At 41.3% G+C, this 120,759-nt stretch overlaps 2 protein-coding genes across 7 annotated transcripts; both read right to left on the reverse strand.

The window, feature by feature from the left end:
- Positions 1 to 1,931: 1,931 nt before the first annotated feature.
- cgnl1 (cingulin like 1) lies at positions 1,932 to 36,689 on the reverse strand. Of its 2 annotated transcripts, none has more exons than XM_088992541.1 (19): positions 36,600 to 36,689; positions 32,326 to 33,950; positions 31,522 to 31,616; positions 29,481 to 29,583; positions 28,873 to 28,974; positions 28,349 to 28,485; positions 27,653 to 27,791; positions 25,795 to 26,007; positions 15,967 to 16,173; positions 15,787 to 15,891; positions 15,556 to 15,708; positions 14,535 to 14,705; positions 12,569 to 12,730; positions 12,239 to 12,328; positions 7,910 to 7,993; positions 7,607 to 7,731; positions 6,393 to 6,501; positions 6,152 to 6,315; positions 1,932 to 2,856 (listed from the first exon to the last, which is right to left on the reverse strand). In XM_088992541.1, exons 2-19 carry the CDS (start codon positions 33,895 to 33,897, stop codon positions 2,700 to 2,702), a joined length of 3,888 nt encoding a protein of 1,295 aa, XP_088848667.1. In that variant the 5' UTR covers positions 33,898 to 33,950; positions 36,600 to 36,689; the 3' UTR covers positions 1,932 to 2,699. The 2 variants fall into 2 exon arrangements, with proteins under 2 accessions (XP_088848667.1, XP_088848666.1); XM_088992540.1 differs by having other exon boundaries at positions 36,476 to 36,615.
- A 2,562-nt stretch (positions 36,690 to 39,251) lies between these two features.
- On the reverse strand, positions 39,252 to 119,045 carry tcf12 (transcription factor 12). 5 transcript variants are annotated; one of them, XM_088992543.1, is made up of 21 exons: positions 118,295 to 119,045; positions 115,611 to 115,699; positions 115,418 to 115,490; positions 111,689 to 111,762; positions 103,947 to 104,049; positions 86,492 to 86,550; positions 85,154 to 85,286; positions 83,766 to 83,818; positions 63,930 to 64,029; positions 63,547 to 63,686; positions 62,941 to 63,082; positions 62,771 to 62,841; positions 61,225 to 61,369; positions 52,804 to 52,877; positions 51,459 to 51,530; positions 50,884 to 51,072; positions 48,119 to 48,227; positions 47,879 to 48,032; positions 45,559 to 45,788; positions 44,531 to 44,684; positions 39,252 to 44,437 (listed from the first exon to the last, which is right to left on the reverse strand). In XM_088992543.1, exons 2-20 carry the CDS (start codon positions 115,680 to 115,682, stop codon positions 44,542 to 44,544), a joined length of 2,136 nt encoding a protein of 711 aa, XP_088848669.1. In that variant the 5' UTR covers positions 115,683 to 115,699; positions 118,295 to 119,045; the 3' UTR covers positions 39,252 to 44,437; positions 44,531 to 44,541. The 5 variants fall into 5 exon arrangements, with proteins under 5 accessions (XP_088848669.1, XP_088848670.1, XP_088848668.1 ...); XM_088992544.1 differs by having other exon boundaries at positions 39,252 to 43,131; positions 118,295 to 119,041; XM_088992542.1 differs by having other exon boundaries at positions 39,252 to 43,266; positions 118,295 to 119,040.
- Positions 119,046 to 120,759: the final 1,714 nt, after the last annotated feature.

Raw genomic sequence — 120,759 nt, forward strand, 5'->3', positions numbered from 1 at the left:
CTCTTCAGAACTACGTATTTGAATTATATTCATAACTGGATGTGTAACAAGAAAGCATATTCTCCAAATCTGAAGCCATTGTTTTGATTCACTAGCAATGCAAGACGTATTGGCGTGACGTCACGAACTGGGGGCGGGACTTTCTGAAAATGCGCAATTCGCAGCTCAATTTTTTGCAGATCTTGGACACTTTGTCATTTTTATTGGTGTTTTGCATTTGACTAAAAATATCATACTGCGTGTTTTGGGTATTTTAGATGCTATAAAACGTTTTTCTGATGTCAGTTAGGAAACAAAAAAGTGACGTCGGTTGTCCTTGAAGTATAACGTTTTTATGTTGTTTTTTTAACAGTTTGCTTGCAAGCGTCTATTTAGGTGGCATGTGCACAATACTATCTACCTTATTTTGGTAACATTGACCATTAGCCTCAATGAACCTAACTTGCACAATTTAACAAGCATATACAGTTTATCGACGAAAAGGTTTCTTCAGCCGTCATCTGTACTTCTTTGAAGGTGTCGGACGTTTCGCTTCTGATCCAAGAAACTTCGTCAGAAAACTAGTCTTACTAGTAGTTTAGGCCCTATATAATATCAGAACCCTCCAGCATAGGGCTAAACTAATACCAACAAGCGTTGAAGGTAGAGAAAAGGAGTCAAAACATATACGTATTATATTATATTAATTATATTATTATTCACACAAGGGGGCAATGTGCTCACTGGCCACAAGAGAGCAGCATAGCGCCGCAATTACTGAGTGATATCTGCTTAGCTCCAAAAGGGCCTGCAGAACGGGTATTGTATTCAACTCCAATGATAGCAAATAAATGCTAAATATCCTTGTTCTGTTAGCCATTTGATGTTTTGTTTGATTTTCTTGATATAGTCTTTGCATTCACGAGTCTGACATTTGGTCAGTAGGATATAATTGAAACTTGTAATGTGGTTGTAATGTGGTTTCGAGTAGCGTCTCCATGTCATTCGCGAGTGCAAATTGTCTTATTCGTTAACCGAGAACACCGGCGAGAGCATACCAGCACACGATATCAAAGATATGGTATAAATAAACAAATATCATTCCACACTCATTTGTTGGCCGAGTCAACGCGTCTTAAGGGATTTAAGGAAGCACTTGTCGGAATCTCAAGAATGATCACCTTGTTATGGTGCTTTTTTTTTGCCGGCACGTTAACCCACTCCATTTGACTAGTCGCCCCCAAAGGTCAATTTGTCTGTATCTCGCACAATGGCAATCACCAAAGGCCCCTTTAAAAAGGGGCCACATCTTTTCACTTAAATCTACTTGGAAGAATCAATTGTCTTTTTTGTGGCTTTTGTGGCAGAAAATGATTTTAATGGTCACTTTTTATGAGGACGACAAAGTTCAATTCACAAACAATGACCTCAAAACCCAACTGACGAGACTCATCCACACAATATATTTTCCTCAAATTGCCGATTGGAACCCTACCCCTGGTCTAACTGAAGGGAAGAAAATCATTATTTCAGTATCAGTCTTGAGTATGAGAGTATTTTCAGGTGTGGCCCAATTTTAGAAGAAATTTTGGATGTGCTGTATAATGCACATACAGCACATTTGACAATAAAGCTATACACACTCCACTATATTTGCAAAATGTCTTTTCGGTGGTGCGAGGGTACGCTCGGTTTTGTGCATCAGTCGTATGAATGTTTCACTCGAGCACAAGAGCATTTCAGTCGTGTTTTGAGTGTAACACAGGTGTGCAAAAATGTCTCAGTTGCGTGCTTAACTAAAACGAAAGTGTGAAAGCTTTCCAGTTGTGCATGGAAAAAAAATAGTACAGTATTGTGTACTTTCTACAGAAGCATTTCAGTAGTGTGTGAGCACATGTCCTCTGTCGTATATTTTGTCTTGTATTAAAGTTTGGTATAATAGGAGAACATGGTGAGATAAGTCGGAAGTAAGTTTATTGAAGTCACAGCGTAATAGTAGCGAGAGGTAGTGGCAGGAATTAGCATTTGATCCATTTTGGATTCTATTGCTCAATTAGAAGAAGTGCAAGTAATTACAGTGATGCAACACTTTTGATTGTCAGTTTATCACATTCCATCAGGAAAATTTAGTTAATACATGATACACAAACAAACAAACCAGGGTGATAAAAAAAGTAAAGCACGGTTAATGATTTGTTCTTTCAACTTAAAGGCAGTTAAAGTACATTATTGTGTCATCGGAGTAAATAAAGACTGACTTGAGTAGAAGTATTGAGACTGGTATAAAAACAAAATTTGAAAAAACATCTGTGTACAAAGTCCCTCATTAATTGTTCCCTAAAAACTCTCTCAAAGCCAGGATTCTTTTGTTCACATCGACAAGAATAAATAAAAAAACATCCTTGCCCAATAAAAACACATTTTATTTAAATGAGTGGTGTATTAAAAAAACGTTTGAGATAGGTTATAAAAATAGAGGGAATGTCATGCAGAGGCAGTCATGTGCAGTGCGTTCAAGTTGGCTATTGGCATTCTGGGCACACTTGATTGTGGAAAATACAAGCCAACTAAAACATATTTACACATTTCTTTTCTTCTAATGACCCCGGAGCTGCTCTAATACTGAAGATATTCAATGATATCCTGCTGCCGGATGGAAGTCATTTCAGCGCAGTGATTTGGTCAAAGCATTGTTCGTTTTTTTGTTGTTTTATTTTTGTCTACAAGCTGAAAGTGGACAGGAGGTTCTCCTGACTGGACGAGCGCTTGTAGCTGGAAGTGGAGCTGAAGTACGTCTCCCCGTCCGTACTGATATCGTCGTCGTCGTCGTCATCGTCGTCCAGTTTGTTGAGTAGCGGTGCAGATGCGCTCTTACGTCTGCGATGGAAAAACCCATTCAGTGTGCAAATGGTTGTGCTCGGGGGCCACATTTAGATTTTATAACAGAAGGATGAGCGTTAGCGTTAGCAGGGGAAGTTTTAATCAGTTTTAAATCATTTTTATTTTTAAATGTTATTTAAAGGACAACCGACATCACTTTTTTGTTTCCTAACTGACGTCAGAAAAACGTTTTAGAGCATCTAAAATACCCAAAACACGCAGTATGATATTTTTAGTCAAATGCAAAACACCAATAAAAATGACTTAAAGTGTGCTGAAACTGCAAAAAATTGAAACCGGAAGTGGCCAGTTTCAGAAGGTCCCGCCCCCTGGTGTCACTCAAGACAAGAGTCTTGCCTTGCTCGAGAATCAAAACAATGGCTTCAGATTCGGAGAAGATGCTTTCTTGTTACTCATCCAGTTATGAATATGATTCAAATAGTTCTGAAGAGGAACGAATACATGTTTGCAATTGATTAAAGAATTTATTTCGTGTCATTTTGAGGCATCAGGGGGGGGGGGGGGGGGGGTGTCGGACCCAAAACAGGCACAAGATGGCAACAAAGCTCCATGTGGAAATTGGCTCAACATTTTTGTCACAACAAACAAGTATTCACCATCGCGTTATTTGTGTTTTCCTTCTAATTTCGCCATCAACACGGATCAACACGAAGTTTTCAGACCAAACAAAGTACAGTGATACCTCGGTTTTCGACTATACTCCATTTCAGAAACCTGTTCGAAAACCGATTTGTTCAAAAACCGAAATAGCACTTTCCATTAAAATCAATGTAACAAATCTTAATCCGTTCAAAGTCTAGAAAACAACTTTTTAACTATTTCATCGCATAAACCGGATAAAAACTTAATAGAGCAGGTCATGTGTAAAATTCTATAAAAACAAACTTATTTACACCAATTTTTAACATCAACATCTGTACATAGAAATCTCTCTATCTTTCTGCCACAGGGCGTGTTCGCACCTATCCCAGCTGTCTTTGGGCAAACACAGGGCACACTAACTTTTCAAACCATTCTCTGCTTGCTTTAAAATCATACTATTCAGGAGATCTTAACCAAATATGTCAGCATTTTCGCAAAAATAAAACAACAACAATATTAATGCGTCGGTCACAGTGAGACAATGAGGAAGACGTGACATATAAGGAAGTGACGTGTAAGGAAGTGACGTGTAAGGAAGCAGAGGGTAGTCGAGTGATACATTCAGATGCACTCAGTTTGGTTGAGAACCAAATTTTGGTTGTATACTGGGGCATAAAAAATATCACATTTTTGGTTGAAAACCGAATGGGTTGAGAACCGAGACGTTCGAAAACTGAGGTTTGACTGTACCACAAAATGCATTGACGTGATAAAAGGACTGCTACAATGTGTCCTTTCTCGGTCAGGGGCGTTCCTTCAGTGATGTGACGTGAGGACTCGTCACCAACTCAAAAACAAGACTTCCTAAGTCTTCAGTGCCAGTCTTAAAACGTAAAATATAGCTATATGCGGTGGAATATTTGAAAAATACACTCAGTAGAAGTCATTTGAAGCGATTTTACAAATTATGGACACAACTTGTCCGGAGGCGTCGGTTGTCCTTTAAGATTCATACATTTTTATTTGATAAATCTTCACAATGAGTTTTTTATTCTGTTTCTAATAATGAATTTATATGATGAATTTATGTAATGAATAATATTCTGTTTAACTAACCCATTATTTAAAGGACAACAGACACCTTCGGGCAAGTTGTGTCCATAATTTGTAAAATCACATCAAATGACTTCTACTGAGCGCATTTTACAAAGATTGCACGGCATATCGCTATATTTTATGTTTTAAGACTCGCGCTGAATAATCAGGAAGTCTTTTTTTCGAGTTGATGACTATTCCTGATGTGACGTCACGTTTGGAACGCCCCTGGCGGAGAAAGCGACACACAATGCATTTTGGGTACTTTGTTTGGTCTGGAAACATCGTGTTGAAATTAGAAGGAAAACTACATAAATAACACGATGGTGAATCATTGTGTGTTGCAGCCAATTGCGTTAACACGCATAAAGAATGTGTAAGTTTACACAAATTCCCAGCGAACAAATCAGCCATTTCCAACGGAGCTTGTACGTCATCTTGTGCATTTTATCTACATTGGAGTCCAGACGGCTCGAATTGATACGGAAGGACTTCTTTAATCGATTGCAAACATTTATGCTTTCCTCTTCAGAACTATTTGAATTATATTCATAACTGGATGAGTAACAAGAAAGCATCTTCTCCGAATCTGAACTCTCTGAAGCCATTGTTTTGATTCTGGAGCAAGGCAGTGTGTGACCAATAGTGACGTCACGAACAAGGGGGCGGGACTTTATGAATCTGCCCAGTACCGAGCTCATTTTGTGGCAGTTTTTGGACACAAGTCATTTTTATTGGTGTTTTGCATTTGACTACTGTGTTTTGGGTATTTTAGATGCTATAAAACGTTTTTCTGATGTCAGTTAGGAGACAAATAAAATGGTGTTGGTTGTCTTTTTGGGATGGGGTGTTTTTTTGGGAGGGCTGGCTAGAACAGATTAATGCTGTTTCCATTAATGTGAACACAGAAAGATGACTTAGGTAGTGACAAATGTTTTCAGTTACAAGAATGCTAACTGCCTCAATCATGTCAGGGCACCACCGTATGTAAACGTGTGAATATACAAATATGGAAAATCATTTATCATTTTAGGCCTGCATTTGGACATTTTAACTATTTTACTTACAGTATTTTCCGGTGTATAAGGAGCACCGGAGTGTAAGGCGCACCCCTAATGAATGGTCTATTTTCAAACTTTTTCCATACATATGGCACACCGGAGTACAAGGCACCTTTAATGAATGACAAAAGTTTTCCAAATATAATATATATACAGTGCTACAGGCGCTACAGTAGAGGCTGGAGTCTTCTACAGGTGAAAATGGAGTCAGTTGCTGCAGAAAGTAGTTGTGAGACCTGTTGTGGCTCAATATTACTTCACATATAAGGCATACCTACATATAAGGCACAGGGGTATCTTTTGAAGAAAATCAAGGCTTTTGGGTGCGCCTTATACACCGGAAAATACGGGACTTTTGTTGCTTTAGATATTAAAGCTGTGTGTTATCTAAACGGGGAAGCATTTTACACTGATATAAGCAATTGTCTTGCCATTGTTCCAATATGACTCCTGTAAATGCTTATTTACAATTACCAACAGCACTAAAGCATCCAAATTCGCTGACTGCGTTGTTTTATGCTGCTTTTCTTTACCTCATTTCGCTGCGTAGAGTCTTTAGCTGACTCTGAAGCTGCTCGTTTGTTTCTTGTTGCTCATCCAAGTCTCTCTGCAGTTTCTTTTTGCTGTGCTCCAGTCTGTCAATCTCCTCCTCAGCCTCGTCCATCTGCCTCTTCAGGGCCTTCAGGCGTAGATTCAACTACAGGCACACATAGCCTCAGGTCATAAGAGTGTTGGGTTTTGTCGGACTCAAGAGGGTGAGTGGGTTTCACCTACTTGGTCCTTTTGGTCCTGCATGGTGTGGTGTTCTTCCTCCACTTGCATCATCACCTCTTTAACTTTCCTCTCCAGCCTGCGGTTGGAGAGCTGCAGGTTGGCTCGTTCCCTGAAGGACATGAGTGACATTTTAAGATCCAACTACATGTTCTTTTCATTATCTAGAAAGATATTTCAAGTATGAAATAGAAAATAATAAAGCCTTCGTTTAAGAAGAACACGAAGAAGAAACTAAAAAGTATCCTGCTACCACATTGAAAGAACGGAGAGGTCAGACTGTGCGGTTGCCTTTTCCAGTTGAGGCTTCTGGCCAAACGGCACTTTCACGTGTACAGAGAAAATTGATCTTTTAGCTCATTCGCTCGCAGATGTTTATAAAACAAAGTTACCTCAATCCCTCAACTAACGCCAGAGATACATTCTGACGGGGGACCAACCTCTCTTTTGTGATGTCACAAAAGCGCAAAGAAAAAGACCCGGAGAGAAGAGCTTGACCAACTCCTTGACATGCCGCAGAAGCGAACCTTGATTTGTAAAATACATATCACCATCTGGAGAACACACCTTTATACAAAACACAATGTTGGGTACGACGTGTTGGTTCATTTATTTTTATTTCTTGCCAGTTCCTTATTCCTCACCCGGACGGACGGACCTGTGTGAGGAATAATATTCTCGCAGGCCATCATGAATGATATTACGACAGCTGAAACTGTTATAATGTGTATATACATATACATACATACACATACATATTTACATTATTTATACACATTTGGTGACCTGTTTCATGTGATGTATGCATTAAGTTTGGCTGCTTGCACGTCTTGAAGGTAGAAAACTCCCGCTTGTGAGTCATAATAGTCTCGTGCTATAGATTGTCAGAATACAAAGAGTACTGGTAAACCCCCCTTTCAGAAAAAAAACATCAGGAGTCGAAAAAAAATTCTGCCGCTTATGATCAAGTGCAGCACAAATCACTTTCTTTTTGAAAATTTAGTGGCAGAGGCTTCCATTTATTTATGGTAACCATTTATCTGCCGACACTACGAAAAATGCAGTGCTGACTCGAGTTAAACTTCTGTGGCATTTTTACATGCTGTTCGTTATTCACTCCATGAACTTTGTCCTAACTTTCAGATTTTGAAACAACATTTCTACCTCCATCCCTTTAATCAGCTCTTCTTCACTCCAGCTTCGTACTTCGACCTCACCTCTCCTCTCCCTCCAGACGCTCCTCCAGCTCATGAATGCGATCCTCCAGCTGCGTAACCTGACCCACTTTGCTGAACTTCTGCGAGCCCTCCAGATCGGCCAGTTTGTTCTTTAAGTCTTTGCTCTGCGAAGGCCACACAGAGGAACATGAGATCATATGCTTGCGCTCTCTCACAGGAAACCGTCGTGGGAGTTGATTTCATTTTAGAATGAACAAGATGAATGAAGAGAAACCTTATGGCGGATGTGGTGGTATAGTGCATGCTTGGAGCGGACTTCGTTTAGCACAGGAGGGTGTGTACCTGTCTCTCCAGAGCCAACTTGTCACACTCGGCGTCCTGCCGGCCAGCCCTCTCCTGCATGAGTTCATTCCTCATCTGGTCCACCTGTCAAACCCAGACACGGTCATGGCTTCGCGATGACCGCGACAGACTTTCTGCACAAACCCAATTTTGCACTCTGTACACATCGAAGAGTGCGAAAACAACAGAGGCTTTGTCGTTCAAGCGACGAGCCCCTGTGGTTGAATTGGTGCGCTGGATTGTCTGGTTAAGCAGCATTGTAACTTCTGAGGAAGTTTTCAATGTCATGTCTCGGTGACGCAATTGTGTTGAAGACAACATGAGTGGCGCTGAAATCAGGACGGATTGAATGAATACAGTTCAATCAATCAATTCAATCTTTGCCCATTCTCTTTGCTGAAGAATAGCTACATATATTTTAGTCCATATATTTAAAGGACAACACCTTTTATGAAATGTTGTTGGCATTTAAAGGACAATGTCTTAAAGGACCGATGTCTCCGGACAAGATGTGTCCATAATTTGTCAAGTGGCTTCAAATGACTTCTACTGAGCGTATTTTAAAAAGATTCCACCGCATATAGCTACATTTTACGTTTTAAGACTCGCGCTGAATATTCAGGAAGTCTTGTTTTTGAGTTGGTGACGAGTCCGTACGTGACGTCACTGAAGGAACGCCCCCTGACCGAAAAAAAAAAAGACACATTGTAGCAGTCCTTCCATCACGTCAATGTATTTTGCTGTATTGTTTGGTCTGTAAACCTTGTGTTGCACCCAAAAGCCGCCAGAAGAGGGCGTCCAAGCTCCATGGAAGGAATTTATCAGCCTGTGGAAACGAGGTGGCCGCAGGAGGTCGCCATTTTGTGCCTCTTTTCTGGTGATCGTTTCTCCCCAATGTTGCCTCAAAATCGCATGGAATAAATTATTTAATCGATTGCAAACATGTATGCTTTCCTCTTCAGAACTATTTGAATCATATTCATAACTGGAGGTGTAACAAGAAAGCATATTCTCCGAATCTGAAGTCATTGGTTTGATTCTGCAGCAATGCAAGATGTTTTGGCGTGACGTCACGAACTGGGGGCAGGACTTTCTGAAAATGCCCAATTCGCAGCTCATTTTTTTGCAGATTTTGGACACTTTAAGTCATTTTTATTGGTGTTTTGCATTTGAATAAAAATATCATACTGCGTGTTTTGGGTATTTTAGATGCTATAAAACGTTTTTCTGATGTCAGTTAAGAAACAAAAAAGTGATGTCGGTTGTCCGTTAAAAATTATTGTAATGATCATGTAACATTTGACGAGTGCTATTTGGACTTCATCTTTGTATTTTTATATGCCAGGTTGTTATTGGATGTGAACACACTGTAATCCATTTATCCATGTTTTTTCTCTTAATCCCAGACCCGCCATCTATAGCAAAGACCTTTTAAGAATCCCCACCCCCCACCCCAATCAATCATTATACCTCCTGCACATATCTACACTGCTTTTATTTAACTCATTCACTGCCATTCCTGAATTTATTTAGAAATTGAAAACCATGACGTGGGGCGCCATTCGCGAATTTGTTCGGGTTTTGGTTTTTCTTGCGGGTTGCAGATAAAGCGCTGGTTAGACCTATCGCAATGTTTTTCTCTTGCACGGGGTGGCAGCATTTACCTTTTGTCCATGTCAGCACGTTGTTACAGCTTCAGCTGTTGTTAAAGCGTGATAAAAATCAATATGTATATACTGTATTGTAGTTTGTATAGCTGCCCCCATTTCAAGCTCAGATAACTCCAGACCCATAGAATTTAGGAATTAACTATTTTTTCTGATGAAAGAGGAGAGTCTAAGGTTTCTTACACTGCATGGAATGTTTATGTAGTCGTAAAACTCAATATTCTTTGGTTCCTGCAATTTGAGTGAAAATGACAAAAACCCTGGCACTGGAGTGGACACATTTTTGCATATCGTCTGGCAGTGAATGAGTTAAATTGTGATACGTATGAAACGCATATCCCCATGGTACATTTTTCTATTTTGAATTGTGATAAATATTTGACATTGTTTTACTATAAAGCATGTCATTTATGTTTTATGTTTAGTTGGAATATAAACTTCTAGCATTGGCATTAAACAGCCTCATTGTTAAAAGTATATTCATTATCTGCCAACTGTTGTTTGCAGTGAAGTGAGTTGAGTTACCAAATAAATGTAATTCATTCCTGGGTCCTTAATCCTGCATCTTTTTCACCTCTTCCTGCTGCAACACACCCGATTGAAATGATAAACTCGAGGAACATAATTGACCACGAAGCACAAATGTTGTCGTTTGTGCCGATGATTTAAAGACAAGCACATTTCTTGGAAAAAAACCTTCCTGAATTAAAAGTCCGGTTTCCCCACACGGGATCCCCATGAGGACGATGCAACATGTTCAGCGAGCAAAGTTCAAAACAGTGTGAGGATGAAAACGAATCAATCTGGCCGTAACCCTTTTTTTTCTGTGGCGGGAGGAAAGAATTGGCAATATTTTATGCCAATTAGTAGGTGACAGTGAGCCACGGTGATGAGCAATGGTTCCTATAAAGCGCCGCACCCAGCGCAGTGCTTGAGGGAGCTGAATCAGCAGACTGGAACATGCGGTGAAACGAATCAGCTTTGTGAGAGACGGCGGGAGAGGAGAAGGGGAGATTACTCTCATTTAGAGAGGAGAGGAGCACCTGGTGCCAGAGGAGACGCAGGTGTTCCTCCTGCTGCCTCCGTAGCCATACACGCCCCCACACAGCATGACACGGCCACTGTGAATGGAAGTGTGTGAGTTTGTATTCCAGATGCTTGACATTCAGCATAAGGTACCCATACTAGTGAACAAGGGTTCTCTCATACACATCCTTCGGGGTATTTGCCATACCCACAGCAGAGGAGGAGGCAGAATCCTGTCTGCCCCACCACACGCTTTATCTGCGGTTTTACATGAGAAGCAAAACTAATTAAATAGCACACAAATGTTGACCACATTTGCCTGACGGTGGTACAATTTACATGACAAGTGTCTGAACACATTGCATCGGTTAAGATTAGGTTACGGTTACGAAGGCACTAGCTAATAGACTTATATGTTTTGCTACAATAATTTTAACAATAGATGGCATTCTTGCAGTGTGCTATTTATGGTTTTATATGGCATTGCTTAAATCGAGGTGAGGCTCAGGCTAATAATTGGACAACTAGACTTCACTGGTGAGTCCAAAAGTGGACATCTCATTGACTTGTACGACTAATTAATTTAGAATGTTATGACTAGTATTAGCAACTTGTCACCTTGGACACAGTCTTGCCTGACTTGTAACATTTAGTTGTTCTACTACAATGCCATGAGCTGGATAGGGATACTACATATCGAAACTTAATTCATTCCTGGTCCACTATTCACATTTCAATGCCATTTGTTCAAAATAACCTTATCCTATCAGTGCGTTGACTTGTATGACTAATGCCCTGGTAAATAAACCTAAAATTTATAAAGATCTTGAAAAATTTTCCGGCCGTAGTGTTTATGGTCGTGCAGGCGCAGTCACGCAATCAAACAGAGTGAGCACTCAACCTCTGGAACTGAAAGCTCAAGTGTTGCCGTGACAACCCAACTGACCTAAAGCCACTTCTTTGTCTGTGCCAAGATTTTTTTGTTCCGCTTTGAGTTTAAGGAGATTTGAAGTCTCCCTTAGATTACACAAGAACTTGGCAAAAATTCACGCAAACATGAGTTAATAACTTGGGAATCATTAGCTAGAATTCACTACCTAACTGCTGATTGCTGTGAGGTGAGTCCAGTTCAGGGCCGCCATACAGTTGGAATTTCTGCTAAGCAAAACAAAAATCCGGCCTATTAATTATTATTTATTACAAAGTAGTAAGCATAAATGTATGAGAATCCAAATGATTCCCAGGACCAAACGTAACAGTAATAACTTGCAAGTGAACTCAGCAACCTGAACCCTGCCTGCATATTTTGACTTTCATGCTCCTGACTGGCAAACTGCCAATCTCACACATGACACTGGACCATCGCACAATGCAACAACCTGAAGTTACCCTCTCAGTGTCGATGTAACCAAAACACTGCTCAACATGTCGCTGTCATTGACATATTAATGGTCGAAGGATGAGATGTTAGTGAGAGTGGGCGAGGTGAGGGTGACATCTGGATCTCATTTACAGGTTTAGATGGAACAGAGACGCAGCTGTGACCTGACATGTGACCCGACATGGGCACGGACAGCAGGCCACTCACCCAGGTGAGTGCCGATAATGAATATGTTCAATGGGGCCGTGTGTGTACCTGCTCTCTTCCTCGGTCCAGCCTGTCCATCAGCTGGTCTCCATTCTGACGCTCCTCATCCAAGTCCAACTCCAGCTGAGCAATCCTATCCTGAGGAACAACACATCCACTTAATATTAAACAACGTACAGCAGCTCACAAAAGTTAAGAGATGCCATTGTTAATGTTTTCTTGTACAAAGACTACAAATGTAGAGCTATTTCTTTAGTGTCATCCAGAGAAAATACTTAATATTAATATTAATACACCAAAATGCCAGAGGCACACTGACTTTTGCAAGACACTTCTTGTTTGTATAAATTTGTGATCAAATGATCTGGCGTACTGTACCTCCATGAGTTTGAACTGTCGAACCCGATCATCTTTAGTGTGGGTGTAGGTCTGTACCACCGCCTCCAGTTCGTTAACCTTTTTCTCCAACTTCTTCTCGCTCAGCACAGCCTTGTCTCGCTCTTGCTCACACCGATGCAGATCCTCCTCTCGGTGTATCAGCTACAAGAGAAGACAAAAAAAATAGAACAAAATAAAGATTGTAGTCCTTTGAATCTGAGTGTAAATATTGAGATGTTGCCAAGATGAAATGCAAAATAAATGCATGAATGCAGGCCGATACCCTTGGTTTATGTACAGTACATCACAGCATAGCAAAATTGAGGAGGAAGTCATAATATCCTGAGAAGACAATTGAAAAAGTATGCCTCTAATTTGTAACTAATATTGTATTTGTCAAGTTCACATGGGTGGAGACTGTTGGGGCATCGCAGAGCAGCTGGAATAGCAAACTCAGGAGATCTCGAGGAAGCAGGATGTGAATCCAGCCGGCACAGCTTTCTCAACAATGATATCACAACCTCTGAAGTTCTCCCCCTACTTCCTGCACAGCAGCTGGAGAATCACACATCAGTGGGAATGGGGGAAGAGAAAAAGGAAAGACCTGGATGCTGACCTCGCCCACGAGGGGCAACCACATCAATGAGGTTCTGACTAACACGCTCGTCTCTATCCCCCATGTGGGGGAGGCAAGATGCTTTTCAAACTAATCATCGGATTGCTCTCAGTGTAGATATTCATAAACTTTCCCTGCTGTTAAAGAAAAATGCTATTCATCAGTTGTCAATTTGACCAGTCTAATATGGAGCACCAAAATGATTTGATGACCGATTCAATTTCTGGTATATATATGCTTGGGGACCGGAAAGCCATTTGTGTTTCCAAGCGGAATTGGGGTGTTCTTAGTGACACGGCGTAACTCAGTCAGTGAACACATAACAGACCGTTGCTTTCTGTTCTCTTTTTTTTTTATAATGAACTAACTTAACAATAATTCTGTACATTCAAAGCAACTGAATATTAACATACACTGATAAAAGTGTGGAATGGCAGCTCATGAAACAGAATACTAACTTAATTCATGGTACAAACCATATAATGCAAGACCCTTAATTAAAAAATGCAAAAATAAACAGATACAAAAACTACTATTATGATGGGGGAACTACAACTGAGTAAAAAACAGACATATAATTCCTGACAACCTTTATGAAATGTTAGCATGCTGGCAAGTCTCAACTGTTCCTTCAATGTTGGTATAAGACAATTCAGCGCAGTTGTACTTCTAGTGAGTACACTGAATTTGACTTACTCGCTTGTACTACGATATAAATGTTCCACTGAAGGATATTAACGTCTTTTTAAGCCTCCGGTCGTTGTCAATTGTATTCCACCCCCTTTATAATAGTATGCATGTGGTGGTAATGTCCATTCTAAAGTGATGAGCAGCTACCAGAAAAACTGAAGGGGAACAATTAGTCTTCATTGTTGTCCACCCAAAAGTTTTCACAATGATAAATAACTGCTATCAGAGCCACTCCTGTTTGACCAGTCAAACTGGTCAAAAAAATGACTTCAATGTCAGCGGGACTGAGCTGAGCAACATAATTACAATCTTGGAACAGCCTGGTCATTGTAAATATATGTTCATAATGGTTACATTGTAATGTAAATATTTGATTAATACTTAGCAGAATAGAAGGCCAGCGCTCTGGTTCACCGCAATTATTCTCATTTTTCTGCACCGAACAAAGGCATTCTGAACGTTCCCCCATGTGTGACAAGGGTGAATTTGTCACGTGCAAACAGTGCATTGTGATAAAGGGTGCTAAGTTATGGTACATGAAGCACAAAATGATTGATGGTGAGTATTGGTTTAGAAGAGTTACAACAATGGCTCATATGCTGTTCAGCATGGGAGCACAGCTTAACAATGGCCACGATTTAACAATAAACCACAGCTTACTTCCTCTTGCAGCGTTTGCGCAGCCATCAGGTACTTGTCAAGCTCCTGTCCCCGCTCCTTAAGAAGCTTCTGCAGCTCCGTTAATTCCTGGCGGTTCTTTTCCTTGTAAATGTCGATCTGCTCCTGCAGCTCCCGTGTTGACAACTGGGATGCATCCACAATGTCGTTTATCTAAAGGCACCGGGGGCAGATAGCAGGTTACGGTAAGTGTACATGTAAAAGGTTCTGTGCATTTATGGTTCATAATTTAAAATATGGACATGTACTTTTTCTACCGTGTATTAAACGTTCAAAACGACTACCCTTCTGCCTGATGTCATCTCTTAACATATTTCAGAATGGGATGTTCTGGGACGTGGTATGTGACTGAGTAGACAAATGAGTAGGGAACAATGAGTACCAACTGCATCTAATTAGTGAAAGGAACAAAGGCTGAAAGCACACAAATAGAAATAACGTACATGAAGTTACACGACATTCCCGTTATACTGCAGCAGCTACCTTCTGTCAACCAATCAACATCCTTACACAACGCATAACGCAAATCCAAACACTTTAAATTTTCAACCAGTTGCGTCATCCAGGATTCGATGACCTGAAATAACCAATATGTGTTTTCTAGAACATGAAAATGGTATTGTGAAAATCTGTAGTGTTTGTTTTAAAAGATGCGAGACTGTTCCAATAAATGTGCTTAAACATGCTTTTCACCATTGCAGTTTTTCATATTTTTGGTCAGGCAGAGTGGCTAAAACGCTTTATAATTTTACTTTTCAAAAATGTAGTTACGCCGAGGCCAAAGCAAGGTATTAAACAAAGTAGGATCCATTTTTGAGGTCATAGCAGTAATATTTGATTGACAGTTGAGCAGCGACTTGCTTTAACATTCTATTGCTATAAAACTGAGTCCATGTACATTTTCAATGACTATCTTCAAACATGGATGTTGAGAAAAAAATATGTCCCCAAACTCACTTTACAGAGTCTTATCACTAACTAAAACGGATGAAAACGCCGGAACCTCTTTCTGAAGTTTCTCCACCGTTCGGTCCAGCAGACGCCTCTCATCCTCAATATCGTTCTTCATAGTCTTGAACTGCTCCTTCTGAAGCTTCTCTTCTTGTAGACTCTCCTCCAACTCCTTGTGTTCACTGTTCAACTTGGAAAAGTTCCTCTAGCAAATAATAGAAATACGCCAAATAAACAGAAGGTCAGGCTTGCCTTGGAGCAAAGAACGGTGAGAGTTGCTCACCTGGACATCTTCAAGTCGTGATGTCAATGCTCTGTTTGCGCGAGACATCTCCTCCTCTTGTTCCTTAATTTCATTTAAAGACTCCTCCAGATGCTTTTTCTCTTTCTGTGGAAATCAAATTCAAACATGTTATGAAGCTCTAAAGCTCACAGCCAACACGGGCCAATGTTTCCACGTCACCTCCATTCGTGCGACTCGGTCTCCTAGCCTGCTTTCCTGCAGCTTGGCGTCATCGATGATGCGGTTGAGTTTGGCCACTTCGTTTTCCAGCTCTTGCGCACGCTTGCGCAGGCGTTCCGTCTCATGGCTCAGACGTCCCGCTTGGCTCTCCAGCGCGCCCTTCGCCGCCTCCACTTCAGCTTTCTCTTGGACGACGGCTGTGCTGCTCTGGAGGTGACAAGACAGACAAGTGACTTTAGCACAGGCGAGGCTCACAAGAAGTAAATGTGAGAAATGAAATTTGAGACTCCTTGAAATGTTCTGTCGATATCACATGTGGGATGAATGTATTTGTACACGAAGCTCAGGTTTCCTGATGTGTCACATCATTAAGTGGTTGTGAAAGTTACACTGTACCTCAGTATTTTCTTCACATACAGTATTTGCTCCTTATTTTAGCATTTATTTTTCTCATGAGATTCTCCTTTGATATCTTCATTTTTACACAGATCGATAGGTTCTATTCATTTGTTAATTAAAATGTATTTACGTTTGTGTAAGCTCTCAGTCATACAGGAGTGGTCCATCGATGAAAAGGTTTCTGTAGCCATCATCTGTAATTCTTTGAAGGTTTGAAGCGATCGGACGTTTTTCTCATCCAAGAAGCTTCGTCAGCCCTATACGATAGGTCCCTCCTCTAAGGTTGGGGGGAGCAGAGGACTATTCCCTGAGGCTACACTAATGACTTGAAGTAATCAGTGTAGCCTCAGGGAATTACTTGAAGTAATCAGTGCAGCCTCAGGGAATAGTCCTCTGCCATATATAGGGCCAGAGCTACCAGCAACATTTTAGTTTGCTGATGAAGCCTCTTCGATGAGAAGCGAAACGTATGACACCTTCAAAGAAGTACAGATGACGGCTGCAGAAATAATCATAATAATAATAATAATATATTTAATTTATAAGCGCCCTTCAAAACCTTTTCATTGTTAAAATGTCTTTGGTTCCCCCTCTCATGACTGATGACATGACTTAGAAAGAAGTCAATCGAAACGCAACAAGAGTTAACCGGAGGTGAGATCTCTCAGCCGCTTTCGATCAACCAATCAAATGAAATCATTTACACAAGCCATTATATGTCACTGGATTCAACAAATGAACAAAGAAGCATGGGGTAAACATTTTTTTGTCAGGAATAAGTGAAGTTAGATAATTTCAAACCATACATACTGAAAAGGTTTCTTCAGCCGTCATCTGTACAAATTTGAAGGTTTCGGACGTTTCGCCTCCTATCCAAGAGGCTTCGTCAGCGAACTAAAGTCTGACTGGTCGTATCGGCCCTATTTATATATCCCTAATGTCCAGCCATGGCGGCGCTGGACACAGCTATGATAGGTCCCTACTCTCAGGTTGGGGGGAGCAGAGGACCACTCCCTGTGGCCCCACTGATTGTTCCTACATTCCTGACTAACGCCTGTGTCCGGCGCCGAAACCTTCAAATTTGTACAGATGACGGCTGAAGAAACCTTCTCATCGATGGACCACTCCTGTACGACTGAGAGCTTACACATACATACTGAAATAATAAATATAATTATAGGTGTAAATTAATCCACTAGAACTACTGGAGACAGTAGAAGGGGTGGTTGTTTATTTTTTCCTCCTTTTTTAAAGTAACTGCACCCAGATTGCAAGAACTTTGTGTGTGCACGCGCACCTGTGTGTATGTTTCTGGAGTATTTATAAGACAGAGTTCAGCTGAAGGTATTTCATATTTTACAAAGCAAATAGATATCAGTGGGTTGGTGGCTACCTCAATCTACAAAAGCAGCAATCGCACTTGACAGCCATTTTCTTCCCATTAGCCATAAGTAATTTTCTATGAATAATTGGTAATTTGTCCCAATGTTAAACTGAGTATTTTTGTGTGAATATAAAGAGGCTGTTGAAGTGAAAAAGTAATTGAAAAGTTATTTGGTACTTTAATACTCAGTGTTTGGTGTCCATGTAACAATCATGACATTCTCCAACAATCATCTGCTAACATAGCCACATCGCAGGTTTGATTGCAAGGATATTTAACTTTTAACTGGTTTTGCACAATTCCCATTTTGGGCTCACGGGTAACACTCCAGAACCATGATTTTTTTAAAGAACAATTGAAACCCTCTTAGTAGCCATGCAATGGAACACACTACCGTACATAAAATAGGAGTGGCAGGTGGAAATAAGTTGACAAGAGTTGACTGACAACAGCAGCGCATGTACAAAGATCACATGGGTAGACCAATTGAGCAGTTTCAGCCAAGTTAACAGCTTTGTGAGATAGAAGGCTGAGTGAGGTTTGATCGGAAGTAAAACCTGGTGTCACTTAAGTTGGAATGTCATGAAACAGGTTTGGGAGCCCTCTATTTATCTCAGCTCAGCGCCCTCATGCATACACGGGCTCTGCTAACCATCATGGTAGATATATCACAACAGAACAAAGAGGTACATGCAAGTTAATGTGTACTGTATATGTACAGTGTATGCCTGAGGATTTATGTTCTGTCACAGTGTTTATGATGTATGCAGATGTAGCTACATGTACTCTGTGTGAACTTAGGAAACAAGGTCGCTCAGTGGTGATGCGGGAGTAATTTTGTCGATGTGAGATCATCAACTGCAATGATCTAACATTTATGTCAAATCTCCTTGAGGCCTGAAACGCTATGTATGACTGCTTGTTGACAAAATTATGATCTCCACTCCTTGTAATAATGCCTTGCATGTCATTGCCTGTATGCATGCAATTGTAGAAGCATGCAAAGTCACATGATTGACGTCTTTGTTGGTTACACTTGAACAATAACATCCAATGAATGGTATCTAAACGTTTGTTCTTAAAGGAGGAATGAGAATGTGTTGTATTCGTTCAAGAACTTTTTAATTATCGTGTCAGATTGCTGTGGTGTAAAAGTGCACGGCATCAGATTCTTCCTATTAGGTTAGTTACGTTATTTTATGGTAAAGTTCACAAAATTAGGTATTCTGGCAAAATGTCTTGGGTTTCAATCGAGGGAGTGAATACATTAAAGGCTTGTGATGATCAGCGGATCGGAAAATTGAGATGGAGGGGGAGTGGGGTGCCATGCATGGACGGAGTAGTAAGAAGTAACATATAAATACGTCAAGAATCATATCATCATATGCCCGCCGACACATGCTGCATTTTTATGTCACTTCCCTTCAGAATCAATCAGAATCTGATTGAGCCTCTGAAGAAGGATCAGACTTGTCTGCATTGTAAATCATTTAAAATCTTTACAGCAGGTGGCAGCGAGAAGAAAGGATCAAACAGGATCATGCTCAAGAACAATTAGAAGTAGAGGTTCCATCTCCACCTTGCATCAACAATTATGTGCCATTGCATCCTCAGCGTCGATGAATATTCATGAGAAAATGTTTGGTCCCAAAACGTCTCTGATTGGGAACATTGCTATTGTATCAAACAGTAGCCACTGTAAAGTACATTTTTAGCAGCTGTTTCTGTTGAAACCTGAATCTTAAATCTTCAGCTATTAATATTCCAAGTTGAAAGGCCCCATTCTTCACGCTGCCATCACATGTGAATAGACACGTTTCTTCCGTAAGAAGACAAGATGACACACATGCACGTACCTTCCAGCTTTACGGGCCAGTCTGGCCAGTTTTCCGAGTCACTGCGTATCTTCACTGGCGACGTGCTTTTTCAGAGCTCACTTCATGTAAATTTTGTCTTGGAAATCAGTCCAAATATTTAGTGTGGAAGAGATGTGCAAATGTTCAAACAGTTTTTGCATAATGTTTTAGGATTGAGGCTAATGATGAGGAATTGATTCCATGTGAGGAACAAATCAATGAATCTGTCAAATGTTTATGCTGTTGTAATACAACCTGGTTGGGCTAAATGCAATCCTTCTAATAATATCCAAGTTCCACCATCAGTGTACCCTTGTGCACTGTGCCACCACTTCACTGACCCAATTCCCACACTGTGTTGAATCCACCAACCAGTGACCTGTTAAGTGACAGGTCCTGTACCCACATTCACTAATAGGCTGCAAGATGAGACCCATGTTTAAAATTCAAATGGGATGCAATCCAATGGCAGCATTAAAAATTAAATCTTTTCAAAGATAAAAGCTCCGTCGGGGCTGACAGTCAGGGAGATATTAATTGAAAAATTATGCTTGTGATCATTGTCTGAATTTACTTTGACGATAAAGAGTTAATCATTGAACACACACATACCTCAAGGTGACTCTGCTGAGGGATTACTAGTACAAAATAAACGTCACAATTTAGGATGCATTGTAACCCTTCAAATACAATTCATAAAGTAGCCATGAAAACAAATACAAATGCTCCCAATGTATGTATATAGTGTCGTGACATGATGAGTCTCCACCAACTACTGCTCTCCTTGATTCGCTTGGGAAGTGTTGTGTATTCAAAGTGTTTGTATTACGTTGCACATTAACTGAGTATGTGCATGTTTTGGGCACTGTACTAAACGTTGTGAGCCATTCAATAATGTGGCTATTCCCACCAATTTAATGTCCGGCATTACAATGAACATTATGACAAACTTTTCATTCATGGGGCTTTTGATTCCACTGCTTTTGTTCAATTCGCCAACAGGCTACTTCTAGTATTCTCATGTCCTGTCAGTGATCAGCAAGAGTGACGTTGACAGCTGAACAGGAAGCTCCCAAATGCCCGATTTCCAGTGGGGCCAGCTACAACAACATGAAAAATGATTACAATTACAACTGCCATAAGAAAGCGCATACATAAATAAAACAATTAATCTTCTGCTGTCAAGCTCTGAGGCGACAGTTATTGTAGTTCTTGCACACCTATTTCCGCACTTTCAACTTCCATTTACAAATTTTCACCACTTGCCGCCATTTTGGTTTGTAAGGACAGACAACAGAGTGACTCATGTTAATTGGAGAACTGGCTATCATCAACTAGATCACATTGCATTTTATACCCGTTGGCAACTGGTGATAGATATTTAATGTTGAGCATATAAAAGGTCATTAGAAAATCAGTTAAATGTATTTTAGAGCGCACCAAAAATAGTATGATTGGGAAATTGAGAGGCAGCTGGATGAGGGTTGTGGCCGATAACAGCTTCCTGGAAGAATACTGATTTTGTATTTGTGCGTTTGGCTGTTTTTACCAAACAGCTGAAAGCACATCTGCGACAATGGATTTCCATGGCAACGTGCCAGCGCATTTACAGTATGGTAGCGTTTCTAAAACCCAAATGTTGGCTTACAACACAAAGCAAAAAACACAAACAAAAAAAAGACCAAGTGACACCCTTTAACTTGAAAATTCCTAAAAAATAGAAGCGATAAATTAAATTGTTTTTGTTCTGAGGACAGGAGCACAAGAATAAGGGAAAATATCCTCGCCAGAGGCTCGTCTCATGTATCAGATCTTCAAATGGCTGTGCAAAAAAAAATATCTGGGCTCCACATTTTCTGATGGCCGTCGAACTATTTTAAGTTTTAAACATCAGCAGGGCATACAGGACAGCTTTTGAAAGATGTAAATATTCCCGCGGGTAAAATATCTCATTTCCTCATATCGCTGTCAACAAGCAGACATTCTGTCCACGGTTTCCTCCCGACTGCACTCTACCGCCACCTGCTTATTAATCAGCTCTGAAAGCAAAGCGAGTAGCGGCAGCACTATCATCAAACACACAGACACATGCCGGTTGTTTTTGAGGGAAGGCTCTTCTCTAGGCTGAGAAAGTTTGATGATCAGACAGGGAAAGTTCAGTTCACACCCTTCAAAAGTTGACTCATGAGGTGGGTGAAGATACCGGCAAGGACACAAGTGGCTGTGAAATGATCTGCATTCACAGAGCTACATAAAAATCTACAAACTCACGTTCAAATATGAGTGAATCAGTGATAAACAATAATGAAAAAATGAGAAATAATTTGAATGTTTTCATCATTAAGGTGACCAACACCATGTACAGGTTAATTTTTTTAACAGCATTTCGAGGAGTGAAGTGCCTGTGCTCAAGATTAACGATTTCATAAAAACATTCTCTTAAAATGGAAGTCAGCAATAGGTCGTCCTTGTAAAATCTGTCACAATTCAACAGATTTGCTTTTCATCATTAATGATAAACCGTGAGCATTTTTTTTTACTTTGCTAACATTTTCTGTGGATAACGTTTACACCAGCAAGACAGTTAAATATGTTACTACATATCATCTCTAAATTTATTCTGGCCTCTCACAAGGTGTCCAACATTGCCAGAGTGGAAAAATGACTTGGTGAATTGAGCAACGCACAGCACATCCACCAACGCATTGCAATAAAAACAACTGCAACTCTGTATCGATTTGTAAAACCTTGTGCTGTTTTTTAATGCAACCACAACCAAGGTCATGACTGTCAAGAAAGAAGCAGATTATCACAAATATAGCAAACAGTGAAATCAACCCGCCCCGTTCAGTCAATTTGGCAACGGGGATCCTCCCATCACATATTGTAAAACACGAAAGACCGACATGACAACTATGACTCGGTACCGTAGCATGGTTCCTTTAGCTTAAAGCGTGACCCCAAATGTTGCTGACTGATCAACAAAGAATCATCTCATCTCATTTTCCGTACCGCTTATTCCTCATTAGGGTCGCGGGGGTTGCTGGAGCCTATCTCAGCTGTCTTCGGGCAATCGGACAATTTGGAATGGTCAATGTGCCTGCCATGCATGTTTTTGGAGTGTGGGAGGAAACCGGAGGACCCGGAGAAAACCCACGCGGGTCCGGGGAGAACATGCAAACTCCACACAGGGAGGCCGGACCGGGACGCGAACCGGCGATCTCTGCACTGTGAAGCCAGTGTGCTAACCACTCGACTACCAGGCCGCAAAGAATCATCACTTCTGGAAAGTGATGGAAAGAAACCAACCGAGAATCTCTCTTTACTGTAAGATACTTATCAAGAGGAAATTACGAAATGCTGACTCGCTTATCTGTTTATTTTTCGCAAACCTAGATGAATTTGGAAAAAAAGCAGATCCAGGTTTATTCTTCCAAACTGAACAATGCAAAAATGAGTTTAAAATGAGTCTAAAGAACAAGAGGAGGAAAATGTCATAATTAATTAGGCCAGCTTTTGTTGACTACAGTTGAGATCCATTAAAAGCCCAAACAAACTGTTGGACCCTACTGAGACAAGATGAAATAGAATGATCCCTAATATCTGAGAAGGTGCCACAAGTCAGGGTGGGTGCACTGCCTGTAACACAGGCTGAGTTGAATGAATAGTCTGCAGGATGTGCATTCTCCATGATGACCCCCGACATTCCTGGAAGCAAACCAGGCTCTCGCTTGCTGCACCTCACCCGTCCACATTGCTTGCATACCAGAGCATGCTGACACCGAAAGATCCCATTCCAAAAGTACACATGTTTTCAATTACAGAGTGTCAAGAGCTGAGGCGGGTCTCCTGAAATCAAGTTCCGATTCATTTAAGGGAGGTTTGGTGACAGTTTTGTAACTTTGATCAAATTCCACACATTTCTGCTGATTGGGAACACAATGCGCCTTTTCAAGTAAAGACAGAAAACAGACCCCTCTCCTCCTTTCAGTCCCCTCTCTCCAGCACACTGACCCACTTATTGAGACAGTCCCAACCCCCGCTGATATTATTGTGTGAAACAAACTCATCATTCGTTTTCTCTAGAGGGGTTCACAGTTGCCCCCACTCTTTGAGGCCGAAGAAAGAAGCGCAAACGCAAGAGTGGATGGTCATTAGATAGCGATGGTTAGCCACTACAATTGCCTTGGATACACACAAAAGAGGAGGCGGTTCCCACTCATCCCATAAACACAAGAGTTATGATATGCATGAGTGATGCTTCCTTTAACTTTGTTCATCTTAATGTAAACTAATGATCATAATATCTTGAATGTTCAACACAATCTGTTGAAGGACCTCCAATTTGCTCAGATTTCTCAACAGGAATTAACGGACAATGAATTCATATGTTGCAGGGCCAAAGTATCAGAAAAAATTAACAAAGGAGTGTAAAATCAATAACCACTAATAATGTGCTCGAACAATCATAACTTGAAGGATGATTAAATGAATATTGTTGAATGAATAAAATGTCCATGATGTCATTTTGCACGCTGTCACATTTTTGCTATTTTCAAGTACAGTGTCCACTTACCATGATTTTTTTCATAAAAATGTGTGGGAGTTTGACCAAGATGTATTTCTCAGATCATAACATCTACCTCATACTTACTTTTAATGGAAAATACCCTCCATCCCTGGTGAAATTGGCATGTCTCGAAGGCAGCGTAAGGTAATATTGACTCATTTAAATGTTGGCCAGAATGCGCAAGCTGCGGAGAGGACAATACGGCCAGCACGCAAATGGAAAGCCCCGAATGAGCAAGGATGCAGTTCAAACCTAAAAGCAAAGCAAACAATGACTTTATCGTCCAAAATGTTTATAAAACCCGTTAGGATAGATCTCTGATGACAAACTCCTCTGGGAGCTGGGACGCAGGGTACCTCTGTACAACAAAGGAATTGTCCACACCGGTCACTCTGCTATCGCTGTGCCCCCCAACCCCCACCACAACCCTGCAGGAAGTCGAACACAAGGACAATTTCCACCCTTTGAGATAAACAGGACACACACTAAGCGTATTGAGACGCAATAAAAACAATGTTGCCTTTACACTTATCCAAAACTGCACAATGTAAAGTTGCTCGCCTTTACACTTATCCACAACTTGACTAAAACTGTGCACAATGTAAATTTTCTCACAATCATTTATTTTTTCAAGGATAATAATTGTTTTATCAGTTGTAACGTCATCATTTTAAGCCACCAAAATACGCTCATAACGGGGGAGGTATGAAAGAGCAATTGAGATAACTGTGGCATCTCTAATCATTTCAACAACATTGACACATTGCAGGGCTGGGAACTCCCTCAATTCTCAAGTCATTTACTCGAAATTCATGATCAAACAATGTTTCTAAATAAAAATAACACCTTTGTAGAGAAACACTGGACGGAGTTAAGTTTGAAAAATGTTGGGAATGTAATTCTAACTGTCATTGTGTTTGAGGTTCAACTGTTGGACTTGTGCAAGTGCATGTGTGAGAACTGAGGCAAAGTACAATGTGTGCAACATCGGCTGTTTAACAAAAGAAAACCTTTTATCGTCCTCAACATCATCAAAGGAGCATTTGTTTGTAGTCTATACTGAGCCACTCCCTTTTGCACACTACAGACCCAAAACCACTGTTTGTTTTTATTTTTTTGCTGATCAGGGTTTCTTAGCAAGCTGATAAAAATAACATGGAAGGGATAAAAACTGTTCAAATAAAGCCGCCTGTTTTCATTCTCTTAAACAGTAATGGGCCAAAACCATTTAAAGTTGAGGTCAAGTTGGATTTAAATTAAATCTGCGTAATTAAGGGAGCTGACGTTTTGCCTTGTAATGCCGATTTTGCCGGGGCCGAGGTTTGTAACATCACGGTTAACCTTGTATTCTGGGTTTGGTCATGTGATGACAGCAAGCTGAGCCCTTCGGCACTCTGATGTCATCTTAAGTACACAGCAAGTGGCAGTGCAAGGCAAAAAGGCAACAGGCACAGGATGGCCATGGATCACATGTTGAGTTCATTATTAACTTTTTTTTTTCTACATGCTCTTGCAAGTGTTTTCAAACCTCTGACAGGAAACTTATTGCTTAACTTTGTGACAAAAGAACTCGTTTTAGAATAGTAGATTGTGGTGAGTGAGAGAGAAAGATGATTTACCTGCTTGGCCTCCTCCAAAGAGCTGTGAAGCCGACTCATCTCCTTCTCATACTTCTCCTTCATCTTGTCCATCTCCCGATCGTGAACAGCCACTTCCTCTTTCAGGGCTCCTTTCAGAGCTGTGAGCTCCCTTTCCCGTTTCCTCAGAACGTCTTCCTGCTCCTCCTTGGTCACTAGTACTTTCTGCAAATCCAACTTTAGTTGGATTATGTCCTAGAGAAGAATTGTTTGGACTGGTGTTAATATGTTGGCTTTGGCAATACCAGAAAACGATAATTGACGTGCTTTTAAAGTGAAACAGGGTGCTTCCTTTCACTACTTGTTTACACTGGAAGCTTTTTGATCATTTTTATGATATCCTTGATTTAGATCTTAGGTCTATCTAATAATATGTGCTTTGTCTTCATTCATAAGGCAATTCAGCACATGAGTTGAACAATTAGGCTACACGAGTAGCATTACAGTGACTTCGATAGTTTTTTCTTGTCAATAACACGATCGGATTGGATTTGCCTTTATTAGTCACAGCAGCAAAGTGATGAAAGGAATTAAAATAGAAAAACAAAATACATGAGCTGCTGGAAAGGCAGCCACTCTCGCGGCGCCGTCTTGAAGTCAAAAGAACAAAAAAAAAAATGAATAAATAAGACAAAACAAAGACACAGTCATTCATCTTAAGCACTTTCCATTGTACTGTATCCATTCCACACGACGCACAACACAAAGTGACAAAAGAAAACACAAAACAAGACAAAAACAACAACAAAAGCAAGGCTCATCAGAGCACTTGCTGACGGCTGCCTACTCGGGCGCAATCTTGGACTCCTTTTTACTATCTACTATGGTAAAAGATTTCGACTCGTTAGGAGGAAAACTACATGGTATCAGCGAGGTGAAACTGTGCATGTGTTGACATCTGTGCAATTCAATTATAATTAACTAGAAAATGCTATTAAACTTAACTAGAAATCTACCGGGCAGCACAACTCAGATTACTCGGCCCAACTAGTTGGCATGTGTCCTACAAGAATAGCACTTAGTTTTAGGACATGGAGTTGAAGCTGGATATTGTGCTTTGAAAATGGAGGAGCAGCTGCAAGCCAGCAATGTCGCTGGTGTCTGGAAGGTACCTGGGTGTTACATTCAACAATAAACTGGACTGGACTACAAACACGGATGCCCTAATCAAAAAGGGACAGAGTCACCTCTTCCTACTCAGGAAACTGAGGTCTTTTGGGGTTCAGGGGTCACTCCTAAAGACGTTTTATGACTGTGGTGGCGTCAGCCATCCACTACGGAATTGTCTGCTGGTCAGGCAGCATCACCACCCGGGACAGGAAAAGACTGGAGCGCCTTGTCAAGAGGGCCAGTTCTGTCCTGGGCTGCTCGCTGGACTTTCTGGTGGAGGTGGGCAACAGACGGACACTAGCTAAACTCAAAGCTATGACGGACAGCCCCTCCCACCCCCTCCTGCCCACCCTGACAGCACTGGGTAGCTCCTTCAGCCAGAGACTATTACACCCGCACTGCAAGAAGGAGAGGTACCGCCGCTCGTTCCTACCGACTGCTGTCAGGCTTCGCAATTCTCAAAAAAAAAACCTGGACACTTGTAAATATGGGTTGATGCAATATATCAATATGCCTTTCTTGATACTTGCACTATGTACAGTCTCTATAAAACGGTTTTGCACGTTTACAGTATACTGTTGACATTTTTTATTTTGCTATGCTTAGAATATCTTGTTTCTATCCTTTCACCCCCCCCCCCCATCTCCTTTCAAATTGCTGCTGTGGACTACAAATTTCCCCATTGTGGGATAAATAAAGGTTTTCTGATTCTGACTTCTGTATGCCCTACCACCAGGATGGCGTCTCTCTCGCCGTCAGCAGCAGTCAACTTGGCCGAGTCCAACTCGTCGTGCATTTCCGAAAGCTGGTCCTGCAGGTCTCGGATCTCTGTCTGGTATTGCTCTCTCTCCATCTTCACCTGGAACAACCTGACACGCCACATAACATGTCACAATACACAATAGCATGCCGGTACTCCACATGCACAGAGACCTGTGTAACAGTTCATTCGTACCAATTGTAAATGGGATAGCTATTGACACACGTCACCTGGAAAGCAAAAATACGACTGAGCATTTTGGTGATACTAGTAAGATCTAGCAGTGTCACACTTGCGGACTAGTTAGACTTAGTGGTGTTATTAGAGCAGCACATTAGTTTAAAATCAGAAAAATGTGGCACAAGTCAAGGAAAAAAAAACATTCATACAAGTTGTTCTAGTAGTTCTAAATTGTTTTGAGAGTGAAGCCAAAGCTATGTTCGAGTAGGTAGACCCTTGGTTTGGATATCAACGATCTTGAATAAGTACTGAAACAGTTTGCCGGGAGATTTACGACATGTTCCAATGCAGCCAATACAAAAAAAAAAAAAAAAAAAAAAAAACTCAAACTCAAACAAGGTATTTCACCCGTTTTTCTATTATTTATGTTTATGTGCTTATTTTACAATTAACAAAGGTCTTGATCTAATTTCTTTGAGATCTTACTCTTCAAGTGTGTTCTGGAGTTCAGTCTCGGTTTTGGCCAGTTTTTCCTTCAACCGTTTGCACTCTTCTGCAGTTCGGTCTAGTTCTGGCTGCAGCTCCTTCAAGCTTGATGCTGCCATGCTGTCTGCCTTATCGGTCTGATAAGAAAACATACAGACAGACAAATTGGAAATCGAATATGTGGAACTGTAATCACAGTAACATCATTTTTGATCAATCCTGTTTCATGGGTTTGTTTTTTAAAAAATAATGTTGAATCATAATTCAAAAGCAATGTCTTATTTTCATTGATTTCATTAACTATTTGTCAATGTGTCACTATTTCCTTAAGTTGTTTCTGTGAGCACTCTTTTTTATTCATTAACAAAGGGAGATAAACAATTTTGTTCGGACCTCAATATAAAGTGGCTCCAACAGCTTATTGTAGGCTTTCAATGGAGACGCTCGAAAGTGAGTTTCTGATGCAAGGCCAATCTAATGTTATCTGACCCGCAAAATTTGAAATACAAATGTATTTTTGTTACCATTCTTTGTTCTTGAATTTGTTGTTTCAGTTCATCCATTCTTTTCTCCAATGCAGCGTTTTGCTCCTGCAGGGCTTTCGTCTGAGCAGACAGACCGATGGACTGACAGAGAACACAAAGTACAATAAATTATTTACCTTCAGAATAGTTTCAGTTAGAGTGAAATGTATCATGTTAGCATGGACATTTCATTGTATTTCAGAAAGCTTTTCTCATGAAACAAAAGGGTCAGTTCCTCGACCCCCCCAAAATAAATATTAAAAAAAAAATGAAAAAAAAATCTGCAAATAAGTGAACACGCAGATGCTAAACCATGAAAATGTGGTTCATTGTATGGGTGTCAATACAGCAATTGGTGCTATACAATGCTATACAGCAATTACAAAAACATTCGCCTAATAGTTGTATTAAGTTCATCCTGTCTACTTGATATCTAATTTAAAACAACAACGACACACTGTCTGTAAGATAAGAATCTGTTTTAAATTAATTACAAAAACAGATTCTAAAAATGTCTCACTTTGGCTGAACAATGAAAACGGGGTTCATTGTGTGAGTGTCAATATGATATACACCAATTAGAAAAACAGATTCTAAAAGTGTCTTACTTTGTCATCAGGAGGGCCTGATGTGGCTCGAGACTTCAACGTCTGAATCTTTTCAAAGACCAGGTTCACCTTTCTCTTGGTCGTTTCATCATTATCAGCACTTCTGTAGACAAAGACACACAGATCAGTCAGCAAAGCTTTTAATCTGCCACCTCAGTGCACAAACACCCTTCTTTTAGCTTGAGAGGCTATATTCACACAGAAATAATTTATTTGATTTTTTTTTTGCCCATATGTGATTCTTTAACGGCAGCGGTAACGGGTTGATTCGGATTATTTTCAAATCCGTCCTGGATGTGGTTTTAGAACAGATATATATCCAGTTTTCTGTCAATGTAACCTTTGTCTATCGTGCAAGTCGCATGTATCCATCCAACTTGTAAAGTCTCAAAATCCCGATATACACTCTGCGCAGGTGAGGGAGATATACACTTAATAACCTGCAGTTATTTCATAACAGTGTAGACTTTCGCTGAGACTATTTTAATCCCAGTTGAAAAATGAAAGCATAACATGAAAATTTGTGATGATTTGTACTGTAGTACAAATCCCTACTGAAGCTGCTGCCCCCGCGACCCGACCCCGGATAAGCGGCAGAAGATGGATGGATGGATGGATGTACTGTAGTAGTAATGCAGCAATGCAGACGGTTTATTTTACGCGGCAATGTCGTGACATCATCTTTCAGTTATATCTATGAAATGAGGGGAGTTAAAGTTGTGCATGTATTGTTTTTATCCACTGCAGACACTCTGTCATTTTCAGATTTAGCCTCGACCGTTTTGATGATTGAGTGTTTCGGTGAATCACTGCAACTCGAAAAAAAGGGTCAATGTTGTGCAAGAGTCGTTAATTTTGTGGCTCCTCCCTGCAGGTCACACCAAATATGATGTGTTAAACATGAAACTCCTTCATGACACATTGCAAGAGAAGGTCTTTTCCTGGAATCTTGATTGTTTGGTCATGATTACAGAAACCGGCGAGCTATATCATCTTTTGTGTCTTCCTAACTGATAATTTCAGTGGATAAAACAGTTTTATATCATCCTTTGTGTCTTTCTAACTGATAATTTCAGTGGAAAAAGTGTTCTTTGGCACAGACTTTAGAAGGATCAACCCCCACCCTGGAAGTCAGTGAAATGAAAAGCATCAGTATTAATAAATAAGAAGTCGCACAGCTTTCTAATGACAACAGTGATGTATTATTTATTTAAATTCAGTCAGTGACACAGAAACATTCTCTCAACCTATGTTCTCCTCCCACACATGACTTCGATTATACATCCACATGTCCTGTTGGCGCATGTCTGTCTTTGCAGCCTTGAGAATGTAGCTCAGTACTATCCCAGCACTTCCATCTGGGTTTCCTTTCCTTTGTCCTTCTCTGACTCCTGACCTGTATACCCGCCACACCCAAACAGTTTCCTGTCTTTTTTCTAAACGACCACTTGCTGTGCCAACCACTGCAAAAAAAAATCGAGAGAAATGTGGCTCAAATCTGAACACTTGTGTCTTTCATTTACTGCCTCTTCCAGCAAATACGGGAAATCGATCATCACCACATTGATTGAACTGCAAAGACTTTCCATATTACTCTCCTTTGACTCAATTTGACCCTGATCCTAGATGCTTTCTTCTCTTGGCAGCCGATACGTGTCTGATTACAAAAACAAACACAACGGTTAAGCCCTTGATTTACACTGTAGCTGAGAAAAAACACTGAAGTAGGGTGAGATTGTGAAGAAAAAAATAATATGCACACAGCTGAATCGCCTGGCTGGGAGGGAGAAAAGAACACATTCCTTCTCTTTTATCATAAACAGTCCAACTTTGATGAAAAAAAATCCTTGAACCACCACTGAACAACTTTTCCCAACACGATGCATGACTTCAAATGAGCTATTTGTGAAATGCAGGAACAATGGTCCAAGTTTGTGGTTCAAATTATAGCCACTAGATTCAAACTCGTATGTTTCTATAGTATCATCGACCCATGAAAATAGGAAGCCAAGCAGAACGAGGTCAAGCTGTAATAACTCACCCGTCCTTTAGGTAATTGAACAAAATTTGCTTTGCTGTCTCTTCGTGTGTTTGTTGTGAAAGCTCTTGCTGACCTTTAAGAAGATCTGGGGTTGCCTGAATGGGACAGGAAATGAGAAAATGATCTGAATGTGGTAACAGAGACAGATTTACTACAACAAGCCTGAATCTAAACTTGGTGTCAAATTGTATTCCTGTGTATCAATGAAATTGCGCGCCACCTTTTATTCGAGCAGTGTCTGAGATAAGACAAATTGTCCCATGTCATTTTTCTGTCCTCAAGTTAAAAGGGTTCATATTACCTTGAAGTATGCGAAGCTTTATTAAAGCTTTCGTGCAATAAAATCAGAGATATTTCAAAATAAATGACTCTTCTGTGAAGACAATTGCTGAAAAACATGCAAAGCTTGAGAACCATGTTGTCCTGAATTGTGGAGCTAACTTTATTTCATTGTTTCAGAATTTCTGATTGTTGGAAGTAGTGTTAAAATGGTGCCCAATCGCACATTTAAGGTCAGGCATGAGACCTGTTTTCAACACTATGCAAGATTTTTTCTTCATTTTGAAGTATCATTTTTTATGCTCTCTGATTTCTTCATCATTCAAATTGGGCAGGGCTATTTGTGGTCGGTCACATTTAGAAGGTATAATTGTTCTCATTTTACAGTTTCCACCTCACAAAAATGAGTTGTTTTTTTTTCAATACATCACAGCTTATTGTAACAAGGTACTATTTCTATCCAAGTGAACTGGTGCAACAGGTAACATTTAATATTATGGTGATGTATTATGTACTGGATATTACCTGTACATCGGTGTCTGAGCTGGCTTTTTTGCCAACAATTGTAGACTTGGATAAAGATGCTGACAGCTTGCTTGCAGAATATGCTGTGTCCACTGAGTCTTTATTCTTGAGTGTTACAACTGCAGAATGGGACTGGGTCTTTTGGTATCCCTGGATGTAGCCGATACATGTGGACAAGGTGCTCTGGGGAGATCCAGGGGCACTAGTGCTACATGATGGTGACTTGGAATTGAGCATGAACCATGGCTCCTGATTCCCAGCTGTCCTGTGCAACCGGAGTTGCGAGGGCCGAAGGACGTGTTCCATTGATGCACCGTGACGACGGCTCGATTCATCAAGGGGCCTCAATCCTTCCACTCGGCCGAAGGCGCTATCCACGCTGTGAGAGCGTTTCCTGTCCTCAGGATTGATCCGGTTTCTTCGCCCAGCCCTGCCACGTCGATGGTGGCTGCCATCTTTGCCGTCAAACTTTTCAATCAGCTCATCGACACCGGGAATAGGGCCCGTGTCAATGTCCCTGCCCGAACCAGGGACGAAAGGGATGTAGCGCCGGTTCTCGTGACGGTTAATGGTGTCAGCGTAAAGCGCATCGATATTTTCATCCGCATAGACCTTGGAGGTCGAGGATGATGAGGAGTGGCGGGAGCGGGACGACAACTGAAGAACAGGTCCGCTGGAGTCGGACCTCCTCAACGGAAGGACATCTGGCTCACGGTGTTTGCGATCAAGGCTCGAGTTGGCACTGTTCACTGAAGTGGGAGACTTGCACTTGGTTTTGTTCTGCTCACATATGGAACTGGACACAGTGGATGCTTGGGTATGGCTTTTGTGCGTTGGCTTGGACTGAGGTGGATTCTGCTTGCTGAGAGAAGGCTTGGACTGCGGCTGAGCCACTTGTGGCTTGGTCTGTGGCCCAGAATGCAGAGCCGGACCCAAAGACTGGGGAGGTAATTTGGGTTTTTGGTACGATGCCTCAGTCAAGCGCGTAGATACAAGTTGACTTTTGTTCAATTGTGTAGGAGCTTTGTTCTGATCTTGGCTAGAAGACATGCTGTGGGATAGTGTTGATACAGTGGATTTGGACTGAGTTCCGGTCTCAGCAACAGAGAGGGGCCTTGAAGGTAGACTCTGAAAGTTCAAAGAATTGGTCTCTGGATCATAGGGCTGCAGTATCTCGGGATGCCTCTGGAAGTTCAAAAGGCTTTGAGCTTTCCTTGCTTGTGTATCTGCAAAGCCGTTCTGAGAGGTTGCGTACTGCATCATCTTCTGAGACCTGTACTCGCCAAAGGGGCTCCTGGGCCCACTCTCCTTATCGCCTCGAAAATCATACTCATGGTAGTTATCAATAAAAGAGCCCTCTGTTTCAATGTAGCCATTGCTATCGGCATCAAAGGACTGAGGAACATTGTCCTGGTTGTTCAGAACTACGTAGGGATGACCATCGATCCCTTGGACTCGAATGCTCAGACCATATGTACCACAATTGCTGTGGGGCCTCGAGGAGCGTGATGTTTGGGTGTAGCCTCGCTGTGGTCCACTAGTAGGAATGTCAGTCACTCTGTAGGACTCCATCAGGAATGCAGAAGGAAAATAAATCCCTGTCCCTGGATGAGGTGCCCTTTTTCCTGGAAGAATCAGAGAGGGTCTATTAATCGGAAATGAGAAACTGTATAATTACATTTTTTTTCTTGCCCTACAGTCAGACAATCATAGAGCATGAATACCGCGCTGTAATCAATCATTGATAATTTCATTCAGGGGTGAAAAGAACATATATTATACTGGCCAATAACACACTGACATTAGTCTAAGTGTATGGACAGTAAAATGAGACTGCAAAAAAAGGAACAGTAAATGTATACATGCTTTCACAAGTCATTTACAATAAGCAGCATGTTTTTCAAACATTAGCAAATGGGCATCAAAACAAGTAATAAATAAAAGTGTGTACAAACACAAAAGGATGTTACTCAGAAATATTTATACTGGCCAAGACAGAAAGAGACAAAGCCATCAGCAGGCACCATATGTTGCTGTCGACAATGGGCTTTCAGCAAGTTCCTGTTTGCCTTGCTGATAGTCTCTAATTTACCAGATGCAACAATATAAAGACAAACTGAGATGGGCTTGGAAGAGGGCTCTGATAAGGATGACAACAAAGATCAAGGCAGGGTACATCACGCTATGGGTTTAACAGGCCATTACAGACAAATGGCTGACACCCCGATGAATATAAACGTACATAGTTGAGGATATAGGAATATGTTTATGGTAATGCTAAATATATACAGCACAGGTCAAGAACCACACTCCTAATACATAATATGTATGTAAGAAAACCAAGTGAACTCCACACAAAGAAGCACTTGGTGACAGAAGCAAAGAAAAATGTCCTCGAAGGAGGATTTGTGGGGCAACCATCTCCCATAAATGGTGGATTTAAGAAACATTGAATCAATAGAGGAACAGAGGATAGCTATGGAGAGAAAAGATAGAGGTATTGAACAGCAAAGAATGGAATGAGAGAACAATGACTACAAAACTGTTGTATCACCAGCAGTACTACTTCCATGATTACAATTGGAACAATAATAATGTTCCGCCCCTGACATGAAAGGCAGATATTCACGATAGTAACAGAAGAGTTCATTTCAGTCCAAGGACTGTGCAACCATTTTCTTGTCGTTGTATTTTCCCATTAGCACTGTGGAACGTGGTTAGCACTGACTCAATTGATGAGGGCTGGGATTCCAATTACAGCCTTCCAATTTGGAGTTTACATTTCTTAAAATGTAATCCATTCATCAATTTTCCCATCCACTTCTCCTCACAAGGGCCTAGGGCACAGGTGTCAAAGTCAAGGCCCGGAGGCCAAATCCGGCCCGTCACATCATTTTTTTCAGCCCGCGAAAAAAAAAAAAATCAAACTTGTGAAATTCCATGATACTTGCTAAAATCCTAACCCAAATTTCATATTTTTGGATGTAAATCACAATAACAGTCATTATTCTTGACTTTTGATTTGAAAGTTAGTTATTCATTAAACATTCTAATGGCTTCCTCAAATTTATAACAGCCCTCGAGAGGAAACCATAACTACAATGTGGCCCACAGCAAAAAATGACTTTGACACCACTGGCCGAGGGGGATTCTCCAATGTTGGTCAAACTGCTGGAGTTGCACCAATTAATTCAATTTGAACATTTTGGTGTTTGAACGTGCATTGTTTCAAGTGTCCATTTTTGGAGTGGAAATGGAGGTTAAAGAAAATTTGAGTGGTTTACAATTTAAAGTTTAAGTGGATTGTGCTTAGAGAGTGTACAAAAGGTAAATTTGTTTTTTTACCAAATTAAAATAGATAAAATTAATGTTTAGGTGTATTTTTTCTGTCATGAGAAAAGCGAACCAACACCCCTCCAGAATGTTTTTACAAGCCGTCATCCTGCCTTCACCACAGGGCCTAGGTTGGAATGTTAAATCGCCGCTTTTGATCTTACAGAGCACGTTTTCACCTCACCACGGGAACTACTTTTCAAGTGTGAGGACATCTGACCATGCTGATAACCTGGCCAAGCCCACGAGAGGAAAACAAAAGCATTTGAATGGGTGGCATTTGTAGAAAAACGTCAAGATAAACTCGAGTTAAATCATTTAAGCAGGGATTTACACTCTGGGAAAATATGAAAAACTTACATAACGTCATTGAGAATTGCCTATTTGCAGAGGTGGGAAACGTACTCGCACTGTTTACATCAACTTAAATACGTGGGCTGCAGTACCAAAGTATCTGTACTTTGTTTGTCCCCAACACCGACGACTATTGAAGCCTCCGCAAGTATCAAAAGTCATAAAAGTAGCTCTATCAATTCAACCCAATCAGTATAATTATGAGAAAATGGGCTAGCTAAGAACAATTCCTTTTTCAACTGACGCACTTTAAGCTCAGTCACATCGCTACTCGGTGCAACAGGTGGTTTCAAAGCACTTTAGCAATAAACTGCAATGTAGCCTGTTTAAAACACGACATAAACGCCCGAAACAGTGTCAAAAGTGGACATGGGTGCTGTAATTGTCTTTGATTGCCACTTGTTGAGTTTGGTCGCTCACGACAAACACGCACGAACATCACTGGAAAGCGTTCGCTACTCACCACTAGCAGTCGTCCTCTTTGCCTGTCGTTTTTAGAACCACAAAATATCTTTATTGAATATGAAAGCAGCAAGCAAAGTAACCGTTTCGCGCTTTATCAACTTAATTAGCGCAGCACGACTCACATAGGGCGACAGTTTGAAGAGGAGGAGGACGTTCGCAGCCCCGACTCTGGTTCCGGCTCGCCCCGCCTGCTGAAACCAGCGCACCGACCCGCCCACCAGGATACCCCGAAGCAGGCCGGTGGTACACGAGCACCACCACGAAGTGGACCAGCTCGGACAGTTAAAAGCACACCAAATGCTTTACTTGACAGTCGCAAATGGAAACTGAAATCACAAGTGGATTGACCTATTTCCCCCAATCAACAACAGTTCCCACGAAAATATTTACGTTTCAGTTTAGGTTTTAAAGACGAGTAGAGTGAGTTTAAATTGTGCAAATTAAATCGATGAAATCCATCCTCCGTACTTCTTAAAGTAGGGTCTGCAAGTCTTTAAATTCGACAGCGCCATCTTGTGGGTTATAAAGTAACCTGATGAATGCGATACAAAACGAAATAATAGCAGTACAAATTAGTTTTTTTGGGGGGGCGGCGACGGGGGTAAAAGTCAAATTGGGGGTCAGATAAACGTTTGGTTAAGTCATGTCAATTAAACCTTGGAATACGCAGTACTTTTCGCGATACACACCAGTATGTATGTATGTATGTATGTATGTATGTATGTATGTATTTATTTATTTATTTATTTATTTATTTATTTATTTATTTATTTATTTATTGCGTGAAATTTTCTTTAGTGTGAAAATATTTTACAGTTTTTGAAGTGCTTTTTTGGTAAGTATAAGGTTTGTGTTTGTTGTGTTTTTCATATACGTGTGCGTGTGTGTGTGTGTTTCGTGTTATTATGAGAGACTAAGAGAAAGAAAAAGAGAGATAGAGACAGGTTATTCATGGATGTTTTTTTGAGTACTGTATTCGTAAGATGTAGATGTATGGGGGAGGAGCTGTTCCGAGATGCGAGAGGTTTATTTAAATAAAGAGTTTTTTAATCAGTCTCACGTGAGAGTATTTTTTATGGTGTGAGAGCAGTTTTTTTGTGAGTCATGAGAGTCTTTATTGCATGGTGTGAGATGTTTTTGTGTGTATAAGAGCTGTTTTGGTGGGATTGAGTCTATCGGTTTCAGTGAGAATTGGTGTGTGTGTGTGTGACAGGGAGAGAGAGCTAAAAGTGTGAGTTTCTGGGTGTATGTCAGAGGTTTTGGTTAATACAAAGTCAATTGCACTGTGTGAAAGGAAATAAAAGAATGACTTACTTAATACTCAATAACCCCTGAGATTTAAGTCATGAAATGGAACAAAATAGCAGTAATGGAACCGAGTGCATTCCCTGAAGCAAACTCCTTGGACTGTTAAGGAGGACACTAGCCAAGGCCTTTTTGGCCTGGCAGTCAAGACAGGAAGTCAGCCTGCAGACACGGTGGTCCTGCTCCAAAAAAAAGCTCCACAGCTCCAACACTTTCACTTGTTCCCCCAGAAGAATTGAAACGTAATGACAGTGATTTACGTGACCCCAGGTCAGCGTTTCGAAAAGCGGATGTGGGCTGGCAGATCTCGAAGGACGCAAGAGGTGTACACATCTGGAATGTGATCATTCCACCCAGATGAACTGCAAACATGATTTAGTGGTTTAGTTTTTGGAGCGCTGAGACACGTTTTACCAGCCTTACGGGATTCATCCATCTCAGTCAAAAGTCATTCTGGAGCGGCAGGTTGTGCTCAGAACCTTAAACCAAGCAGCAAGATTAAAAAGTACGAATAATAAGGACATATAGGGTGGAAATGAATGTAAAGTAATACAAATAAAGACCTATTTGATTTTTTTTTGTCTGTCGGTATGTGTTACAGCTTTATTTATACATATTTTTAGGTGTCCTAGAATGTGGGGGGGTGGTGAATGTGAGTTTTCTGGAATTTTTGGGTGACAGAGGGAGTTTTTTGTTGTATGAAAAATTCTGGCTGCATTTGACAAGATAGAGATTTTGGTGTGTGTCAGAGTAGTTTTGTCAATTGAGTATTTTTAATGAGAGTCTGTTGCATCTGCGTATGATGTTTTTTTTTTTTAACTTGTGGCAGTTTTTGTTTGAGTGTTTTTATGTGTGAGTTTTTTAAAATAAGATTTTTGCTGCATGTGAATGAGTTTTGGGGTTTCTATGTGTGTGTTTTGTCTATTTTTTTCAACCATGAGATATTTTTTCTTTCCAGGCACAAACATTTTTAGGTGTAAGTGTAAGTGAATTTGGGGGGGGGGGTGTACATTTTTAGCATGAGTGTGAATTTTGGGGGGTTTGTGTGAGTTTTTTATGCGTTTGAGGGTTTTATTGTATGTTTAAGTTTTGTTTGTCTATGCTTCTTGATGAAAAAGTTTCTTCAGCCATCATCTGTACTTCTTTGAAGGTGTTGGATGTGTCGCTCCTCATCCGAAGAGCTTCGTCAGCGAACTAAAGTTGTGCTGGTAACTCTGGCCCTATATATATACCTAATTGACAGAGGTGGCGATAGGCATCTTGGGTTTTCTGGTGTGAGATTTTTTTGGGGGTTGGTCATTTTGATGGGTGACTGTGAGAATGTTTTGGTTGCTGGCCAGTTTTTTTGGTTGGGATTTTTGTGCAAGGAGGCTTTTGGGTCATCCTGCGAATCTGTGTGGTCGATTTTTGTTGTATTAGAACAATACAGAGGTACGCCCAGGTTGAAATAAACAGCCAAACAACCCGAGTTTAAAAAAGATGGCACATTTATTGCAACATAAATGTAATATACATCATGTTTTTCTGTTGAAAATAAAATAACAGAAAACTTGTAATTTTCATTGCCGCGTTTTCCAGATGTGCACTGACAACATGTTTGACGTTTTGACATAAATGTTCCTCAGTCAACCACAAGAGACTTGCGAATGGACATTGACATTTCTGGGAATAACATAACAGCTTATAGTTAAGTGACGTGTACATTTTACTTTGTAATATAGTAAAATAAAGTAAGAAACTTTTTACTCAAAACCTTTGCTTCCAAAAATCTAGAAAGAGTAATATTTAGAATTCAAGAAATTTTCTTACAGTATTATTGTATAAAAGACTACAGTGAAAAATAAGCCAATTTTTTTCAACCACTTTGCTTTTGATTTTCCTTTTTTTCCTTTATTATACAAGGGGGTGGGCATGTAGGAATTCAGCAACTTGGCAAAGAAATACAAAGCGGAACATATAAAATAAAGGAAATGGAGCAGGAAAACACATGTATACTTCAAGCTAAAATCATGAATACACAGGCGTGAATACTGTCATGGCCAACAAGGCCTCATATCGACCAACGAAACGCGCACACACACATGCACACACAAAATTAAACTGTTCAATGATAGATTCTGAATGTAAACTTTTACTTTGACTTTAATGTCTTTTTTTTGCACAGAAGCTTTGGGAGACAATATACTGACAACTAAATGGAATACAAAGAAAGAACCAAGCACTTAAAAAACATGCACACCAAAACATAAATAAAGCCATTGCCAAAGAGAAATCAATTATTTTGTTCATTGTTGTGCTAAAATCGCCCCCAAAAATGACCTTTCATATATAAGTTCATCAAAGTATGAAACATCAAGTCTAGCTTTTTTATTAGGACTGAGCAAAATATAAGTGGAAGCTGGAAGAAATGATTTGACAAAAATGTACCCCTACTTTTTTGTATTGAGACAAAGACAATGTCGTCAGTCCAGGAGAAAGAGTGGCCGTAGTTATTTGTTGAAAAAGAATAATAGGAATTGAAATCAAAACATTCAGTGTCAAATTAAATGTGCGTATGTTGACTACTCTGAGGTGAAAGGCATCTTCTTTCATTAAGATGCTACAGACAGACGGAATGTGAAAATTAGCTGTTTGTTGTATTTTGAGTTTTTAAAACCCATTACAATGTCAAATAAAATGAGACCCTTTTATTTTTTTCTCATCAAGGAAGAGAACATTATTAAAATTAAACTAACACAATTTATGGTTCCAGGAATTTTCTGAAAAAAATCCAGAAAAAAGGGCCAGTACATGAATGGCTGTGTTTGGAATCATCCCTCCCTTCACTATAAAGTGGTGCTTTACGATACGAGTGACCTGACATTTTATTAATTTATTTTTGAAGTCATTGTTAAGCAATACCGCGCCTCCGCCCTATGTGTCCTAAATATTTTACGTTTGTGGAAAAATCGACTAACTGAATGCTAATACAAATAAAATTCCTTTAGGCATCAGCTAATTGAACATAAACTTTGCAAGCAACATACGTATAAACAGTATAAAAATACTCACATGCAGATCTTCTTTTTCCTCTGCACAGAACGGTTGTACTTGTATCTGAAGGATTCATTGTATAGTGAATTTTATGATTATTTTTAATCACTATCCTAATATTTTAATTGCCATGGTCATATTTTCAGGTTTTTTTTCTATGGGGTGGGGGAATTGTCAAATTCCATTGGAAGATTTCTTCAATAAAATCTTTCAGAAGTGAAAGTTAAAACTGATTAATGCACGAAATTACTAGACGAGCAACAAACTGAACTCTAGAGTGCACTTTGATTATTCAAATGAAAAATAGTTTGAAGCCAATTCGGGTGCACAAATGTATCGGATCAACAGATGTCAGCTGGTGGAAATTTTGTAATAAATATTAAACAAATAAATAAACTATAATAAGATCATATTGGAAAATGTATTGTGTATTTTACAAAATGAATACAAATAAAGTACTTTATATCAATTGATGTTGTGGTGTGTGTGTGGCTCGCTTAAAGGACATACGACGTCACTTTTTTGTTTTTTGACTGACATCAGAAAAACGTTTGACAGCATCTAAAATACCCAAAACACGCAGTATGATATTTTTAGTCAAATGCAAAACACCAATAAAAATGACTTGAAATGTCCAAAATCTGCAAAAAAAATTGAGCTGCGAATTGGGCATTTTCAGAAAGTCCCGCCCCCAGTTCATGGCGTCACGCCAAGACGTCTTGCATTGCTGGAGAATCCAAACAATGGCTTCAGATTCGGAGAATATGCTTTCTTGTTACACATCCAGTTATGAATATGATTCAAATAGTTCTGAAGAGGAAAGCATACATGTTTGCAATCGACTAAAGAATTTATTCCGTGCCATTTTGAGGCAACATTGGGGCAACAATGGATCATCAGAAAAGAGGCCCAAAATGGCGACCTCCAGTGGCCACCTCCGCTTCCACAGGCTGATAAATTCCTTTTATGGAGCTTGGACTCCCTCTTCTGGCGGCTTTTGGGTGCAACACGGTTTTCAGACCAAACATGTACAGCAAAATACATTGACGTGATGGAAGGACGCTACAATGCGTCTTTTTTACCGTCAGGGGGCGGTTCTTTCATGACGTCACGTACGGACTCATCACCAACTCAAAGACAAGACTTCCTGAATATTCAGCGCAAGTCTTAAAACGTAAAATATAGCTATATGCGGTGGAATCTTTTTAAAATATGCTCAGTAGAAGTCATTTGAAGCCATTTTACAAATTACGGACACATCTTGTCCGGAGACGTCGGTTGTCCTTTAAATATATTTTGGAAGCCATTAGTCATCACTTTGCCTCTTGCTAACAACCAAACAATACCCTGGAAAAACATTGCTTTTCTGTCATCACAGGGCTTAATAGTATGTATGAGATGTGTCGGAAAGGATCCAGGACTGATGAAAAAGGATAGTTTCCCCAAATCCAAACAATTAGTTTGCCAGGTTGTGTGGATGGAATGATTTCATTTCTCCCTCCAGCAATGCACTGTTCCTCTCTGCCAGAAACCGTGAGATGCTCGGGGCTTTGGGAGCAAAGGCACCAGTTGCTCATCTCTCCACACGTAAGTTGAGAATCATAGTTTGGATATGAAATCTGTACTGGGACTTTTTGGACACAACCCTTATTTGATTTTTATAGTTTTCTTTATGTTTGTGTATATTTCTTTATGGGATACATTAAAAGCACTCAACAGTTGATAACTGATGTTCACAAGACATTTGCAAAGCATGGCAAAATGGCACAAGAAAGGGTACTAAATACAGAGGGAGTGATTTCGAACATAGCCAATCTCACTGTGTCCCTTATTTCACTTGCCGGGCTGGAGTGCTTTGTTTTGTAAGGACACTGGCAAACTACATGTTCAACTGAAAATTGTCTACATTTTCCCTTAAGACATACACTTTGAGCTCAAGGACGTAATAAATACAAAGGAAAAAAAAGTTGCTGTTACAATGCATTCGTCAATTCAGTTTAGGCACGAGGCAACCTCGACGTGAAGTTGGAAGAGATTGCAAAGTATGATTGTTCAGAAGCGACACGCTTCTTACAGATCTGTGTGATATGTGCTTGAGATTCTTCTCGCTTTTTGGGGGGCAAAATTTGCGAACGGAGTGCCGCGCGGGCTCCTTGTCAGTCTTGGGACTGGATTGTGTTAGTATTGAGTGATTTTGGCTTCTGGTTGTCTATTCTCCTCCGTAAAGTGGCGTAAAACGGAGCGGGGAGCCCCCTCTCCATCACATGGAGGCCTAGTCGCTATCTCAGACGGGACGAAATGTTCTGCGTGCGGGATCTGTCACAGACAAGACAAATCCTATCAAGAGGTGGTGGTATGACATCAAACAGCATGCGAAACACATTTGGAGTTGATCCAGAGAGTGACCACACACTGGTTCAATGCTTTGGCCACATAACCAAAGGATTGGTGCTGAAAAACAGAAATAGAGATGGAGTGACATACCGAGAGATGGAGATCTTCAGAAATAAAGTAAATTGATTGTGATAGATAGTATGAGAGACGGGGCAAAGTGATTAAGAGTGAAAGAACTAGACAGGGAGAGCAACAGAAATACATAGACATTGTAGATAGGACTGATTGAGAATTTGAGGCATAACTGGTTCAATTGATACTTTTAGAATCATCCTGCTGAACGCCAAAGGTGCTGCCCGACAGCACAGAATTTCCCTTGTGAACACACCGTTCAAGGATGTATCAATGTCTTCATTGTCATTGTGGGACCGGAGTGACGCTGGGCGAGTGTTAAGTGCTCAATAGATGGATAGATTGATGAACAGATTAACTCATTTACTGCCAGACGAAAATATGTTTGTATAGCGAGTTGCCAGTGCCAGGGTTTTTATCATTTTCACTCAAATTGCAGGAACCACAGAATATTGAGTTTTAGGACTAGATAAATATTCAATTCAGCATAAGAAAACAGACTCTCTTCTTTCTTAAAAAAAAAAGAGTTAATTCCTCAGTTACGTATATGGGTCTGGAGTTATCTGAGCTTGAAATGGGGGAGGCTGTACAAAATGCACAATACATACATATTGATTTATATTGTGCTTTAACAACAGCTGAAGCTGTAAGAAAGCGTTAATGGACAAAAGGCAAATGCTGCCCCCTCGTGGAAGGGAAAACATTACCAGAGGTCTGACCAGCGCTATATCGGCACCCCTGCAAGAAAAGCTAAAACCCGAACAAATTCAGGGATAGTGCTCCACGTCATGCTTTCCCGAATGAATTCAGGAATGGCAATGAATGAGTCAGAGGTGGAAAAAGTATCAAAAATATGATTGGAGTCTTTATTTTCACATCTCAGGCAGGCTTGTGTTCACTTTCTCTATCCACCGTCATCTGTATTTTCAGATCAGAAAAAATTATGAAATGATTGCTCACCCTGAGAGATGTTCAATTAGGAACTTGATCACATGGGAATGAACTGGCAAGATGTTCAATTGTTGATTCATTTAGTGATCAAACAGAGCGGCCCAACATTACCGAGTTCTATTGTCGCTTGTCCAACGTGACGGGCCATTGTTATGTTTTGTTTCCGTTTTATAGGAGATAAAACACATTAAGTTTGGCTTTTGGACTGTTGGTGACAAAGACAGATGAGTGAGAGAAGAACCTTGACATTTCGTCAGTCGATCATGAAAAAACGAGTTGGCTGCAGAGTTTAGTTTACCTGTCCGGGCCTCAAAGGTGGCCCATGGGGTTGGATGTGTCAGTCAAACTTGGGTGAACCCCCGTGTGACCTTGTTGGCCATCACCGGAACCCACCGACACTTTTTCTTCCTCTCTTCTTTTAAGGCAAGCTGCTTTGGGATTTAGATTCCGCTCTGTAAGGCCCAACAGTCAGAAGAGTGAAACAATGTAGTTTGATTTCATGACCCTCCTTCCCTTCCCACCTGCACTGCTGCTACAAACAGAGGATGCTAAATAGACCACGTGGCAATCACTCTCCTGACTAAGTGATCACTACTAATTTTCCGGTTTATTTACTCTTAAAAGGCAGAAAAATATTTTTGAAAGGCCCTTTGAGACTCCTCTGCGATTACCATATTTTCCGGCGTATAAGGCGCACCCAAAAACCTTCATTTTCTCCAAAAGATGACCCTGCACTTTATACGCCGGTACGCCTTGTATGTGAAGTAATATTGAGCCACAACAGGTCTGGCAACTACTGTCAGCAGCCACCAACTCCATTTCCCATTGTAGAAGAAGTAGTGCGTAACCCCAGCCTCTACTGCAGTGCCTTATAACGTGGGTGCCTTATATTTGGAAAACTTTGATATCGATGAGAAGGTTTGCTCAGCCGTCATCTGTACTTTTTGAAGGTGTCTGACGTTTCGCCTCTTATCCAAGAGGCTTCGTCAGCGAACCAAAGTCTGACTGGTCGCATCGGCCCTATTTATATATCCCTAATGTCCAGACATGGCAGCGCCGGACACAGCTATGATAGGTCCCTACTCTCAGGTTGGGTGGAGCAGAGAGAAACTTAAACCGGATCACATCTGCCAATTATTGGAAATCTGCCTTAATACTACGTATTTTAAATTTCGGGAGAAATTATATTCCGGTGCACCTTATACACCGGAAAATACAATATATAAATACATCTGAAGTTACTGCACAAATATTAAATACAAATGTCACAATTAAACAAATCAAAAGAATTGACATTTTAACAAGTGAATGACAACGAGTAAAGACCTCTGACTTGTTGCTCCAAACTGAGGATGACCGCCACGGCCTGATGGAGGATGAGCAGTTTGGTCTGAGGCTTCTCGCTCTTCAGGTGCAGCTGGCACATGCGGCCCAGTTCTTTGAAGGCCTCATTGATGTCCCGCACCCGCAAGCGTTCCCGGGCGTTGTTGGCCATTCTCCGCTCACGCTCTCGTTCCGCTTTCTGCTCAGGGTTCAGATCTTCGTCCTCGGTCAGACTGTTGGGTACATGAAAACACCTTTAAACTCTTTTCTTGAAATTATTTTCAAGGACATTTCCTGGACTTTGTGTGAAAATATATAATATAAAATATAATTTCCAGACTAAAAAGCGCACCTGATTATAATTCACCCAGTACATTTTTAAAGGACAAACCATTTTGTATATACATAAACCGCACCTGTCTATAAGACGCATGTTTATAAAGAAAGACGGTACACAGAAAAGTTTTTCAAAGTTATAATAATATACCGTAACTTTTCTTTCAAAACCCGCGGCAGCAACACAACATGCATTCCGGTAGTAACACAGCCCGAACATGGCTGGTAAAAAAAGAAAAACATGCCGGTACAAGTGAGACAAGGCAGCAACACGTTAGCACTCACTAAGACATCTGGGTACAAAAACATACCAAGTCAAGGAGACACGGAAGAAATACATTAGCAGACAAAAGTTGCCAGTTTTGGTAAACGCTTTCTCGCCGCTGGTTATCCAAGCCTCCCATTCAACTTGGAGGGCCACTTTAAATGCACGATTCACCCCAGCAGTTACCGTAGTTACATGAACTTGCATCTTCCTCGGGACATACAGTGGGACCACGGTTTACGAACCCCTTGCCTTCCAAACTTTATGGTTTACAAACGTTAAATTTATGAAAATTAAACGCGGGATACACACGGAGCGGTGCCCCACCATGCCTGGCGGAGTAATATTCGACGGAAGAACACCAAACCACACGACCGAACACCGCCACAGCCGGCCTACCTTTCCACACCCTCTTTCTCTGAGTGCACACGTCGTTCGTCTTCAAGGATTTATCACGGATACTTTTGCTGTTGTGGGACTGAAAAAGACCCCACCATAGGCTCGTGTTCAGCCGAAGAAGACACGAAACAAAATTACAGTCGAGGAGAAGAAGGAGATCATTGAGAAACACGAACGAGGTGTGCGTTTGTCTGACTTAACGGCCTAGTACCAGTATGCTATGTCCACCATTGCTACCATCCTTCGGAAAAAAGAAGCTATTAAAGGTGTATTGTTGCTAAAGGTGTTTCCGTGTTGTCAAAGCAACTGTCTTGAGTAATAGAAGAGGTTGAAAAACTTCTGTTAATTTGGATTAACGGAAAGCAGCTAGCCGGCGACAGCGTGAATATAGCAATTATATCCGAGCAAGCACGGCAAATTCACTCTGATATCGTCATGCGGCAACCTGGAAGTTCGCCGTTTATTGATGATTTCAAAGCTAGCAACGGATGGTTCGAGAACTTTAAGCGCCGTACAGGGATTCATTACTGGTCATGGTGAGACAGCCCGTTCTGACAGTAAAGCTGCCGAAGCCTACAAGGGATCATTCGTTGAAATGGTGAAAGAAGAAGGCGACGTTCCTCAGCAAGTATTTAATGTAGATGAGACCGGCCTTTTTTGGAAAAAGATGCCTAACCGGACTTAATACAGGAAGAGAAGTCTGAACCCCATTCCATCAAGCCATCAACGACCATCACAAAGGTAAATAAAACAACTTTATTATACAGGACAGTTTATTTCTTTAATTACAGTCCTTATGGAATGAGACTCCTTCCAAACAGCAATTTCCTCCGACCTGCCATCCCATTCCATCAAGCCGTCAACGACCATCACAAAGGTCAAGAAAACGACTTCATTATATAGTGCAGTGTTTTTCTTTCATAACAATACAATGGCATATTTATTATACATAGAATAAGGTATATTGTTTGTAGTTTTAAGGCTTATTTAGTTGAAAAATATATTTTATGGAGACCTGGGAACGGATTATTCTCATTTTAATGGTTTCCTATGGGAAATTATTTTTTGGCATACACACTTTTCGGCTTACACACTCTGTCTTTGAACCAATTAAGTGCGTAAGCCAAGGTTCCACTGTATAGTCACCGTGTCTCACACTTACCTTTCGTGCTTGAGCGCCGCATGGCGGCCGTTAGAAAAAAATGCATAAATTGGCCGCATCGTTGCATAAACCGCAGGGTTGAAAGCTTGTGACAAAAGTCGCGGCTTATAGTCCGGAAATTACGGTAATTCAATACCTGGTTGATTTGTGTGTCTACTTACCTTGTGCGTGTGCCAGCGTGCGGTGTTTTCAGGCTGTCGCTCTCATCGTCTGACTTGTCGTCGCCTGAGAGGGAGTCGTTCATGTCATCCTTGTCCGGCTTCTCCAGTTTCAGTGCCAAGGTGCTGGCCACCTGGCCAGCCAAGCCTGGAAAAGCAGCAGGAGGCGAGAAAAAGGAAAGTTAAGGTAAGCCGCCTTTCGGCCGTAAAATGAATCCAGAGTAAGTATGGGGACCACTGGACCTCTGAATGCTTCCACTTGATGGTTGAGTTCTGTGCTGGATGTGGAGCCAGTGCTTGCTAGGCCTCTGTGGCTGTTCAGACTTGCTGTGTCGTCAGCGTGGGACGAACCCTGGAACAAAAACAGCATTGTCAAGACAGGACGTTGACATCCTCTGCAAATGAAACAACAACAATACAAGACCAAATAGAGAGAAAGGTTGAATTCTCAAAGTAGAAATAAGTTGGAGCAGTGATGTTTCACCTGGGTTCGATCGAAACCTTGGGGTTGAGTGAATCGGTCTCAGGGGATCGACAGAACCTCTGGCATGGAGACACGCCTGACTCAACATGTCACTTACGGTAGTTATAAGACACAAGCGTGGCCATCACTGGCTGGTTCATTTTGTGCAGAGTTTAAAAAAAACACACACTGTACAATTATACTCATTGTGTCAACATTTTTTCTGTTTTTAATAAAAACATATTGTTTTTATGTCTTTAACTCATTCACGGCCATTCCCGAATATATTCGGGAATTGAATAGCATGACATGGAGCGCCATTCCCACTCCACATCATGCTTTTCAATTCAATTGGTTTTTCTTGCAGGTGGGGGGGGGCAGATCAAGCTCCGGTCGGACCTCTGGCAATGTCCTTCCCACATGGGGAATGGGGGCGGGGGCAGCATTTACCTTTTGTACAGCCGCCCCCATTTTCAATGCAAATAACTCTACAAACAAGTAAGCTCGAAATGAACGTTTCTGATGCTGCATTGAATGTTTATGTAGTCCTAAAACTCAATATTCTGTGGGTCCTGAAACTTGTGTGTGTGGACATATTTTTACACATGGTCTGGCAGTGAATAAGTTAATAAGGCCAATCAAAACGAGTTAAAAGAGATTGTAATGCCCCTGCATGTGGTTAAAGACAGTTAGAGCTGCTGGTTCATTTCCAACGCTTTACTGAACATATGGTAGTAATAATAATAATACATTGTATTTATATGCGCGTTTCAAAAGTCTCAAGGAGACTTTACATGCACGGAATGAAAGCAACATTTTTTCTGCGGGTGAGCAACGGTAAGAAAAGCATTCATGCAGTACTTAAGCAGATGATATCCAATCAGTCGCATCAACCAACACGCAAATGACTGTGTGTGTAAACTGTGTGTGTTTCGACTGTGTACATCACAGGTCAATTTGAGGATCTAATAAGTCATTTCACATTCCAAACAGTTTGAGACACAGTTTATTCATCTTTAACCACAACTAATACTCTTTTTTTCATGTCAGAAAGGAGACTATTTTTAGATTTCTTTGATGTTCACTTTCAAAAGAAGCCAAACTTGTCTAAATCGTCTGTTGCGACATAACACTGTCATATACAAATTTATGACAGTGGCAAATAGTCAACAACCAGCCCGTACAACCGCAATCCACATTCTTTCAGATGTTCGGCATGTTTTTTTTTCCACCTCAGTTATTCCGGTTCTCTTTCTTCCGAGAGACGACGGACGGGGAAAGTGTCACTGAGACTGGAGGGTAACTCCCTGCATTCCCCCTCCCCTAATGTTTATTTATGTAATCCCCTGTCACTGTTGGCCTCCGTTACCCGCTTTACTCCGAAACCGTCCCTTTCTTCGGTGCTACACTAATCGTTGCTGTGCTCTCAACAGGTGCCCTAACAAGTCTTTGTGCGCAGGAGGAGGGGGGAAGCTGGGGTTCTGGCAAGAAAAGAAGGCTGCCATTTTCATGGCTGGGACTGATTATCATACAGCTGAGGAGGCACGAGGTGCAGACACACGTTCCCAACTATTCAGATTTCCTTGCTTGTTAAAAAGAAGCGATGGAAAGGGGTACAAAAAGGGAGGCTGGGTGGAAGGGGGGTGGCTGTCATCCAGACTAAAAGCCCGTGGCTGTGTTGAGGCTGGTGAGCCTGTTTGAGGGGAGCTCTCCCCACACACGAAGACCTATGTTAGTGCAAACACAGCATGTTCTATCTAGCAGTCACAGTCGCTTCACTGCCACAGCATGGTGCTTGATAACAAACACAACAAAATGCATTTAGAACCGACACATTTCATGTATGGGCTGTGCAAACAGTTTGAAAAGACCAAATTACATAAGGGCCTGTTTAAATGATCTACAATTGCAGAAATTAGGAATAATACTAACGACTGTTTCAAAGTGTTAAAAACTTGGCAGTGCCCAATTCTGCATTTTGTCAAAGATCGCAATATTTGCATTGTTTCTCAATACAGATATTATACAATGTTTTTAACATTGGCAGAAGATGAGGATATCGTACAACTGAACTGTAGTTGTTTCGGTAATTAACAAAAATGCACTAATACTTCACTCATTCACTGCCAGACGATGTGCAAAAATGTGTCCACTCCAGTGTCAGGGTCTTTGTCATTTTCACTCAAATTGCAGGACCCACAGAAAATTGAGTTTTAGGACTACATACAGTAAACATTCAATGCAGCGTAAGAAACCTCAGAATCTCTTCTTTCATCAGAAAAAAAAGAGTTAATTCCTAAATTATATAGGTTTGGAGTTATCTGAGTTTGAAATGGGAGCAGCTGTACAAAAGGCAAATGTGGGAGGGAAAACATCGCCAGATGTCTGACCAGCGCTTTATCGGCACCTCCCCGCAAGAAAAACCAAAACCTGAAGAAATTCGGGAATGGCGCTCCACATCATGCTTTTCAATTCCTGAATACATTCGGAAATGGCAGTGAATGACTTAATTGCGGAGACAGAAAACCGAAAATGGTCTTCATACCATTGTGGTTGTCCGACTGGACAACACTGTGGCAGGGAAATTTGCTCCAATGGCTGTCAGTTGCCCATTTTGTGCCTGTCCCAACAGACTGTGGATGTCGCTGGGTAGACTGGCAGTGGAGCCCACTGCGTGGTTCCTCAGAACAAGGATTGCATCATCCAGTCGGTCAAGACGATCCTCCATTCGCGACTGTGGGGTGCAGAGGGATTGTCAAGTGGAAGGTCAGGGGGAGGGAGAGGAGCGAGAAAAGAATGATAGAGCAGCTTAGTATAAGCATATTAGGACCAAAAAATGAAAACACTGATTGGATGGCGTGGACTTGAAAAGTGAAGATAAAAGAAAACTCAAATACACACAAGAGCTCCAAACATCAACAAATATACTTGCTTGTGTGGAAGTGAATAGAGTGGATTAACATCTGCACTCAAGCAAATTGTGGCAAGCTAATAAGACAATTTAACAATGGCAACAAAAGCGGATTCCAAAAATAAAAATAATGATTGCATGTCAAGGTCGAAAACAATGGACGATGATTTATTAAACACATTACAGATTACTAGCTCAATCTAAAGTACCTCGCAGACGTCCTTTAAGAAAGACATGGCATCCTGAAGATGCTCATGTAACTGCTGATGAACTCTGTTTTTCTGCCCGAGTCCCAAAAAATAAGAAGAGGATTAAGAAAGATGAGAAATACATTGAGAGAGATTGTCCTTTAAGAATAAACAACATTTGCAAACAGATTTACATCTGCTGACCAATCAATTTGTAAGGAGGAATGTTTTGTCGTGTGCTATCTTAGTGCTTATAATGACATTGACGGGCCACTGGTTTCATTGCGATTAAAAATTGCTGGTAAACGGTCTGTCAAGATTACAACGTTACGAATGGAACAGGCAATCAAAACCGCACATGAATAAATAAATAGAAATAAAATTGTTAATCATTGCCAATATCCCCACACTGCTTTACTGCCTCCCTCAATTCCTCTCATTGGGGTCATCCTTGAAAATCACTGAATGTATTTTTTTTGTTCAATAAAAATAAATAGCCTCAAAACATCATACAAGGTATTAGTTTTTCCACTGCACAATGCCAGTCGATGTGTGGTGCTGCATTTTTTGGTATATAGCGTAGAGTGGCCAACTGTAAACTGTCTTATCATTATTATTTTTGTGTGATGGTCCATTTCAGTTGCGTTCAGTGTTTCTTAGAATGTGGCAGGCCAAAGCTTGTAAGCATTGTATGGCTACGGCTGGAAATACAATAGCCACTATGTCCCGATGACAAACCTTTGCATCATATGCATGCTTTTTATATCCAGCCATCCATTTTCCATACCGCTTATTCCTCATTAGGGTCACGGGGGGTGCTGGAGCCTATATCAGCTGTCTTCGGGCACGAGGCAGGGACACGGCAGGGGAAACCCTGAATTGGTTGCCAGCCAATCGCAGTGCACACAAAGACGTACAACAGTCACTCTCACACTCCCACCTAGGGACAATTTGGAGTGGTCAATCTGCCTGCCATGCATGTTTTTGGAGTATGTCATGTCATGGGGCTTTCCATATGCCACGGGAATTTATACTTTTGACTACTTGGAAAATCTGACCTGCACTTTTATTTTGCAGAGATTGGTGCAATATGTCTACGGAGGAAATTAAATCTGCAGCGAGGCAGTAAAGGCATCCCGGATAAGGGGGTCTGCATACAGCTGCTGGTAGCCCCTTGAACTAAACCCTTCCCCCACAACTGTCAATCCTGGAGCATGAGACAGATGGCAAGTCCTAATGGATAGGTATTGTTTAGTTATGCTTAACCTTCCAATTAATCCTCCGCAAACATTGTGGAAATATCATTGTCATGATAACACAACCAAAGTGAGCATCCATATCGGATGAAGAAAGGAAGAAAGCTTACCAACGAGTGAAGTGAGTTCTCATAATTTGGAGAAGAAGCGGGTTGTCCACTAGGACGCGGCCACTGGTTGGTCCCTAAGCAAAGAGACAAAGGTGCACTGTTGGTAAATTGACAATTTATGCTTTTTCTATTTAATATCAACGTGGCTGATGGCTGCGTCTTGCTCCACTGACTCCAGACATCAACAACATTCATAACACACTGACATGCCAATTTACTGGCGTCAGGAGATATTTTTATCATTAAGGATGAGATTACATAATTTCCTGACGTCTGAGGACCATACTGACAGGCGAGCTGGCCGGGGGTTTGTCTTACGCCCCCATTTCTTTATCCTGGATCTCTGGCTAGTTTCGACAACAAAGAAAATAATATAAGCAGTGACAAATTTGATTTGGAAGACCATTCCTTTCCACCACCTGAAGCAAATCTGAGGGTTTGGATATTAATTTTCCATTTGATGAATGGTCTTAATCTGAGTATGTATTAAAAGCAATGTGTGAAGTAGGAACGCTCAATAAAAATTGATGCTCTTGCATAACTCTGCTGCTGGGCAGAATGCTAGCAGCTCCAAAATCGTGACTTTTCTGGGAGAGAAAAAATATCACTTGCTTGAGTTACCAGCAAAAAAAGGCGTACTTAAATACAAAAAACAACTGTATTGACTTATTATTAAAAAAAACATGCAGATGATCAAGCTTGAGGCGACATAATGCTGCACTGATCCCGCAGAGTCAGGAGTTTTTCGTCACTTCTCAGTTAATGTGCTCAAGTAGTTTTAATGTTAGTTAGTATTAGGTCATTTCAAACGAATATGATTTAGAAATCACAAATTACATATTTAATGAACTTCATATGTTTTATTGTGGAGCTAAAAAATGGGTGGAATAAAAGAGATAAATAATGTTAAAAATAGATTATATTCCATATTCCCTTTTCCTGGGTCATAACAAATCCATGCTGAGTGTGTATGGTAACAAGAGGGAACATAGAATCATAAGGGTAATAGACTTTTAACTCTTCCAGTTTATTTGCAAGAAATATTGCCTGTCGCGCTTTCCAATTCTGTGCTGTCTAGGGGAGGATTGCCAAAGCAAGTCATTTGTTTAGATCATGGTAAGTGATGTTATAGCACACGTCATACTTTTTGTAGGGGGTGGGGGGGACCTCCACGTGGAGGAAGTGAAGGATGGGTTTCACCTCTAAATAGATTGATGCCTGATTCCCGATTCCACTAAAATGGGGAATCGTAACCGACAATAAAGAGAAAAACTTTCTGAAATAAAGAAAACTTAAAACAACCGTGTCATACAGTGAAGACTTGATATTTACCATCCCACAAAAACCTTTGTTTGTTTTCCTTCCAATAGTTTCAGTGAATGTCACATTTCATATGTAACTCTCTGTCGTCCCTTGGCATAAAAGACTCCAGACACAAGAATGGAAAAAAAGATGAAAAGAATTTGAATTTAGCTCCATCTTGCTGCCAGATGAGCAAGACGTGAACTTCACATGCCTTCACTGCTTAATGGCTATAAATTAATAAATTTTTATATATATGCAGCAAGAGAACATCCAAGAGGGAGAGCGAGAGACAGAAAAAGAAAAGGGCCAATTGCGGAAACATCTGATGACTAATGCTCTGTATCTGGGTTCAACCCTCATGATGAATGGCTTTTATAGTCAATGTGCACCAAGAGCCAAAATGTTGTCTCCATTGTCATTAAATCACAAAATGTAGGGAAAACTGTGCATTTCACTTGCCATCTCGGATTTAATGCCAATGGCTTTCATGTTTGTGTAGCCAAATAAAAAAGATAGGGTGCTGAGTTGTCTCACTCACCGGCAGAGACTTTTTGCAGCTCTGCATGCACGCGCAAGTGTGTGGGTATGTGTTAGAGGAACAGCTGTCCACAGGACAGGGCAACAGCTGAGGATGAGGGGAGCATAGGTAAAGACAGCTGTCACCAGGCCATTACCATACTTGACACAACTGTCCATTAAAAAACACACTGGGCTTTCCTGCTTGGTGTCTACCCTTTTTTCCCCCCACACTAGAGCCTCTCATGTTGTCATTTAAATGCTCGTAACAAATGAAAAGATATCATTACATGGGCTACAAATAGTGTTGAAGAATTAAACCAATAATAAGTGAGATAATAAAAGTGTAAAATATTCGTCCAAAAATGTAGATTAGAATTGCAAACTACAACCAGCCACTTTTTGAAAAGCTGCACAATGTTCTGCTTAGTCAAAAAAAGAAGAAACAAAAAGCTTTTCATTGATGTAATTCAAAACTACTTCAAACAAATCTTTTTAAATCCTTAAGCAGCTCAAAACCCATGGCCTCATTCATTTCTATTTCCATTGTTGTTCTGAGGTTTGTTATTAACATTTCAATCACATCAAAAAGAAAGAAGAAATAAAATCCTAAATGTGATCCGAGCAGATGCGTGTCAGCAAGCCATAGAATTATGAACATGAAAGCCACCTTGAGAAGCTGTGTGGGTTGTCGGGATTATAAAAGATAGTGGACAGAGAAAGTAAGGCACTGATTTAAGCTGCGCAGGAGATGATGTTGTCAACCTTCAGGCACCTTACACAAGTTGCATCGCATGATGTTTCGGCAGGAGGTGTGCCAGCAAGAAGTGCAGATTGGGACCAGCTGGCCACAAAATCTGCTGGATACCCCCTCCTCTCTTTGTTGTACTTTTTCTCATCCATTAAATAAAAACTGACAAATATTTCCATGGCACGCACACAACCTTTACCGCAACTAAAAGCAGTTGAGTCACTCACATTTGAAAGTTGAATTGTGAGTTTAGACTGCATTTATTCTATGTACCAGCTGCCCACTCAGCAGAGTTGGCAATTTGCCACACATGCCGGTACGTTCTGAGGGGATCCCTCAAAACTTTCACGAACAATCAAGGCTTTCTATGGATGTAATGACGAGGCCATGCAGCTTTGGAGCGAGTTTGCTGTATCTCAAACGTGGAGGTGTCATGAATCCTTCCATTCAATGGATGTTTATTTGATTTCTGTCTATAGTTAACACAATAACTGGTCTGCTCTACCAAAACAGGCAAATTAGTATGTTATTCACCGACACACTTAAAATACAGTAAAGTCTCGTTATATCGATATTCAAGGGAGTCCGAAAAAATATCGATATAACCGGGACTATCGATATATCCGACCCTGTTTGCATGTAATTTTCTCCGTGCGTGCATAGAAATAGTATCGATATAACTGGGACTATCGATATATCCGATATCGATATAACGAGACTTTACTGTATATACAATCACCGATCCTATCCAGAGAATATATATATATATATATATACAGTAAAGTCTCGTTATATCGATATTCAAGGGAGTCCGAAAAAATATCGATATAACCGGGACTATCGATATATCCGACCCTGTTTGCATGTAATTTTCTCCGTGCGTGCATAGAAATAGTATCGATATAACTGGGACTATCGATATATCCGATATCGATATAACGAGACTTTACTGTATATATATATCCGATATCGATATAACGAGACTTTACTGTATGTATGTATATATATATATATATATATATATATATATATATATATATATATATATATATATATATATATATATACACAGTAAAGTCTCGTTATATCGATATCGGATATATCGATAGTCCCGGTTATATCGATACTATTTCTATGCACGCACGGAGAAAATTACATGCAAACAGGGTCGGATATATCGATAGTCCCGGTTATATCGATATTTTTTCGGACTCCCTTGAATATCGATATAACGAGACTTTACTGTATATATATATATATATATATAGAGAGAGAGAGAGAGAGAGAGAGAGAGAGAGAGAGAGAGAGAGAGAGTGATAGATAGATAGATAGATAGATAGATAGATAGATAGATAGATAGATAGATAGATAGATAGATAGATAGATAGATAGATAGATAGATAGATATCGTTGTACTAAATTCATCCTGTCTACTTGATAACTAATGTTAAGCAGATTCCTTACTTACAGACAGTGTATTGTAGGTGTTCAAATACCTGACATGTTTCGGCGACTACTTCCGCCTTCGGAAGTAGTGTCCACTCTGACGAAGGCGGAAGTAGTCGCCGAAACATGTCAGGTATTTGAACACCTACAATACACTGTCTGTAAGTAAGGAATCTGCTTAACATTAGATAGATAGAGAGAGAGAGAGAGAGAGAGAGAGAGAGAGAGAGAGAGAGAGAGAGAGAGAGAGAGAGAGAGAGAGAGAGAGAGAGAGAGAGAGAGAGAGAGAGAGATAGGATATCTCAGCCCAGAAAATCAGAATCAGAATCAGAATCAGAATACCTTTATTCGTCCCGCAATGGGGAAATTTGCAGTCCACAGCAGCAATTGAAGAGGGATGGGGTTGGGGTGGGAGTGAAAGGATAGAAAACAAGATATTCTAAGCATAACAAAATAAAAATGTCAACTGTATACTGTGCAAATGTAGATGTGCAAAAACCGTTCTATAAACAAGACTGTACATAGTGCAGAATCAAGAGATGCATTTAGATATATTGCAACAACCCATATTTACAAGTGTCCAGTTTTTTTTTTTTTTTTTTTTTTTTCACATGTGATCATTGGGAATTGTGAAGCCTGACAGCAGTCGGTAGGAACGAGCGGCGGTACCTCTCCTTCTTGCAGCGCGGGTGTAATAGTCTCTGGCTAAAGGAGCTACCCAGAGCTGTCAGGATGGGCAGGAGGGGGTGGGAGGGGCTGTCCGTCATAGCTTTTAGTTTAGCTAGCGTCCGTCTGTTGCCCACCTCCTCAAGAGAGTCCAGCGAGCAGCCCACGACAGAACTGGCCCGCTTGACAAAGCGCTCCAGTCTTTTTCTGTCCCGGGTGGTGATGCTGCCTGACCAGCAGACAATGCCATAGTGGATGGCTGATGCCACCACAGAGTCATAGAAAGTCTTTAGGAGTGACCCCTGAACTCCAAAAGACCTCAGTTTCCTGAGGAGGAAGAGGCGACTCTGTCCCTTTTTGATTAGGGCATCCGTGTTTGTTGTCCAGTCCAGTTTATTGTTGAGAGTAACACCCAGGTACTTGTAGGAGGTCACCCTCTCAATGTCCGAACCCTGGATGTTCAATGGTGCAGGTGACGATTGTTTCCTGCAGAAATCCACCACCAGCTCCTTGGTTTTGCCAGTGTTGATCTGGAGGTGATTCTGCTGGCACCAGTCCACAAAGTCCTTTGTCAGTCCCCTGTACTCCCTATCGTCTCCCTCTGTAATGAGGCCGACAATAGCTGAGTCGTCAGAGAACTTCTGAAGGTGGCAGGTTGGGGTGTTGTAGTTGAAGTCCGAGGTGTAGAGGGTGAAGAGGAATGGAGCCAGGACTGTTCCCTGCGGCGCTCCGGTGCTGCAGAGAAGCCTGTCCGACTCACAGTTCTTTACCCTCACGTACTGTGGCCTGTTTGTGAGGTAGTCTGTAATCCAGGATGTGAGGTGATGGTCGACTCCGGCATGCTGCAGCTTGTCCCCCAGTAGACTGGGCTGGATGGTGTTGAAGGCACTGGAGAAATCGAAGAATGTGATCCTCACCGTGCTCCCAGCATTCTCCAGGTGCAGCAACGCCGTATGGAGGAGGTAGATGATGGCATCCTCCACACCGATGCTGGGCTGGTAGGCAAACTGCAGCGGGTCCAGCGATGAGCTTGCCAGCGGTCGCAGGTGGGCGAGGACGAGTCTCTCCAGCGTCTTCATCAGGTGAGACGTCAGCGCCACCGGTCTGTAGCTGTTGAGCTCTTTGGGGTTGGCAATCTTGGGCACTGGGACCAGGCATGACGTTTTCCACAGCTGTGGAACTCTGCCCAGCTTCAGGCTCAGGTTGAACAAGTGCTGGACAATGTCACACAGCTGGTCGGAGCAGGTCTTGAGGAGTCGGGAACTGATGTCATCCGGACCTGCTGCCTTCCTCACCTTCATCCTCCTCAGTTGGTTCCTCACCTGCGCAGTTGTGACAGACAGGCAGGAACCAGGAGGCAGAGTGGCGGCTGAGGGTGTGGCAACGGTTGGGAGGGCAGATGTTGGTTGTGGAAAGCTGGTCGTGAGAGGGGGCAGGGAGGGTAAGGCCACAGTGAGAGTTGGTGCAGGTGCAGCTACAGGTGAAGTTGACGGTGGGCCGGGGGCGGCTGGCGTCTTGTCAAACCGATTGAAAAAGCGGTTGATTTCATCTGCCCAGTCCTTGTCTTTTTCGTTCAATGTCACTGGGCTTTTGTGGCCTGAGATGTTTTTCAGGCCCTTCCAGACACCAGCGACATTGCTGGCTTGCAGCTGCTCCTCCATTTTCATCCTGTAGGCCTTCTTCCCCTCTCTGATCTTCCTCCTCAGTTGGATCTGCACGGCCTTCAGTTCCTCTCTGTTGCCCGACACAAAAGCCCTTTTCTTCTCCTTCAGGAGGACTTTTATGTCGGGATTAATCCATGGTTTGTTGTTGGCAAAACACCGCACAGTCCTGGTGGGTACGGTGTTTTGTTCACAAAAGTTAATGTAGTCTGTGATGGTGTTGGTGAGTGAGTCAATGTCTTCCCCATGAATCTCAGTAAAGACCTCCCACCTGGTTGAATCAAAACAGTCCCGCAGAGCTTCTTCAGCTTCTGTGGACCATCTTTTGATCGTGCGGGTCACAGCTGGTTGCCTCTGGACAAGGGGTTTGTACACAGGCTGGAGATAAACCATATTGTGGTCTGCTCTTCCGAGAGGGGGGAGGGGGGAGGGTTTGTATGCATCCTTGGCGTTTGAATAAAATAGGTCCAATATGTTATTGTCTCTGGTGGCACAAGTTACATACTGTGTGAATGTTGGGAGGGAGAATTTCAGGGAAATGTGATTGAAGTCCCCTGAGATGATAAACAAGGCGTTGGGGGACTGGGTTTGCAGCTTGTTTACAACAGATATGAGGGCATCGGAGGCAGCGCCGCCATTTGCCGTAGGGGGAATGTACGTCGTCACGGCTATGACGTGTGAGAATTCCCGTGGCAGGTAATGCGGCCGAAGGCTAACGGCTAGCAGCTCGATGTCCCGAGTGCAAAGTTTTTCCTTCACCGTGATGTGCCCAGGATTGCACCATTTGTCATTCACAAATACAGCAATCCCCCCTCCTTTCTGCTTACCGCTGCCTTCATTTCTGTCCGCTCGTACGAGTTGGAAGCCCTCCAACTCTGCGTGGGCGTCCGGAGTGATTGCCGAAAGCCATGTCTCCGTGACGAGTAGCAAGCTGGCTTCCCGGTACTCCCTCTGATGTCGCGTTAGCGCCGCCAGCTCGTCCATTTTATTTGGGAGCGATCTCACGTTCCCCATGATGACGGACGGGAGAACGTGTCGGTATTTCCTCGTTCTTTTGCGGCGATCTTTCCCGGCCCGACATCCTCGTTTCCTCCTCTTCAATTCATCGGGGATGTCTGGTGCGGCGGCCGCTAGTCCGCTATTAGCCCGCCACGCTAGTAGCTGGTCTCGACTGTAAACAATGGGATTCCGCGTGCGCGTGGATTCCCCGTTCACAGGAGCGATGAAAAAGTAAAAAATAACGGCGATGAGCAAAAGAAAAGATGCCCATCTCCTCTCCGTAGGTTTATGGAGCGAGATCAGGCAAAACAAAAACGGATAAGTAAAGAAGTGAAAAAGTAGACAAGAAAGGGAAAGAGCTGCTGTGGAGGCAGCCACACAGGGGGGCGCCATCTTGTATATTGTATAAAAGCGGCATCATCGGATATCTCGGTCCAGACAAGTTCAGTGCTGGGAACAGCACGGATACTGCGCAGATCCTGAGGACCCGAGCTAAAAAAATAACAAAAACAAAAAAAGGGGGGAGGGGACAGACACCACCCACGGGGGTGAGACGAGGTCATATATGACACACATATATGACACACACACATGGGTGCTGTCTGTCCCCCATTTCAGCTCGGGTCAGTATCCGTGCTGTTCTGCGCGCTATATATATATATATATATTGGATTGGATATGCCTTTATAAGTCTCACAGTGGAGAAATTTACATTTCACAGCAGCAAAGTGATGAAAGGAATGAGAGTAGAAAAACAAAATACACGATACATATAAAAAAAAATATATATATATATATATATATATATATATATATATATATATATATATATATATATATATATATATATATATATATATATATATATATATATATATATATATATATAGTAGAATCTTAAAATGTTAATGCCTGTAAGTCAGATGCACTGCAAACCAATGGCATTTTTAAAAACAGAAGTGCACCAGTGCCGTACCATCAAAGTGAATATGTAACTTGATCAAGGTTACTGTAATTGAAGCCACAACCAAGACCTCCCTGAGCCTGTGAGAGCATCCTAAAAGAATTGCGTTTTACCTGGCCTTCCCGACTGGGTTCCAGCAGATGTTACCACAGTCCCTGCTGAGGCAGCGCCTGCTGTGGTTGTGAGAGGAGACGGGGAACCCACAGGAGTGGACGGGTCTGAGGGAAAACTACTGCTTGTGTGATCAGGTGAGTAAATCTGTGAGAGCAGAAAGAATGCAACATTAGATGTCGCAGAGGACATTGCTGTGGATACAATCAATCACACGGTACTCCATTTTTTTAGCTCCAGTTTAATTAAAAGTGAGCCATCGTCAACGTAATTTATTTCATGACAAAAATTGACAGGACAAAACCCTTGATGAAAGCACAATCACTTCCTCAATTTTACCTTTTAATCAGCTGATATTGTGCTGTAATAGAACATGTCACTGAAAAAAGGCCGCATAAAATGGGTCCTTGTTAATTAGCAGGAAAACACAGCAGATAGAGATTTCCAAGCTCAGTAATGATCAAATTGAGCTGGCAGGAAACCGTTTGACTTCTCTGAAGATGATAGAATGCCCTCATTAATAATCTCTTTATTCAATCATGATCTTTAGGCTTTACATTTTCAATCAACTTGGAGTATAAGGCAAGTGTTGCACTGAGCTTGGAGAAAGATGGGGAGGGAGGGATGGACAGAATAGCTATTAAAGCTTTTCTAGCGCTGTGCTGTGTTCTTCTTTTTCCCCTATACTCTCAGGCACGCAATTCAGTGGAAAACTAAGACGGATTAAAAATGCGGTCATCACTGTGTCAGATACAAACAAGACTCAACACAAATCCCCAAACATGTCTCAGTTTCACAAAAGAGAGTTGCTTATAACCGTGACTTCTGACCAAACAATATATGGCCAAAGACGCTGCATTCAAAGTGAAACAGTGTTCTTTTTACTGGAACAAATGAAGCCACGCCTCTTCATCAGTCACACTCCCGCAGGCGAAGAAGGGCCAATTTGAAAAAAAGGGAGGGAGTGGGGGGTGGACAAAAACTCTACAAAGGGCGGCCCGTGGAGTTGAGCCACAGCAGTCATAAACTCCCCAGCGCCCCTGCTCCACACATCTACCCCACGCCGTCCAACCGTGTCCATTTCACTCCTGTATTGTCATGCAAAGAGAATTAAGTCGTGAAATACAAAAGACTTAATTTGTTATTACCATCCCTCAAGTGATATTTTCCACTTAGAAAAAAAAACAGTTTCTTCACTGATGCCTATAAGAATATGTGATTTCACAAATTTGAATAAGGTACATGGAAAAAAAACGGTGGGTCTTATTTCATGAAAAGTGAATTTAGGACAAAGGTTCAATCCATTATAGAGAAAAATGCAGAAATTGGAACAATTTATATGAAGATGAATTTTATACAAATTTAGCCATTACCCAATGATTGACAGAACTACTCATAAGAATCATGTTTTTAATCATTAATTCACACCAAACCATCCCACAATTATTTTTACATGAAGGAAAAGAGTGCAGATTCCAATATGGTCTTATTCGATGGCATAGTGAAACTAAGCATCCAGTTCCATGTGTGTGTGTGGTAGCAGCTCACCGAGGCTAAAGCCTTGCCCAGTGCATCACCAGTCTGTGAGCTTCCAGTGGCGTTCCCTCGATTTGTGGAAGCTTTAAATGTGCAGAGAGAGAAATGGAGGTGGGGGTGAGCTCGCTGAACATTCAAACAGGTCCCTGTATTTGCATTAAGAGCAACATATGAGAACTTACGCAGCACCCCATCTGCATTGTTAACCGACGGGGCGTGTGTTGCAGAGACAAATGGTGAAGTGGTTGTGCTGCTTCTGTGGAAGCTGGACATGGGAGGAAGACTGGCATTGATGTCTGGAGAAGCCGAGTGTGCTGGGTAGGTCTGGAAATCACAAAACACAACTTTGAAATTGTGAAATATCATGTTCATCCTTCTTGTCTGCGGATGGGCCCAAGAAGACAAGAAAAGATCAAAAAGTGACACAGAACTCTGGTTACATCCTTGACGATACTTACCAGGAAACATTTTTAACATACACATTTTCATACTGTGGGGGCTTGTTTTGAAACAATGTGGGGTTAGCGTATTCAGAATCAGAATCAAAATCAGAAAACCTTTATTCGTCCCACAATGGGGAAATTTGCATTATCTGCCTGCTTGCATCTGGAAACTATACATCCTTGCTATGGTAGCAGAATACAATGAAATCCCTAACATTGACAGCAAGGTCTCCTCATAATTTTGAAAGCACCCTACCAGTACATTGCAAATTTGTAATTGATGATTGATGATTTGTAATTGATGATATACTTGGGAAGAGGATTAGCCGATATGAATTGGCTTACCAAACGGTCATGTGAGTGCAGGCTGCTGTAGTTTCCTGACTGTGGCATGTGAGATGAAGATCCTGGAAGCATTCCTCCATAGCCCGGTTGACTAATCCCATTGGTTGAGTTCCAAGGGTCAGATGAACTGTGGGTACCATCTCAAAACAAAAATACATGGAAGCGTTTATTAGGGTGCATTTCTGAGTCCCATCACAAAGCCGTGGGAGCCATAAACCCTCAACATGGGATTATCCACCGAGCGGAGCTTTATTTTTTACTCTTGGGAATGAAACAAGATCCTGGTTCTCAACACATCTGAGTTAATTGAAAAGTAAAACAAACAACCAATTTATCTTTGACGTGTACAAAGGGTCCTGACATAGGAATGCAATCTTACTTACCAAAGAAAGTGCTTGCAAACACATTGCTGGAGGGCTTAGGGGAAGAGTAGGAGGGTGAGTCTCTGTTGAAGTCCTCCGAGTTTGGAGATGGGGCGTACACCTATGAACACATCATAACTGTTGTTCGTCAAACAGCAATTGTCTGACCAATTCAATCATTGAGGGGTCACTACAAGTGGAAGTGTTATGTCAATTTCGAGCTTCACAAGTCAATTGTCAATTTTTGAGCCTCTTAAAAGAAACTGCATTGGAAAATTGTCCAAGGATGATAAATTGAAGACCCACTGCTAACCGCACATGGAACAACCAAAATATATCGTGACTGCTGCTCTGTGAGATGTCATTTGTTTTCTGTGCGCAACAATGTAAGTATAAGGTGCTGAACATTCAACTGTTCACAGCCAATGTGTCGACTCATGAGCAATCATGCAACCCATTATGTGCATGCTGTTGATCCAATGTCTGAGGTCATGTCAAGTGCAGGAGCACGTCATCTTCCAAATGACTTAACTCATGAGTTTCCAGACATGAGCTGTAACTCGGTCAATTTTTAGTCTTAAGCAAAAATTCAAGTGCTGGATGGGGACTACAAACCCCGCTACAACCTCTACCACCCCCCATACACAAACATATACAGTATTAGCAGATTTGTTTTCAAATGCAATCATGGATATTTTTTTGCAGCTTACAACTTGCATTGTGTTTAGAATTGTTTTTTTTTCTACTTTTACGGTGTAATTCCAAATTCTGTTTTTTTGCAGCATACAAATCTGTATTGTATTCTGTATCTCCATAGGCTAAAATCCCTCACCTCCATTCCAAGTCTCCTGTAAAATAAAATAATCTTTTTTTCTTGCAAAGGTTTGAACGTTAAGGGTGTTTAAATGAGAAAAATGTGACATTTTTAATGGTGAGAATTTCATGGTGAAAACATTTGAGGTGGAGCCCTTTCACAGTGTTGCTGTGTGGTATATTTGTTAATATATTTGTTTTTACTGTGAATTGTGTTTTGATTGACGAAGGGACTGCAGGCGAATGTCAACAGTTTCTACGCCTCATCTCTGTACAGCTTGCCAAATTTACGTTTGGAACAAAACCAACTTTTGATTTTTAGTTTCATTCTATAGTGCAGTACAGTATTGTATCATAATTAGAAGGGAAAAAAAAGCTTACTCATTCACAATTTTTGCCTATGATGGGTTCTTCTTGGAACGTCTTCTTTTCCTTTTGGCTTTTCTCTTCAGGGGTCGCCACAGCGAATCAATGTCCTCCATCTAACCCATTTTTGTGCATCCTCTTCTCTCACACCAGCTACCTTCATGTTCTCTTTGACAACATCCAAAAAGCATCTCTTGTCCTTCTCTCGGTCTCCTGCCTGGCAGGTCAAGGCTCAGCATCCTTCGCCCGATATAGTCACTCTCTGTCCTCAGGACATGTCCAAACCATCTCAGTCTTTATTTTAATAAATAAGGAATTGTGTGCTTGTATGCGTGTGCCATTTTTAATATAAACACAAACCTTGATATTAGTTGATATTAATAATGAATTGTCCTGTAGATATCCAGCTGTAAAAGCTATTATCTGCATCCATATTAACGACAAGCATGCAATCAAGCTCATGAAGCATCAAATGGCAGTATTTGCATTTTAGATCAACACAGTCTCCAATGGAGCTTTTAATGATCGTCGCATACTGGCAGCGTTGAAATGGCTGTGGCAAATTACCACATCCGGTGAGAGGCACAAATTCAAATAAATGCTTCAAAAACAGTCTGCTCTACTTTACATTTGTACCTGCAAGCGGGCGGTGGAGTCAAACGAGAGCACAATGGGCACGCTGTTGAACAGTTTGTGTGTGAGTGCCAAGTTGGTGGGAGGATCAAAAGAGACTTGGGGGCCAAAAACCACTGATGTGGTTTCTGAATTCATCCACTCCAGATGGAGGGAGAGAGGGTGAGTTAAAGCCGACGGAGCTCATCGAAAGGAAGAAAAGATCGAAGGTTTGGACAAATTCGCCCTCCCACAGAGAGTACTGGATGACCCTCATCATGTCCCACTAATCAGAGCCAGACCTGCTAGCGAGATTCCACTCGCCCTTTCGCAGTAAATATCTCACTTTGTGTTAACTTGTAGGGTCAATTTCTTTTAATGGCCTGTCATGTTGCAAGGCCGTTAAGAGAAATTGCAAGTTGCATCACACCACATAGCACCACATGTTTGCAGTCATACTACATATACTTCCTTTTTTCCATGCATTGATCTATTGTGTCCACAGCTTATGAGAATGATTCATTTAATGAGGCAATAAAATCAAATCTCTGAATTGCTGACGGGTGTGAAAAAAACTTTAGCAATCATATTCTAGAATTATGTCGCTTTCCCATTCCAGTGTGTCTCTATTCTACATGCAGGGGACTATGAAAACATATTCTCTAATAACCACATCAAATGGAGTTGCTCTGGTGTTTGCTCTTCAGCATATATTTGTAGATTACGGCAATGAGTCATTTTTTTAATTGAAGACAGCAGAAAAGAAGACCATAAGAGTACAGCCGAGACTGAACTATTTTACGGACTCATTATATTAAACTCATTTATCCATTATTCAAACCACTTTATCTTCATGAATATCATGGAGTGCTGGAGCCTATTCCAGCTGTCTTTAGTTGGTTGGCGGAGTACCTGAAACCCTGAATATGTTGCCAGACAATTGTAGAGCACACAATGACAAACAACAGCAATTCACAATCACAACCATCCATCCATTTTCAACACCCATTGTCCTGAACAAGGGATGCTCCTGGAGCCTATCCTAGCTGACAAGATAATGAACTGGTCCCCAGTCAGTCACAGAGCACATATTGACAACAAATTCACACTCACAATCCCGACTATGGAAAAGTTTGAATGCTCCATTTTCTGGAAAGCGGGAGGAAACATTCCCTCAAAAAAGTCACAAAGGCATCAAGTCGTCTTAGTTCCAATGAGACAAAAACAGACGCCTGCTCATGATTAGTTGTGGATGAGAATAAAAATGCAAATATAACAGAACGGAATTTCAATTTAAGACAACAAACCCAAAAGACACCATTCATAAATATGAAAAGTTCCAAGGTTAGATAGAAGGAGAAATTTAAATTTTGGGAAAATTTGCGAATTTTAGGTGTGCATTTGGGTACCCCCAAAGTGCCCCACGCTACAACGATGAAAAAAACCTGAGTCAGAAAAAGGTCGGAAGTGACTCCAGCACGGGGATGTTCTTTTTGGCCAGGAACTGTCAGATCCTCAAGCCATTGTGAGAAGGCGTATGGTCATGAAGTAGACACAACAAATTGTTCTACCACAATTCTTGCTCTCAAAATGAACTAATAAAACACCACATGATGTCTTTGTAGATGTGCTGGTTGGTCCTCAGTAAAGCTGAAAACAAGAATTAGTGTTTGATATGTATCCTTTGTCGTAGCGGTCATGAGATTTTTCTGACAAACTTCAAACAATTATTTACTCATCACTAAGCCAACAAGATATCATCAATGCATGAGCTTTTATCACTGTTCCAAGTCTTGATGACCAAAATGGTTGTGTACCGGCTAAAATGATTTTCATTTTACGGGTTGTGGCAGAATTGATGGAAAATATGCTAATCCCATACACACATTTATACTTGCACAACACATGTGAATGTAATACATATGCAGGACTCGGTTGGACTCAAAACTCCGGCTGCTTTGCTGAGCGAGCATGACTCCTGCACGTTGTTGTCGGGGTGTGTAATTAAAGTGCTCTGGCAGGGGCGTAGCGCTCCTGGGTCCTCTGCTTATGTCATGATCTGGTTGGCGACCAACGGGGGGCGCTGTCGGCCCCGCCTGCACCTGCACAGGTGCTGGTCGTCCCGATCAAATTGGCGACCAGCGGGTAGCGACGTCAGCCCTGCCGGCAGCCTCGCAGGTGCTGGTCGTTATAATCAATGACACTTAAAAAGACACCTGGCACGATCATCCGGTGCCGATTCATTGTTTGTTTGCTGCTTGGTTGCAGCATGCATTGTGTACGTGTTTGTTTAACCTTGGCGGACTTTTACACTTGGTTTTCTGTTGCTACTTTGTATTTTTTCCATTCAGATCATTTTGATGTTTTACATTTTGTTCCTGCTGACTTTATTTTAATACAATTTGTCAAACAACCTCCTGCTCCCTCCTGCCTGCTTTTTGGGATCCGAACCCGCCATCACCACCTCGCAAAACCGTGACAGAATGAATCGGCCAACCATCGGATCCCGCAGGTACATCGGACCCGTCTCATTTCCACCCTGTGCCTGGCAATGCTACGTCCACGTTAGCGAAAGCCTCGTCGCGTTTGAATCGCGTCACTCGACGAGCCGCAACGTCCACGTAAACGTCCGGCCGAGACCTCCTTCCAGGTGGCCGTCCAGGGTGACCCTGGGTGACTGGCATTGCACGCCCACGTCCAGCCACGCTGTCGTCGTGCATGACGAATTGAGTCTCATCCACGACGAGCCGTGCAACGTCCGAGTCAATGTCAGTCCGAGACCCCACTCACCGCTGGATCCCGGAGCGGCTCTGGACTGGTCTCGTTCCCCCGGAGCCGGGCAGTTCACGCCCACGTCGGCGTCCGGCCGAGACCTGGTCCCATACGGCCGTACGGGGTGCCATTCTGCGCCTGGCAGTTCGACGTCCACGCAGAGCCAGCGCCGTCGCGTGAACGTGCGAGAGGGATCGCACTCACGCCCACGACGATCCGTGCCGCGTCTTCGTCCACCCCAGGCCGAGTCCCGTTCCCATCAGGCCGCCGCCCGTCGTATGCTGGAGAGGCAGCGGTTGCCCTCTCCACCGACCGTTCCCTGGCGAGTGGACCTTTTTGGGAGACTGTTGGGACTTCTGGAAGCAGCCCCTTGAAGGGGGGGTACTGTCATGATCTGGTTGACGACCAACGGGGGGCGCTGTCGCCCCCGCCTACACCTCACAGGTGCTGGTCGTCCCGATCAGATTGGCGACGTCAGCCCTGCCTGCAGCCTCGCAGGTGCTGGTCATTATAATCAATGGCACTTAAAAGGACACCGGGCACGATCATCCGGTGCCGATTCATTGTTTGTTTGCTGCTTGGTTGCAGCATGCATTGTGTACGTGTTTGTTTAACCTTGACGGACTTTTACACTTGGTTTTCTGTTGCTACTTTGTATTTTTTCCATTCAGATCATTTTGATGTTTTACATTTTGTTCCTGCTGACTTTATTTTAATACAATTTGTCAAACAACCTCCTGCTCCCTCCTGCCTGCTTTTTGGGATCCGAACCCGCCATCACCACCTCGCAAACCGTGACAGCTTACACATGTGACTGGCAGTGATATTAGTTACATGAGAGCTCAGGTTAGCATCGAACGGGAGACGAAGCTTTTGTCCTTTACTACTCAATGGGCAGCATATGGCACTGGATAATGCTAATTGCCTTTTGGGTTTCCTTTTACAAGACCATTAATTAAAAGCCATCATTCACGCGGATAAACAGGCCAGCACAGAGATGCGTCAATCAATTCAGCCTTACTAGGGATTCTTTCTTAAAACCTAAACATACAAGATAAAATATACAGGATTAACATCCACTAGTAATATTACCGTGCTAACGTCATCAAAAAGGGTTTGAATGTAAGGTATATTTAACCCTGGCAGTAGTTGTCTTGCAGTGGTGCCTTGAGACCCTTGTGATAAGATTTAATGAATTGTATTCTTCAAAAAAAAGAGGGTCCAAGATTTGATAAGGTAGTTGTGATGACATAACATACAACCAAAAAACTGTCAAGATCAGTTTTATTTGGAAGTGCATTTATATTTAGTTTCTCATGTTATGTCTGTTTCATTGTGCGTCTTATACATAGTTTTTGTTCATGGTTTTCTTTTTGTTTTGTGTGCTCCTCAACCTGACTGCTTGTGTCTACTCATCAGATCCTTCAACAGGTTGTGTCTTGTCTAAGTTCTCCTTGTCATCTTGTCAGTTTGCTTGTATTTCTTTTCCTGTTTTCTTTCTGCCTTTGCCGGTCCATTGTTTGTTCCTCTTGTCAGTTGCAACATGTCATGGTGATTGTTTGTTTGTTTGTGATTTTTTTTACATGAGTTAATGTAGGTTTTGGAGAGATTACTATTAAGTGCTTTCTTTTCCGTTTTGTATATTTTGGAAATGTTATATTTTCCTCCTTTCTTGCTTCATTGCAATGTGGCTTTCAATCTTGCCAGAGGATTACATGTGTGTTTAAAAATAACCACATAGCCTCGATTACCTTCACGTTAACATGCAATGGGAAACTCCAAAAGGCACATGGTCACATAGCGGTATTGTTAAGCTTCATGCAATGGATAGCTTGACACAAACAGGGCAGCAACACAAATAGATAATATAACAGCATTCATAGGAATATATTTTTGTACTCTAGAAGGAATTACTAAAATAACTACCATGCCGATTTTTTTTCTGTGACGTGATACAAATGTATTACAATTTATGGTAAATTCAGGTCAAACCAAATGCGCACCAAATCCAGCAGACATTTAAACAGCTTCTTCCCCCAAGCCATTAACTCTTTGAACTCTTTCAACAGTAGCCAAAATGGAACTGTATAGTGCCACTTAGCAGTTTTTTTAACAACGATACTAGTGCAGCGTGTTCTACCGGAAACAAAAATTCCTTGTGTGTTCTACATACTTGGCAATAAAGATGATTCTGATTCTGAACAAAAAAAAAAAAAAAAAAAAAAAAAAAAACATGAACATTTTGATGTGTTAGAATAAAGTGAAATTTTTAAATTCAGCATCAAAAATACCTTTAGGGACACAAAGCAATATCTGATTAAAATGTGTTGCAGACCAGTGTATTTTTTCCCCAAGTAATATTGCAGTATCACATTGTATAGTCTGATTTTACTCGTGTAAAAAAAACGATTAATGGCCTTTCTATTCATTTGAAGGGGGGAAAGAGGATTATATTCTACCATATATTCAGTGATTCTAATGACGCAATATAAAGACAGGAAGGTCACAGAAATCGTTATATGAAATAATTTGGACATCATAAAATGGCTCACCAAGCGCAGTCTAACGGTGTGTCCGTTTTTCGTGATGCATGTCACTAAAGCATTTGTGCTGTAGTGTTGCATGCTCATGATACACAACAGGCATGTTGCATCTTCCAACTGCTTCTCACCTTCAACATTTGCCCACGATGCTCGCCAATGAGTCCTGACATTTTATAAGCATATCACTGGCACAAAAATGACGGCAAATAACCCAAGCAATCTGTTGTTTTCTTGTCCATAATGTTAAGAATATATGTAGACATTTTTTTAAACTTGACTTTCGACAAATTAAAACAACCACTTAATCACTTCAAAATCAAACTGTTAACTAGAAGTCAGATTAAGTATAGTCACAGCAGAGAAACAAACTCAAAGTGAATTCATGCATGCACACTAAAGGGGTTGTCTGGACTGGCTCAATTCTGGAAACCAATGATGGATGAAACCATAACTAGCAGGAAACATCTCACCTCATTGAAATTTGTAGCAAGAATGGTGTATGACATGCATTTGCAATGGGATGAAACAACACAAAAATATTTGCAAGGCTTTGACTTCAGTCAGAAGAAAAGCTCAGTGAGCTGCTCCATCTGTACTGGTTCCGTGCCATCAGCTTACAAGTCAATGGCCCACTGTGAATTCTCCCAGTGATCCAGATGGTGAGCCTGCTAAGCAACTCTACATGACAACAAATTCATTTTAATCAAGTTGATTCACAGAATGAGCATCACATTTCTTGTTTCCTTACAAAGGAATCCAGAAACAAAAGTATTAACAAGCACTTTTGATCAGAGCCTTGCTTCGTCCACATGCTATCCATTTCCTCCTCATCGCTAACGGTAACCAAAGCCTGGTAATACTCAATATGAAAGGAGATCAAAGTCATCTGGGCGCATTTGAGACACAGAAAACACTGTCACTCGTTCCAAGGACAATTGAAATGGAAGCTTCAGATGATCAGCAATATCAAACCAGTAATACATTTTCATTTCAAAATGACCAAGACTGATGAAAATCCACAAGGTATTATTTGTTATACCAGGTAAATAACTATAGCGCTACTGTTTAGAAGTATGCGCTTCCCAAAAATGAGCTTTCATTTAAAAGCAAATAATCAACAGAAAGCCATCCTATTTAACCAAACAACTTCAGCATTCCCGAAGAAGAAGATGGGGGAAAAAAGCTGCATGCATTTACGAAAACTTGCTCTGGAATTTTGAGACAAACAAATATCAAAGAGGTTATGACGGAGATGTTCAGAAATCACATTGGACTTCCTGTGGTCTGAAGAATGCCGATGTAATTAAAAGCAGATGGAAGAGCAGCAAACACTGGTGCTTGGAGCTCAATCTGCAAACACAAAAGTCAAACCTCAACAGGCACTTCTTTTCCCTAATCATTCCCAGACTCCCACTATTATTATTTCAATCCCGTCTTGAAGTTCCAGCTACTAGCCAGAAAAAAAATACATAGGTAAAAAAACAAACAGTGGTTCATTGTATGGGGGAAAAAGTTTTGCACTTTTTTCCTGTTTTTCCATATTTGAATATGGGAAGACCAACACTTTGTCGTAAGACAAAACTACTATTTTTATGGTAACAATATTCATTGGAAATGTCAGAAACTAAAACATTGCATCTCAGGCAAACTCTCACATCCACGAGATTTGTGTCATTACACGAAAACAAGAGCATCGACACACCACAGATACAAGTTGAGTCTGGTAAAACAAACACACTTCTTCCACCTCACACACAAATCCCCCTCAAAAAGATTACTCACCGATTTCCCGTTGTAGTAGTACATTAAAGAGTTACTTCCCATTCCGGGGATGGGATATGCGCAATACATTATAGCCTTGACAAATTTGGAAAGATATTACAACAGGACACAAGCTCTGCGGACATACATCCAAAGCGTTCAAAAGGGACTAATAATTCTTTCAATGCTGGCCTCCACACGGCTCACTCAGAGGAAATTTCTGCAAAGCAGGACGCATCCATTGTATGCCGAGCGAAGGGGTCGGGGGCTGTCAGAAGGGAGTGGAGCGTTTGGTACATCCCTCTCTTAAGCCGCTGAATGCTGAGGCAAAGAGGAAAGGGACGAGGGGGAAGGGAACCGACGAGGGGGTGGGTATTAAAAAAAAGATAAAGGGAAGTGGGTGGGACAGAAAACAAACGTGTGAGCCGATTTAGGAGGGTGGGTGGTGGTGGTGGTGGTATTGGGAGGTAGGGGGTGGTTGGGGATGTTTAATTCTAAGCCTAAAAAAATGTGATTTTCTGCAGAAGAACCTCAACAAATTGGAGCTGAAATACTTTAATTTGTTCCTGGATTTCATACATACTGTAATAGCTGAGTCATTTAAATGAAAGCAGGAAAGCAGATTTCTTTTCACATTTCAACCCGGAGGGGATTTTTATTCAGATGATGATTAGACCCACTCATTTGGCAACACACTGTCACCGTGTGCCCACAGAAGGCACAGATTAGAAGTCATTAAACAGTGAGAGAATGGATGCAAACAAGACATTCAGCATCCAAAACAGACTATGGACTTAATGTGTATTATTTTCAAGGTGAAACGTAAAATATGCCAGTGTCGCTGGAATATAAGCTTTACTTCAGAAGCATGTGTAAACACTGTGAAGCATGCAACAGCTGCAATAGGGGGCTGGCTCGTGACGTCGCTGCAGGAAAATTATGCTCCTTTTTGGAAACCAGAGTGGGGGTGCCCCCCCGCTCCCCTCCCCTCAAAATGGGGCGCGCTGGAGTGGGAAGCAAAACATCAACAGCCATTTTGATTACGCTTTACTGTCATTCCAAGTCGCACAGCTTCCCATTTATTCACCTTTATCGAGTGGGAGGAGGGAGGGCAAAGGGGAGCAGAAGAAAGGAGAGGATTGATATGATATTCCATTGAAAGCCCAGCCTTACTGGAGCCTTTCATGACTGGCATTCAAAGCTTTCCAGACTAAACACAGGCCTGCAAACTCATTTACGAAAATATTGTTAGAGAAAGATTAAAGCGTTCAAGTCCCTCGAAAAACTAGGTCTTTATTTTGCTTTGCCTTTAGTCGTGTTATTATTTATCCTTCTTTCTTCTGCCGACCTCTTTCAAAATCTTCCAAAACATTGCCGCTACATTACTGCAACTGCTTTATATCTGGAGTCATTTCAAGTTGATGCTTTAAGGAAGAAATGGCACTAATAGAAGTGTTTGAAGGTGGCTAAAACATGTCCAGACCAAGCTCTGTGTAGTGAGTGCGGAAACATTAAAGGACGAAGGAAATGGATATTTGTTTCAGGCGAGCGTGCGACTGGCTTACGTCACAGCAACACCAATTAGAAGGACAGCATGAGTACACATCTCAAAAGTAGGCAACGTTTATGACATGTTTCAAATCACGGCAGTAAGCTAATAGCCTTCAGTGGAAGGGGGGGAAAACAAACTCAGTCTCGGAGATGAAGGGCACGCACCACCCACCTGTACACGCTACCCTCTCTAAAGATGCACAAGTCACCGCGGTATGCTTTTCTTGGAATTTGTTTGGCTGTTGCAAAAACAATGAGTAAATCCACATGCTGAGATCATCTCACTCTCAGCCATGGATTGGGCGATGATGTCACCAGACGGAAAGATTGTTTCCTGTAAGAAGCTCTGGTTCTAATTAGAGAGGGCTTACTTCGGGGATCTGAGGGGTGTACTTGTGGATATTAGGTCTCGTTTTATTCTTCCAAAAATACATGCATATGTAGGTTTCCAACTATTCTACTGTCATATGCAACTGTTAAAAAATTCTACTGTCACAAATATTAAGATGAAATAGAAGTAAATCATTTGTGATCGACTGTATTTTGTTTCAACAGTATGATGAAGGGGCATGTTAAAATTATGCATCAAACGTTGTTTTTACAGCAAATTGCTGACAAAATTGAAATATATTGTATGAATTAAAAGAATAAGGTTCAGCAAATAAAAATATACAAATTGTCATAAGCGGTCTTAGAAGGCAACAGCTTTTATCAAGTCCAAAATATGTGCTAATATATTTGAGTGGTTGTCATCTGCAAACATAAAAGGACAATGTCTTTGCTGAAAGAGAGGATATTCGGTGGAAATGGACAAACCAAGTCCATAAACTCAAAAATATTAAAACAACTGTTGTAATATTTACATAGTGGGCATGGGTAGAGACGTAAATTTTGGTGAGGTACAGTCATTGTTTGTTATTAGATACTCATCGTAAATCTTGCTTCGGGAATCATATGCAATTGATTATTACTCTTTATTCACACTAACTAATTGAATGAATCTTAGCGAAAGAACATAGATGGTTTGAAAGGGGCGTAAAAGAAGCGATTCTTATAAAACAACAAAATCCTTCGTTAAATCGGTCTGGTGGGGTGAGGTTCAATTTGGATCGTTCATACAATAGCCTGCTTAGGCAAAACAGGTTAGGCAACTTTCGCAATGCTGATGAGGGTCGTTATGCTGATGAGGTGATACCGGGGGGAGTGGGGGTAATAGGCCAGTCGTTAGTCAGGAATGTAGGAACAATCAGTGGGGCCACAGAGAGGGGTCCCCCGCCCCTCCCAACCTGAGAGTAGGGACCTATCATAGCTGTGTCCGCCACCATGTCTGGACATTAGGGATATATAAATGGGGCCGATACGACCAGTCAGACTTTAGTTCGCTGACGAAGCCTCTTGGATAGGAGGCGAAACGTCCGAAACCTTCACTTTTGTACAGATGACGGCTGAAGAAACCTTCTCATCGATAATTGAATGAAGGACAATCTCAGTGGTGCGTTGCTTTCATCGTAATAATGGAGGTGAAAAGTGAAGTTCTTAACCTGGATTGAAAAGCATTTGCATCGAGGGCGAACCTACAGATTGTTTTTTCCAAGGTTTGGTACGTAGTATAGCAGCTACAGGAAATGGTGATGCACCATACTTGGTTTGAACTCTGGGCTTCTCAAATTAACCTGAATCAGCTGACTGCAGAACCCTGCTTGTTTTATAATCCATGAGCATTTAGTGAATACATTCCAGACCTAAATGATCGTGTGATTTATAGAGAAGTAGCATCATTTTAAAATCTAATAGAGATAATTAGGAGCTTGAGTGTTGTGATTTCTATGTTGAGGTCAGAACCTGAGCTGCAGTATTTTGAATGAGTAAACACTGTAAATCCTCCCGCCAGCCGTGACTTGAGTATCATCACCTTAGCGTCGACTACAAAATAAATAAATAAATTAAATCAATAAATAAATCAATAAATAAATCAGATTACTGAACCCATGTTAGTGTATTTTCTTGAAAAACCAAAAGGACCTTAATGACAGTAATTATGATTTGTCCTTCTGCGACCCTATCTGTCAAAAAAAAATCCTCTGCAGGGATTTTTTTTCCAAATCTTAACTCATACAGTACTTGCTCACTTGGAAATCAACTGTGCTGCAGTTGCCAGATGTCAAGACTTTCAGGGGATGTCTTGTGATTGTGTTCTCCCTGCTAGACATTTTGTCAAACGACATTTTGGAGGTTGTCATCAATTGCCTTGATTTCACTAACCATTAATATCAATCTTTTTAACTTCGGAGCTTTAAAACATTTAAAGATAGAAAATAGGTCTCATCTGTTCATATTATTATGTTGGAATGTCATAAACAGTACAGCCATTGTGAGAATTATCTGAAAAGACAGACGGTGTTGCGATGTTGTGTTCGAACCACTCAGTCTGCGCCCTCAATGGAATATCTCATCAATGTTCTCCTTTTTCCTCCCTGCGCCCTCATAATCAAGGTGGACAAATGGGAAGCTATGTTGCTTGCAAAGAAAGTGGAGGAGGGTATCCTGATGCGATACAATAAGAATAGAAGAGCTATGTTGAAGGAGAGGAAGACAAAACGAGAACAAGATGGCTCAATTGTGGAACCTAAGTGGTGCAAGTACTTTGAGGATTAGTTTCAGCGAAATTAAAAATTATCCTAATTCAATATTCAGCTCCGGCTGCATCAGCAAGGTCAGAGCAACATCGGGGCTCCTGGAAAAGATGAGAGTCAAGGGGAAGGAGTGGCCCATCTTATTAAAGAAAAACCCAGAGGACTCTGACAGCTTCTAAGACAACCACCTCCATTTCAAGCCTCATGTTTGACCCATATATACAAGCTAATACTGAGGTCTTGTTTTGTGCTCAACACTGGTACGGATCTTTTATTTTATTTTTCAAATACGTGCTAACTGCCACAGTTAGATGTTGTCACAACAAGTTTAATTTCACATCTATCATCTATTCTTGTGTATGTAATTAGATTGGGAAAAATATTATTTATTATTGCATTATTATTAATTTTATTGCATCTTGACATTCAAATAAAGATGTATGTCACGAGTTAAACAAGGGTTTGAGGCATCTATCCAGCCATTCAAAGAGCACGCTTGTCCTCATTAGTGCTGTGGATGAGCTGGAATTTTTCATAGTTGACTTCGGGCATGAGGACAATTCACCTGTTTATCATAGGCTGCATACAATAAAAAGACACAACCTCAACACATTCACTGGGACACCTACGGGCAATTTTGAGTCTTCAGTGAATCTTGGTAAAGGAAGGGATAAAACATGCAGGCTTATGACAAGTATACATTTCCAGGGCAAAATCAGACGAAGCAAAGTGACAGCCTTCAGTGTAGGATCCCTTTCCGGCAACATTAATAATGCTGTCGTCAAATGAATGTCTGTGTTTATGAAGATACACAGTCTGATTCTCTCCTGTTCATTTCCGAATACACCCTATCCTAAAATGATCAGAAGATGGTGCTTGAAGCGTTTCATTTCCTTATACCTGTACTGCCAAATGCACTGGACTCAAGGCACTCTTTTTCGGGAGCACTTCAAATAACTGAACTGCAAATTTGAACAAGAGTTTGTGTTTACGAACAGTTGGAGTTAAGCAGTGCATGCTCTGAGCATATTTCTGAACACACCCGCGATGAGGGAACAAGGAGTTTCGGGGTGAGTTGCCTGACTATTCTTGGCCTCATTTTTATTTTAGAAAATACACCTCCACACCCGTCAAAATAAGCTAACTTTGCAAAGTCAACCATTGAAGTAACAAACTCAAAAAAAATTAGTCCGTGACAGCCCTAACCTGAAACAGAAAAATACCATCATCCCGTTACCTTTCCTCCTCCAGGCCTTTGGAGAACCATTTTGGTGACTGTGATCAGTGTGTTTGCTCTTGAGCTTGTCAACAATCTGAAGTCGAGGTTTGCATTTGTGTCGCAAAGTCATGGCAACCCACTAACATTAATTTGCAAAAGGCCAGCTCGTGTGTCAAGACTTAAATCTGTGCTTTACTTTCAGACTCATTGTCCGTTTACCTCCTTGTCCTCCCCACAGATGAAGGAGGGTCGGGCCCATAGCTTGCTAGCCTGTTACATTACATTTTCTAATGTAAGTGGTTCATTTCAGCAACACAAACAAAGGCAAACAGTAAGCTTGTGATCCCAGAGGAGGCTGTGACTGTTCAACATCATCGCAGTCAAACCAGCAGTGTCTATCTAATCTGCAATCTGATGAAGCCGTCCCAGGGGAGCACACTAACTGGGGTCAGGGTAAAGCCTGGAACATCGTCAGCTGGACGGGCAATTTTACGATGAAGACGCCTTACATAAGTACATTTCATGACCGCGTCATTTCATTTAAATTTTACTCTTTTGCCTAATCTACTCAACTCAACTGTATTTATAGAGAACTTTCAAACAGACAAAGTATACAAAGTGCTGTACATGAATAACTATCATATACAAGCTATAAAATAGTCACAAGGATCGTCACGGGATGAAGTTTTGAGGCAGATTTTAAAGATGGGCAGTGGGGTGGGGGTTGCTTAATGTTCAGTGGCAGGTCATTCCAGAGAGTGGGACAAGCAACGGAAAAGGCTCGCTTCGCATAGTTGTCAACACACTGCTTTCAAGATGCATGTTATTAAAGCAAGAGTGTTAGTGATCATTACTTGACCTAATGTGTGTCACTAAAAAGAAGAAATAAAGTGGGAAACTAGTAGAAATAGAAATGTCTTTTCAAGTCTTTACACAGTTGAGGAAAGTTTGACGAGCGGAAAAATGTGTTGAAAATGTACGTCCGCCAAAAGCACTGTGAGGAACATTTCGGCAGCCAAGAGCAGGCCTCCTTTTAGCCAGCTCACACAGTTCAGATCTCTCAAAAATGAGAGTCTTTGAGTGACCAGTCAGAATCGAATGTCAATCTATTTTGTCATCTCCACTCAGGGTTCTCACTTGCAAAAATCCCTGAGGGGATCTCATTTTCACCTCTCCATTTTCTCTCTTTTCTCTCATAGCCATACCTCGACTGAAGCTGGGGAGAAGTGTCACATCAAGCCATGATGCCCGTGACAGGGGTGTGTGTATGTGTGTGTGTGTGTGTGTGTGTGTGTGTGTGTGTGTGTGTGTGTGTGTGTGTGTGTGTGTGTGTGTTATTTACACAAACAAACTGTCATGCATACATATTTGCATTATGTATTTGCAGATTCCCATAAATATCCTCCTGGGTGCAACCCCACCCAACCATTATGAGCAAGAGAACCTTTCCTAACTGCTCCTTTCCAACAGGGGCCTACGCAGCTTGCCCATCAGCATCTCCCAGAAAATCATACTGTCTGCTCAATGACAATATGCTACAACCTTTTCTCTGTCTCAGCACTGGCTTTATACAGGACAATCAAGCCAGAAAGTACAGAGGGACCTACAAACTCTAACATCTAATTTATGTGATCTGTTTTATGTGAGCAGAAAAGGACAAAAATTACACCTGAGTAAGAGCACTCTCACTGTGGATAACATGAGTTGTTTAAATAATTACTTGAAGAGAGAGAGAGAGAGTACTCAGGAAACGATGTCATGCAGCTAAAAGTCTCTCATCTCATCTCATTTTCCGTACCGCTTATTCCTCATTAGGGTCGCGGGGGTTGCTGGAGCCTATCTCAGCTGTCTTCGGGCACGAGGCGGGGGACACCCTGAATTGGTTGCCAGCCAATCGCAGGCAGCTAAAAGTATTAAATAAAAAGCTTGCATGACAATAGAACTGCGTAAAACATGATTGATTTTTTTTGGAAAATGAAGTCTTGAGTTCACTTTCTTGTTTACACAAGTGAAAAAGCAGAAGATGCTCACCTGGCAGAGAAACCACACGTTCAAAGTTCTTTCCAGACAGATGCCGCCAGGGCATGGCATAGCTGTATTTTGTTTCTATTTTGTCAGGTAAAAATAAATTGAATATGGGGCCATGGATGTTCTGTCTATTCTGTCTGTGAGGTGAGGACTGTTTTCAATGTTGATAGGTAAAATGGAGTAAAATGTTGCTAGTCGTTAGGTTGGATTGGCAAAGCGATCGCATAACAGCGCCCAAGGCACAAAGTCTCTCAGACAAACAGACAAAAAAGATTGCGCAATCAAACAAAGACAGAGAAGATAAATAAAAATGAAGAGCAAAAAGTCGCTCAATGTACCAGAGTAGTAAAACTTTATCGGGCTTCGCCAAATGAGTATTGTAATTGATTCATTTTTCAATTAATCAATGAATTGAATAACGCGTGGTTTAAATGCAAAGACAGAACAAATTGAGAAAATGGTACACTTCAAAGTTGCTATCATTTAAAACAATTTTTAAAAGTTATTTGATTCATTCCAGTTTTTTGGGATACAGTCAATGTATAAACAAGGCATCCCAAAGTTGCGAATATGTCATAGATTGATACATTTAATGATTCATTCACTATTCAAAGCAAAAAAGCCAAAATTGCCTGAATGTAGCACAAACAAATGCTTGTTAAAATAATGGCCACTGATTGCAAATAAGCAGCTGTATGTACATGGCTTCAAAAAGAGGACCACATGTGGAAAAGTATGTGCGTGTGAGAGGAGATTGACTGTATACGGTGTGAGATGAAAAAGAGCCATGGACATTTTACTGTTTGCAATCACCAGCTGTCCTGCCCAGATAGTCTTCAGATCCTGATGCATGGCCATGTCAGACACTAAAAGTGGTAAGGATGTGCTCCAGTAAATATTTTGATTCAAATCCATCGTGGAGTGTATACAAACATCATGCTTGGACCAGCAACTTCAATTGCCTGTCTGATCTAAAAAGGACATTTATTTTTAGAGCCAAGAGTCCAAAGACAAGCAAGGAGGAAAGCGTGGGATTTGAGAAATAAATATATAAAATCTGAAACTCCCAGGAAAAAACCAAAATGATTGCAAGCACTATGTTCATGTCTGCCTGTGTGCAAATGCATGTGTGCCTGTATTTTTATTTTTATTTTTTAATCAGGCATCTATTCAGGTCTCTGGTGAGGTTTTTGCGCTTGCTTACACCAGCAAAACCTTTCAGCAGCATCTGCGGCTGCATTCACGCTTTACAGGTACGCCACAAGCTCTTCATAGAGCTGCCTCCGGCTTCAGGTGCGCTTTCGCTTCAGTGCCCCTCAGCACTGCCACTGCTTGCTACCTCCTGTGTCATTGACAGCAGCACAAACACAAACCTGGGCTGATAATAGTCTAATTTCACGACAAGTACCCTTTTTCCCCATCTTCTCATCACTTTATCCTGGTTGTGCTTCCTGTTACTCCATGTGCATGCACGGCTTTTTAATTTTTTTTTTTTCATCATTTCGCATTGAAAAAAATAAAACAATAAATGTCTTACTTTTAGGGGCGGCCCGGTAGTCGAGTGGTTAGCACACCGGCTTCACAGTGCAGAGGTCGCCGGTTCGCGTCCCGGTCCGGCCTCCCTGTGTGGAGTTTGCATGTTCTCCCCGGACCCGCGTGGGTTTTCTCCGGGTCCTCCGGTTTCCTCCCACACTCCAAAAACATGCATGGCAGGCAGATTGACCACTCCAAATCTGAGATAGGCTCCAGCTATATATATATATATATATATATATATATATATATATATATATATATATATATATATATATATATATATATATATATATATATATATACACACAGTAAAGTCTCGTTATATCGATATCGGATATATCGATAGTCCCGGTTATATCGATACTATTTCTATGCATGCACGGAGAAAATTACATGCAAACAGGGTCGGATATATCGATAGTCCCGGTTCCCGGTTATATCGATATTTTTTCGGACTCTTGAATATTGATATAACGAGACTATGTGTGTGTGTGTGTGTGTGTGTGTTTGTTCATGTGCACATGACATCAACAGCATCAGTAACACTCCAGCCCAACTCTTACATCAAACTCGACCCGATCAATATGGTTGCTTTTAATTTATAGAGGTCGGAAACCTTTGAGTTGAACATTTCCATCTCTTTTCATTCAAATGGGATCAAAGTCTAACTGGGATAATCCTGCCAAGCTCCAGGCTTTATCGCCTCAGTGGCGCTGAGTGACAAGAAGAAGCTGTATTTTATTCCATGCTCTGTCACTGTTTTTCCCTATCTGCCGTTGTACTGCTTGATTGTACTTTTATGAGTCACACAAGCGCACCTGCACCCATGTGTTAAGTAGTGACAAATAAAAGCCCAGCGCCCATTTACACAACAAAGAGATATAACCCGCCAGGCAACCCCTTCCATGCCCCCCCACCCCCTCCGCCTGACAAGACCTCAGATATATCACTTACTTAAGAGGAAGAAGGCGGCTCGCGTGCTTGCCGCTGCCACAGACACCTCTCCCACATGCGCTGACAAACTTCTTTTCAAATACAAATCCAGAAACAAAACACATGTCAGCCTTTTATGTTCTGAAGCCTGTTCAACATTTGATCTTTGAGGACCCGCGGCGGAGGTGACGAAAATCAAGCACTGAAGGGAAAAGCCCATCTCAGAATCCCTTCCCAAACCAAGAAATATTGTTTGATAATAATAGAGGGGAGGGGGAGAGTTTGATTTTAGCAAACCAGTTGCTTCTTGTTAGAAGAGCAGTCACAAACACGTTAAAGGAATTCAATCAAGGATTTGAGATGTATGTAAACTAAAAAAAGAACTTTGGGAAATCACTACGTTTTGACAAATGAACATATGACTTTTTGATTTATGCATATTAATGAATCCCAAATACCCCCCGCCTAAGTGAAGGCAAGCTGAGCTCCACACTTCTCTGCATCCTAATGGTTTCTGCTCCGTTGGGATCATTACCAGCAGAATTTTCAGATATTCTGTGCTATTAATCTCTGTCTGTCCTCCTGTTCAGCGACGTAATGACTAATTAAACATCAAAAGAGCAGAGCTGGGGATTCGCTCTGACAGCCTCTCTTTCTCCCCGGAGAGCCTGTGAGGAGGCTGGACTGTGACAGGGCACCGCTGAAAATCAATCACCTCCAGTGAAAACGCATAACACACATCCAAGCTCACAAAAATACACAAAACCGCTTTGAGCATCATACAATGCTGCATTGAACAATGAATACAAGATGCCACAACACTGAGTCAAGGCAAATAGTAGTGTTAAGCAACCAATCCCTATTCACCGACTGTGGAGATAATGTCAACCTCTCTTTTTTTGTGTACAGGCCTTGACAGGTTGGCCTTCTGAGTAGTGCGCGTGTGTGTAAGCGTGCGTGTGTGTGCATGTGTGTGAATGTGTGTGTGTGTGTGCATGCGTGTGTGTGTGCGTTTGTGTGCGTGTGCACGCGCTGGAGTGAGCTCACTTTTAAATCTATTTATATGAGAGGTAGATGATCTTCCACTCACAGATGAAGGCAGGCCAGGAGGGACCTTGCGAACCTTTTTTGTTTGTAGAGGATCTGTGGGAAGAGATGAAAGCACATTTAATCATTCACAAACAAACACAAGACGGTGCGAATGTTCCAAACAAAACACTTTGACAGCTATCGAAACACAACACCAGATAAAAGAGACGAAAACAATGTTTTTGTTGACTTTAGTGAAGATATTGTTTTGGTATGTGATATTTAAGATACAGTGATACCTTTTCTTAGGAACTTAATTGGTGTGTATTCCAAAAATTAATTTCCCATTGGACACCATTAAAATGAGAATAATCCATTCCCAGGTCCCCATAAAATATAATTTTCTACTTTCTCATTTTCTAAGCCTTAAAACTACACAAAATATACCTTATTTTATGTATAATAAATGTGCTATAGTATTATAATTAAAGAAATAAACTGTACTATATAGTAAAGTCGTTTTATTTACCTTGTTGATGGTTGTTGATGGCTTGATGGAATGGAGTGGCCGGTTTCATCAGCATTAAACACTTGATGAGGAATGTAGCCTTCTTCTTTCACCATCTTGAGGAATGATCCCTTGTACGTGCTTTCTCTGCGATAATTTTACCTAGTTCCTCATCAATTGTGTTCTGTTTATCTGGCATGATAGCTTTTTGCAAGTGTACAGATGGCTTGTGCGTGTTATTTGTGGAGCCTGATTGATGGGAATTTTAACCTTGTAGTCTACACTCTGCCTTTGAACCATCAAAGTTGAAACGAGTCCAAATTTCACTGTTTTCTATCCATTTTGTCACTCTCTGTCATCTGCCTGTCTCTTTAATGTTTAAACCACCTCCCCTCACTGCTACGTTCTTGACCAATCACATGGCTGTAATCGAAGACTGGGGGCGGGGAATAGAGGACAAAAAAATGTCGGCAGCCATTTTCTTTTTTGGAGAATGGCTTCACTCTCTCTCTGGCTCCTGAAAAATAGTTCGTATGCCAAGGTAACATTTTCATACATTTAACGTTCGTAAACCGAAAACTTCATAAGCCAAGGGGTTCGTAAACCAAGGTATCACTGTAGTTCATAACCATGAGTCATCGTAAATTCCAATAATCTACTTTACTTCTTAAACTTCTTCTTCTGTAAATTTCTCCACTGTGAGACTAATAAAGGCATATCCAATCCAATCCAATCTAACTAACTACCAATACAAATATTTTAATGGAAGCTAAATCCCAAAAAATAAATGACATATTTCGCGGATATAACTTTATTTCAAAATTGTGCTTAATCACATTAAACATGAAAAAAATGTGGCATCAGCCACATGAAGAGACAATATTTAGATTTCTCTCAATAACGTATGATATATAATCAGTAGGGTATTGAGTGGTACTGACCAATGGGCGTCGGGTCCTGTAAAGGCCGTCTTCTGGGATTAGCTGCGCTCAACGAATAGAACGAAGCGGCTGACTTTGCCGATGTTGTCCCTGAACTAGGACTTGTCACTCCCACATCGGAGCGTAGAGATGGCTGTGAGAGAAAAAAACAGAAACGAAAACATTACTTTCAGTCTTTGCATCCTAAAATCAAACAGGTTTATACTCGATGCAACAATTAAGGTGTCTCCTTGGACTGGTCAACAGAACATAACAGGAACTAGAGAATTATGCAATAATCGGAACAACTCTAACCACTCAATTGTATTTTGTGCCAGTGCCATCCACGAGCTTTCTGACCCCAAAACCTAAACAAACGAGGTTAAAAAAACAGATTAAGAGATTGATTTGATTAAAGTTATTAACTACGGACAACCTCACAATGGAGAGTACAACAGCAAGCTACAGTATGTTTAGTCATTGGCTTGCCAACTCGCACACGAGCCTTTGGGAATCCCCTTTCAAGGCTGACGACTGACACACTGATATGTTTGAACTTTCTGGTGGATAAACTGGTCGTTATATACAGCTTATATTGTTTTTATTTGGCAACCAAAGGAGTGGAAATAATTCATTTAAAAGCTATTTGTGTCATGTAGGCAGTATGTTCTCTATCCCTCTTTTCAAAGGAATTTTATATACGGTGTCTCCATGCAAAATGTAGGTCATCAAAACGATTGGATACGGTGACAAAAATGTAATCAAAAGGAACAAACTGGCTCTGTAAAATGACAAGCTGTCACAGATGTCACATCACTGACCCATTTGTGCTCTTGGCTTTGTTCAATTATATTGAACCATTGCCTCAGCAAAGTCTGCTCTCACTCTCCTGGAGAAAATCACTGAAGAAGACTCCAAGACTAAATCGAGGCCATGCAATACATTCCATTCAATAGGAGTAATATATATTTTGGAGTGAAATGGATCTGTTGACAAATACAACTGATGCTAGTTCACAAATTAATGTGGAGTGGATCTGAAGTGCACCTGAGACTGACAGGCAGTGGCGAATGAACAAGACAGTGTGAATCAATCCACTGCAGGACTTCTTTTGAAGCATGAGAAGTCATTAGCCATGTCAGGCAAGTGGCAAGTAGCCATGTGGCAAAAGGATCAATGATCTAATTCAATTATTTGGATTAAAAAGCTGGCAAAACACCAGCTGAAATGTTAGAAGTGTAAAGTAGGCTAAAAATCGATCAGGTCTATAACGTACATATTTACATGAAAATAAGGAAAACAATAGGTGTTCATTGGTATCACAGTTCTGCAAGTCCCCAACTACAATATGGAACTCACCTGACAGGATGCTCCAGTATCCCTTGCAAAGGCATGTAAAGCAACATTCTCGGATTTCGCTGAAAAAGAAAATGGATTGGTATCTTAACTGTGGCAAAACTGTGAAACAAACAGGATCAGAAACTGATCAGATGCAACATAATTTAGTCGGTCAAAGCATGAGGGAACAAACTGCTGCTTCCCCAGAATCTCAGGTATATTTGAGCAGCGATGCAAATCCATGTTATATGATTAATGTACTTTATTTGTGAATGTCGGCTATTCCACTAAAGATGAAGATGTATGCAGCACCTAATGAAAAAGAACATGAAAATCAACAAGAGAGCAATTAAAACAAAAAAAACATGTCAAATAGTTGAAACTATTATAGGTCAAAAACGCGTTTCAAATGATTTACCCTTTGTTTATTTGTATTTTTTACACCACAAAAACATGGAATGCAAACTGAGGTTTGTTGTCTTTTTATAGCCACTGCACAAATATGAAGCAAATTATTAACACGTGGAGCTTGTATTAACTCAACTTCGGACTTATTATTGCGTTCTTAAGGTGGCATGGTGCTCAGAGGATGGATCACACGTAGATTTCAAGGGAGAAATACAACTAACCAACTCATAACCACATTAATCATATGCATGACAATTTCGAAGCTCAGCAGTTTTAGTCCCCGGAAAAGAAAGGGGGGAAAAACATGCAAACAAAGCTCTGTGAGCTCAAATACAAGGAGGATGAACAACTTGATGTGGCATCATATTCGCTAGAAATCCCTATATGGTCTGACAAGCACAAAGTCAGGACTAAATTCTGTTGACGCAACAGTACACGTGATTATTTTGGTAAGCTAAAAACTTGCATAGCATGGATGTTTTGTTCCAGAAAGATGGATCTGAAATGAACATTGCATCACAAGCATAGGTTACTAAAGGCTAGCTCATACATCATCTGAGCAGTTCTCCAGGGGACAAGTTACAATGCGCGGAGTGGACTACATCTCAAAACACTTTGAGGGAAGATGGTTTATCTTACAAAGCTGCTTCTCTTGTAATAATATGTTGAATTTCCAAGCCATCGCTCCTGAAAAAGGATTAAGTTGTCGGATACCAACACCTTGCACTATCGCTCGAGTAAGATGGAATATCTCCTTTCACTGAATTTTTATTTAATTATATCCGCTCGGCAAATACCAAAGGATTCTTTAGCTGCATTCATTCAATAAAACGCCACAGAGGTTGGAACCAGGTCCAGTTCAGACGTAAGTATTCATAGGCAGCACATGTTTTATCAAACACGGCGGTGTCTGATGTGAATAATTGATGCTCGGTTCTGCAGTTCCAGGCCCCACACATACAAACACCCACTCAGATCATACAACAGGACATATTCCCAAATCCACTCATGAAGAAATAACACCTCAACTTTGTATAAACACGAGGCAACCTGGGAAATTCAGATCCGGCGAGCTTTCATAAATATTTACAGGAATGATGCTGTCACGATGTTTACTGATAATGTAGCACAGCTTGCACTAATCGTTGGCCTGTAGGGTTGATTATCTAGTTTTGCAAAACAAATGACAACCACTGTTTGCTGCACAATTGGAAGAATCTCCAAAATGTATTGAGGAAAAATATATTTTTTCCTACACATTGTCAATGTGCTGACACATTTCATCATTGGGTTTTTGTCAGGTACAACACAACCCTCTATTAAAGTAGTATTTTACAAAAACACACAACAACAAACTGTTACTAGATATGTAACACAAACAAATTTGCTGTTTTATTAAATACTATATTTTACTTTGGACATACATTTTTTGGCATGGGGGGGAGCAAAATAATCATAGATAATTGTGAGACAAATGAATGTGTATTTATATTATACATTGAAATCAGTCCAGGCGGCCCGGTAGTCGAGTGGTTTGCACAACGGCTTCACAGGGCAGAGGTCGCCGGTTCACGTCCCGCTCCGGCTCCCTGAGTTCGCGTGGGTGTCCTCCGGTTTCCTCCCACATTCCAAAAATATGCATGGCAGGCAGATTGAACACTCCAAATTGTCCCTAGGTGTGAGTGACAGTGTGACTGTTGTTAGTCTTTATGTGCCCTGTGACTGGCTGGCAACCAAGTCAGGGTGCCCCCCACCTCGTGCCCGAAGAAGCTGGGATAGGCTCCAGCACCCCCCGCGACCCCAATGAGGAATAAGCGCTACGGAAAATGGATGGATGAAATCAGTATAATTATTGTCACCATTCTTTTTTTTTCCATAGTTTGGTCATCCTGCAATTTATACTTAGGTGCAATTTGCACACTAAGAAACATTTTCAGAGAGGTGAGTGATTAGGAAGTGAGTGAATGATAGTGCTGAGTTGGATGTTATGAGCTCAGGTTAGGGGATGGCTGTTTAATGGATAACCATTAGCCAGCTAGCACAATTTTAGTACCTTCGCATCAATTATGACCACAGCAGATTGTGTTTGAAATGTACTAATCACTATGGCTTTACTTGCAAGTATGATTCAATTGACATAAATTTGACGGTCCAAATTCGATATTTTAATCAATCACACAATGGAGATGAATTTTCCTGAAATCTGTCTAAACAAGCAAGGAAAATAGTTTGGGGATTTCAAAACAAGATTTTCTAAATCCACCCAAGATCACAACATTGTTATTGAGTAATCTTGTACCATCGCGCTTTTGGTATAAAAATATATTTGTGCAGATAACAAGATGAAGCAATGCTAACGCCAGAGCTCACAATATTTAAGAGGATAACAAACACATACAAAGAGCACAAAAAATAATAAAAAATAAAATAGTGGACATGACAGCCCGTTTTTTTAAACTGCACCCTTCCTCTTCCTCACAATTGATAAATCAGCTGCAAGATGAGAAGGATGGAGCGGGACCAAGTGGCAGAATGCCGGCAAATCAATCCACCACGGCACGTATATAGGTCACAGATGAACAGATCTCTTCGTCAATTTAGTTTGGTCCCGTGGAGAAAGAACCTGTGACCTTTTTATCTCTTCGTGAATCTTTTTCGTTTCCTTTCGCTAATATATAGATATGGATTTGAATTGCTATATCGAATCTGCCCTCTGTGGTCAAAAGTCCAAAAAACAGTGGAAGTTTTTACATCCGTCGCTGTTTTTCTACAAAAAACATAGTTGAAACTTTACATGACAGGCACACAGAAATTGAAATCAGTACATGCGTTGATTTCAAGCATATCTATTTGATTTCTAAACTTTTTATCTCTAATAACAAACATAATGTACAATCACAGAAGTGTACAATACTTCATCATGTATATTAGATCGACTGTACTTTGCATACAAAGCAAAAAAACAAACAAACAGAGATTCACGTATAATACATAAACTTAAATACTTAAACATAACCTACTTTTTACATAAGCAAAATAGTATCCCAAAAACTTTCAAAACCAATTTTATAACACAGAGTACTAATATGCATCATTCGTCATTAGCAATCATTAGACTCATGCTAAATCAAACTCAAAAATAGTCAGCTAAGCTACTTGGGGAACAGAATATTACTTACAGACCTGAAGTGTGATAATTATGGAAGTGATACACATTCATAAAACTCAATGTTATTTGTTTCTTATTTAGAGCTTTCAAGTGACTGAGGACATGCAGTGAAGTAAAAATATTCTAATCATCGGGGCCTTCGTTATGCATAATCACCATGTATCACCTTACAAGTTGCTGATTTTGACATTATATGATATATATATATATATATATATATATATATATATATATATATATATATATATATATATATATATATATATATATATATATATATATATATAGTAAAGTCTCGTTATATCGATATCAGATATATCAATAGTCCCGGTTATATCGATACTATTTCTATGCACGCACGGAGAAAATTACATGCGCGCAGGGTCGGATATATCGATAGTCCCGGTTATATCGATATTTTTTCGGACTCCCTTGAATATCGATATAACGAGACTTTACTGTATATATATATATATATATATATATATATATATATATATATATATATATATATATATATATAAAATCCTCGTCTCACCCACCATGGGTGGTGTCTGTCCTCATTTCAGCTCGGGTCCTCTACCAGAGGCCAGGAAGCTTGAGGGTTCTGCGCAGTATCCGTGCTGTTCCCAGCACTGCGCTTTTCTGGACCGAGATATCCGATGTTGTTCCCGGGATCTGTTGCAACCACTCGTCGAGTTTGGGGGTCACTGCCCCAAGTGCTCCGACCACCACAGGCACGACTGTCACCTTTACCTTCCAGGCTCTCTCCAGCTCCTCTCTGAGCCCTTGGTATTTCTCGATTTTCTCATGTTCCTTCTTTCTGATGTTCCCATCACTCGGGACCGCTACATCCACGACAACGGCTTTCCTTTCCCCTTTATCTATGACCACGATATCTGGTTGGTTGGCCATTACCATCTTGTCAGTCTGTATCTGGAAGTCCCACAGGATTTTTGCTCGGTCATTCTCCACCACCTTGGGAGGTGTTTCCCATTTTGACCTTGGGGTTTCCAGTCCATACTCCGCACAGATGTTTCGGTAGACTATGCCAGCCACCTGGTTATGGCGCTCCATGTAGGCTTTCCCTGCCAGCATCTTACACCCTGCAGTTACGTGTTGGATTGTCTCAGGTGCCTCTTTGCACAACCTACACCTTGGGTCTTGTCTGGTGTGGTATATCCCTGCCTCTATGGCTCTGGTGTTCAGGGCCTGCTCTTGGGCAGCCAGGATGAGTGCCTCTGTGCTGTCCTTTAGGCCAGCCCTCTCTAGCCACTGATAGGACTTCTTGAGATCAGCCACTTCTGCTATGGTTCGGTGGTACATCCCGTGTAGGGGCTTTTCCTCCCATGATTGTCCCTCTTCCAGCACCTCATCCTCTGTTCCCCATTGACTGAGACATTCTCTGAGTACATCATCCGTTGGAGCCTTCTCTTTGATGTATTCATGGAGCTTGGATGTTTCATCCTGGACAGTGGCTCTCACACTCACTAGTCCCCGGCCTCCTTCCTTACGGCTTGTGTACAGTCTCAGGGTGCTGGACTTGGGATGGAACCCTCCGTGCATGGTGAGGAGTTTTCGGGTCTTAACATCCGTGGTCTGAATCTCTTCCTTTGACCACCTTATTATTCCTGCAGGGTATCTGATCACTGGCAGGGCATAGCTGTTTATTGCCCGGGTCTTGTTCTTGCCATTGAGCTGGCTTCTGAGGACTTGCCTCACCCGCTGGAGGTATTTGGTTGTAGCCGCTTTCCTTGTTGCTAATTCGAGGTTGCCATTGGCCTGTGGTATACCGAGGTACTTGTAGCTGTTTTCAATGTCTGCTATTGTTCCTTCAGTGAGTGAGACCCCTTCAGTGTGGACTACCTTGCCCCTCTTAGTCACCATCCGACTACATTTCTCCAGCCCGAATGACATTCCGATATCACTGCTGTAGATCCTGGTTGTGTGGATCAGGGAGTCTATGTCCCTTTCGCTCTTAGCATACAGCTTGATGTCATCCATGTAGAGGAGGTGACTGATCGTAGCTCCATTTCTGAGGCGGTATCCATAGCCTGTCTTGGCGATTATCTGGCTGAGGGGGTTCAGTCCTATGCAGAACAGCAGTGGGGAGAGTGCATCACCTTGGTATATGCCACATTTGATGGACACTTGCGTTAGTGGCTTTCCATTGGCTTCAAGTGTGGTTTTCCACATCCTCATCGAGTTTGCAACGAAGGCTCTCAGGGTCCTGTTGACCTTATACAACTCCAAGCATTCATTGATCCATGTGTGTGGCATCGAGTCATATGCTTTCTTGTAATCAATCCAGGCTGTGCACAGGTTGGTATGTCGGGACCTGCAGTCTTGAGCAACTGTTCTGTCAACCAGCAGCTGATGTTTGGCACCTCTAGTATCTCTACTAATGCCTTTCTGTGCTTTGCTCATGTATTGATCCATGTGTCCACTTATCTTAGCCGCAATGATGCCTGACATGAGCTTCCATGTTGTGGACAGACAGGTTATTGGCCGATAGTTGGAAGGAACTGCACCCTTTGAGGAATCCTTCATGATCAGGATTGTTCGCCCTTCGGTTAGCCATCCTGGGTGAGTTCCATCCATCAGCAGCTGGTTCATTTGTGCTGCTAGGCGCTCGTGGAGAGCTGTGAGTTTCTTTAGCCAGTAGGTGTGGACCATATCCGGGCCTGGTGCCGTCCAGTTTTTCATACCTGAGACTCTTCCTTGTATATCTGCCGCTGTGATGGTAACTGGGTTCTGTTCAGGGAGGTTGCTGTGCTCCTCTTTCAGAGTCACCAGCCATTGTGCACTGCTGTTATGTGCGACCTCCTTCTCCCATATGCCTTTCCAGTATCTTTCAGTTTCCAGCCTTGGAGGGTCTGCTCTGCTGTTAGAACCCTGCCACTGAGCGTACACTTTCGCAGGTTGTGTTGCGAACAGCCTGTTTATTCTTCTGGCCTCATTCTCTTTCGTGTACCTCTTTAGGCGACTGGCCAAGGCCTGGAGCCTTTGTTTGGCAGTTTCGAGTGCTTCAGGTATGGTTATCTGCATGTACCTCTTGGGTATTGGCCTTTTATTCACACCTCTCTGGGTCTCCGTCAATTGACTCACATCTTTCCGAGCCGCCTTGATCTTGGCCTCCAACCGTCTTTTCCATGGTGGGTAATGAATCTCGTGGCTCTCATGGTCGCTCTTGTAGCCAAGCATGTCTAGGATCACTGATGCTGAGGTGTATATCAGCTCATTGGTTTCCGTGATCGTTCCGGTCGGGATCGTTCTCAGTGCTGCATTCACAGTTTCCATGAGACTTTCAGGTGGTACTTCACATAGCCGTTGTAATCGGTGCCTTCGTTGCCCAGTTTTCATTCTTGCCATGATCTTATCTCTCAGGTCATTTGCTGCCTCGCTCAACATTTCATTTATTGGGGCTGGCTTCCCAATCTCATTATTCATTGGGGCTTGCCTCCCAATCTCTGGTTGAACCTCTTCCTGTGATGTGGCAGCCTGGGGCCCTTCACCTTGGAATTTGTGTTGTACCTCATCAATCTCAAGTTGTGATAGCAATTGCCGTTTGTGGATATTGGAACACTGAGCTACTAGTTGTTTCGTGGTCAACCGTGACTGTGGGTTTCGAAGTAACCATTCAGCCCCCATTCTCCGCATGTAACCCCTCTGACTAGGGTTGCTTGAGTAGTAGCATTCCAACAGAGCCATGTTATCGCATCTCGTCCATCTCCGCTTTGTTCCAGTAGCCCATTTTTCATCAGGGTGCTCTGGTTCCCCAGCACCTGACGCAGACCTTGTTTGGCCGGGCGACGTCTGAGCCGGCATGTCATTCCATTTATTGTCTCTCATCATTGTATGAGGTAGGCATTAGCGTGAAGGGTCTTGCCCAAGGACCCACACTGGATGATGTCATTGTGCTCATTTTCTCTGCCACAAGTGGGATTCGAACCCTCGTCTCCCATATGACAAACCGATGCCTTATCAACTGAGCTATCCAGCCGCTATATATATATATATATATATATATATATATATATATATATATATATATATATATATATATATATATATGATTTAATTTTTCAGAATGTTCTGAACCCCTGTTTCAAAGATATTGGTGTATTGAACAGTAAAATAGAGGACAGTATGCGCAACTAATCCTGAGGGACGGTGATAGAGGAGTAGAGAAAATGAGAGAAAGAGAGGAGCACTGTGCAGTGTGTATATGAATACATGGCTCTTTTGCATGTTTTGGTGCAAACAATGGCTTCATAATTAGTTGCCAAGTAACTTTTGCAACCCCCCTCCCATACTGCGCACTTTGTTTTCGAGCAAATATGCATGTTGGGAACATAGTGTAGCCCTAAGACATAAAAGTTTTGATTAAATGACTAGTTTTAGCCAATTATTGCACTCCATTTTAACTAAATTAGTTTAAGACTTGATTAATACACAAGCAGCATCAACAGAATACTTAATGATTAATTGATGATGGCTGCACCAATCCCTCATAGCAGTATTTACCAGTAGAGGTTCACTGTAGCTCAGCTTGGGAGTCATTACTATGTGAGGAGATAAACAAAACCGACGGAAAACCCACTAAAAACTAATGGCCTTAATAATTGCACAGTAGTAGCACCCTTATTTGTCTCCCATAGCGCACACGCAGTCGAAGGCATGGCGTCATCTGAGTGATGAGTCTGTACCCAGTTCAAAAGCTAAATATAGCTTTTTATGTTACAGCCCAACTATTGTTTCCACAGTCCTCAGAAGATTTTTTTTCCCCCTCAAGCTGTGAGACGATCGCCGTTTCTTGCATACTGCAGGCTGCTGTTGTGACTCTTTTATCAAAAGTGGCTTTGGTTGTCATGTGTTTAAGCCGAGGGCAAAGCAAATGTTCACCTCACATTACTGTCACTTTTCACGCCATCTCCAGTGAAAGATGACAAAAATGTTTGTGGTGAAATTGGAATGCAGTCCATAAAAATAACTCGCAATGTCCTCGCATACACAATTAGTATTTTGGGGGAATATACAGTATATTTAGAGAAACAGTATTGAATTTGTGGTTTGGTTTTCAAATTAAATGACCTGAACACAGAGTACAATGAGAAATAAAACTGAATTAGGTGCTGAACAGTCAAAAGCCTTTCGGTGTGCTCATCGATCTCAGGTCTCCGCAGCAGCACAGTGTGGCATTCTATTGAGCCGAACGTATTTTGATAACACGAGAGGTAGTGACCCAAGAGCCTCTAGGGATCAATTCAAAACCCTCACCACAAAAACAAGCAATTAGAGTGCATGCTACAGCGCCCGGCAGATACATTCCGAGAGCTTTTTTTCCCATCCTGTGATCAAGTCAATTTTCCTTCCTCAAAGGAAAGCCACGATCATGAAAACAAACATATAACGCAATATGAGTAAATGTTCATGAAAACACCGCATTAACTTAACCCACATCAGCTCAAATGTGTCCTTAAACGTGATACGCAATGTGTTATGGCATCCGCTTTACAGCACTATATAAAAAACAATTGGGATGATAAGTACTGCTTTTAATATCTATTATGATTATTTGTCCCAAGAAATGTGATACTTCGGGAAGGGAAGGGATAGGGAAGTAAATGTGTTTACTTCCCTATTTACAAAGCTTTTTGATGCTTCTTCCAGCTCTGTTAGACAGAAAATGAAAACTGACTGGATTAAAGGTTAGGTCAATGGGGACATGCAGCAGAGGAGCGAGATTGGGTACCACCGAATGAGCTTATTTATTTAAGTCCAGCCGAGCACTGAGACTACATGTACGATGGAAAACAATGAGCTAATTATACTGAGGAAACACATCTCCTTTGCCATAAACTGAACATCAATTTCTGTAGATGGCAGTGTCAGTGGTAGCTTATTCACCACAGCAAGATCAAATGGTAATGAGCTGTTGAAATGCCACTGATTACGAGGGACAATGATGATGAATACGATTGCCGAAGCAACCTGAGGTGTAATTAGCCATTAGGCAGAATAAGTAGATCAATTTAAGAAAAAAAATCAAGGTTAAGAGAAACCATGCCGGGGGAAAGCAACAATGAGAAACAAAATAACACGGGCTGTTACATTTGTGTCAAATAATCAACACATATGGTATTTAGACCCACCTGATAAGTGTCATGCATGAACCTTTGCGTGATTGTTTGATGCTTGATACTGGCAATCATGGCTTTGTTGAGAGGTAGTGGAAACTGATCTTGTCACATTTTGGGGGGTAAGGGGCTCCTTATGTGATTCAAAGACTTAATGTGCAAATGATCATTGTTTGTCATTACACTGCATTAAAAAAAACACATTAATTAGCCTTGGGGGTGTGAAAGATTATCTCCACTGCTTATAAAGGTATTCAATAAGTAAATCTGCATGGGCGCTGGAAAAACAACTTGCTTCCTTCAAAAAATCCATTTCAGTTACATGTGTGGATTTTCTGATTGTATTTATTGAGATAATCAAAGTTTGGTCGTTTTATTTATTTATTTTCAAATTGTAAAAAGAAAAACGGAGAAGTGGAAGGAGGGAAATATTTTCATGTGGCCTTTGCCTTTTCCCCCCGAAGACTGACTATTCTCCTGCCTGTGCTTTTTATTCGCAAATGAGGGGAAAAATGCATTACTGCGGACCAGATGGGGACATTCCACATGACCAAACCAATCAATCACATTGGTGGGACGCAGGTGTGACACAGCCGCGCAGCAACACACCATTTCACAGTCTATCAGGCACAAACACATGGTCACCAATCAATGGCACCCTGAGGACCCATGAGAAGGGGTGCTTCTCCAAAGCCGCATAGGTTCATGGCTGATGGCTTCATAATCACACATCCATTCTCTTAAGAGAAGAGAGGCGATGCACTCTCTAATAACATCTCCCGCCAAACGAACACCAACACTGTAATGGATGCTGAGAACATGTTCTCTAGCATCCCTTTACCAGCTGTCAGAGAGAACTAGTGCACATTTAACAAGCTGAGAACATTTCTCCCAGCTGGATATTAGAATCTGGTCAGCATGAAACATCACGTATGCGTCAATGTTTGGTATCACAAGCCAAACAAATGTTGGACAGCCAAACAAGAGAGAACTGAGGTGAAGGACAAATAGTGATATAGAGATAAACATGGCTTTGGAATGCGGTTTCAGCTTTGAGCGCGAGGGATACATTTCAAGCAATGCACGAAACAAAAAAAAGCAGCTTTGAGTGGGAAGGCCCGGATCATAGATTACAGCATTTGCCACTTGCTTGAAATAACATTTTATTCATTCATTCATTCATTCAGTTAGTTACGGGAATGTGACAAATTGCAGTGTAGTCAGTGGTTCACATACAGTACATGATGCATTCCACCCTGTGACCATTTCATGATTACTGTGATTGACTACCAAACTGTTGAGCGTGCTTTTCACAGTAAGTCAGTTGGAAAAAGGCTTGTTATGACCTGGAACGGAACAAGCAGAATAGAAACTGGAAAAATATAGAGTTGAGAAAGTATATTGTGAGGTCTAAGTACTAGAACGTTTGAATGTACAGTACCAAAACTAAACATGGCAATGTTTCATCAGCCCATGCACGCCTCTCCACGCTTTGCAGGCACACACACGCACACACACACAAACACACACACACACACCTTTATATGAAATACAAAACACGATTCATTTATACTACAGATGCTGCATTGATAGAGCATGTGCATAATTTTAAATCAAAGCAAAACTAACCGTTAATGGTAACTAACCTTTACACAGGGCCAGAGTTTAGTGTTGCCTAACTGGTTGTGCAGTAGGCCGGCTATAAAAAAATCTGAGCAAAATTGTTTATGTCAAATTTGAGCCTTTTACCAAACAAAGGAGTATTTTCGAGAAAACCTTTATTATAGAACACATTGAGATCACTGAGCAAGGCTTTTTTAGGTTTTTGTAGGTTGTACGACTGAATCTAAGGCACTGTAATTAGTCCAGAACCCTCAGATAATACCCACAGACAACAACTGTTTTTATTTTATCCGTGATGATTGTGATATGCATTAGGTCCTGTGCTAACTCCCAAATTGAATACAGTAAAGTCTCGTTATAACGATATTCAAGGGAGTCCGAAAAAATATCGATATAACCGGGACTATCGATATATCCGACCCTGTTTGCATGTAATTTTCTCCGTGCGTGCATAGAAATAGTATCGATATAACCGGGACTATCGATATATCCGATATCGATATAACGAGACTTTACTGTATATCCTTTTGGTGGCTAAATATAGAGCTCAACACAGCATGTCTGCCATATTTGCGAAGTATATTGCTGAGGGTATTTGGAGACTAATGCAGGTGTAATGGTGCTCTTCTGGCTGGAATGACGACACATTGTGGAAAGAAAAAAACACAATTTCCCTTTGGCTCATTTTCTACTATGAAAGAGAACATATAGTTAAGTCAAATTTTAAGTGATTATTGCCATCAAGCCGTGACTCCTGCACCTGATTCCTCGAGACTCATTAAGTGATTATATCTTGGTCAAATCTCAGTTATTTCCACTATAAAGACCCAGCCCCTCCTCCCCCAAGGCCCGTGGAGACTACAGCTGATCCTCTGCAGCTGGCCCGCCTCCCTAGTCAACTGCTAGGGGCCGCCGCCTGAAGAACCAAAGGCCGGGTAGGGCCAAGATGGGCCAAGAGAGGCACGAGGGTGAGGACATGTAAGATGTGGGCGGCGTGAGGATGGGAGGGAAAAGGGATTTGCACTCTTTCAGCTCGTCTTCAGCTCTTCATGGTCCACTGACCTCCGTAATAGATAAGCACACCCTGCAGCTCAGCATAATGACCGGCTTCATCCCCGGAACTATATGGCACCACATCGCCTCGTGCTCCATTTGCAACACTGTTCCCGTCGTATGAACTGGAGATATCTAAATATATGTGCCTTTTGCAATTGTCACTTAAAATCATCCATGCAAAACTAAGGTTTAACATGACTTAATGGAAGAAATTATGCATGTAAGGCAAATAAATGTAGATATTGTTTATGTTTAAGTGATGAGCTGAAACACAAATGTCGCCAAGCGCCATTGAGCAGGCAGATCATCATTGCATTGTTTGATGGTGCAGTTCCTAACCCTGGAAAAACAAACTTTCGGTCTTGTCAGTTGCGGAAACGGTTTTAATAATAATTAATAATAATTAATAATACAATTCATTTATAAGCGCCTTTCAAAACTCTCAAGTAGTTATCGTCATCTCTATTAAACCATTCATGCATATTTATGTGGATATAGGTCATATAAAAATGAATTGAATTCAAAAGGGGGGGGGGGGGCGAAACACACTTTAAAACAGCCCAATGAAGTCCAACAGTTTATGGATTGGGTTCTATTTCTTTTGATATTTTCATGGATAGGCATCAGCAGTGACGTGCAGTCAGTGGAGGAAGGTGAGGCAGTGCCTCACCTGTCATCACGGAAAGCTGTCATGGAAATATCAAATGAAAAAATAAATTAAACAGTTAGATTTATTTAGTGATTTGTATTTTAAAGTTCTTGTCCATTTAACTTCACCGTTTTAGGATTTTTTTCAAAATTGCTGAATTTTCACATTTACCGTTCAAGTAGAGACGAGCGGGACGTCATAGATGACGTCAGTGCCTCACCAGCCATGAACCTCACCGCACGTCACTGGGCATCAGTATAAAGAACAATTTAGGCCAGTCTTCAATTATTCCATTTGAATTCAACATAGGTCTGTGTAAGCTCTGTCGTACACTTTTCGATTCTAACCATCCTCTACCACACAAACTAGGAGTTATCAGAACCTGCCAGCATACGGCTAAACTTATATATATATTATAGAAAAGGACTCAAAACATATCACGAGAGCACTCACAAACTGTGGGTACCCTCAGTGGTCGTTTAACTAATGTCAGAAAGAAAGAATAGTGAATGAAACCAAAAATTCAATTCAATTCAAAAAAAAGATGAAAAAAGGAGAGGAGTAGCAGTCCCTTACATTGCACGAGTTTCTGAAAAACTACAATAAGTCCTTTGGCAACACAAAATTCCTACTTATTTCAAACCGATAAACACTTTACGGCAAAAATTAGTGCATCCAAAAGATAGGCTGCCAAATGAAAAACAAAGTAATGTAGTTTATTCAATACATTGTAAAAATGAAAATTGTAAAGAGTAATACATTGGGGAGACTCAACAAATTCTCAAAAAAAGACGTTATCAACATTGCAGGGATAATACTAGTGGGCCTCAATCGGCAGTACATATGCACCTAAAATCTAGCATCCACTCATTTGATGACAATGAGGTTAAAATCTTCGCGAAAGAACATAGATGGTTTGAAAGGGGAGTAAAAGAAGCGATTTTCATAAAACAGACAACCGATATGGTGGTGTGAGGTTCAATTTGGATCATTCGTACAACAGCCTGCTTAGGCAACATAGTATTAGTAATGCTGATGAGGTGATACCGGAGCAAGTGGGGCAATCAGGCCAGTCGTTAGTCAGGACAAAAGGAACAATCAGTGGAGCCACAGGGAGTAGTCCTCTGCTCCCCCCAACCTGAGAGCAGGGACCTATCAGAGCAGTGGGCACCATGTATGGACAGTAGGGCAGTCTCGTTATATCGATATTCAAGGGAGTCGGAAAAAATATCGATATAACCGGGACTATCGATATATCCGACCCTGTTTGCATGATTTTCTCCGTGTGTGCATAGAAATAGTATCGATATAAGGACTATCGATATATCCAATATATATAACGAGACTTTACTGTGTGTGTGTATATATATATATATATATATATATATATATATATATATATATATATATATATATATATATATATATATATATATATATATATATATATATATATACACACACACACACACACACACACACACACACAGACACACAGACACACACACACGCACACACACACACACACACACACACAACTTCAACTACAACGCCCAGTTGTGGACATGGCATCGATAGAACAGCTCAGTCTTTCTTCGGTAGTCACGTTGAGTTCACATGTGAATGTGTGATTCATGTTTTGTTTGTGTGTGTTGACAGCATTAAGATTATTATTATGTGTAATGTGAAGGAGGCACACCGTGGGGAACGTGACTAAAAATTTACAACTCAGCAGTGGTGTCATGGCTATAAAGCAAATGAATTGAATTATTTCATGCAGGACGTAGTGAAGATGAAGCTGAACTTTGAATGTTTGGTGCTGCAGATGCGTGCTAGAATTACACCAACCAGATGTCTTGGAACAAATGTGTTTGCTACTTTTCAAATGTTGACATTTTTCTATTCTCTTATAAGTCGTAATTAAATTATAACAGACATTTCTCCTTATTGTCTTTATGTTGAACAATAGCATAAGTAAGTCACTCCAAAAGGAAAATTAGGTTTGTCCATTCAGTAAATAATTATAATACATTAATCTTCAATGCATTACAGAAAGGAGCAGAGTTCAGTTCCTTTGGTGAGAGCTCATTTTGTGTGGTAATTATGCAGATAGCTTGATATTAAGCATGACCAACATCCCACTAGACATGCCTCATCCATCTGACACAAGAATAAAAAAATCATATTTGGTAATTACAGCTCACTACTTCTTGTTGAGGATATGAACTCTCAATCCCTGTGGATAATTAGGATTGCTGAATGTGGCGCAAATCTTTTATAGCTAACCTTCATGAAACATGTAATTCAAATCTATTCAAAGACAATGTCGACATACTTTTAAACTGAACATGACACCATTTGACGTCAGTCTGATGGTATTACATAAAAAATTGCACTGACAAAATTCTTGCCATTATATTACGCTATAAACATGAGCAGTCCACCTGTCAGGCAGCGTGCAGTGCAAGACGTCAAGGATAGTTAAAGGATTACTGCACAAGTGGCTTCTTTGCACATGACAACTATGTCACTTAGGTGGTGCGAGCCTCCAGTAGTTACTTTCACTTCAGTTCTCGTCACACACATTTTTCCATTGGCAAAAGCAGGAAGCAAAAGGCACTATTTGCAGGACTGGTTTTGGGCAATCAGATTCATCATCATGGTGTCATTGTAAATTCGGACACATGGCTGGAAATGAGTGTGTCAATCTGTCATGTTTTTTTGCCATTTCCCATAAAATGTTTTTGAAGGTGAAAAATGACTACCAGCAACCCAACTGGGTAACATGCAGTATATGTTCTGTTCCCTGAACCGCCATGACAAAACTGACAATGAATAGTGTGGTCTCTTTTTTGAGGAAGTGTTTACAATCAGCTGCTTGCTGTGAAGCTGGCTTTTCCTTTTTGGTGATGATTGCCAAACAAACATTTTCTCAACCATAGGGTTCACATAAATGTCTACAATGGAGGGGCGCCGAATAATGTAAGATGTCTTGTTCGTGCACCAAGTTCCAAAATCTGTGAATGCTGTTGTGTGATTTGGATGAAGGCTGTGTTTGACTTGTTATATAGAGGAAAGACAAATGTAAGAGAGGGCAGCATGAGGGTGTTAAAGTGGAAAGAGTGGGCATGAAAGAGGATGCTCAAGGCACGCTAAAGGCACAACTCCATTAAAAGTATATAAATATATTTAGTATGTAGTACGTGCATTGAGCAAAACAACATCAGAATGGCATTCATGATCCATTATTCTGTCGCTATGCCGACCTTACTTGGCTTCCATGACTGGCTGCTCTCTCAACCAATTTCCACATTCCTAGCGTACCCGCTTGGGCTATGGCAAGTGATGAGGGAAAAGCATACTTTGCATTTCAGCAACCTGAAGAATTATGACAAATACAACCCACCCAGTCACATAATCAACATGGACTAATTGCTGCTCACTTTCAACATGCTGGTGAACCATATTGTGGACAAGAATGGGACCAGCACGATGGAGACAAACAGTAGAGCACGAGGGTAAAAAATTGTTTTAAGCAGCCTGATAATGACTGACCAGCAGTTCTCCGAACAGCACAAATTGATTGAAATAACCCACATTACTCAACAATAAAAAATAGAATTATTAATAATGTTATCTTCAAGTTCTACTCCAATTTCATGTCAGACGACGGCACATTCACCATCTAGTAGTCTGTTTCTGACGGGTCACTGCAACACATCCAGATTGTATAGCTGGCATACAAAATTACAGATGCAATGTAAATGTGTATGTGTGTGCCCAATGAATAAAGTAGATAAGGCCGTGATTAATACAAGAGCATAAAATTAACGACAAACCACATTGAAAGGAAAGAGTCTCAGGGGACATCACTTAATGGAGCTGAGATGTGATGTGGTTAGCTATAGCCCTGAACAGAATAAAGCTTTTTTGACAAATGATTGGTTAAAAAAACGCACACAGATGCAGATCGCCACATTGCAAACAGGGATTATGCCATTTAAACAGCAATAAAACAGGGAGTAAAAACCAAGAAATAGCAAATACCTTACACCAGATTGATTATTATTAGGTGCAATTGTGTTGTTTGATCCCTCATACAAGAGCTCCTCCACTCTGCAGACAATGTTAGTTGCTTCAGGAGGTTATGATGGTCAGAAGAGCTTCTTATGACAGAAAGCTATACTGATAGTGTGACTTGTAGCCTGGGGGAGGGTCATCGCAGGAGGCAGGAAGGGAGTTGCAGTAACGGGAAAGGGATTAACAGAGGGAATAAAGACAGCAGGAGAGGGAAAACATATCCCTGTAGCCTGTAAAGTCACTCAGTACTGTTGCCTCGAGATGAATGATGTGCACTGGTGTCATCAAGGCATTTTTAACACAATGTCCTTCCACGACCAAAGGGCATGACAGGAAATATCACTTACTTACCCATTATGTTTGAGTTCATAAAAGGTGTCGGGGACAATCCTTCATGGGACACTAATCGACTGTCACTCAAATGATCGCCATAATGAGGGCTGTCTGTGAAATCCTGGGGGAAGAGATCACAATATTCAGCACATTATTGGGCAACTTCAGTAATTGAGTCCTCTGACCTAATGAGTAGGCGCAGACGGCTGTTATAAAACCAGTTGTGGATACTCTTTGTGAGGAAGTAACTGACTTATGAGAAAAAGTGGTTAACATTGCATGACTGTGTCTTGTGTGTCGTGTTTGTTTTCGTTTATATTAACTGTTTTGTAAGGCACTTTGTCTCCAGCTGCAGCTGTTGTGAAAGCGCTATATCAATCAGAATGTAATGGATTATTTTAAAAACTTGTGAAATGAAGAGACCTGGTCTCTCATGCGAATTGTCGTCAGGCGTTAAACATGAAAATGGGTTTTTGAGTTGAATTTTTGAAACTTTTTTTCTATTTAAAAACATAATTCAGAGTATCAAACTGTAGTTCAAGGGGAAAGAAAATCTGAAAGATGCAATCCGACATCACTCACAGGAACCTGCAGCTCTAAAAAAATTGTTTTTTTCCTCCTGCAGCTGAACAGTACCTTTTCATGACAGTTATCTACTTCAGAGGCTTAGGTCTAAATATTGGTCACAGCATGGCTTTTGAAAACTCAAGGTCCAAAGTAATAAAAGACTCACTGTTACTGTCCTAATCCCAAATCCTGATGTGATTCAGTCAAACAAACTCCCTGAGCTGTATTCGTTACAATGAGGGAGATCGCAAACAGCAGTTGGCTTGCATTTCTAGACTTCTTTTGGCCAACTCATACCCTTTGAATCCAAGATACAAAAAAATCTTGTTATCCATCATTTTATTTGGGGGGGGGGGGGGATGGAGGAATTTCAAAGCCAGAGTTTTTCTCTGTCTGGAGGGAACTCAATGCGATTCCCTGCCATGCTGCCAGGTCGCACACACTATTAATCAAACCACGAACAACCTCAATGACAACAAAAGCCTTGTGAGAAGATCGAGCAAATTTAACCATGCTCGCTCACTCACAGACTTACAGACAACAACTAAAGTGAGTGGCGTTTCCTTTCCGGTGTAGCAGAAGCAGGAAAAGCCGTTAAACTGTAGACATTATTTTTTTTAAAGCAAGAAAGTGCTTGCTGGCAATGGACTATTTTAATCAGTCCTCTAAATGTGCTCTTTGACTAACTGTGAAGCAGGAAAAGGCTAGCTGGGCCGCTCTAGAAGGGAAGGAAAGAGGAGGTGTGAGATCATCAATTGCAGAACCTTCATCAAACATTCATGCAAGATGCTAACAAATTTTGTCATCGCTGCCATGGGGCATTAGTGGCACTCGTGGCTAAATAACTGTCAGATTACTGCAGCAGTAGGCAAGACATATATCACCCAGCTTCCCACTCACAACAATATTTAAATGTCATCTCAAGACGCAACATCTCAGATGGGTGTGTGACCGCAGTTTGGGAGGTGAGGATGCGGTCATGATGGATGCATGCACGGCCCGGTATCAAGTCCGGGCACGGAACCCGAGGGAAGGGGTGGTGTCATGCAGCAGAGGAGGCAAAGCCTTGGCTGTCAGAGTGGCAGCCTACAACCACAGCTGCCCAGGATACAGCGGCTGGCTTGGAGCCAAGGTCAGAATGGCAGGACTGGGGACTTTTCACAGTCGACTGAACACATACACTCGTGGTTCTGCGGCTCGAACAAGTGCAGAGGAGTTCTGAATTTCTTTTGTAGCAGGCTAAACAAAAGTAGATTTGGCTATCCAAGGACTTAAACCGGGAAAGAGGTTGATGGATTAAGTCTTGGGCGAGCGGTGGAAGGCTGGTTGAATGAAATGGTTATTTTTTTAGCCCAAATACTATTTATTGTATTGAGGCACTATTGAATTATGATCCATGTACTGGCATTGTATCCACCAACCGGTCGGTGTGCCTTTTGCATCCTCTCTCACGGCCACTGCTAATTTGCTTCGCAGACCCACAACCCACCCTACTCACATGATGTTTTCTCATCATTAAAGAGTGGTTAAATTGATTTTGCCTAATGGCTGTTTATCGACTAATATGTTCAACGCCTACTCCAGATCCTACCAACGTTTGGATATATATTGCCTTGAGTATACAGTATAAGATCTTATTAAATGATGCAACCGTTAATGACATAGTCAGATAATGCTCCTCCTGGAGATACATCACTTGAGACTTAAATAACAAATCATGTGTCATAATGCAACTCAGGCTATGCAAAACAATTCTATATCAGTGTCAACTGCCTATGCAGCTGTGTGTGTGTGTTTGTGTGTGTGTGTGTGTGTGTGTGTGTGTGTGTGTGTGTGTGTGTGTGTGTGTGTGTGTGTGTGTGTGTGTGTGTGTGTGTGTGTGTGTGTGTGTGTGTGTGTGTGTGTGTGTGCATGCGTGCGTGCGTGCATCTTCTGATGGAGTAAACAGCTGTCTGCTGGCTGATGCTTGTGCCTTGCAATGTCACAAGCATTCATTTATATGCACCTGGAGCAAATATATCCCGAGCAACCGTCTTACAATTCAAATCAAGCTGCCAGTATCACCATTGCCTGTAGACGTTCATTCGGGAAGGGCACAGAGAAATAATAAAGCACCACTACCAGAGTGGTGCTGACATTTAACTGAGTTCTGATAGAGAGTGACAGGAGATTGACATTAAATGAAATTCATACAGGACATCAAGAACAGCCGATGTGCGAGGGGCAAATAAACGGAGTGAGAGTGGTTCAGATGTCTCACTTTAATATCACATGTTTATTCTTATGAATCCCAACCAGCGAGGCTCACTCTCAGCAAGAGTTTCCAAAACACAGAGCTAGACATGGTCCAGATCAGGCATTTTAACCCAAGAGACAACAAATTAAACTTGACTTGAGTTTTTCGCATTGTGTTGAAAGCAAACAGCTTTGTGTTTGCTTTCAACATTTAGCTTGTAGTAGACGTGCAAATTCAACCAAGACGTCCCTGATCCACTGCTGAAAGGAATGCTTTGATCCTCTCCTCTTTCATCTAGAACTGCTTCATGTCATCACAAAGAGGGTACAGCAAGTCCTGAAGAATGAATGACTCTATGTCTTTGTGTTGTCATGTTATTTGTTATTTTTGTTTTTTGTTTTTCCCAAGATGGCGGCACGTAAACACGCAGCGGCTCCCCTCTCCTGGCAAATTGGCGTTTTCATGTTTATTATGTTTGTTAACTCATTATAAGTGCCTTGCATGTTGGGTCCGAGAGGACAGTAATTTCATCTGTGCTGTATGTCATGCATATTAGCATATTTGACAATAAAGCTGACTTTGACTTTGAGATGTCCAGTACTTTGCTGGATTGAGCCAAGGCCGGGCACAAGTCTGTACCAATTTTTTAAGACCTTTCCAAAAAATATATATATATTTGCTTCTAAATACATAATATGATTGTTTCACTACCCTGAGACACCACTTAATTGTGGTGGAGGGATCGACAATATAAATGACAAAAAAACATTGCTTCAGTAACTTCATAAGAGTGGAGTCACGTTTTTTTTTCTTGGCAACTGTTAAAATATCTTATATAACAGTTTTTCCCCACTTATACGAATCACTCCCTGCTTCTCCACACCAAAGTGTATGTCAGAATCAGAATCAGAATCAGAATACCTTTATTCGTCCCGCAATGGGGAAATTTGCAGTCCACAGCAGCATTTGAAGAGGGATGGGGTTGGGGTGGGAGTGAAAGGATAGAAAACAAGATATTCTAAGCATAACAAAATAAAAATGTCAACTGTATACTGTGCAAATGTAGATGTGCAAAAACCGTTCTATAAACAAGACTGTACATAGTGCAGAATCAAGAAATGCATTTAGATATATTGCAACAACCCATATTTACAAGTGTCCAGTTTTTTTTTTTTTTTTTTTTCACATGTGATCATTGGGAATTGTGAAGCCTGACAGCAGTCGGTAGGAACGAGCGGCGGTACCTCTCCTTCTTGCAGCGCGGGTGTAATAGTCTCTGGCTAAAGGAGCTACCCAGAGCTGTCAGGATGGGCAGGAGGGCGTGGGAGGGGCTGTCCGTCATAGCTTTTAGTTTAGCTAGCGTCCGTCTGTTGCCCACCTCCTCTAGAGAGTCCAGCGAGCAGCCCACGACAGAACTGGCCCGCTTGTCTGTCTGGATGCAGTGGAGGATGCAGTCAACATTGGACTGCATCACATCCTCGACCACCTTGACAACACAGGAACCTACGCAAGGATCCTGTTTGTGGACTACAGCTCTGCGTTCAATACCATCATCCCAGAACTCCTCATCCCCAAACTTCTCCAGCTTGGTGTGTCCCCCACGATCTGCCAGTGGACCCTCAGCTTCCTGACAGGACGGACACAACAGGTCAGACTGGGAAATATATCATCCACAACACGAACCACGAGCACTGGAGCCCCGCAGGGATGCGTCCTCTCTCCATTGCTCTTCTCTCTCTACACAAACGACTGCACCTCAACGCACCCAGCTGTCAAATTCATAAAGTTCGCAGACGACACCACGGTCATCGGTCTCATCAAAGACGGCGACGAGTCTGCGTACCGACAACAAGTGGAGCAGCTGGAGCTCTGGTGCAGCCGTCACAACCTGGAGCTGAACACGCTCAAGACAGTTGAGATGATCGTGGACTTCAGGAAACATCCATCACCACAGCTACCCCTCACACTATCCAACTGCCTGGTTTCAACCGTTGAGACCTTCAAGTTCCTGGGAATCACAGTCTCCCAGGACATGAAGTGGGAGGTCAACACCAACTCTATCCTGAAAAAGGCCCAACAGAGAATGTACTTCCTGAGGCTGCTAAAGAAGCATGGCCTGCCACAGGAGGTGCTGCAACATTTCTACACGGCTGTCATCGAATCCATCCTGTGTTCTTCCATCACCGTTTGGTTCGGGGCCGCCACAAAAATGGACAAAATCCGACTTCAACGGACAGTTAGGACGGCGGAAAAAATCATTGGCACCGCCCTACCCACTCTCGAGGACTTGCACACTGCAAGAATCCAAACTAGGGCGTGGAAAATCGTACTGGACCCTCCGCACCCTGCCCACCACCTTTTCCAGCTACTCCCCTCAGGCAGGCGCTACCGATCCATGCGCACCAAATCCAGCAGACATTTAAACAGCTTCTTTCCCCAAGCCATTAACTCTTTGAACTCTTTCAACAGTAGCCAAAATGGAACTGTATAGTGCCACTTAGCAGTTTTTTTTGACAACGATACTAGTGCAGCGTGTTCTACCGGAAACAAATTCCTTGTGTGTTCTACATACTTGGCAATAAAGATGATTCTGATTCTGATTCTGATTGACAAAGCGCTCCAGTCTTTTTCTGTCCCGGGTGGTGATGCTGCCTGACCAGCAGACAATGCCATAGTGGATGGCTGATGCCACCACAGAGTCATAGAAAGTCTTTAGGAGTGACCCCTGAACTCCAAAAGACCTCAGTTTCCTGAGGAGGAAGAGGCGACTCTGTCCCTTTTTGATTAGGGCATCCGTGTTTGTTGTCCAGTCCAGTTTATTGTTGAGAGCAACACCCAGGTACTTGTGGGAGGTCACCCTATCAATGTCCGAACCTTGGATGTTCAATGGTGCAGGTGAGGATTGTTTCCTGCAGAAGTCCACCACCAGCTCCTTGGTTTTCCCAGTGTTGATCTGGAGGTGATTCTGCTGGCACCAGTCCACAAAGTCCTTTGTCAGTCCCCTGTACTCCCTATCGTCTCCCTCTGTAATGAGGCCGACAATAGCTGAGTCGTCAGAGAACTTCTGAAGGTGGCAGGTTGGGGTGTTGTAATTGAAGTCCGAGGTGTAGAGGGTGAAGAGGAATGGAGCCAGGACTGTTCCCTGCGGCGCTCCGGTGCTGCAGAGAAGCCTGCCCGACTCACAGTTCTTTACTCTCACGTACTGTGGCCTGTTTGTGAGGTAATCTGTAATGTGTATGTGCACGTGCGTGTGTGTGTGTGTATACACTACAAATATATCTGTTGCTGCAGCTACAATGAAACATTTTAATCCCACTTCCGACGAACGTAGCAGAATTATCTAGAAAAGTGATCAGCAAAAATGAAAGGTTGCAGGTTTTTCTACTTTCTGAACTCTTTTCACCCCAGACGATAGAGCACAACAATATTAAAAAATAAATTGGATGTGGATTGGATTTGCCTTTATTAGTTTTTCAAAAATCATTCACAAAATTATTTCCTTTGGCACAAATTTCAACAACGCAGATTACGCACACATGTTCAGATAAAGTATCCCAAATATAATACAACTTGCCATTTTCAGGTGAAGACATTTTTAAGGAATAAAATAAAAACAAGTGATTAAAAGTATCACTTACCATACTTGCACTTCAAAGAACCTTTGACTTTGTATTCCAACAATTACAGTAGGACATGGTACTGTATAATATCATTTTCTATCCATTCATCCAAGTTTGGTGAAAAGCTGCTCAAGCCCGTTGATTTGTTACAGTAATACAAATGTCCACATGACTGTAGTATGCAGCAATGACAGTGAAATTACAGGTATAAAGAAAAAAAACACAGCTAGGTTGCCGCTCACCCGCAGAAAAAATATCCTGTGAGTGTAAAGTGTCCTTGAGAGTTTTTAAAGGCGCTTATAAATGAAATATATTATTATTATTATTATTATTATTATTATTATTATTATTATTATTATTATTACTCTCGAGCGACTGAACCTTGGGCAGCAGTTTTAGAAATAGGCGGCTCCCGAGGTTGTGCCTCAGCCGTTGGGACAGCCAAGGAGTCTCGGTCGCAGCTGTCATTCAAATGGATGGAACCCAGCAAACGGAATGTGAACTCATAAAAATGTTTTAGCCCCTGTCTCAAGACTGAGACGCACATACACACGCACCCCTACACACACACACACACACAAAATGAAGGTGGCACGGTGGACGATTGGTAAACATGTCTGCCTCTCAGTGCAGACACTTGGGTTCGATTACGGCTCTGGCCTCCCTGTGTGGAGTTTGCATGTTCGCTCTGGTTTCCTCCCACATTCCAAAAATATGCTTGGCAGATTCATGTAAAACTTGTACCTGTCCCTCGGTATGATTGTGAGCACGAATGGATGTTTCTCTATGTGTGCCCTTTGATTGGCTGGCAACCAGTTCATGCTGTACCCCACCGACTCCCCGAAAACAAATGGAATAGGCTCAAGCAATGTATGGATGGGATGGATAGACATTTCTTGTTGTTGGGTTTATTTTTTTGGGACATGAGTGGTTTGAGAAAACTAAAGCTGTGTTAATAAATGACTCACTGCTACTTCTGAACTCACACATGCAGCAGAAGCATGAACTCTTATTGTGATAGTAACCAGGCCAACAATATGTGCAGATGAGAGTTTTGAATATCTACCTGATTTTGCTAATGTTGGACTGATACACACGACACGTATTTTTTCTCCATTATCGCTCCGATAACTAGCAGTCTACTACAATTGTTATAATTCATCCCTAATCTCATACAAAACCACCAGGTCGTAAAAGATATCCAGCAAGCGTCAGAACATCAACATGGTCTCTGTCTATTGCAGGTCACTCAGTGGAAAATGTGCCACCTCCAAGTGATGACTGTTAAATGATGTGCTATGGAGCATTCAGAGGTGTTAAGTTAAGGGTTATCTTACCCGGGAGGGTTCGTACGAAGGACTGGCATCGCCACCTGAGGCCCAAGATGTTTGGTTGGTCCGCTCATCCATACCTGTCAGGGAAAGACAAGCACAACTCTGTCAACAAGTCAATATGACTCATGTGTTCCAATGTGCAAATGCCAGAATCCTGCAAATCAACATCCAGCAGCAGGTCTAAACGATTTACCGTTTTCAGATTGAAATGATTGAGCCATTTAGCAAATGTTGAAAGAAAACTGCCTCACTCACATAGCCATTTTCATGTCCTTACATTATTAGAGTAATAGCTTATAACGTGCAAATGCTATGATGTAATTTCCTGTCATTTTTTTTTATGTACATACTGAACACCTCTCTCAAACCTAAAATTGTGAACTGAATGAAAACTGCACAATCAGTCAGATATGTTGCAAATGAGTCTTTTTGCAAAATCATGCAGCATTAGCCTGGAGCAGCAACATGGACTGAGCCTATGCTGGATCCACACTTCCATTGGTTTTCTCATAGATGTTTGATTTTCAGACATCATTCTGGCCACATCTAACTACATTAGGCCACATCTCTCAGTATGAGGCAGATCTCAACGTGTCATAAAATGACAAATCTAACAAATGCTTTGCATTTCAAGGGTCAGTGATGTACGCCAAGTGACAACACAGACTAACATTCACAACCAACATATGCAAGAAAATTGTATTTGCTTTCATTTGGTACCACTTTCAATGCTATAGCATCAACCTCTGGAAAGCTACAATAAAAATAAGGACATAATATCCCAAATTTTGCAGTGTTTTTGAAAAACGTCAACAATAAAATTACATGGCTCTTGAGGCAGGCATAGCCAAGGTCCAAGATCACAATAACTGGTATATTTAGCTAATTTAGACCTTGGAGAATGGTAATAATATCAGTTTCCATATGTTTGAAGAAAAAGGTCAATTTTGAAGAGGTCACAAACGTTTAGGTGAAACTGATTCTGCATTAAATGCAAACCTTCTGGGGCATGAAAGATAGGCAAATTTGTGAAGAGACAGAAATAGACCCTGAGGGCTGCTGTCTGGCTCAATGACTTGACACGATTGGATTTAGTAGGGTATTATCTATTTAATATTTGATTACTTCTTGTATTCCTCAAATAAGACACGGTGGTGTGTAATCGGTTAGAAAATAGACACCTATTACATGACAGTTCATTGTCTAAGCATCTTTATCAAGGCGGCTATACGCTAGCCATTCATCAGTTGCGACTACACAGAGGAGTCAATTGCCCCATAAACATGCATCATAAACACAGCTGGAAAAGAGGGAATAAGTGATGAATCTCTGTTAAAGGCCGAGGGAATATATATTTTCTTCCAATCCATCCATCTATTTTTCATCTATTTTCTTCCAATCCATCCATCCATCCATCTGTGGCATGTCTTGCCGGTGATGCTCTACCTCAATTATATGGTAGTGCCCAGCTGAGATGCAGTAGTCCAAACTCTCATTCCAGGCAATTTCCACACCTCTGTCTGCACACTCCCTCGCCTTATGTTCACAATCACTTAGGTAGGCGCTTCTTCCCTCCTTGAGGATCACAAATACAGGAGTACAAACTGGAGGCTGGCTGCAGAAGGGATGTATTTGCAGGCAGACAGATATACTTTGGAGGTTCAGTTTATTTTGTCATCATAATTTTCTGCAGCTGGTCCTATTCTATATTCACTATGGCAAACTGCACCAATATCTTCAGACGTATAACATTGACATTGGGGATAGTATGACTAATGAGTCAAATTCCAGACTCAGGTGTACAGTCGGGCATTTGGAATCAACTAATGCAGTGCTGTGACTCGTATTTTTAATTTCAACTGTCTATGGCAATGTATCGACAAATATATTTTTGAGTAAAAATGCAGATTCATCAATTCAACTCGGATTTGGGGACACAATTTATCATTTATTCCTGCTGCCTACATTGCATATTTGCTCTCAGGAGTCCTGTTTTGAACGATCAAAATAAGATTAAGATATCCATTCGTGATAAATTTGAGCTATTCTGACTCCTGAAGGCAGATTTCTCTCTCTCTCTCTCTGTTTCTCTCTCTTTCTTTCTCTCTCTCATACTCTATCTCTCTCACTCTCTCTTTTTCTCTCTCTCTCTCTCTCTCTCTCTCTCTCTCTCTCTCTCTCATTCTGTCTCTCTCGTTCTCTCTCTCTGTCTCCCCCCCCCCCCTCTCTTTCTCTCTCTCTCGCCCGCCCCCTCCCTCTAACCCCTCCCGCCTCTAGCGCACCCACAACATTCACATAGCTTGTAGCTCATCTGTTAGTTGCACAATTCACCTCAGGCATCTCGTGCATGCAAGCAGCTAAAGCTCAAACTGATCAAAAGGAAGCACGTGTTAGCAGGCTAACTGTAATCAAGGAATACGGCTTATTTTCGATGCTGCCTGAAAGGGAATCTTTTGGTCTCATCTGAATCAGTGAGTGTCATCTGAATCAGTGAGTTGTTTCCAGTCTGGCTCTCAATCTCAATCTCAAATCTCAATGTCAAAATCTCCAAAAAAGCAAAGGATTTTTGTTTCAACTTCTTCAGGGAGGAGTATTGTATTTTGCTTGCCTGAGGACACACAAGGTGTTTCCAAAAAATAAATAAACATCTCACTTCATGGATGACAGCTCTACTCTCCCGCCTTTGTCTTTTTGTGCAGTTCTCCTCGATGTGTGCCTTTCATTTCACAGAAAACCGAGGACAACAAGGCTTTGTGGGTGCACACAAAACATGCTCTCAGAAAACATAATGCTTGTTTTGTTGACTTTCTCGACTGGTGTTAAACAATAGATGGCACTTTGCTTGAATGTCCTGTTGCATTCAAACCCAGGAAGCGAAATCTGACCTGTGTTTTCAAAACAAAGCATGCACTAAATTGTTTGTCTGTCAAGGTGCTCAAAGATCAGAAAAGCTGTCATTTAGAGGGAATTGATGATTTGAGGCAGAAGTAACCTGATGTCATGAAACACTATAAACCTGATTTGGAAGTTGATTTTTATGCTCTTACATGAAAGGAAATGTCTTTAATCAATTTTGACCTTCCCCCCTAAATAAAAAACAAACGTTTAATTCATAATAACAATAACATAATAATGATAATAATAATAAACTACAATTAATATATTTTTGGGGCATAACGCAACAACTAAAGAGCCACTGTGCACCAGTAATAGCCACCTGGAGGCAGCATAAAAGAGACAGAGACCATTAATAATAGTCATTCTCCCCAGAGGATAAATTCCTAGTATGTATGACTCGGAGCACGGTTAAATTGTCTGCCGACATGTGTTGCTCCACTGGCAACCTGTAAAAACAAAGTCAGCAGTTTTATTGTAAAAACAAAGTCAGCTGTTTTATCTCAACATACCACTGTACTGTGCATATCCCCATACCTATCACATTTATTCTATCAGTTCTCCATGAGGGGTAGGAGCATCTACGTAGCCCTCAAGTAACATGTGCATCCATCCATCTACAAAATACAACACACTGCTCTACACTCCACTGCACCTGCCCACTTTTTTCTGATAAGCAAATAAACTAGCTTGTGTGCGTGAAATTGGATTCAATTGATGCAGTCACTGCAAAATCAAATTGAAGGAATTTGTAGCTTTTCCAGTGCTCGACAGGGGCCATGAAAAAATTAGACAGTGAGACGTATATTTAAGACATATGCTGCACAACACTCCTACCTGATGTACTAAATTGGCTGCTTCCAAGTGTTGTCGGCCTGTTCTTCCCCCCGTTGACAGGTGGAGAGAACATCTGTGAAAATCCATGAAATCAAAAGAAATCAACACTTGTCAAAAAATGTGAGGATGAATTAGCTTCAAGTGCTTACACTTCTGAGACAGCCACAGGGTAAAAAATTGCAAAGTGTCTCACCGCACTGAAATCCAGTAGGTCGCTCAATTCTTTGTCTGTTCCAAAAGCGGCAATCCGCTGCTGAGGATTCATCCTGGCAAACTTGAGACCTTAAGGGAAGACATACAAACACGTTCTCGTCAAATTCAATCACTGTTGAGACATTTTTTTTTGTTTTTTATAATGTTCATTTTCCACGGACATCTAACGTGGGAACCGACAACAAATGATGTTACTTTGCGATCGTATACATGCTGTTGTTTACAACAGCCCTGCATTGGAGTAGAAACAATGCAGTTTGCCTTCCTTTTAATTTGAAATAATCCTAAACTTTTGACTGTAGTATGTGTGAATAATAAATAATAATAATAATAATAATAATAATAATAATAATAATAATAATAATAGTCGAGTGGTTAGCACACCAGCTTCACAGTGCAGAGGTCGCCGGTTCTGAGATAGGCTCCAGCACCCCCTGCGACCCTAATGAGGAATAAGCGGTACGGAAAATGGATGGATGGATGGATCTCATTATAATTTCATGTTTAGAATCTGATTTTTTTCCATTTGATGATTTTACTTATTTTGCATATAAATAGCAAGAATGTGTTAAATTCATCATAGTATTTATGAAATTACAAATGCCTAGCTTGGACTAGCATCAGTAACGTAAAACAGTGCCCTGAGACAGTGTCAGGCTGGCCCAGGTCCATTGGGTCACCATTAATGACGGACTCCACTCAATAAAGTTACTGAAAACACACAAGCATCTGTGTCTGGCCTTGACCACTTGCATTACACTCGGATCTAACTTCCGATCTAACTTCCGATCTAACTTCCGATCTAACTACCGATCGCAAGCGATGTTAAATTAGCTATGTTATCTTAGTTTGGAGATCGGAGACATGCGGTTGTGGTACAAATTGCATTTTATCTTCCTTATTAAGCATGAAATGATCCAAAACTTTGGACATTCCTTGTTTTCTATGGTCACTCCTGGCTCACCACCGGTGCACCTCCATATTTCAATATGGGCGGGTGCCTGGTTGCATATGAGCATTCATCTTTAGGAAAACATACAAGGCAGGGATTCTGCTTCCACATTTTTAATCAAATTGAGTTTGGGGATTTTGAATGTGACTTTTATTTGGTCTCCCATAGGAGAAATTTGTTGCAGCCCTAAAATATCATACATACATGCCTTTCCAGCAGCTCATGTATGTTGTTTTTCTACTTTCATTCCTTTCATCACTTTGCTGCTGTGAAATGTAAATTTCTCCACTGCAAGACTAATGAAGGCAAATCCAATCCAATCCAATACTGTACATTGTATTTCACCATAAAAATATGGAACTTCTTTATATCTGTATTGCAGAAAATTATTATTGTTTGATTTTTTTCTGTAAAAAATGGACGATAGAATCAGAAAATAAATCACCGAAAAGGTCCATCTGCATCTTCAGCTTTACACAGAATCCACTAAAAATATTTTTACTGTTTTACTGTTCTGAGATTCTCCCATGACCCATCAAAGATCAACAGGTGCACATTTCTGCGATAATGAGAGCAAATGAGGGTGGAACACAGACACTTCTCAGGACTGTTTCAAGCTCCATCTTTGACTTTGTTAGCACTGTAACATTCAAAATACAGCACACCAATTTATGGCATGTACAGTTTTACTTGATTTCATACACCCCAGTGAATTTGAAATTCGCTTTTTGTATACATACTGTAGGTCAAATTTGAACTGGGGCCTCTTCAATGTAAAATTGCAGAACCTGTTCAAAAGAATTACATGTTTGCTAACTGACAGCTTCTCCTCCACGTAGAGTGGAGCCAGATGAGGTGGCTCAGGAATCTGATTAGGATGCCCCCAGGACGCCTCCCTGGGGAGGTGTTCCGAGCATGCCCCACTGGCAGGAGACCCCGGGGACGACCCTGGACATGCTGGAGAGACTATGTCTCCCAGCTGGCCTGGGAACGCCTCGGGATCCGCCAGGACGAGCTAGAAGAAGTGGCTGCGGAGAGGGAAGTCGGGGCTTCCCTACTGAAGCTGCTGCCCCCGCAACCCGACCCCGGATAAGCGGCAGAAGATGGATTGATGGATGGATGGATGGATGACAAGGTATTTCAATAGCTGTGTTGTGGTGCACAATGAGGCACATCGTCACCACAGGTGTAAAATTGAATGTGCAAGAATACTGGTGTGTGATAAGTAATCCGCTGATTTTTATGCACATTCAAAGGCGTCCTAATTAAAGGCAAGACAGCAGCAGCATCAGCATCGCTTCCGCGCATATGCTCTGATCATCAGACACTGCATGGTTACAAAGACAGACGGGCTCGAAGTTTAACACACATTGTACTTCTGAATTTTGGGCTTTTAGAAAGAAGGGCTATAAGGTTACAAGTGACATTGCTGAGTTGCTATCGCTAGTCGCAATTACACCACGACTTCACAAGGATTTGGAGCAAGCTGGCAGACTGTCAGTGCGCTTTTTGTACATGAAGTAGACAGAAAAAACGCCTCCCTGCATTCAGTGTCACGTAATTTGAAAAGTGTTTGAATGTAGATGAAGAGAATTGAACGAGCGACAATGTGAAATCTCAGCAGCAGACCACAAAACGCAATTACAGTCCTCAACTCTTAACTTCTTTCACAGGTCCGGGTCCATTTCGCCCGAGTCGCCCTCATACCTTACCTTTTTTAGAGTAAAATCCAGACTAGGGTGATCTGGTGACGCCTCGCCTTCTCGCAGTGTGCCTCTCTACGCGTGAAAAATACCTTCGAACGGCAATTGCAGTTGGAAATATGCCGTATTTGCGCCACTTAGAGTTTCTCGTAGGCAGACATTTTTGCTCTGCGAGTGCCTCAGCACCAAGATGACATAGTGGGGTTAGTGTATCCTTCCGCCAGACACAGGGACTCGGTTCTCCTACTCAGCGGGAGATGCTGCTCCTTGTTGCGGGCGAGCACGCGCCTCATCTCGGCGTAACCCTTTAAAATAAATCGCTTGATCAACAGTGGGTCCGTAGGTTTGTGGACGACTTCGACGTTGTGAAATCCTCTGGTGGCAAGCAACGACGTCCAAAGACTTTCCTCCTGTGCTTACATGTTACGCGTGTCTTCTTTGCTTGACTGCTTTTTTCTGAAGACGTTTCACTCTTGACTCGACATTAGTAGTCCCCTTTTCTATTATTTCTCTTTTCCCCCGACGTTTTTAGCTGTAGTGAAGTGTGTCACTCGAACCAATGTAACAATGTTACTTTAGTCATCAGAAAAAAACAGTGTACAGCAAAGGGTTATTTGTTTATTACATAGCTACGTTTGTTCTTGCCCAATTACCATATCTGCTAACAAAACTATCTACACAACATTGATTTGCAACACAATTAGTGTATTTAGACAATTTCTTCAAATTAAATTACGATTAAAATCTATTTAACTGTCTTGAATTGTAAACGATTCACTCAATATTTATGGAATAAAATAATTCAGGCAAACAAGTACTATAAGATGACAGACAAAACCCCATACAGAAAACTGGTCTGTAAAATGTATTAAGAAAATTTTTGTTGTTGATCGTAAAGATGGATGAATCAAATGATATGATATTTTAACACGTGTTTTTTTTTCTTTTCTTGAAAAAAAATGAAAAGGGTGCTTTTTAATTTCCCACCTGAATTGTCCTCGAATTCTGGAATAACAGCTGTACCTAAATAGATTTCAGCCTGTGTTATTGCTTGAAAAGTTGTGCACCAGTTGAATCAAAACGTATACATTTACCAGTCTTTTACCAAGTACTTCTTGTTAAGTCCCGTGTGAATTGCTATCCTGTTAAACATAAGATACGGTCCTTACAGGATATATCTTGTACATTTTGTGAAGCTGAGCCTGAAACTGCAACTCACCTCTTCTGGGCTTGTCCCGAAACTACTCGCTTCTGGAAACACTTTGTCAAATACGTTCAATGTAAAGTCACTTCTCTGTTCATATTTCATTACAAAGACATGCTGTTTGGATATTACAACAAGACCAACGATAAATATTTTATTATTAATTTATTAGTTTTTCTTGCCAAACATCATATTCATAAATCTAAATTTTGTGGGAGGAAACCCCTATTTGTAATATTTCAAAATGAAATGAAACTATATCAGAAAACAATTCAACCATCTGCCGACCCAAATGCTATCAAAACACATGATTTGTTGATGAAATATGGCATAGGATGATGTGCTTGCCGAATTCATCTGGTGTCCCCCTCCCCTCTCTTTTTTGTCAATTTCACTATGTTGTGCAGACTCGATGGAATGTTAAAACCCCTGGCACCCCCCTTCCCCCCGCTCTCTCTCTCTTCTATTTTGTTCTTCTCTCCTCTTTTTTCTTCTTGTAAAATGATTACCTGTCAGGAACTCCTATTTCCTGTGCGATCAGGTACTGTCTCATACGCGATTATGTCACCTAATGTATGTTGCCAACTATTTAGAAAATATCAAGTATACAGAAGGATTTGCTGAGACACACCTCAGATGTACTTTTAGAAGCTCCACAAGCTATTCAAAACCAATGGTTTTGTCTACTTTTGTTGTGTTTTGTTTGCAGTGTTGTTTGTTTCTGTTACTTTGTATGTTTGCATGCCATTTGAATTAATTAAAAAAAAAAAAAAGTCCCGTGTGAATAATATTCATACCTCTCATATTTGTGTTGGTTATGTTATTACTCGTTTGAATAACAAAGGAATGTGCACATTTTGCAAAAAAAAAAAGAATGCCATTCCATATTCGAGTTAATGGCACGTTACGAGATGTGAAAGCTGAACAAAGATGAATTCAAGATGGGCTTTTCTCAAAACTTTTTGACAGAAGGCTTGGGAATGACGTGTTCAATGCCGTGCTTCCAGAAGACGAATGCATTTTTCAAAGTACCGGTTGTCAGTCTCTGACGTCGCTGGGGACGAACTGTTTTGGGAGTTACTATTTTCCTCCGCGCTGACGAGAAACCAGACCGAGGACTGCAATGAACTCAGATTCACGTTTGCTTTGCCATTTGTACCAATTAGTGCTGCTATTGAGGGGTCGCAAAAATTCACTCAATCTGTAGAGCAATAGACTCTTTTGTAAAAAAACACTTTGGGAAGAGTAAAACTTTAGTTGTGTTGAAATA

Source organism: Hippocampus bargibanti, linkage group LG03, assembly GCF_051943395.1.
Source record: "Hippocampus bargibanti isolate YZ-2025 linkage group LG03, ASM5194339v1, whole genome shotgun sequence".
Classification (NCBI taxonomy): Eukaryota; Metazoa; Chordata; class Actinopteri; order Syngnathiformes; family Syngnathidae; genus Hippocampus; species Hippocampus bargibanti.

Bases quoted from the DNA above. Each gene is read 5' to 3' on its own strand.
- cgnl1 (XM_088992541.1), bottom strand. From the start codon at position 33,897: ATGGAGTCCTACAGAGTGACTGACATTCCTACTAGTGGACCACAGCGA. The intron at 28,486-28,872 runs GTAACAAAAATA...TTTTCTTATCAG, and splicing joins AAATTCAAGAACAAAGAATG to ACCGATAAGGCAGACAGCAT. The intron at 6,316-6,392 runs GTAGGTGAAACC...GTGTGCCTGTAG, and splicing joins TGCAGGACCAAAAGGACCAA to TTGAATCTACGCCTGAAGGC.
- tcf12 (XM_088992543.1), bottom strand. From the start codon at position 115,682: ATGAATCCTCAGCAGCGGATTGCCGCTTTTGGAACAGACAAAGAATTG. The intron at 85,287-86,491 runs GTGAGTTCCATA...TTTCTCTCACAG, and splicing joins ATACTGGAGCATCCTGTCAG to CCATCTCTACGCTCCGATGT. The intron at 61,370-62,770 runs GTGAGCTGCTAC...CTGCTCTCACAG, and splicing joins TGGGCAAGGCTTTAGCCTCG to ATTTACTCACCTGATCACAC.